Source organism: Podarcis muralis, chromosome 6 (genome assembly GCF_964188315.1).
Source record: "Podarcis muralis chromosome 6, rPodMur119.hap1.1, whole genome shotgun sequence".
Classification (NCBI taxonomy): Eukaryota; Metazoa; Chordata; class Lepidosauria; order Squamata; family Lacertidae; genus Podarcis; species Podarcis muralis.
The window spans coordinates 97548762-97692940 of record NC_135660.1 but is presented as its reverse complement, the minus strand read 5'-3'; the positions used below and the strand labels follow the sequence as shown (position 1 = coordinate 97692940).

The 144179-nt window shown below is 44.0% G+C and overlaps 1 protein-coding gene across 3 annotated transcripts; it reads left to right on the top strand.

The window, feature by feature from the left end:
• Nucleotides 1–40266: 40266 nt before the first annotated feature.
• On the top strand, nt 40267–123334 carry SHISAL1 (shisa like 1). Of its 3 annotated transcripts, XM_028728714.2 has the most exons (8): nt 40267–40498; nt 44413–44581; nt 71192–71283; nt 78217–78316; nt 81841–82054; nt 92881–93180; nt 100311–100340; nt 103618–104279. In XM_028728714.2, exons 4-8 carry the CDS (start codon nt 78250–78252, stop codon nt 103631–103633), a joined length of 627 nt encoding a protein of 208 aa, XP_028584547.2. In that variant the 5' UTR covers nt 40267–40498; nt 44413–44581; nt 71192–71283; nt 78217–78249; the 3' UTR covers nt 103634–104279. The 3 variants fall into 3 exon arrangements, with proteins under 3 accessions (XP_028584547.2, XP_077786897.1, XP_077786898.1); XM_077930771.1 differs by lacking the exon at nt 100311–100340 and having other exon boundaries at nt 40269–40498; nt 103618–104277; XM_077930772.1 differs by lacking the exons at nt 100311–100340; nt 103618–104279 and adding an exon at nt 118600–123334 and having other exon boundaries at nt 40278–40498.
• Nucleotides 123335–144179: the final 20845 nt, after the last annotated feature.

Here is a 144179-nt window from a genome sequence, read left to right as displayed (position 1 = left end):
GTAAAGGGCAAGAGACAGTGAGTCACCACCAGAAGTCTGGTGGAATCTCAGTCCAAAGAATTAAATAGTTTGAATGTGTTTTGAAAGTCCTTCTGGATCAATTGCAGCTCGGAGATGTTGTTGCAATTTCTTCTCCTTTTTACAGCTGTTAAAGCTAGCTCAAGCAAGATAATGGTTACCAGCTTGCTGCAGGCTTATATTCTTATAAGCAATGCCAGCCGGGTATTTCCTGAGATCCAAGCCTTCACTTAATGCTTCTTAAAATGTTTGCATAAGTTTTTATAGAGTAACTGCAGAGGTGTGGTATTCCGTGCTTACATACCTAGCCGACAAAGTCTAGGGCTCAGCAAGATTTGTGCTATTCTTGTTCCACATCTGAAGGTGTTTGTTCCCCCTCGCTGCTTCCGGCTAATGGTATAGGAAATGGGTAGCGTGGAAAGAAAATTCATTATTCCGCATACTGATAAGTTGATAATCAGTGGCAAACAAACCCAGTTTCGCTGCCATGTAGTAGATGAAGTGAAATGTAGATAAATCTGCAATGGCCCATTTTTCAAACTGTTCCTCTTCCTCTGCCTATACATCAGATATTTAACAGGTGAAACCTTTTCTGGCACAGCAGTAAAATGATGGAGAGAGTTTCATGAGATCCATATGCCTGACTGCTCTAGAAGGAAGGGGATCAAAGCCAGTTGAAAAAGTTGGCCACTGAAGAATGATCATTCTACACTTCCCCCCAAATAGACACGTCCACCCAGTATGCTAATTTATGTTGATATATGCCCATAACTGGGACGCGGGTGGCGCTGTGGGTTAAAGCCTCAGCGCCTAGGGCTTGCCGATCGAAAGGTCGGCGGTTCGAATCCCCTGGGTGCTCTCCTGTTGCTCGGTCCCAGCGCCTGCCAACCTAGCAGTTCAAAAGCACCCCTGGGTGCAAGTAGATAAATAGGGACCGTTTTCTAGCGGGAAGGTAAACGGCGTTTCCGTGTGCGGCTCTGGCTCGCCAGAGTAGCTTCGTCACACTGGCCACGTGACCCGGAAGTGTCTGCGGACAGCGCTGGCTCCCGGCCTCTTGAGTGAGATGGGCGCACAACCCTAGAGTCTGTCAAGACTGGCCCGTACGGGCAGGGGTACCTTTACCTTTACCTTTATGCCCATAACTACAGGTTGCCTGATCAGTCATAGTTTTACCAACAGGGTGGTGAACCTTTGATTTAGAAAAATAGTGTTGGTGGAGCAAGAAGGAAGGCAGTTCAGGGGAATCCGAGTCTTGTTGGGAGCCAAGACTGGAAGAGCCTATTACAGGTAGGTAGCCGTGTTGGTCTGCCGTAGTCGAAACAAAATAAAAAAATTCCTTCCAGTAGCACCTTAGAGACCAACGAAGTTTGTTATTGGTATGAGCTTTTGTGTGCATTGTGTGATTGACTCAATGGGTACCCGACAGGTTTACCATACCCATTGAGTCAATCACCCATCTCCTACTACCCTCCTGAGAAAAGCCCCACCCCACCCTCCCACTACATATAAGGGTCTGGTGACTTCTGTTTCAGTGTATCTGCATGCACATGAAAGCTTATATACCAAGAACAAACTCAGTTGGTCTCTAAGGTGCTACTGGACAATTTTTTTATTTTTTTTTATATTTCGACAGGTATCCTTAGAAATTTGTATTTGTCCAAATTTTGTGATGCGGTTTTCCAACCAAACAATGTGTACAAAAATTGGTATACTGGGGAAAACTGTGCTTAAAAATGCAGATGTCAATGAAAACAGGTTATGAAATTGCATTTTATTAGGGAAATTGCACTTTTTTGCATGTGTTTCAGTTTGGTTTGAAAAAATGAAAAACTGAAATAAACAAATGGGTTCTTCCCTTGTCAGAAGACATAGTTTACTGGAATATCAAGCTCTAATACCTACCACTTAACAGTTTTTAGTGGTCAGATCAGTCAAGCAATGGCTGGCAACCTATTTGCCATGAGTTTGCTGTACTTTCTTATGAGCCATGCAAAATTGCCTGTACTCTATTTGACCAGCTAGCATAGCCGTTTTACAGTCACTGGTATGTTTCCACAAATGCCTGAAATCCTTAGCAAGCTTTTTATAGTTGATACTCAATACTGCTTTGCTGTGACAACCTGTATTTGTTTTGGGTGGCGGGTGTGTGTGTGTGCAAACCACCAGTTGTGTAGAATGCAACAGATGAAGCAGGAATTATAGTACAATATATGTCAAAGGAGAAAAAACGGAAAAAGAATTCCATGGCATTTTATTCTATGGCGTTTTAGTAACAGACAAAGCAATTGCATGCTAATGAGCTTATATTCCAAACACAACAGGAACACCAGCTGCTTAAATGTCAGACTTTTTATCCACTGGGTGTTTTCTTATGGATTTAGCCAGTCAATGAAAAAAACCAACCAAACAAACCTTGGTTAATGAACTGTGTGTGGACCCCTCAAGGAGCTGTATTCCAGCAGAGCTCAAGCAGAAGGAGGCTTCAGAGGCAGTCTTTTCACAAGGTCAGGTTGCTTCTCTCTAAAGAGAGCATGTCACAGATTGAAGGTGTTCTTCTCCTAATATATATGCATTTTCCTTGATATCATGCACTTTTAAACATTATTTCCACTAATATACATATATTTGTGTCTACTGTTGCCTAATCATTAGGATCTAATATAGGTTTCTCAGTATGCATATCTTCTTTCTTCTTCTTCTTTGGCAATCACTCGTAGCCGAGTAAAGATTAACAATGAGTCCGTAAGTGACTGTGGAGGCCAATTCTGGACCCACACATCCTTCCGCAGTGGGGACATTGGTTCCTGGGCGGGAGTTGATCATGGTGTGGATTTGCCAAGCGTGCCTTCCTCTTAGCATGTTTCTCCCTTGCGTTCAGGGCAGATTTTTGTTTACAACAGTTCTGAGTTTGAGTGTCTTCAAAGTCCATGACACCTTTGGTAAAGGCTGTTCTCCAAGGGGAGCACTCGCAGGCCAGTGTTTCCCAGTTGTCGTGTTTATACTACATTTTTAAAGATTTGCCTTGAGACAGTCTTTAAACCTCTTTTGTTGACCACCAGCATTACGCTTTCCATTTTTAAGTTCGGAATAGAGTAATTGCTTTGCAAGACGATCATCAGGCATCCGCACAACATGACCAGTCCAACGAAGTTGATGTTAAAGAATCATTGCTTCAACACTGGTGATCTTTGCTTCTTCCAGTACACTGATATTAGTTTGCCTGTCTTCCCAAGTGATGTGTAAGATTTTTCGGAGACACCATTGATGGAATCTTTTGAGAAGTTGGAGATGGTGTTTATAAGTGGTCCATGTTTCACAAGCATACAGTAAGGTTGGTAGTACAATAGCTTTGTAAACAAGCATTTTGGTTTTCCTGCGAATGTCCTGGTCCTCAAACACTGCACTTCAATTGGGAGAAAGCCGCATTGCAGAGCTCAGGCAATGATGGATTTCGGCATCAGTGCTGATCCTTGTGGAAAGATAATTGCCTAGGTAGGAGAAGTGATCGAAATTTTCCAACGTTACACCATTGAGTTGGATTTGTGGCGCTGCAGAGGGGTTATTTTGTACTTGTTGGTGCAGCACTTTGGTTTTTTGGGTGTTGAGCATGTATTGATTGGAGAACAATATCACAAGATTCAGAGAAGTGCACATTTTGAATAATAGCCCTGCTTCAGTTCATGCATTGGTTCAGGAATCATGTTAATCAAAATTATATGTTAGAAATCTATATACTTTCTTATTTAGAAAAAAACAAATGATGTTCTGCCCTTGCGCCAATGAGAGTTCTGTCTGTTATGGCACATCCGCCTGTGCCCCATGATTTAGTGTTAAAGTGGTGGGAAGGCATCACATATAAAGCCATTGGTCTCTTATATCATGACTGGCAGAAGTTCTACAAAGCTTCAGGCAGAGATCTTTCTCCTACCTTCATTCTTACAAAACAGAAAGAAAAACCCTCAACTTAAGTTGCTAAGGATTAATCCTGAGACCTTCTGCATGCAAAGTATGCGCTTTACCAGTGATCTATGGCTCTTCCTCTGCAAACAGTTTCTGAAAACCTAAACCACCCCTTTTCCTTCTGTTTTAATCATCCACAGTGTGAAAGGGTGGATATGGGGCCATTAAAAGAGCAGTCACACATCCAGACGGTCTTATTTCCATCTTTACCACTTGGCTAGAGTGTAACCAATACCTATTTCTCACTGAGATGATAGACCTGTGGCTGGGCTATATACAACGTAAGAGAGTATTGGGGGAGGGCACATGACAGAATCTTCTTCTAAATTTAAAGTAGAAAAATCCTAGAGAAATTGTCTAGATGCTTCTACCTGATCTGTATTTTTTCCGATGTAGTTTTGAGGGGGCTTTTACTTATTTTTGCAATAGTTTTCTTAGGTGAGGTGTACCCCTATTTGTAGTTGAAGGGGCACAACTCAGACACGTTCACTACCTCAGGAAAACTAGGCCAAGGAAAGAGTATTAAATATGAGTCACATTGTAATTTCATGAGGCATTCAGAAATAGTCTGCAGCATCAAACTGGCACTGTGGCAATGAATTTTCATGGCACTCTTGTTGTTGGTATCTTTGTGAAGAGGAGGAGGGGGAGAAAAAGTCACTATTGAAGTAAATTTTCATCTTCTTTTTTTATATCCCACATTTGAAGGGAAACTAGTAAATGTCCAAGATGCAAAAGGGATAAAACTTCTATGCATTATAGACGAGATCAAACATTGATTTTCCAAGGGTTCTAATGCAAAACACAGAGGATAAAGTCATGTCTTTATTAGGCCAAATCAATAACAAGGCATATAAAGAGATAAGAAAGGAGTCATATTGTTATTTTACCATATTTGACTTTTTATAGCAGAAAAGGCAATTTGCAATATACTAAAAACCAAGCCAAGGCATAACATCATGAATGTTGATTCCCCCAGTTAATGGTGCACATTAGTAGAAAATTCTCTCTCTCTCTCTCTCTCTCTCTCTCTCTCTCTCTCTCTCTCTTACACACGCGCACACACACACACACACACACACACACTCTCTACAAAGAGTTCATTGAGGTGTGAGGCCCATTATTCTCTTATGTTTGAATTGTTTGGGGCCTATGGATACAACACTGCACTCCGAAATTAAATGTTCACATTCTAGAAACTAGGAGCCAAACTAGTTTGGCCACAGGGGAAACCCTTGAAGGAGGACAACTCTGCCCCACCACCCAGGCCCCTACTGGCTGCGCCCTAGAGCAGCATGGGAGCAATTGCAAGATGGCACAGCCCACATTACTCCAGGTGACATATGAACTGGCTTTATTTCTAGCTCTGTGGGGAAATTGTTGGGATGGCTGAATCTAATTCCAAACTGAGCCATGGGGAGTTCTGGCAAAGCGATGGAAATGGCAGGGCTTGGCAGATGCTTAGTTATGCCCTATAGTTAATCTGATTTAATGTGAAGATAGATGGAAGAATTTGAGAAGGGAGCCATAGGCCTCATGGACTAGAAGTTTTTATCTGATTCTTCTGAAAGGCAGGAAAGCTACTACACAAAGCACTTGAGTCTTCCCAGACCCCCTTGGAACACCACAGACAGGAAGATCAGGGGTTTCAGTTCATAAAACACTTTGCAGTCTTTTGAGCTGAAAAGTTCTAAAATGGGTGGAAGAACAGTATTAATAATGCAACATTTGATTTTTCTATTATTGATTTTGTCACAAAATTATGCTTTCAATATTTCATGACAATGTGAAGTACAAGACACCAACTTCTATGCAGAAGGAGGTTTGTTATAGATGCTCTTTAAAAAATAAATGGAAAGTGCAGTTATTCTGTTCATTTATATCTCACCTTTCCTCCCAGGTGGCGTGCATTGCCTCCCCCTCCCCGTTGTATCTTCACAACGTCCCTGTGGGTTAGGTTAGACAGTGACTAAGCAGAGGGCTGAGTTGGATTTGAACCAGCTGACATTTCTGAAAAGTCTTCAGAAGCCGCTCCACCGATGCTGCATGGAAGCTGTAATGGGATGAAAGTTTGGTCTGTGTGATCTCTCGGCGGTCGGCGGTTCGAATCCCCACGACGGGGTGAGCTCCCATTGCTCGGTCCCTGCTCCTGCCAACCTAGCAGTTTGAAAGCACGTCAGTGCAAGTAGATAAATAGGTACTGCTCCGGCAGAAAGGTAAACAGCGTTTCCGTGCGCTGCTCTGGTTCGCCAGAAGTGGCTTAGTCATGCTGGTCACCTGACCCGGAAGCTGCAAGCCGGCTCCCTCGGCCAATAAAGCGAGATGAGCTCCACAACCCCAGAGTCAGGCACAACTGGACCTAATGGTCAGGGGTCCCTTTACCTTTACCTATGAATGCTAGCCAACAGCCACCTGCAACAGCTTCTGCTCATGACGGCTCAGCCTTCTGAAAAGAGGTATTCTATTTCCCTAGTTCAGTTTAAAGTATGTGCAAAGCCGGCAAAAGCAGCTTAATGGAAGGGAACAGGTACAATAGATGCAGATATACATACAGTGCTCCTTCCACCTTTGCCATTCTGGCAGCATAGCATGGCATGTGGTTTCATCTGCAGTCATCCTTTCCCCCCAGATTCATGGGGCTTCGGGATGCCTCCCTGATCCTTTGTCTGCAGCAGCTGAGGATACAGGGCATTGCCCTGCAAATCTGCCAGCAAGCCACTTGTGGGGAGAAAAGGTGAAAGAACTGAAGTTTTCCTGGAGGTGAAACATTCATCAAAGGGTATTTCAGTGCAAATCAAGACAGCCTGCTCCTTGCAGGAAGGAGTTTGTAGGGTGAGAACTGTTAATAGGAATCTCTAACAATAGATGATTCCCAGTGGTTCAAGTGTTCTAATTGGGCAGGTTTGGATTTAATTTTCACACAGTGTGATCGGGCTCATATCACTGAACCTGCATCTTCTCCCTGAAAGCATAAACAAACATGACTGCCTCTCCGAAGACTTCAGGCACAATGACAAAGTTGCCTTTGAGTCACCTAGAATAGTAGGGAATGATATTTAATTACACACAGCCTAGTCTGATTAGCAGGGGTGAACAGAGCTCCTACTGAGGTTTGATTAAATTTCAGGAGATTGTAAGCCACTAAGCAACAGGGAAATATAAGTTAGGAATGGGCAGAATGGCGGAGCATGTAATTTAAAAAACCCACAAGTTCCTTTTGCTGTTTTGCCCTCCAAATTCAACTTTTTGAATTTGTTGTTGTCATTAGACGGTTTTCTACAGCAATTGGAGATGTGAAAAGTCCTCCTGTGGCACTTTCCTGATTTTGATGGGATCTCGTTTACAGTCTCAGGCTTCATGATAGGCAACATCCGCAAAACATTTCCATTCTGTTGTTCCTCTCCTCTTGTTGAATCTGTGGATCTTGGTGGTCACTCGCTCCGTTCACAGAGAAAGACACCACAGGGCAAGTGCCATTTGCCTTGTGCCTCAGGCTTATGCCTCAGGCAGACATGGAGCTTCTGTTACCTGAGGGAGGCAAGACATACACCTTCAGGAACAGCCTCAATTAACCCTTCTCCGCCCTCCCTCGTTCAGCTGTGTGCTGGCTGTGCCTAAGCAGGACTCTACAATTTTGCCTTACAGTTCACTTGATGTGGAATCAGGTTGTGCTATAGTCTGAGAACTTCCCTGGGTGAGGGTCTCTTCTGATATTACTTCCTCTTCAGAGAAGAGACACTGCAACATAGCAAGTGAGCCATAAGTAGTGTCTGCAGAAGTCTTCCATGTCAGTTTCACCTAACTATGCAGAAAATCTGGTGCCCTTTCATAGATCTACCCAATGAGGTTGGATGGATGCTTCAGCTAAGATTCCTCCATTGCAGGAAGTTGGACTAGATGACTGTTGGGGTCATTTTTAACTCTACAATTCTATTATTCTATAATGACACTGCTGTCAAGTTTTTACACCCAACACCACTTGGGTTGGGCCTTACTACACAGTTGTGTGTGTCAGGAGTGGTGCAGCAACTGGATAGCAGGCACTCATGTGATGAACCCATGAAAAAGCAAATTCGGTGCAGCTGCTGTAATGTCTAGAACACAGCCTCAACTTGAAGCTAAAGCCAGGAAAAATCTGACTCTTTCCCCCCAAACATAGAAACTCCAAAACTCCGATACCAAAAATACATTTATGGAGTGGCCTTGCATTCACTGTTTGTGAACAGGAACTGAAACAGATGCAAGCAAAGTCGTCAGATGTAGTGATCTACGAGCTGTTACTTTGAAGGAAATTCACAATATGTGAAGTAAGGATCTGATGGCGTATCGTGGCTAGCAGACAAAGGTGTGTATTAGCAAGTCCTCCACTGGAATCTCCCTTTCTCCATGACCTTGCCATAACTACAGTATGGGGAATAATAAACGTCGTCTGCATTAAAAGGCTGCTGAAAGGATCACATCATTCAGAGATACAGACATTCGCAAATGTCGTTATAAATGCTACATATTAAGCAGTCCTCATCATACCAAAGGAAATGAAATTGTTCCAAATGAAATTCTGTCTGGACCGCTCTTGTGACACAAAGCAGCGACTTAACGAAAAATGCATCAAGGCACACATAATAATCTGCAAGAAGGAAACCCTTCTATGCAGGAAATAAAACCCACAAAGATTTATCAGACCATTCCAGAATGTAAATACTGTTTGGAAACTGAAACTCTTTCCCTTCGCCCTTTTGTTCATCGGCACTAGAAAGTAGAAATATGTATTCTGAGTGCATAATATGGAGTGTGATGCTGTCTGAGAGATTCCCACATCGTCCACCCACTCATTTTCTCACCAAGGGGCAGCGAAAGATGGAAATAACTCTCACTCCCACATACACAATATACGTGTGCTCCTGGGCAATTTATTTATGATTAATAATATTTTATATGTAAAAAAAACTTGTGGGAAATGGAACAGGCAAACCCAATCCACGCCCAGGTAAACCGAAGCCCATGTGGTTTATAGACCAATAATTCTAGGTAAAGGTAAAGGTACCCCTGCCCGTACGGTCCAGTCTTGACAGACTCTGGGGTTGTGCGCTCATCTCACTCTAGAGGCCAGGGGCCAGCGCTGTCCAGAGACACTTCCGGGTCATGTGGCCAGTGTGACAAAGCTGCATCTGGCGAGCCAGCGCAGCACACGGAAACGCCGTTTACCTTCCCGCCAGTAAGCGGTCCCTTTTCATCTACTTGCACCCGGGAGTGCTTTCGAACTGCTAGGTTGGCAGGCGCTGGGACCGAGCAGCGGGAGCGCACCCCGCCGCAGGGATTCAAACCGCTGACCTTTCGATCAGCAACCCCTAGGCGCTGAGGCTTTTACCCACAGCGCCACCCGTGTCCCTCCAATAATTCTACTGGAGCCCAATAAAAGTGAATCAACATACACAAAAAGACACTTCAACTTAAGGGAGCTATGGAAAGATACAGGTACATTTGGGGAAGAAATATCAGATCAGAATTAGTTTCTGAGTTAGAGAGAGGTTCTGTGTCCAGGCAATCCAAATTCTGTCCCAGGAAAAGCAGGATTTTGTTACCTGTATAAAAGGATGAAAATTGAGCAAATTTGCATAGTTTCCCCCAGCAATTTCTGTTCTGCTGCTGCTCATAGGTGGGACACTAAGGAACACACAAAAATCTTACTTGGTCAGCTATTCGGCTTCAGCAACTGCTCCCCCAAGCCTAGCATCAGCATCCAGCTTGGTGGGATACAAAGGGCACCACCTACCACAGCTGATGACAGCTGCCCTTTAAAAAACAATGTTTACATATCTTTTTTTATAGACTGAGACTGTGAAAAGAATTGCTGAGCCATGCAGCTGTAGCTTTCACAGTTTCCATTACCTGTGGGCCCTACCCCAAATGTGTGCTTCATTGTGGATAATGAAGATGGTGGCAGCTGCCTCACCTGGTACTTCCTCAGTCCAGGCGGTAAAGAGAAGTGCCAGGTCGTTGGAGCTGCACTGGTTTCTGTGTTTGCTCCTTTCCCTCTATTGCCCATTGCTGCCCATCCCCTCTGCCCTCTGGGCTAACCAGGGCAGCACTAGGGGGTCCAATGACAGATTGCTGAGGGCCTACTCAAATCTGGTACTCAAATCTGGTAGGGTGGTCACTCACACATCACCCAAAAAGCGAAAATGCAGCACCAAAAAGAAGATAAAGGAGGTTGGCATAACATTTGCACATGCTGGTTTATATGTGCAAATGTTGGGTGGAATTAAGTAGGTATACACACAGAGAACTAGGTGCACAACTGGACTTTTCCCTCCTTTCTGCTCCCCTAAACCTGTTCTGGGGGTTACTCCAACCTTACAAAGCAAGTTCAGAGCATGCAGGGGGAGGAGAGGGAAGCCCTGTCACACAAGTGGACCCTGCTCCATGCTTGCAACAACTTAGTTGAATCCTGCCCCTAGAAATCATTAAAAAGGTAAAGGTAAAGGATCCCTGACAGTTCAGTTCAGTCCAGTCACATACAACTCTGGGGTTGTGGCGCTCATCTCGCTTTACAGGCTGAGGGAGCTGGCATTTGTCCGCAGACAGTTTTTCTGGATCATGTGGCCTGCATGATTAAGCCACTTCTGGCGCAACGGAACACCGAAACCAGAGCAGCACATGGAAACACTGTCTACCTTTCCGCTGGAGTGGTACCTATTTATCTACTTGCACTGGCGTGCTTTCGAACTGCTAGGTTGGCAGGAGCTGGGACCGAGCAACAGGAGCTCACCCCGTCATGGGGATTTGAACCACCGATCTTCTGATCAGCAAGTCCAAGAGACTCAGTGGTTTAGACCACAGCGCCACCCGCGTCCCATTAGAAATCATTACAATAATTTAAATAGAAATACAATACTGTGAACTTGGTGTCCTGTGCGCTCGGGTCTGATCCAGATGGTAACTGTTGGTGGACAGCTTCAGGTATGGTTTCCATATGTCTGGGGAAAACTGGACATGTTCTCTTTTGGGGGACCAACATGTCCATCCAGGAGGATTTTTACGTTTAAAAGGAAATGCCTGGGTTTGTCAAGCTTTGGCTTGGGCTGCTCTACACGCTGTGACTGCTGCCAGTCCGAGCTGGGGAAAGAGGCTCGTATGCCAGCTTCACCATTTCCTTCATTTGGTGCAGGTATTTTATATCCAGTATAAACAGGATACCATTCTTTGTACCTACGCAAATCTTTGTACAAAGATTACCATAATAAAGGACAAAAGTGGTAAGGACCTAACAGAAGCAGAAGACGTCAAGAAGAGGTGGCAAGAATACACAGAGGAATTATACCAGAAGGATATGGATGTCTCGTACACCCCAGGTAGTGTGGTTGCTGACCTTGAGCCAGACATCCTGGAGAGTGAAGTCAAGTGGGCCTTAGAAAGCACTGCTAATAACAAGGCCAGTGGAAGAGATGGTATTCCAGCTGAACTATTTAAAATTTTAAAAGATGATGCTGTTAAGATGCTACACTCAATATGCCAGCAAGTTTGGAAAACTCAGCAGTGGCCAGAAGATTGGAGAAGATCAGTCTACATCCCAGTCCCAAAGAAGGGCAGTGCCAAAGAATGCTCCAACTACCACACAATTGCACTCATTTCACATGCTAGCAAGGTTATGCTTAAAATTCTACAAGGCAGGCTCAAGCAGTATGTGGACTGAGAACTCCCAGAAATGCAAGCTGGATTTCGAAGGGGCAGGGGAACCAGAGACCAAATTGCAAACATGTGCTGGATTATGGAGAAAGCTAGAGTTCCAGAAAGACATCTACTTCTGCTTCATTGACTATGCAAAAGCCTTTGACTGTGTCGACCACAGCAAACTATGGCAAGTTCTTAAAGAAATGGGAGTGCCTGATCACCTCATCTGTCTCCTGAGAAATCTCTATGTGGGACAAGAAGCTACAGTTAGAACTGGATGTGGAACAACTAATTGGTTCAAAATTGGGAAAGGAGTACGGCAAGTCTGTATATTGTCTCCCTGCTTATTTAACTTATATGCAGAATTCATCATGTGAAAGGCTGGGCTGGATGAATCCCAAGCCGGAATTAAGATTGCCGGAAGAAATATCAACAACCTCAGATATGCAGATGACACAACTTTGATGGCAGAAAGTGAGGAGGAATTAAAGAACCTTTTAATGAGGGTGAAAGAGGAGAGCACAAAATATGGTCTGAAGCTTAACATCAAAAAAACGAAGATCATGGCCACTGGTCCCATCACCTCCTGGCAAATAGAAGGGGAAGAAATGGAGGCAGTGAGAGATTTTACTTTCTTGGGCTCCATGATCACTGCAGATGGTGACAGCAGTCACAAAATTAAGAGACGCCTGCTTCTTGGGAGAAAAGCAATGACAAACCTAGACAGCACCTTAAAAAGCAGAGACATCACTTTGCCAACAAAGGTCCGTATAGCTAAAGCTATGGATTTCCCAGTAGTGAAGTATGGAAGTGAGAGCTGGACCATAAAGAAGGCTGATCGCCAAAGAATGAATGCTTTTGAATTATGGTGCTGGAGGAGACTCTTGAGAGTCCCATGGACTGCAAGAAGATCAAATGTATCCATTCTGAAGGAAATCAGCCCTGAGTACTCACTGGAAGGACAGATCGTGAAGCTGAGGCTCCAATACTTTGGCCACCTCATGAGAAGAGAAGACTCCCTGGAAAAGACCCTGATGTTGGGAAAGATGGAGGGCACAAGGAGAAGGGGACGACAGAGGACGAGATGGTTGGACAGTGTTCTCGAAGCTACAAACATGAGTTTGACCAAACTGCGGGAGGCAGTGGAAGACAGGAGTGCCTGGCGTGCTCTGGTCCATGGGGTCACGAAGAGTCGGACACGACTAAACGACTAAACAACAACAACAACAACAACAACAACAACAACAACAACACACACACACACACACACACACACACACACACACACAGACAAAGGCTCCTGTTTCTGAAAAGGACAGGGGGCATCTGATCTCTCCACTACTTTTAATTGTTCTCCAAGACCTGAAGGAGAGGCAAAAGGGGAAATAGGACATTCCGGAACCAGAAAGTGGGATGGGATGGCATTAACACCCCTAACTTCTTCCATAGCCACAGCACCCTTGAACTTAACAAGACTCCAACCATTGATCTCAAACTTTGCTCTCTGAGTCTCTCTCCAGCCTGCTGTTTGATATCTCCACTGCATAATGCTCACCATACTTTTCTGTGTATAAGACTATGTTTTTTTCTTTAAAAATCATGCTAAGAAGTGGGGGTTGTCTTATACATGGGTAGTTCATAGGGTGGACATTTGATTGGTTGCTGCCGAGGCTGTCAGTGGCTATGCGCGTGTTATTGGTTGCTGTGTCAATGGGTGGTGTTGATTGGCTGACACTCTGGCAGTTGGGTGGGTGATTGGCTGGCTGGCGATGGGACAGACAGGAGGCAGATTTAGCGACGCGTGTGGCAGCGATTTTCGGCAATCCCCCCTACAAAAAAGCTCAACAACTCTGTGCCATCTCCCCCTGTTTTCTTAAATTTGAGTCCCCAAAAATAGGGGTCATCTTATACATGGGGGCGTCTTATAGATGGAAAAGTACGGTAACTTCAATCCTAAATTACCCTAAAATACTGGCATTGTCTTTTAGACTAACTGTCAGTAGATGGAGGGAGACCACTCATTTGCAAACGAAAATTTCGCTTGATCCATTATGTTGTCTTAATGGTTCATCCCCAGGCCATCACCTCAAAAGGAAATTAGCTTTTAACACTTCTTGATCACCTAGGATTAAAGGGTTGTCTGACACACAGCCTAATATACACGGATCTTGATTAGATTCTAACTCATGGGAATCTGACACACCGTTTTAACACATGAGCCTTAACACGAAGCCTGATCCAGAATTTAAGGTGTCTTGTACCCACCAACTCATAACAATACATTGAAGGTGCCTGCTTGATTTCATTGGGCGGGGAAATGTACTTTTTAATCTTTCTGGACAAAAGCTGAACATCTGAGAAAGGGACCTAGCATTTGCGGCTGAGTCAGAGCCTTGCTCCATCTTGCCCAATCTTGCGCACTCTGGTTAGCAGCGGCTCAAATACCTGAAATCCTTTCATGAGAAGAAGCGCAAAGGATCTGTGATGAAAGGCCCTTCTGTGACTGGGGCCTCACAAAACCTGGCTGACCTGCACCATATTTGTGGCCTTCATTCGGTGTTCAAAAATCAGAATGGGTTATGCTAAAAAGTTAATCTGAAATGTAAAGAATGAATCAAGGTTCTTTCTATGGCTTGTGAAAGCAAACAAGTGAGCGATTTAAGGGTTATTACCATTTTAATCTTGCAAGCCTTTGAAATAGTAAAGGACATTAGCATCTCTGCATCCACGTTCTCCCATTGTGCTATATTACGCAAAGATTTAGGGCTCTTGCTTTCTTGCTTGCTTTTATGGTTGCTGTGTGGCAAAATGCTGTGAATAAAATGAGCATAGAAGCATTTTCTCCCCCTTCTTGTTAAAAACAAACAACCCTGCAGTCTTAGCAAAAGGGAGAGGAACTTCATGAATAATTCAGCTGCTCATGTTTACGCAAAACTTTAAGAAATGCGAATCAGAACTCAGAATGTAGCCCAACGTTTCCAAGATTGCTTCCACCTACACATTCTGCGCAGAAAGAAGCCTGTAGGTCAAAAACTGCAGGCAGCCCATAGGGAGACGAGCAATGCAAACCTGCGTTTTTCTTTATGACTGCTAGCCTGGAAACTTAGAATGTTAACTTAGAATGAGACTGGAATCAAATGTGGAATTCTGATTCAAGGTTTTCAGCAGGGCTGGCATTTGACCTATCAAAGAAGGGGAGAGGGGGAATCCATAATGCAAAACCCATCCCTGGTCAGTTGTCCAGTGAATAATAGCTTGGTGTTTAAAGCTTAACCAGATTAAGATAGTAATGCCAAGAAAACAGAGAATTATGTGTAACTTGTGAACCTGTTTTGGCTTTAGAAAAAAGATCCAGAATGTACTTCCACCTTGCAAATTAATTTGGCTCCCTCTGAAGCTGCACCATAATTCAAACAAGATTTGGAACTGTCAGAGGCAGGCCATTTAAATGTGATCAAGTTTGACCCAAAGGATAGCATTATTCGTATCTCTGTAAATCCTACCAGGTGGTTGGCAGAATAAATTTGCTTTTCGGCAATGCATAATTATGGAGTTGGGTAGAGTTTGGATTGAAATGCTTGCCAATTGTCAGCTATTATCAACTGAACTTCTTTTCTTTGAACACCATCCAATATGGACAAATGGACCATGTATTCCAGAATTCCATGTATCTAGAGTGGCCTGCCTTGTTCCACAGACCTGCTAGAGTTACTGGTGTGTTCATCACCTGCTTCGCAACTCATGTTCTGCCCTTTCCAAGTGCTGTAACAACAGGCATTTCTCAACAGGAACAAGGATATCGGGTTCAGGAGGAAGCAGTGCAGGCACTAGCCGTTCTAGTGGCACAAGTCAATGGAGTCCCACCAAGCCCATTAAATGTGCAGCAGGGAGGAAGGGGCCTCTCAAGTGATGTGGCACAGGGCTGTGGAAAAGTTCTGGGAGGAACTCAAGCCTATTGCCAAAACAGAGGTGCCAACCCTTCGACCAGCTACCATAGCTATGCAATGGAATGTTTTGTTTTTTAAGTGTGTATTTACTTGCTTAGAGTAGATAATAAGATGATAGAAAACTACAACAAAACACAGTACCGTTCAACTGAATTATAGCACAATTTTAACCACCTTAAACCAAATGCATGATATCCAAAAATTAGGATGATTAAATAACATTGTTGACAAATAATTGACTGATTGACCAATTAATCAATAGTATAGGTCTTTTGAGTGTTCAAAGGGTTCGTACATACTGTACATAATACTTAATCCTTGCAACAACCTTGTAAAGTAGGTTATTATTATTACCCCATAGGTAGGGTCAGGTAAAGGTAAAGGGGACCCCTGACCATTAGGTCCAGTCGCGAACGACTCTGGGGTTGCGGTGCTCATCTCGCTTTATTGGCCGAGGGAGCCGGCGTACAGTTTCTGGGTCATGTGGCCAGCAGGACTAAGCCGCTTCTGGCGAACCAGAGCAGCGCACGGAAATGCCGTTTACCTTCCCGCTGGAGGGGTACCTATTTATCTACTTGCACTTTGAAGTGCTTTCGAACTGCTAGGTTGGCAGGAGAGGTAGGGTCAGACCAACCCTCAAACAAAGTGAGGCAACTGTGTCAAGTGGCAGGATCCACAGGGGCAGCAGATCTGGTCTCCAAATAATGCCTTGCCCACTGCTGCTGCTGCCATGTGTTGCTTGGAGGCCAGTTCTGCTGCCTACTTGTCTGTTCCTCGCCCCCTGGCATCTCTACAATGATCTCTTGGCAAATAGGAGGCACTGCTGGCATGGGCGTAGGCAGGGGGGCAGCTGCCCTCCCCCCAAATCAAGCAAATGAACAAAAATACCTAACTAAAAGTAGAAATTGTCGACAGATTTTGACAGATTTTGAGCACCTGGGGTCAAAAGTCAGTAATTAAAAACAATGGTTTTTGAGACATTTCATTCTGAATCTGCTAGCCAGAGCCAGATAGAGGATTATGACAGGTGGGTGTCCTACCCCCTCCCAACATAAATCCTGGCTCTGGCCATGACTGCTGGTCTCTTCCTACCTCATGAAATGAAATGTCGGGAGATGCCCTCTGGGGTCTCTGCATGAATCACATTGAGGGCCCCACCACATCTGATTCCCACTTCAGCTGTTGGGTAATATTGATTTGATTCCCCTCCTTGTTTCCAATGTAGATCTTCATGACTCCCTTCTTCTCTGGTGGGGCAGAGCAACTTTTTGTAGCTCACCTCCGTGCCAAAATGTCTGAGGCCAACCCTGCCCATAGGAGAAGGAGGGCTAAGCCTGTCAGAGAAATAGTTTGCCTTAAGGCCACCTCATAGGTTCATGGCAAAAGGGAGTTTCAATTTGGGATCGTCTGTTTATAAAGACTTAAACGGTTACATTTAAATAAAGATGGAGAGTACTAAAACCTCAGCTGCAGGTGCTTTCTTGAGAGAGTGAGAACTCTTAAGATATTTTACAACTTGATTAAAAGTCAACATTCATTGTTTGATGGAAAGGCTATATTTAATATAAAAAGGTAAAGGTACCCCTGACCGTTAGGTCCACTCTGGGGTTGCACGCTGATCTCGCTCTATAGGCAGAGGGAGCTGGCGTTTGTCCGTAGACAGCTTCCAGGTCATGTGGCCAGCAGGACTAAGCTGCTTCTGGCGAACCAGAGCAGTGGACATAAATTCTGTTTACCTTCCCACCAGAGCAGTACCTACTTATCTACTTGCACTTTTTGGCATGCTTTTGAACTGCTAGGTGGGCAGGAGCTGGGACAGAGCTCACCCCATTGCGGGGATTCAAACCACCAACCTTCTGATCAGCAAGTCCAAGAGGCTCAGTGGTTCAGACCACAGTGCTACCCGCGTCCCATATTTTAATCAGTATATATTTAATATAGCCAGAACCAAAATAGACTAAAAAGAAAAACAAAAAACAAAGACCAAAATAGTGCTAAGGCTACTAGACGCCCCTGTTTCCCAGGGACAGTCCCTGGATTTACAAATCAGTCCCCATACAAAATCCATTGAAGTTGAAAAGTGTCCCCGGATTCATTGAAAAAAATCTAGTAACCTTAAAATAGTCTTAATTTGGGTGTGGGTGTGTCAGTGGTTAAAGTTTGCGCTCACTGATTAAAATTGGTCCACACTGAAGAATTGCTTAAAGCTTTAATCTGGCGATTAAAGTTTGCAAATCCATTACTGTTTCTTTGTCTTGCTTGAGGGAGTAGGTTACATTCTATGAGGACTATGGAAGGGTTAATACTAAAAATCAGCTCCCAGATGTTGCTAAGCAACCGTGAACTGCCCTCTGGATCACTTACCAGCCAATGGCGATTTGTTCCGCTGATGTCATTTTGCTACCTTAATATCTATGCAGAAGAACTGTGTGGGTGGAGTTCTGTGAAAATCTACCTGAACTGCTTTTAATTAGTATCATCTAATAAAATTAATTCCTTTTCCTCCTCCAATTTAGCTCCAAAGCTTAATAACTTCGATGGAAGACTTAACAAAGCAAACTGTTGATAGTCATTCAAAATTATTTGTCCCTTCACAATATTTGGATCCTGATTGAACAGTTATTATATATATATATATATATGCACATAAGATTTATATCCAGACTGTCTTCTGGAACAAGAATCCTTTGGGAATAAATACCCATTTCAGCCTGGAAACATTATAGTTATAATAATGGCTGACAGCCTTATTCCCATGAAACTCTGACAGGGTTAAGGATCTTTACAAGTAAAGTTGATTCTGGTGAAACAGCATTAACTTGGAGCATAACGTCATTTATCTGAAAGCCTCGGGGAAAGGCGTGATGTTTTTGAAAAAGGTTCCTTTTCACACAGGGATACATGGAGCAGCTTGAATTACCGCGTGAAGGGCTGAATCTATTTTTTGTAGGGTTCAGGTTTTTCTGCAAACATTTGGGATGGGGAGAGGGGGAGGCTCATGGAGGGGGGAAATCCCCCATTTTTTTCATACCATTTTTGGTTCCTCTACACAGCAATTAGGGGACGCGGGTGGCGCTGTGGGTAAAAGCCTCAGCGCCTAGGGCTTGCTGGTCGGCAGTTCGAATCCCCGCGGCAGGGTGCGCTCCCGTTGTTCGGTCCCAGCGCCTGCCAGCCTAGCAGTTCGAAAGCACTCCCGGGTGCAAGTAGATAAATAAGGACCGCTTACTAGCGGGAAGGTAAACGGCGTTTCCGTGTGCGGCTCTGGCTCGCCAGAGCAGCGATGTCACGCTGGCCACGTGACCCGGAAGTGTCTCCGGACAGCGCTGGCCCCCGGCCTCTTGAGTGAGATGGGCGCACAACCCTAGAGTCTGTCAAGACTGGCCCGTACGGGCAGGGGTACCTTTACCTTTACCTTTTTACACAGCAATTGTTCCCATCTGTAAAGGTTCCTTTGCCACACACCCCGCACACCCGGGTTGTTGTTTAATTGAATGAACCTCTTCTCAGCCAGGCAGGGATCATGAAGTGAACATGAAGGTATCAATAAGCTATATAGTCAATCAAACCCACTTAGTTTATTTATTTATTTGGCTTTTATACGGATCTTACCAGAAGATTTCAGAGGAGTGCTCAACACTGGAATACAGAAAAACCACCTGGAACCAATAGTTGCTCTAGCCATGCAAAAATTAAATATCAAACACTCACACACGTACATATAAATGCCTATCATTTTAGAATGTAATATTTAATACATCAAAAGAATCAGAGGCTAGAAATGTTCTAAAGGTGCGCATTCTCACTTTAATATTCTCTTTTTTAGCTTTTCAGGTGTAAAAGGAAATGAAGAATGGCAACTTTTCACCTGTCCTTTGACCTGATGTGAATCACTGCTTAGATTTTCAGCAGACAATGGGACAATACGACAATCCTGAACGTGGCTTGATGATGCACATAAGAGACAGGTATTTGCCCTCTGCATAATATACCATTTCATTTGCGTATACTGCTTTTTTACATAGGTAGATAAATGCAATGTAATGTGGTACCGTATTTTTCGCACCATAGGACGCACTTTTTCCCTCCTAAAAAGCAAGGGAAAATGTGTGTGCGTCCTATGGAGCGAATGCAGGCTTTCGCTGAAGCCTGGAGAGTGAGAGGGGTCGGTGCGCACCGACCCCTCTCGCTCTCCAGGCTTCAGGAAGCTATCCGCTAGCCGTGGCTAGCGGAGTGCTGCATTAATCCCGAAGCTTGGGGCGCGCGGAGCTCAGCGCGCCCCAAGCTTCTGGGTGCCGGCAAGGTCTCGCTAGCCCTGGGAGAGCCCCGCGACGTTGCGTGGCTCTCCCAGGGCTAGCGAAGCGCCACGCTAATCCCGAAGCTTGGGGCGCGCGGAGCTCAGCGCGCCCCAAGCTTCTGGGTGCCGGCAAGGTTTCGCTAGCCCTGGGAGAGCCCCGCGACGTTGCGTGGCTCTCCCAGGGCTAGCGAAGCGCCGCGCTAATCCCGAAGCTTGGGGCACGCAGAGCTCAGCGCGCCCCAAGCTTCTGGGTGCCGGCAAGGTCTCGCTAGCCCTGGGAGAGCCCCGCGACGTTGCGTGGCTCTCCCAGGGCTAGCGAAGCGCCGCGCTAATCCCGAAGCTTGGGGCTTCGGGATTAGCGCTCCGCTTAGCCTGCTTCCCGGAGCGCCGGGCGCCCTGAAAGCAGAGCTCCAGGCGCTTCGGGAACACATCCGCAGCGTGGGGAGCCTTGCAGGAATTCCCCACAGGGCTCCCCACGCTGCGGATAGCAGCCTGCTGCCTGGCGGGTGGGGCGCCCTGAAGCAGAGCGCCCCTCGCGCCAGGCAGACATCCGCAGAGTGGGGAGGCTTGCAGGAGTTCCCGACAAGGCTCCCCACGCTGCGGATAGCAGCCTGCTGCCTGGCGGGTGGGGCGCCCTGAAGCAGAGCGCCCCTCGCGCCAGGCAGACATCCGCAGAGTGGGGAGGCTTGCAGGAGTTCCCGACAAGGCTCCCCACGCTGCGGATAGCAGCCTGCTGCCTGGCGGGTGGGGCGCCCTGAAGCAGAGCGCCCCTCGCGCCAGGCAGACATCCGCAGAGTGGGGAGGCTTGCAGGAGTTCCCGACAAGGCTCCCCACGCTGCGGATAGCAGCCTGCTGCCTGGCGGGTGGGGCGCCCTGAAGCAGAGCGCCCCTCGCGCCAGGCAGACATCCGCAGAGTGGGGAGGCTTGCAGGAGTTCCCGACAAGGCTCCCCACGCTGCGGATAGCAGCCTGCTGCCTGGCGGGTGGGGCGCCCTGAAGCAGAGCGCCCCTCGCGCCAGGCAGACATCCGCAGAGTGGGGAGGCTTGCAGGAGTTCCCGACAAGGCTCCCCACGCTGCGGATAGCAGCCTGCTGCCTGGCGGGTGGGGCGCCCTGAAGCAGAGCGCCCCTCGCGCCAGGCAGACATCCGCAGAGTGGGGAGGCTTGCAGGAGTTCCCGACAAGGCTCCCCACGCTGCGGATAGCAGCCTGCTGCCTGGCGGGTGGGGCGCCCTGAAGCAGAGTGCCCCTCGCGCCAGGCAGACATCCGTAGAGTGGGGAGGCTTGCAGGAGTTCCCGACAAGGCTCCCCACGCTGCGGATAGCAGCCTGCTGCCTGGCGGGTGGGGCGCCCTGAAGCAGAGCGCCCCTCGCGCCAGGCAGACATCCGCAGAGTGGGGAGCCTTGCAGGAGTTCCCCACAAGGCTCCCCACGCTGCGGATAGCAGCCTGCTGCCTGGCGGGTGGGGCGCCCTGAAGCAGAGCGCCCCTCGCGCCAGGCATACATCCGCAGAGTGGGGAACCTTGCAGGAGTTCCCCACAGGGCTCCCCACGCTGCGGATAGCAGCCTGCTGCCTGGCGGGTGGGGCGCCCTGAAGCAGAGCTCCCCGCCCGCTGGACAGACATCGGCCAGCCCCACAAGCTTGGGGGACAGCAGGGAGGCGCAGCGCCACTATCCCGCTGTTCCTCGACCTGGTTCGGTTTCCCTGACCTGCTTTTGGGGGGGAAATAAAGGGGAAATTTTTTTCCTTTATTTCCCCCCAAAAAAATTAGGTGCGTCCTATGGTCCGGTGCGTCCTGGGAGTTTGATGGGTGTTGGTGTGGGTGTGGCTGGAATGTGGTTTGTTTGGTTGTTGTTGTTGTTTTGCTTTTGTTGTTTTTAAGGGATGGCATCCAATTTCGTTGCACTTGTGCAATGTTGCACTTGTGTAATGACAAGAAAGAATCTATTCTATTCTATTCTATTCTATATAGTGTTTGGGAAACAACAAGTATCAGTGTTGTCCTTCTGCAAACCCCTGCCTAAGAAACCAAGGAATCACAGAATTGTAGAGTTGGAAGACACACCAAAAGTCATCTATTCCAACCCCCTGCAATGCAGGAATCTCAACTACAGCATCCGTGACAGATGGCCATTCAACCTCTGCTTTAAAATCTCCAAGGAAGGAGAGTCCACCACCTTCCGAGGGAGACTGTTCCAATGTCAAACAGCTCTTACCGCCAGAAAGTTCTTCCTGATGTTTAGTTGGAATCTCTTTTATTGTAGCTTGAATCCATTGGTTTGGGTCTTATGCTCAGGAGGAGGAGAAAACAAGCTTGCTGCATGTGATAGCCCTTGAGATATTTGAAAATGGCTATCATATATTCTCTTTTACAGGTTAAATATACCCAACTCCCTCAACCGTTCCTCATGAGGCCTTGTTTACAGACCCTTGATCATCTTTGCTGCCCTCCTTTTTTCATACGTTCCAGCTTATCAACATCCTTCTTAAACTGTGATGCTCAGAATTGGACACAGTATTCCAGGTGTGGTCTGACCAAGGCAGAATAGAGCGGGACTAGGATGTGCCTTCAACTGGACACTGTAAGCCCGCCCTCCCTCTCTCTCATAGAGAGGAGCAAAGGGCACTTGTATGACCAGTGCTTTTTTTCTTAAGAAATGTTTAGAGGTATTTTCCTACTCATATTGAAATACTGCCCCTCAATGAGGCCAAACTTAGATTCACAAAATGTTTAGGGGTGTGTGTACCCCTGTGTCGCTCCATAAAAAAGCACTGTGTATGACGCTGCTAAATGATGGTGGGGTAACAGATAATAATAATAATAATAATAATAATAATAATAATGCCCCGCCTATCTGCCTGGGTTTCCCAAGCCACTCTGGGCAGCTTCCAGTATATCTAAAAACATAATAAAATGTCAAACATTAAAAACTACCCGATACAGGGCTGCCTTCAGATGTCTTCTAAAAGCCTTACCTTGTGTCTCATGCAAAGACACACTGTTCTGCCATCCCTGTTTTGGAAAGCTTTAAAAGACTGAAGGTTCATTCTTATACGAGCAAAAATAATAATAATCTATGATTATTCTGTATTATGTAATTATTGTCTCAAGGGTATCATTAGATGACTAATGGAAGGTTTTGATCACTTGTTTTATACTGTATCAATAGAAATAGTGAAAATTGCTATTTCTCCTCAAAATATTGTAAAACTGGTTGTCAATCCAAGGGTGTGATAGTCCACAAACATTGTACTGTTTCCCCAGATGCTGGATTCCCCATTCTCTAAGATTTGACTACATGAATGGAACTTTGTTCTTTCCCAGTTTACACATCCTTGTTGTAGCTCAGACATGTCCAACAGGTAGATCACCATATACTGGTAGATCTCGGGGTGTTCCTGGGAGATTCTAGTAGATCTCTGGCCCCTCAGTGATCTTCTTTCATAGAAAGAAAAAGCCCAAAAACTTTAGCTTCCTAAAAAAAGCTCAAAAACTTTGGATATCCAAAAAAAGGCTATCCAAAACATGGGTAGATCACTGCCAGTCTTTTTATACTGTGAGTAGATCGCAGTCTATAGGGAGTTGGACATCCCTGTTGTAGCTTATCCAAATATCTAAACACAGTCTTGCTTTCTGGTCCAAGGAAAGCCCTCCATACAAACACAGGATTCTCCTCGGCTCCATTGAGCCAGAATCTGTGAATGTCTCCTGAGCCAGATGGTTAAGTATAGACTTGTTCATTTCCAGTTTTCTAAAAGGGCATTTGGAGCAACCCCTTGCTCTTTACAGGAGCTATTTTATGACCCTCTCTTTTAAAACCAATGACCTATTACTGGAGGAGATGGGGCTATTAACCATGAGAAGCTCACTATGACCTCCATATTCAGAGGAAGAATGTGCCTGAGTTCCAAATGCTGGAATTAAACCACAGATAACTTTCCCAGGACCATCCAATTGGATACTAGGGCTGGGCAATATATCGTCCAAAACTGGTTTGAAGCCCATATCATGGTCTTGGTTTCATAATTTTTGACCTGGCAATATAGCACAAATTATGATGTGTGTTAGGCCTGAGTGATGCCTGGCTTTTAACATTGCGATATATCACTAGCTAAACACCGTGATATACTGATATATCACAATGTCTGAAATAAGGATGTAACTATGCAGAGGTGAACAGGGCAATGTCCTGGTGTGACTTAGGGGGTCTAAAACGGATACACATTTTTACTTACCTTCACATATTGCTACAACCATTCAGAGCAGAAGGAATCCTGAGAGAAACAATGACTGGCTTCACGGTTTTTCCCACATCGCAAGTTTTCCCACAGAACACACACACACATCATGATTCACGATATATCGCAGAAAATATAGCATTTGGAGAAGTGGGGTGCGCTGAATCCTTCCCTCTGAGATGCTAGTTTTCCATCCACATGGTATATGTTTTGATTTCAGGAGAATAATTCAAATGTCCAAGACAGGAGAAGCTGTGCCACTTCATTCTTCTGCTTGTAGATGGTGTTTTTAGTTGTAAGCAAAGTATCTTATTTTTTTGACTGAAACTCCAGTGCCGTTCTTTTGTTTTAATGCTTTCAGAGCAACAGCTATTACAAGATCCCTTCTACACTCTGCTGAGTCATTGTTTTAATACATATTCTGATATGAAAGTTCAGACACCTATTGAATCACAAACTCCAGTTTTTGCAACAGTTATGTGTTTGCTTCCAATTTTCCATTCGGAAACAATTTCGGGTGACTTTTGTTCAGTTGTAAGCAAATTTCTGTGTTGCTTTTTTCCTCTTGCTTCATGCCTAGATTTTAAAGAATTTATTAAAAAGGAAAAGGAATAAAAAAGGATTAGACCAGTGGTAGCCAAACTTTTTTGCAAAATTGTCTCAAGTGACTCATTCCAGGGTGTGGAACGATGCCACTATATTGTATACTATATGGATATGGTGATGAAGAAGTTATTGTACGGTGAGGGCAGATTCAAATATTCTATTGTAAATATGAGGGGGTGGAATTGGTAAAGGATTAATTGTGTGAAGTTCATATTGACAAGCTAGAAGGTGTGCAGAGGAAGGCAACCAAGATGATCAAGGGTCTGGAAACCAAGCCTTATGAGGAATGGTTGAAGGAGCTGGGTATGTTTAGCCTGGAACAGAGGAGACAGAGAGGAGATAAGATAGCCACCTTCAAATATCTAAAGGGCTAGATAAATCATATTTCAGTAATCAACTGAAGGATGTTTCATGACTAGATATTCTGTTTGACAGGCAGATATCCGAGAATCCAGAGGAAGAGGCATCAGTATTCAAGTCAAAGTCTCTACTACAATTCCAAAGCAATTTAAGCGATTCCTACCTGTTAATGAAAATATCTATCATTGTTTTGAATGCCAAAAAGCACCTGTTCCAATCTGCAAGTGCAGTGGAAGAACAGTATACCCTGCTGTTGGAAGGCCATCTGTCACGGATGCTTTAGCTGAGAGTCCTGAATTGCAGGGGTTGGACTAAATGACCCTTGGGGTTACTTCCAACTCTACAATTCTATTTTTTTTAAAATGATATTTATTAAAGATTTAATAATTACAGAAAAAAGAAAAAAGGGACAATAAACCAACTCTACAATTCTATGATCCTATGATTCTGTGCTGAGAAGACAATACTTAGCAGCAGATTAAGGGCTGTTGGCATCTCCTTTGCTCTATGCTCTATCATGCCACATCGCTTAAATATTTCCAGGCCAAATTAATTAGAATTTGTTGCATAGCATACCTAACATGGTTTGAATCTGTCACAAGCAACAGATTCTTTCCCTTTATTTCATCAGTAGCCCTGACTTTTTCTCCTTGCTCATTGCTGTGAATTTTGTCCAAGATTTTCTAAGTGCAGTCCTTGTTTAGCACTCAGTGTTTTAAACCGCAGTAGTGTGCTCATTAATTAACGAAACATGTAAAAGTACCCCAGCCTTTCAGCTGTGCTCAGACATGAACTAAGCCAACAGCAAAATTAACAAATAATAGGGACGCACAAAGCCTGTCCCTTTATTTTTATACTGTTTTCTGCTTTTCTGACTCATTGTCTTGGATAGCATTGCTTTCAGAAACCACACAGCTGTAAATACAATGTACTTCAGCATGTGCATTTAATGTGCGTGCTGCCAATTGTTTTCATTATGAGACACATTTCCACATTACAGACTGTCTTCAAATTGTTATTTTTGCTTTTGGTTTTGGTGGGCATAAATTGGGTGCCTACCAGAATGCAGAGAAGGCAGGAAGTACCTGTGGATATAAATAACTTTACAGTAAGGCTGGATCTAGACGCATTAAAGAAGTGTTTTCAGTTTAAAGCGTTGTAAATTTAAACAAGGAAAACAGGTAGAGAAAAATGGGACTCCACATCTCTACAATGTTATATTGCACATACAACGCATATAAATCACTTTTTCTTTACCAGTCTAGCTGAGTCCCAGGTCTGCAACTTACACAGGGGTTACATTCATTCCAGGGATCGTGCCTATTGTCCAAACTGCATATATTCAAAACACATTGAGTGCAATGGTGGGTGGCATTGCCCAAGTCTTTCCCTCTGGATGCCCCCTCCCATAGACAGTATTAGGACTGAGGCACCAAGTTAGGGAAATGGATAACGGCACATGAAACCCTAGATAGCACAAAAATTGTTGGCGTACCATCTCAGACAAAAGTCACTGGCGTAATTCCACAAATGAGCATTTGAAGCTGAAAGTGCCAACCAGTGCTGTCCTAATTTGACATCCTGTTAGAGCAAAGACTACATGATTTTTTTAAACTCAAGTAAAGCTAAACACATATCTGCGTATGAAATGTTGGACAAGCTTTCCATTCTACTAATTCAGCCAAGACTGGAAAGACATTTCCTGTCTGTTATCCACACAGCAGATCTTGCCCATTGCTTGAACTTATGAGTCTTCAGAGCCTGCCGTAAATCACAATAGTTGCTGCCAAGAAAATCAATATGTGTTTTAGCAGCAGCTTTTTGAAATCTGTTTGTACTCTTGGCCATGGTGGAGCAACACAAGGAAGCAATACTTTGTGAGGAGGACCCCCTACTGCTCTGCAGAAGATGAAGTTAGCAAATAAACACTACTCCCCAGAGCATCACTTCTGAGTATCTCTTAAGGTTTTTTCTTTTCTTAACTTGGCTTGCCAAAAAGGCAGGGAAGCACACAGAAGGAAGAACTATGAGTTTCAGCTGCAGCACTTAAAACCAGCCAACCACATTTCCAAATGTAGGCCTGAAGATAAGTATCACACACGCTCTTACATAAATAGAATCTCGTGGAAAGGATGCTAGCAAGCACCACTCTTCTTAGAGAATAATACTGCCAAAACAACAACTAATTAAACAGTCTTTTCTTGCTTATAAATAGTAAATAAAATCAGAAAGCCCTTGTGGTGTAGTGGGACAGAGTGGACTTGGAGAAGCTTGGCTAGCACCTACACTCGGTGGAGTCAGGTAACTGATAAGGCCTGCAAAGAGAGTCCATTGTCTCTCTGTTCATGGTTGTGTTGTTTGGGTAGTGTCTCCTCCTAAACAAGGGCAGCTGCTACCATAATGAAAGGAAGCAGTGGGGAGAGGCAGAATTCTGTGTTTGTTTCATTTCGGGAAGGGTTCCACCAATATTCAAATCAGGCAGCACAAAACTTCAGTTGCAGTAAACTCTTATTTCAAATTGCATCCACTTACACTGAGGGATTAAGACTTCCTTACGCAATAGATTTTCACAAAAACAGCAAGCCCTTTTCTGTTCCACTGAATTTTTAGATGCACCCAAAAAGTATATTTGGGGGCCAAAACAAACAAGATAGGTAAGGGGGAAATACTAGACAGAAATGTCTAATATTTTTCTTGATTTTGGTGCTCCATGCCTAATTTATACAATTGGGCCAAATGGTCTAGATTTTATTAGCACTTAGAAAAGCCACATTACCTGCCATCCATATCAGTTGGAAATCTGTTCACTGCAAATTGCTTAGGTAAAGAGAAACTCATATTCCACACACAAAATCCAACCTTCAAAACGAATTCTCCTTGAACAAACAATCCCCACCCACTTATCTATGCTGCTTCTGAATATTTCACTGGGTTTGGGGTGTCGCCTGTGACACAACATGCCTCCAGACTGTCTTGTGGGGACTTTGATTGAGGGATTCATGCTCCAGCAGTATTTTAAGTTTGTGCAATTCAAGCATGACAAACACAATAAATACATGAATAAGAATTGTTGAGATTTGGAAAGTGAAGGGGGAATGCATTGAAAAGTGTGGGATAAACAAATGATTAATAGAAAGATGTGTAAACACCCTGCAAGCAAATCAAAAGGTATGTTCATTGTTGTATAGTAAAGGTAAAGGTACCCCTGCCCATACGGGCCAGTCTTGCCAGACTCTAGGGTTGTGCGCTCATCTCACTCTATAGGCCGGGAGCCAGCGCTGTCTGCAGACTTTTCCGGGTCACGTGGCCAGCGTGACAAGCTGCATCTGGCGAGCCAGAGTCGCACACGGAAACGCCGTTTACCTTCCCGCTGGTAAGCGGTCCCTATTTATCTACTTGCACCCGGGGGTGCTTTCGAACTGCTAGGTTGGCAGGCGCTGGGACTGAACGACGGGAGCGCACCGCGCCGCAGGGATTCGAACAGCCAACCATGCGATCGGCAAGTCCTAGGCGCTGAGGTTTTACCCACAGCGCCACCCGCGTCCCATTGTTGTATAAGTGCCCCACAAAAAAAAGGAACAAATGTTCAATAAATACTGGCCATAGGCTAACCACTGTTTCAGCTTTATGCAAGCAAATCAGGATGAATGCTCAATAAACAGGACATTTGGAGGAGCCCAGAGATAGTCTAAACTCTTGCTACTGTCATTAAAAAAATAAGTTTTATTGGAAGCCATGTCAAGCCTTGAAGAAACGGTGTATCCATTTTTTAAATGACTAACTGAAATAAATGTTCTGCACACATACAGGATTGGTTATGGAACCAAAACATCCAGATAAATCACCCTGTACTCTTTGGATACAAAAGTGATAGGTAAGGCAGTATAAATCAAAACAGAAAATACTTTTTAATTTAAAATAATTTTTAATAAAAACAAGGTTACTTGACTTCCTGAACACATGACACACAGTAAGTATCTTTTCCACAAATGTGGTATGTTTTTATTATTCAACTGAATATTTCCGTGACTTCATTGCCCACATAATCATGCTGAAAGGATGTAAATCTTTACAGTCCAACCCACAAATTACACTGGAATACTTGGGGTTCGATCCGGTTTGGTGGCTTCTGGACGAACATCTTCCACTCCATCTGCTGCATCCATAATGAGTAGGCAGAGGGAGAACAGAAGACCCTTCTCAAAGAAAGGATTGGAGGTGCTCTTCTCTTGCGGCTCTTTTTAGACCACCATTGAGCCACTGGCTCATCTTTACAGGCCAGTTGATCTTTAAAACGAGGAGGCAGCTGGACCAACTCTCTCGCCTTTGCTTTCTTAAGATATACATAGCCACTGTTTGGCTATTCTTTAACTTTAAAGTTCAGCTTGATACCAGTGAAACCTACATGCAACCACATGTGTTTGTGGGTAGCGCTGTTGCATCAAAGGCGATGAGAGCCCAGTGAACCAGCTCTGTAGGTACAGAAATTATGAGGCGAATCAGGGTGATTCTGAGAAGGTCCTCACCTTTCTGAGTTGGACCACACCATTAGAGAGGCATCTCAAGGCAGGACAGGGACTCCCTAAGCCACCAGCAGCCAGTGAGATGGCATTGGTGGAAGACCACTGCTCCACTCTGAAGCTCCCACTGCCATGCACTGCACATCCTCTCTCCCTCTTGGCCAGGGACCCACTGTCTTGGGAAGCCAGGAGAGCAATGGTGGTCAAAGCCACACCACCTCAGAGCTTTTATTGACAACGAACCCCCAAATTTGGGATCCCCTCTAAACTGATGCCAAAGTTTTTCACTCATTTTCTGCCATTTTGTACCTCAAACCCCACATTTTGGGTTTTTTTAAACGATTTCTTAAATGATTTTATTTTATTTTATTTTTGCATTTTCAATTTTACAATATAAAAACAGAATAAAAAATAAATAAATATAAAATCCCCTTTGACTTTCCTCCCCCACCCCCTTTGTGGATCTTCATCTAATGATTTTCCCCTCTGCATTTCTTCTGTAGCTTAATTTTTTAAATATATAAATCCTTTATCACTCCATAGTTCAAATTTTTGCTACAAGTTCTATGTCAATGCTACCAATGTGTGTGTTTACAGTAATTTTTAAAATAAATTATTAACTTTCTCCATTCGTTATTAAAGTCGGTCTCTTTCTGGTTTCTAATTCTTCCTGTAAGTTTTGACATCCCTGCATAGTTCATCAGTTTTATCTGCCACTCTTCCTTGGTCAGAGTTGTGCCATCTTTCCATCTCTCAGCTAACAGCATCCGTGCAGCCGTGGTTGTGTGTGTGAATAATTTTGTCTGGTCCTTCAGGATCTCTGGACCTAAAATACCTAAAAGAAAAGTTTCTGGTTTCAGCATTTTTCCCCAATTCATTATATTTCATTGTACCTCAAACCCCACGTTTTATACCACTCCCCAAACTGAGTAATTGATACATCAAACTGGTGTTTGTAGTTAACACCCAAATATCAAACATTGTCTTATTCACTCCAAACTGCTGCCAAACTTTTGCAATAGTTTTGCATGGTTTTGTACCACAAACCCTGTGTTTTGTACTGGCCCCCCTCAAACTGAGTAACTGATACTCAAACCTGTAAGAAAAATACTTCATTAAGGAAATTCTCCCCCCTACCCAGGATGCTTCCCCACTGGTGAATTAGGAAGCCACAGCATTGTATCCAAGTTTTAATTTCTCATTAATGCACAAGGGATTTTTATCAGTCACTGCCATAAGCAGTTAAAAGGATTTGGTTTACGTGAAGCCCTAACACAAGGATAAATCTGCCTGGCTGAAAAACATTGTGGGAAAGAGATCTGTTTACATCAGGGTTGTTGTTTTTTGTAATTTGTTTTTGGTCTACTTTGTGCTGATGGGATCCATGGAGACGGAATAAACATAAGCAACTGCAGAACTTGCTTCAAACTCTGGGTTCAAAAACCGCTTGACCCAGCTTTGCAAAGTTTATTGCTCTACAGTAGAGAAATCCCTTGGTGACACAAGATATTCTTACTCAGCATGTTTCTTCTACAAAAAGCACTATCCTCTTGTTATCATTTAGGAATCAACTGCAATGAATCCTTTCAATTAAATTTTAAAGGGGAAAGAAACACTAGTCTTTATTATCATGCAGTCACCTACAAAGGAAAACATCGTGGCATGGATTAGTATTTTGGCTTTGCTTAACCTCTCTCTCCCCACCCTGCCTCTTTCTACATACCCGCAACCCTCCTCCATAAAAGGGATTAATGTGAAGCCCCAACCGAGAGATTATTTGAATGAATTACACATCAGATTAAGGGAAATCTTGTTTATTTATAGCAGCATCAAAATAAAACCTTCACTGATTAAAGACGGAATGTCCATTCCTCTTCCCTGAAAATAAAGAATCAAATTCTTGGTTTCGCATGAGATAAGCTCCGTGCAGCTGCAACCGAAGGACTTGACGAGGCTTCATCATGCCATGTTTGCTCTCAACCCCCATCCTAAATCAGTGGACTGACATGTCTGTCAGTCTCCCTAGTAGAGAGACAAGAAGCATCACAGGCAGCAGGTGTGTGATTGTTCCCCTCCCCCGATAAGTGGTATGATCATTTTCTGTAGTACACACACATGCACACAAGCATTTTATGCTACTGTATTAAATTGCACCCTACATTTCGCAGATGAAATGTGGACCCTTGTTCTTATTTGCGACACTCCCACTCAGAGAAAACCCATAAAGACAGAGAGAATGTTTTCATGTGGTTTGTAGCACGGTCCCCATCTTAAAGGATTTCAGGTAACAGAGCTGAGAAATCAGAAGAGAGAATATTAGGCTACATGAATCAGTGGCCTTTCCCTCCATAAGACAGCCTCTTATGTTCAGAATAGCCATATTTTCACATCAGGAATTACTGCCCAAGCAGACGCCCTGACTAATACTGTCACATATTACCAAAAAGAAGAGCCAGGTGTGTAAATAAATACAGTCATACCTTGGTTCTCGAACGCCTTGGTATTCGTACATTTTGGCTCCCGGATGCCAAAACCCCAGAAGTACGTGTTCTGGTTTTTGAATGTTTTTCAGAAGCCGAATGTCCGACGAACTTCGGACAATCCATTGAGTGGAAGAAGCTCCTGCAGCCAATTGGAAGCCACACCTTGGTTTTTGAATGGTTTCGGGAGTCGAACGGACTTCCGAAATGGATTATGTTTGAGAACCAAGGTACGACTGTAGTGTAAATAAATTCAACTAAGCCAGTATGCTTGGCAAACCACCACAAGGTCTCCCACTAGCACAATGAGGTTTTCACCCTTCCTTGCACCCCCCAATTCCAACCTGGCAGGTCAGAGGAAGCCCCAGAAAAGTGAGGGGAGGGGGGCACCATGCCATCTATGAAGCAGAAATGTTTGTGCTGGTGGAACAATCAGGAGAGTGAGATGTTTAATTGCTCCCAATTTAATTTTTCTAAGAAATTTGGGATGTTTAATTTTTGCACGCCACCCCAATCTCTGAGCGATGTGAGATTCCATGGTTTCCAGGCACTTACTCAGGCTCCATGGTTTATCTACGCATATTTGCAACCTGAGCCTGAGGTGGAGCCTCTTTCCTTTCCCCCTCTTAATCACCCAGGCTATGACTTTACCAGGCTAGCCTGGCTATTCCAAAAATTAGATCCAGGGATTAGAGGGGGCACACAGTTTCCCACCCCAGACTCACAATATTATGCTTTATCTCACAGTTGACTTGGTTGTCTTTATTATAGAATTGCTTCATTATTTCTCTACCTATTCTAACAAAATTTTGGGTGAGCCAGGATTTCCAAAACATACACCATCTGCTTTGCACTACTTCTGACAGTGGTATAAAGCCATGGTATATATCAACCTGGGAAGGCTGCCAATCTAGGAGATGGAAAACTCTGATCCCAAACTTCTGTTGCCCTGCGTGATAACTTCAGGAGAAGAAAAGGCTAAGGAGTAAACATTTCACAAATCTGGGGTGGAATCCCGAAGGTGGCTGGACGGCGTTCTATATGCCTGCAGCCAAGCTGGTGCCAAACGTCTTGCTCTGTTTTCCTTTGGACTCCATCAGCAAGGCTGAGAAGGGGGGTCTTGTTGTCTGGGCAGCCCAGGACCTCCATACACCCTGCCCAAGCTTGCGCCCCAGGGAAGTCACTTTGGTGCTGCTGGAGGTGCACTCCATTGTCTCTTGAGACAGACAGATGCTAAGAACCAGTAGCTGGAAGTCAGCCAGTGTGTTATGGATTCATTCCCACCTGTGATCCTCAGAGCTACAGGGCCCTCGGCAGCATTCCTCCCCCTGTCAATAAATGGCCTGTAGTTGGAGAAGGGAGTAAAGATACGCCCAGATTTCATGGAAGCTCCAGGTCTGACTGTATCCTACCAGCTGTAAATTCACACTGTGGTTGGCAAATGATGACATCCTTACTTTTTACCATGTGTGTTGCCTGCAAAGAGGCAGTTATAGAAATGGAGCCCGATTACAGGTTGTTGTTTTGCGCATCCACAAAGCGCTACCTCTTTTCTCCGCTTATTTTTCACCATGCCAAAAACATAAATTACTTCAGTCATCACCTTCTCCAGCAAAGACCCACCACTAGTCTTGGGCAGTTAATCTCTTGCAGAAGTCGCAGCTGCCCTCAAAGGCTGCAGCCGTGAACTGAGCCAAACGTGCTGGGCTGTGGCCATCTTTTAGATATCCGCCTAGAGAGAACTGCTGTTTCTCCTTGAAACTGATATGTGTAGTCTGGCTTTCAGCTACAAGGCTTGGCCTCTGAGTCATTTCCTTGACTTTTTTATTATTGGAATGCCTCTGCTGGCATTCCTTCAAGGCCCTGTGGTGGGCGCCCTGTCCAAACCACCTGAGTTTGGGCTTCTCTTCATTCACAGTCAGCAGTTTGGCCCTTAATTCACTGCAGACAGTGGTGCTTCTGAACTGGTTGCATCTTTCGTACACCTTGTCTGTGTGCAGTTTACATGGTGGAAACCTCCTCTCTCAAAGAACGACTGGCACTGGTTAGCTGGGTTATTCACCTGTCACAAACATTCTGGAATTCAGGAGTTCCACTGACAGATCAGTTGTGACCCCTAGGGAAGCAGGAATGGAAGCAGGGGCTTCCAAAAAGGAACAGGCAAGAGTAGGCTTTGCAATTATAGAATATCTGCTATCACCTGGAACTATATTTTTAATATACATATAGTAATGTATGAGCCTGGGGTATGGATTAAAGTTCTTTTGAGTGACTCTTCAGATGGACTGTTTCTAAGGTTTGCTGTGCAAAGCTCTTATCCATGGATGGCAAGAGCAATACATTTCAAACTCAATGGTTTTGTCCCCATTTAGGGACAAAATAAACTGAACACTCCTATTAGAATTGCAAGGAGATGCCTCCTGTTTTCCATTCTCAGTGTCCTGCTAATTGATGATGATGTGGAGCTCTTATCTCCAGGTCCCTTCCAGCTCTACAATGCTATGATTCTGTATGAGGACGACACCTTCAGCACCTCAGAAGGAAAGAGGTTTTAATAGAATTTACTCTTTTTCTTTGACAATATGTAAAAGGTAAAGGGACCCCTGACCATTAGGTCCAGTCGTGGCCGACTCTGGGGTTGCGGTGCTCATCTCACTTTACTTGCCGAGGGAGCCAGCATACAGCTTCTGGGTCATGTGGCCAGCATGACTAAGCCACTCCTGGCGAACCAGAGCAGCGCACGGAAACGCCGTTTACCTTCCCGCCAGAGTGGTACCTATTTATCTACTTGCACTTGATATGCTTTTGAACTGCTAGGTTGGCAGGAGTTGGGAGCAATGGGAGCTCATCCCGCCGCAGGGATTTGAACTGCCGACCTTCCGAATGGCAAGCCCTAGGCTCTGTGGTTTACACCACAGCGCCACCCGCGTCCCTTGTGAAAGCTTAAGTGTTATTAATTTTAGGGACACTTACTGCTGAGTGAACATGCTTAGGATCACAGCTGCACATGTGGTTTTTTGAATGAGAGAAAGAAAGAGATAACAATGTGTAAACGGCCTGCTAATAGCTTGAAAACCAGCAGGAGGCTGGTAAAAGCTTCTTAGAGGGATTTCTGTTAATTGACATTTGCTGTGAATTAGTAGTACTGAATAACAGTTCATTTGGAATTTATGTTCCTTTATTGGTTCACAAGTGTTGAGCAGTAAAAGCCCATGGGTGGGTCATCTATCTGTAAGCAGTGGGAATTAGTAGTTACACAGAACACTTTTCTGGATTCTCTGCTCTGAAATAAGCAGACTTACTATTGCTCTGCTTTCAACAGCTGGCCATTGCAAAGCAGAGGGGGAACTAATGGTTTGCAGGGCTGGCTTTATGCTTTTGAATACTGCAGATTACATTATTAAACAGAGCCAGCCTCATTTAGATGTAGCACCATTCCCCACCAGGGTAATAGAATGAATCATCATATGTTCACCCAAAGTGCCTACAGAGATTCCCCATGTTTGGAGAGGAGAAACAGAACATGCATTTCTCTATAAATGCTTATTGGTCACTTTCTGACCCAGCAAACACGTAACCCCAAGCCAAGGCTTTGCACAAAAAGAGCAAACTTGTGGGTTCCTAGAGAGAAAATCCTGGCTGTTCTTCCTCCTTTCTGGCTGCTGCCATGCAGTGGTGTTGTGTGGGCTTCTGGCACCCAGGGTGGGGCAAGTGTTGCGTCCCCCCCCCCCCGTGAACTGAGCAGCTGGGGTGGAGGCACATGCTGGGGGGCATTTCCCCCTCGGGGTGCTTTCCCACTGTCCTCTTCCTCTCTCCTCAGTGGGCGGTGATGGCACCCTCCCCCCCCTCGGCCGGGCTGGGCTGCACATGGGTGGCAGTGGTGAGCCACCAGGGTGGCAGGCACCCGCACTGGGAGAGCTGGGGGCTGCCCTTGCACACTCCGCTGTTGCCTGCCAGCCATGGCCCCCTGCTGTTGGCAGAGCCAGTGCCAGGAGCGCCAGGTGGAGGCGCCACTGCTCCGCCCACAGCAATCCCAGCTCAGCTTCCTCCGCAGCCTCCTCCTCCCTGACCTGGGTCTCAGCCGCTGCTCCCATGCTGGGTAAGAGATTCCTGCACTGCACTCCTTGTGGTCCCGTCCAACTCTACAGTTCTGTGATTCTGAAAGCCAAAACAAATACTGAAAATAAGTAACTAAAAATGAAAAAAGGTGGGCAAGTGTTTTTAGCCATGTTTTGCAGATGATTACACCCTAAATGTAAAGGGTCATTTCTAGCCACCATGAAAAAGCAGTGGCACAGACACCTTTTCGCCTTTTTCTAAGGAAGGACCCCCTTTCACAAAGCAAGGCAGAGAGGAGGGGGAGACAAATAGTGTGTCCAAACGAAACTCTTGAAAGGAGAAGAGGAAGAGCAGTGGTTCTGGTCACCTCAGGTAGTATCCTGTCTTGTGCCAACTGTGATGTAAGGGTGAAAAATTAGACACAGATTCTCAGAGCTTCCTAGCACATAGTGAAAGCAGTTGTGAGGAAGAGAGCAGGATCCATTATGCATTTTTGTCTTCATTCATGTTTCAGGAAGGTATCAGGTAACAAGAATCTTGATTACACAAAAAATTCCTTTTCCATTTTTCTGTGTCCAAATTGTTTATTTCCAGGTCTTGCATGAAATAGGCATTTAAACTGAGATCTTTAAATATTCCTAAGGTTGCCAACTTTTTTTACTGGGCCCTGCACCTGTGTAGATATTGGCAGGTGAAAATGTTTATCACCAGCACTTTACCTCTTGATTTCCATAGTTCAAGCAGCTGTTAAGCGCAGAGCAGTTCAGGTTCCTTTTTTCTGATTAACTGGCAACTTAAATGCCCTTGTGGCATTTACCTCTCATATGATGCTCTCCTGGCTCTTTTATTAAACAGGACTGATATTTATTCCCATCTGCCCTAGTGTTTCTGTTTGCAGTAACAATGTTTGGGCTTAGGTGGATAAAACTACAAATTATCTGGTAACATTTATATCCCACCCTAGCCTATGGACTCAGCGTAGCTTGCTGCAATTTCGCTTCGTTTTATATTAACCTGCCCCTAAGCAAAGGCTGCTGGCTCCCAGCGTTGACACCAGAAACTGCTGCTTGCGTCATTCTGCTCCTAGGAGATGCTATTCAGAGGACGCGTCTTTGCCGTATCCTCAGAACAAATGCTTTTCACATTTGCTAGGTTCGCTTCAGGCACTAATTGAGGCCTGTTTGGTCATATGGTGCCACAGACAAAAATCCGGGCTCTCCTCCTCTACCATAGTAACGTAGCCTTGATTAGCAATTTGTTTTCTCTCAGCCAGGTTGATACAGGCAAGAATGTGACTCGTCCTGCAACAGGTATTACTTCCCTTAGAAACATGGCTTTTTATGTTCTAGGGGAAACCCTGAAGTTCCTCAGAAGCTTGCATAAGGGTTAAATGAGAAAACTGATAATGCTAGGAAACTTTTCAGAAAGACAGATTATTCAGCACGCTTACACTCCCTGTCCTGCCTTATGGAGATACAGGCAGGGACGCGGACTTATAAAAAATATTGGGGGGGCCCGGGAAAGCTCATGAATAATAAATAAGCTCATGAATATGCAAATAAAGTGGCGCCGCCTCCTCGTGAGCGAATAGGGGAGAGCGTGCTGCGCCTATTAATCAGCTCCAAAGGAAATTGGGTGGAGCTTTTGCTCGGGAGGGAGGGCAGGAGGCATGCAGCCCGCCCCTCCCTGTGCATTTTGGGCTGGGGGAGGGGCGGCGATGGCGCTCTGCTGGAGGGGCGCCGGAGATTATTGGGGGGGCGGAGCCCCCCCAAACGAATTTTTGAGGGGGCTCGGGCCCCCTCAAGCCCCATGGAGTCGGCGCCTATGGATACAGGGGTTTGGGGTTCCTTCCTGGGCACATTCTCAGTTTATACAGGACAATGGTGATACCCTGAGCCCCACATGATCTGAATTTGCTAGAGTCCCAGGGTAAGAACCTGGGGGTTCCACAGCAGATGACACGACTTTCTGAAGACTGCATGTCTGAAAAGCACCCCTAGAGTGTACCATCTTCTGCTCTGATCCCCCTTACACTTTTTTAAATTTTGCCTTAACATCTGGCCTGAAGCAATTTTCTAACGAACGAAAAAGCTTCCAGGCTACTTTGTGATATTTCATTGCTCCTAAAAAGAAAACAAAAGAAAAAGCTACCACTTTTTCTGCATTAACTTTTAATGGGGGATCAGAGTTTGTAAGGAGTTCTGTGCAAACTACAGTATTACTACAACTTATTTGATTACCATCCCACTTTTCAACAAGAATCATCCAAGCAGCTGACATTTTTTTAAAAAAAGAATCAAATAGATTCACCAAAACAAATGACACCAGCCACGTGGAAGCGGAAGATAGTCCTGTAACCTGGTAAGGGAAGGTGGTAAAGAGAGAACAATTAAGCTCAGAGTAGGGGCAGCCTCAGATGCCTTCTTTGTCTGCCCCCCTGAGTCTCCTGCTCCTTCTGACAGGGTGCTTGTGATTTGAGAAGAAGGTGGGCTTCTCCCTGCCCTTCTTTAACTTGAACACCTAGGCCATGACATACAAAGCCGTATAAGGATGCCAATATAATACCATCCAAACTTAGAGTGCAAGGACAGGGAGGTGCCAACTTCAGGTACCCACTCAGCCATGAAACTCAGTCACTCTTTGTCAGGCAAACCTTGTTCAGAAGACTGTTGCAAGAATATAATGGGAGTATGCCAGCGGTGGCCCTCCAGGTGTTGCTGAACTACAACTCCCATCAGCGCCAGCCAGCATGGCCAGTGGACAAAGAGGAAGAGGAAGAGAGTTGTAGTTCAGCCATCTTGAGGGTCACAGGTTCTCTCCCCCCGCTATATATGCTGCCTTGAGCTCCTTGGAGGAAATGGGGGGGGGGGAGTTTACAGCAGGGGAAACAAGTCTTGAAAACAAAAGTTCTATGCTGTAAATGTAAGGCTTCTAAAATGGGGTTTATCCTGGTGATTTAGTAAAAAAAAATTAAAAAACATTCTTTTAAAAGGAATGACTTCATCTGAAATATTTACCATTAATCTTTTTTAAAAAAAAAAAACAACCCCAGGGTAATATTAGGGGGAGGGGGAAGAGAATGACACCCCATGTCAGGGCTTGCTATGACACTGTAAAGTGTCTGGAACCATTGTTGTTGTAATTAAGTGAACGAAGAGCTTATCATTTTTTCAAAACCCACATGGAAACTCATGTCCTGTCTTCCTGTTTCAGTTGGCCTCCATATTGTTTCTTTGGCAAGTACATTTATAATTAACTTTGCAAACCAGGCCATAAAACAGGCAGTATAATTTATGTATATCTGTCTGTCTATCCATCCATCCATCTGAAGTGTGACATCATGTCTTATGAGAACTGTTTTCAAGGAAGTAATCAGATGTAGCCTAATTCTAAGGGACACAAGGAAAGCAAATGCTACCCAATGGCCATTGGAATGCACTGGTTCCTTCAGAATTTTACTAAGTTCTTTAACACAAACCATCTGCCCTGGCTCCATTGCTTTCAAATTTTCAAGTGAAGATGCCCAGAACTTCAGCCAATGCAATGGAATCCCTCTGTGCCGGGCAGAGGCTAGTAGCCCACGCTACGCCACTGAATCCCATGGTGCCTTTCTCTCTCTCTCTCCAGTGCTCTTTTGCCTAGGAGAGGATTCTATGAAACAGCAAATTTCGACGCACACCTGCTTGGGAACGAGTCTGTGACTGCAGGGCTTTTGCAACAGCCCAGAAAACCAGAGGCTACTGGAAAGCCCAACATGAGTTCGGTGGGACTTACTACCTAGCAGAAGCAATGCTTGCTAGTAGGCAGCACGTCCCATTGGAGGCAGTGGGGCTTGCTCGCGAGTAAACGGGCTGGGAGCGCAGCGAGAGTCGCAGCCCGATCCTGCCCGCGCTTCCTCAGCAACGGATCCCGCGGAGTTCCGCCGGGAGGATCCCCCCCCCCCCCGTGACGCCGCCCGCTGCTTGAGTTCAGCTCCTTCCGACCTCGCCCCGCCGACCCCTGCCGGGGAGGAGCTGCTCGTGCCTCGCCAGCCCTGCGCAGGGCGCGCGGCTGCGCCCCCTCCGCCGCTTCTTAAGCGCGCCGGCGGGGTCGACCTGCGAGCAGGCGCCAGCGAGCCCGCCCGCCTGCCTGCTCTTCGCCGCCGCCGCCCTCCTCCCTCCCTCCCTCCCTCCCCGGAGCCCAGCCCGGCGGAGGAGCGGGCAAGAAGCGCAGCCTTCGCCCGGCGAGGATGCGGGGCGCTCCCTGATCCGCGCCCCGGGAAGCGGCAAGCCAGGAAGGAGGGCGCCCGGCGCTGCCCCGGGCGATGGCGCTCTCGGCTCCAGCCCTTTCCCCGCGGGGACCCGGCAGGTGAGTGAGGCGCCCCTTCGCGACCCCGGCTCCCTCTTCCCTTCCTCCCCGTCCCCGAGGCACCGGGAAGCTGCTCTCCGGAGCTCGCTTCCGAGCGAAAGGAGCCGATCGAGTCGCTTCTCCAAAGGGGGCTCCGCTCTCCGGAGCCTCGGCGCTGCCCAGCCACGCGGCCAACTTCGGGCGCAGAGGGTACCGCGCGGTGACCGAGCTGCTCCGGGCGCCGGGAGCTCCGATACCCGCTCTTCCCAGGCAGCCCTCTTCCTCCGAAGCTAGCGATCGTGGACATGCCTTTTACTTCTCGGTGCACCTGGGCGGGTTTACTCGGATGTAAAGTCTGGCTTGAGACCCGAATGGACTCGCTCCGGGGCAAGCGCGCAGAGCGGTGCCGCCTCCTCCGAGGAAGCCTATTGACCTCGATGGGACTCGCTTCCAAAGGAAGGATCAGGCTAGGAACAAGTCCGTTATTCCTGTAACGCCGGCATCGCTGGGGGGGGGGGGGGTCTTCCAAGCGTCACCTGTTCAGGTGCGCGGTAATCCAATGCAAACGTTCCCCAAACGGGCGCCCACGGCGCGGTTCTGGTTTTGCGTGGCTCTACGGCCCTTGACCACGCTCCGGTTCCCGGTGAGTTTGCTGCTTTGGTTGGCAAACGGAAGCAACTGAATCCAACTTAACTCCGCGCAAGGAAGGCTTGCCTCTTTCTGGCCTCCGGTTCTGGATCGCTCGCGCGTCTATTTTTTAAAACAACAAGAACACACCAAGCGCGCGCGCCCCGGGCGCAGGGAGATCCTCGGCGCAGCTCCCGGGCGTTCCTATGCGTGCGCCACCCCTCGCTGGGGAGACGGGGCTTCGGGTTTCCGAGGGCGGGAAGCGAGCGCCCCAGGCCCCACCCGAAGCAGGTTGCACCCGAGAGGAGCGCGGGATCCCCCTCGAGAGCGGGCCGGCTCCGGTCCCCCCGTCCAGGATCGGGGAGGTTCCGTGGGCCGCTTAGCGCTTGCGCGGCTTCGCTTCGATGCTGTTCGACGCGAGGGCGAAGTTTCGCTGGCCAGAAGGCGGCCCACTCGGGGGGCACAAGGCGCGCAGCTGGACTAGCGGGCGAAAAGGGAGGCAGCCTCTTTGGAAACTGGGCTGGCCCCTAAGGCAGGGCCTGCCTGCCCATTAGGTAAGGTGGAACAACTGCTTCAGGAGGCAGGATCCACAGGGCCAGAGGATCACCATGTAGATCTTTATTTTATGCTTGTTCCTGATGTAGATCTTCAGTCACCCCTTCTTCCCTGGCAGGGAGGGTGGTGCGGTTTGGGGTTCCACCTCGGGTACCAAAATGTCTTGGGACAGCCCAGTCCTTAGTCAGAATTTTTGTTTGGGCAGGCAGTTTGTGGGGCAGGGTACAACAGCCTGAACCCAGACACAAGCAGCAGTCATCCTCCCCCTGTGGCCTCCCGGATGGCTTGTCCTACAACTCCCATCAGCCCCAGTCAGCTGGGGCCACAGGGGGAGGAAAGGTGGGCATTGGGTGTTGAAGTTATTTGAATTGTGCGAACAGTGGCGTAGCGTGGGTTGTCAGCACCCGGGGCAAGCCAAGTAATTTGCGCCCCCTAAACCTGTGGATTTGCGCCCCCTAACCCGTGGATTTGCGCCCCCTAACCTGTGGATTTGCCCTAACCCCAGATGTTGCGCCCGGTGCGGCCGGCCCCCCCTGCACCCCCCACGCTACGCCACTGTGTGCGAAACATCTGTGCATCTTGAATGCGCTTCAAAGTAAAGATTGGAAATAAATGTTCCCAGTGCAACTGAGGAAGGGAGGAGGATTTGGGGGTCACGGCTGCAAATGGTAAGGTTTGTCTTTGTGCCTTTGTGCTCATTGGTTCACCTATTAGCTGGGCAGTTGGATAACACCCTGCCTGCCTTTCCTTTGAAGTATAAAGGCTAGGAAGGATCCTGGGAGCTCGGGCGCTGTCACCTTCTGCCAGGGTAATATCAGGTAGATGGGGCTTTGCCAGCCTGGTATCCTGCAGGTGTTTCAGACCTCACAAATGTGGGAGCTGAGACTGGTAGAAGCTGTAGTCCAAATTATGCCAGGGTTGGTGAGGGCTGGAGGAAATGATGTTTTTACAGTGAGGTGGTGCTGTGATGTTTTGGAAGCCAGATCAACCTCTTGGTTTTCCTGATCCCTAGTTGACATCAATATAACTCTCCATTATATATATGCACTGGCTTCTCTCTGTTTATAAAATAATACAACACTTCTGAGAGAGATGGCTGGGGTGTTTTGTTTGTTGTTTAATCCCAGTCAAACAATTTCCCCGGTTTGTTGAGTAGAAAGATCCTGGAACATTTTATTTTAATCATTTCATGTATTTGTTTTCTCTAAGAGAGCACCTCTGGCTTCCGGGGGAAGTGGTGGTGGAGAGGTGGAAGAGAAACAATATATAAGAGATGGGAAAAGGAGCTCAAACAGTAGACGAGATGGGGGAGATCCAGATTCAGCACCCTGGCATCATAAATCCCTTAAATATTCCCTTCCATGGCTAATAGGGTTTTTTTGTGGGGGGGGACTTGGATGGGGGGCCGACTTGGATCAGGGCAGTGTTGTATAGGGGAGGGTGTACCCCTTTCCTATGCATTGCAGCTCTGACACAAATGGTCCTGACCTCACAGGACTCCCTCCCCCTCCCCAGCCAAGGAAAAAGATTCTTCTAAGGTGCCACATCACATCTAATGGGATTCACAGCTGTATAGGGAGGTGAGTCATATATGAGAACAGGAAGATGGGTAACCTTCACTCTCAGTGGAGAAGGTTAGGCTGAAATATCATGGCTACCCAGACTGCCTTCCAAAATACGATGATCATGAAGTAAGCCACATTGAACATAGTGAGACTTGAGTCAGATTAAACCTGCCTAGGATTGTACTTCTGTTCATGCTTCCGACTCAGCGGGTTTTTGAAGATTCCAAGTCCAGGATTCTCTCTACCTGATGGCTGCCGTGCTGTGGTCCTCTAGCCAGCTTTCTTAACTGGGATATTGCTACCAGATACCAGTCTCTCTCTCTCTCCTAGAGGACTCAGTGGAATATACCTCACTTAACCTTGCAGACTGCAGTGCATTCAAAACTGAGACAGCAAATTTGCTGGCTCATTGTTGGAGGTGAAATTTCTTGGTGGCTTCACCTGATGGCCAGTTTCAATAAGACTTGGATTTGAAAATGCTTTGATTTCAGTGTTTATGGAACCAGATCTGTCTTTGTTGTTGCCTCTGATTAGATTTGGTGGAGGTTTTTGTTTGTGAGTTGTGAGGGCTACACTATTTGATTAGAGTAGGGATACGGAGAGTTCAACCCTTGTTTCCATGCCTTGACCGCAATCTACCTTCAAGCTGCTGTTAACTCTGCTGCATAAAACAACGTGTTTTCTACTGTGAGGCTAATAGTAACTTCAGTGGGATGATTGAAAAGTGTGGCAGAAGAATTGAACATCTGATAAAAGATAGTTTTTCTCCACCTGTTTCTTCCTCCAGGGCATTGCTTCCAGATCTGCCTATTGAGCATTTATTCTGATGTGTTTGCAACAAGGTTATACGGTGTTGTATCAAACAATTGCTATACCACACTTTCCAGAGGATTTCCCTTTGCTTTCCTTACTGCAAAAAAATCCTGTCCCTTTTTAGAAGTAGGTTTGTTGTGCAAGAGTGAACAAATCTACTTTAATTACACAACCTCAATATGATTGCATCCCACTTGCAAACTGGCAACAATCTGGAAGTGGCCTAAGTTTAAAACAGGGAAGAAAATGTCAAGGAGAACAGAGTACAGTATGTATTTCGCCACATTTTGTCTGTTTTGGTCCTAAAACAGATTTTGGCAGCATTGCCACAATCAGAAATAGACAAGGAGTGTCTCTTTTCTCTTCTTCTGTTAGAAAGAACCACTGACTAGAAAACAAGGCACTAGAGAAGATTTGTTCTGTATTTCTGGACATCGGTTTTTCAGCTGTCCTAGGAAACTTCTGGTGTCAGCTTACCTGCCTCATTCTTGGGTGTGGGGAGAGCATGCAGCTGAAGAAACTAAAAAAGAGGGAAGTGAGCCAGGTATGTCGTTGTATTATTATTATTATTATTATTATTATTATTATTATTATTATTCTAGGGGAAAGGTTAGCATGCTTGTTTGCAATGTTTAAAACATTTTTTTTGACTGCTCCTTGTACATTTATGTTATGAGTCAATGTTTGCCGTTTTTAATCACTGGTTTCTGGGAGAGCTCATTAGTGGAAACTTGTTTCCATGACAATGTGACCCCTAAGATTGTTCTGGTTATCATTCTGGCTAGGCTCAGTATTCAGAGTTGCACAGAAGAATGGGGGACCATTATTATCCTGCTTAAAAGCAAATGTCCCTTCCTGTCCCTCTGACACACCTCCTGTGTAGCTTTTTTCCTTCCATCTGTGTAGAGAGAAGAAAGGTGAGGGTGAGCTTGCCAGCACTGTGCATACATTTCAATCTGTGTGGGTGAAATGAAGATGTGTTTCGCTGTTTAGTGATCTTGCACAAAGTTGAGAAGAGAGATTAAAAAACTTCTTGTCTGTTTGCCATTTGCTCTGGTGTGCACCTTGGAGTAGGGATGGTGAAAGTGAAGGGGTGGACTAGGACACCTATGAATTTGCACCTAGAATCATAGAATCATAGAGTTGGAATAGACCACAAGGGCCATCGAGTCCAACCCCCTGCCAAGCAGGAAACACCATCAGAGCACTCCTGACATATGGTTGTCAAGCCTCTGCTTAAAGACCTCCAAAGAAGGAGACTCCACCACACTCCTTGGCAGCAAATTCCACTGTCGAACAGCTCTTACTGTCAGGAAGTTCTTCCTAATGTTTAGGTGGAATCTTCTTTCTTGTAGTTTGGATCCATTGCTCCATGTCCACTTCTCTGGAGCAGCAGAAAACAACCTTTCTCCCTCCTCTATATGACATCCTTTTATATATTTGAACATGGCTATCATATCAGCCCTTAACCTCCTCTTCTCCAGGCTAAACATGCCCAGCTCCCTTAGCCGTTCCTCATAAGGCATCGTTTCCAGGCCTTTGACCATTTTGGTTGCCCTCCTCTGGACACCTGAGTCTACCTGGAGGGCACTGTGGGGCACTATTTGGGCTAGGCAGGGTGGGGAAGGGTCTTCTCCAGCACTAGCAGAAAGGAGAGGGGGACATCACATAATTGGGCAAAACCTCACTTATAGATGGTGGCAATGCAGGTTAACTGAATTGGGCGTGGGGAGACCCGAATGCTATTAAAGCACTTAAATGGACACCTTTGATTTTTGCCCGACTTTGCAGTGTGTATCTGAAGAATTGTGCATGCACACGAAAGCTCATACCAATAACAAACTTAGTTGGTCTCTAAGGTGCTACTGGAAGGATTTTTTTTTTTATTTCGCAGTTGAATGACAGAGTGAATTTGTGAGTTGAGCAACAGAGTGGATGTGTGGAACAGGGTAGATTTGCAGCCAAGGAAAAGAACACATTTGCTTGTATCTCTCAATTCCTGGTTGGGATTCAGACAAGCATCTTCTCTCAGTGTCCATTCTGACATGGAAGGCCTAGTTAGAATAGGCTCTAGATTCTCAGCAGAAAAACTTATTTATTTGTTTTGTTTCTATTTCCCTTTCCTCCAAAGCAGCCCAAGTGGCACACATGATTTCTCTCCCACCCTGCTTCCCCATTTCACCCTCGCACCAAGACTGTGAGGTAGGTTAGGCTGAGAGAAGGCGACTGACCCAAGATTACCCATTGAACTTTGTGGCTGAGTAGGTCCCATGGTCTTCCAGGTCCTAGTTTGACATCCTTACCACTACACCACACTGGCTTAAGAATAGCCTTGCTGGATCAGCCAAGATTAATCTTTCCAGTAGAGGTCAGCCACCTGCCTCTGGAAGGCCACCAGCAGCTCATGAAGAGGGATGGCCATTGCCTGCAGTTGGCTTTTAGGCTTAAAATGAAATGGGGTTCTGTTTAGTTATCATGACTGGCAGCTTATCTTCAGTGATCCTTCCTTCGGTGTTCTGTATAACACCTAGGATATCACTGACAGCTAAATGTATAATGAGGTAGAAATTAGGGTTGCCTTTTCCTTTCCTGATGTTGCTGGCTTTATCATAGAAGCTTGATGCACATGCATTCTGTGGATGTAAGTTTCCTCTACAAATCTCTCTGCCAGGAAAAGCTTTACACATTTGATTTTGATATCACACTGATGTTAAACACAGAGGAGGAGGAGGAGGAAAATGCAGTGGCGTAGCGTGGGTTGTCAGCACCCGGGGCAAGGCAAGTAATTTGCGCCCCCTAACCTGTGGATTTGCCCTAACCCCAGATGTTGCGCCCGGTGCGGCCGGCCCCCCTGCACCCCCCACGCTACGCCACTGGGAAAATGTAGTAACCCAATGTACTTAAGTGTAAAAACCATTCATGTCCAGTCCGGTTCTACAAGGGGGTGGGACTAAGTCTGCTCCATCCCATTTCCATGTGGATCCAGTGTTTACATGGAGGCAGCTGTGTTTTTGCTGTACAGTTTCCTCTGACAGTTGCAGAACATCGCCAAGTCCCATTGCTTCTGGGGTGACTTGCTCCTCTGCACTGTTCAAAACACATGGCTTCAAGAAACCACCTGGGTAGCTAGAAGACTTCCCTGGAGATTTTAAAAAGGAAATTTAGAAACAAAAGTGCAGCCCTGAGACTCCATCATAAGGAAATCCACTTGACTGTGGATTCAGAACTCCTATCCTATCCTGGTCATGATCTGCCCAGATAGGATCAGTTGGGTCTACATTAAAGTATGCGGTATTCCTTCCTCATCCCTATTAATAAATGAGACCAGTGTGCCTTGGGTTTGAAAATTACTCTTCCAGTAAACTCAAGTTCATGCAAACATGCAGTGAAGGCAATATTTCAGTTCTCGGGGTGAACTGTGAGGCTTGAATTCTGCAACATGGCTTACCAAACCACAGTGGAGAGTTCAGAATGGGACTGAGTGGATACATAGTGAACTGAGATTGGTGTACTTGGCAACTCATTTCTAGCACTTTCACGTGCAATTCTCTTTTGGACAACTTGAGTCTGTGACTATAGTTGCAATAATCGGAGGACTGATGCAAGTTAAACCAAACATCCATCTAAGTTCAAAAAAGTTCCTTGCTGCTGAACAGATTTCATAGCTTACCTGCCCACACACCTTTGTTGTTGATGGTGTATTGTGGCTCTGAAGACACCCCCCCCCCATCCCACCCATTTCTCTTCTGGTAAATGGCCTGATTCAGATGTAACATTATACCATGGTTTTCTTTCGTTTATTTAAAAAATCTTCATTCATAAATGATTTAGCAGTATATGCAGACCTGGCCCAGCATCTTTCTTGGAAAAATAAGCCATGGTTTTTTGTTGTCTTTCTGATCTTAGCCATGCTGTAGTTTCATGTGTGAACCTGGACTATGAAAGTTTCATTGCCTTATTGCGGGAAGGGATTATGGCATGACATAGGTGAGTCTCATGCAAACTCTACCTTGGCTTGTATTTAAAATCATTTTTAAAAAGTACTCCCTTCTGCTTTTGGTCATGCATGTTCATAGAACATTCATACATTTGCAAGTGATCTGTGAAAATGCTCTTAGACAACCACTTTGCATGAATATAAAATGTTTGTGGTTTGTCCGGCAGTCAACCTCTTTCCACTCCAAAACAGTCTAAGTTTATTGTTCTTGAGCGGCTTGAGAGTTGCAGGCTTTAGTGAAGCTTTAAGTAATGGCACTAAAGAAAATATATCTTTTGGATTTCTAAATGGAACAAATTTGCTAATGAAATCATTAGACAAGTGAGCATAAAGGCTTGTTGTTTGCACAGAATTACTTTTCAGAACATAATTGCATTCCGATATAAAAGCAATTAAAATGTTAATTTACATTACAAAAGACATTTGGCTTTCAGGTAGGAGCAAAAGAAAAATCTTCCTTCTTGCAAAGCCTGGAAGAAAAATGCTTTAAATCCTGCTACTATGGTGTGTCTGTGTGTGTTTAGCGGGGGAGGGGATTGTTGGTTGGCCATGCCACCTCATTCATTTGTACACCTTTCTGTTATGTGATGTCCCCACCTTAAGCCCCAGGTGTGCTTTGGTCAGCTGGCAGGAAAGTTTCACTAGCTAATGAAGTAGTGAGTGAAGCCCTGGGCATGGCCAGGGGCCAGAGGGATGGGTAATAAATTAACACCTGGAGCCTGTGAACATCTCAGCTGGCTTTTCCTGGGAAAATGTATGCTAATTAAGGAAAGATTTGATGGGGAATTTAGACATAGCATCTCTTTCTCTAGCTCTTTCTGTGTTTTCGCAGCAGCCTGCAAGAGAGAAGGCACGATGTACACAACTGACAAAGTCTTGTCCTCCAAAGTACTCTAGGAATCTGGAGTTCATTAGGACCCAAAGACTCTTCTCCACCAGGAGCACTACTCCTTTACAAATGTCCACTTGAATAATTTTAGGGATGAAAGAAACCCATATTATGTAACAAATGGTTTACAAATGACACAAACACAGAGCAAAGGCTGCAATCCTAACCCCACTTACGCAAGAGTAAGTGCCATTGAATTCTGCCTTCTAAGTAGACATGTTTAGGATTGCCCTGTACATTCTAGTTTAGGTTGCAATCGTATGCACATTTACCTGGGAGTAAACACTACTGCAAATAGAAGGACCAACTTCTGGATGTACTGTAAATGCTTTGAATGTTCTTGTTAATACTATTTTTTTCTTCGAAGTTTGTTCCATTCTATAGGTTTCTTGCTGTTTAGAATCACAGTGATTTGAGGTGTGGAGGTTGTTGTTGTTTTTTAAAGTTCTTTCACTGAAATTATTCAGATGCATATATAGAATTTCATTTTTCATAGTGCTCCATTCTTCCCTAAAAAGATGCTGGGCCAAATAAAACACACATTTCATGTGCACCTGGCTTAGAAGCTGCTTCTTTCAATATTTCCTTAATAGCACCCTTGGCATATAGACATTTTTAGGTGAATATTATAGGGACACCGGTGGCGCTGTGGTCTAAACCACTGAGCCTTGGGCTTGCCGATCAAAAGATCGGCAGTTCGAATCCCTGCGACCGGGTGAGCTCCCGTTGTTCAGTCCAAGCTCCTGCCAACCTAGCAGTTCGAAAGCAAGCAGTGCAAGTAGATAAATAGGTACTGCTCCAGCGGGAAGGTAAATGGCGTTTCCGTGCGCTGCTCTGGTTTCACCAGAAGCGGCTTAGTCCTGCTGGCCACATGACCCGGAAAAACTGTCTGTGGAGCAGACAAACGCCATCTCCCTTGGCCAGTAAAGCGAGATGAGCACCACAACCCCAGAGTCGTTTGCGACTGGACTTAACTGTCAGGGGTTCCTTTACCTTTCCCATTATGTGTCACATCAGGAGCTTTTGCTGGTTTTGTATAAGTCTTCTGCAAAGAATAGGAAGGGGCCAGTAAAATAGGTGCCACAATGCAAACACAGTCTCTAAGGCAGACTTTCCAAACTGTGTTCCATTCAGATTTTCTGCAGTGAGCCTCTCATTTATGGCAGGAGATGGCATATCTAAATATTTCTGTTTCCAGTGTGGTGTAATTTATTTATTTTTTTAAAAAAACCTTGTGTTATAAACTAGCTTTGGGAAATGACCATACTCTGTGCAGCAAGTATTCGGCACTGGCACCTGCAGCACTCTTGAGAAGCAGAGTAGTTCCCACCCCTTGCCTATCTCTCCCCACTAAATCTTTTTCATTTCCTTTCTTTTTTTGCTGGTGTTGCAAGAGGAAAGACCCATTTGTCCAACTGAACTAGAACTGTCAATACCACAAACATAATGTATTACTTCAAAAATGCCTTGGGGGCATTCTGTAATCTTCCCTCAAAGCTCATTCATCCTCTCAAATGAGATCCAAAATGCAATGAATCTGTACAGGATTATGCAAGTTTCTAATAAAGTGCTGATCTTTGCTAGCATCTTGCATTGACCCATTTCAAACTAACAGGAAACTATGGCTTACCTCCGTATATATGAACCTCAGGCTCAAACACTCCTGACTCTCCCCACATCAAAGGAGGAGATTGAAAGCTTCCCCTTTAAAAAACTCACCATGGTTCACCATGACATCTGAACTCTGAGCCCTATCGCCTGTTTCAACTAAAGTTAGTGAGAACAAGCCAGGATCAAACCATGGCTTCAGATCCTGGCTTGTTCTCAAACCATAGTTTAAACATGCCAGAAGTCAACAGGATCAGAATTTGGTTTGAAATCTAAAACAATTGCCTCCAGCCTTCTCTGGCCCAGGAAAGAGGAGGAACATGCAAGTGGTACAACATCTGCTTCTTATGCAGAAGGTCCCAAGTTCAGTCCCTGGCATCGCCAGAAAGGGCTGGTAGGACCCTTGCCAGAAATACTGGAGATCTGCTGCCAGTTAATGTAGTCATTGCCCAGCTAGATGGACTAATGGCTTGGCGCGGTATAGAGCTAGATCTAGGATCTAGGATATAGGTATAGGTATAGGTATAGATCTAGGATCCCTGACCTTTAGCTTGAAGGTTGGGTCTGTTGAGAGGGGGAGCCCAACAATCTCTGGAAGGTATCCAATTGGGTATCCCTGCCTTACTGCATTTGCTTTCCTTCCACCCCCTTTTGTAGGAAGAATAAATGCCCCCCCCCCAAAAAAAAATTGCAATAGGGGAGGGGAAGCCAAATGTTCAAGTGATGATTGGTGAGCTTTCTCTGCCCACAGAGATCATCCTTGGACACCCTCCTCCAGGTCTCTTCAGAAGGCACTCCAGGAAGGCTCACCACGCGAAGACCTATTCTCAGGCCTTCTAACTCTTAATTTTATCTCTGCTATGTTACATTGCTTTTAGCTGTTAGGTGTCTTTATGTTAAAAAATAGTTACGCTTGTTGTGCATTTTATTCTATAATTTATTGATTTATTTGTGAAGCACTCAGAAATATTTTATTATTGAAGGGTGGCATATAAATAAACAATGCTTTCCAAACTTTTGTTTATATATATCAAGGTGGGTGGGTGCATGAAATAAACCATAATTTAAAAGTGAGGGGGGAAATCCTGATTATTCATCAAATCCCCTGCCTTATCACAAGCAAAGCCCACTCGAACAATTCTTTTTCATCAGCATTCTCCAATTTAATGGTTGATAAAAGAACTATGCAAAGAGTAAACAAAATATGTTTATTTATAAGAGAGTACACTCATAATTGTCCTTATGAATTCACTGGAAAGGGCTCTCAAGTTGGTCTGCAAAGATGGCCAATGCTGCTGGAAGTTCTGGTTCTGCCACTTCCTGGGTGTCATAGCTGTGCCAGTGTGGGGTGTGGTTAGAGTTTCAGACTGGGATGCTCATATTGCTGCTCAGCTATTTTTAAAAATATTATTTATTAAATTTCTATACCACCCTTCATCCAAGAATCACAAAACAGTTTGCAATATAGAAAAGGAAAAATACACACCATAGTACAGTGGTACCTTGGGTTACAGACGCTTCAGGTTACAGACACTTCAGGTTACAGACACTTCAGGTTACAGACTCCGCTAACCCGGAAGTAGTACCTCAGGTTAAGAACTTTACCTCAGGATGAGAACAGAAATTGCGCAGCAGCGGGAGGCCCCATTAGCTAAAGTGGTGCTTTAGGTTAAGAACAGTTTCAGGTTAAGAACGGACCTCTGGAACGAATTAAGTTCTTAACCCGAGGTACCACTGTACAGCACAAAGACACCCCACCCCCCATTTTAATGGCCATAAATTGTTTAATTAGCCAAGGCCAGGAAGAAAAGGTGCCAGATGAGCCTCTCTGGGGGGAGCCTTCCACAAGTGGGGAGCCAGCACAGAAAAGGCCCGTTCTCATGCTGCCACACTCCAGACCTCTCATGGAGGGGGGCACATGAAGATCAGATGATGATCGCAGGGGCTGGTTAGGTTGATATGGCGTGAGAGCTATGAAGGTCCTTGAGTGACCTTGGGCCTGTCCGTCTCGCAGCCTAGGCTACCTCACAGGGTTGCTGTGAGGATGAAATAGGGAGGAAGAGAGCCATGTACCCCACCTTGAGCTCTTTGGAGAAAAGCTGGGATAGCAATTCAATAAATGAAGTACAAATCATCAGACCCTGAAGGAGTTGGGTTTCCTGGTATAGCTGAGGTTCTCCCAGGGCTCTTTCAGATGGCCTTGCTTTATCAACACAGCAAGAGTGTAGGTCATGCCCTAAACTATTAAAAGGTAAAGGTACCCCTGCCCGTTCGGGCCAGTCTTGACAGACTCTAGGGTTGTGCGCCCATCTCACTCAAGAGGCGGGGGGCCAGCGCTGTCCGGAGACACTTCCGGGTCACGTGGCCAGCGTGACAAAGCTGCATCTGGCGAGCCAGAGCCGCACACGGAAACGCCGTTTACCTTCCCGCTAGTAAGTGGTCCCTATTTATCTACTTGCACTGATGTGCTTTCGAACTGCTAGGTTGGCAGGCGCTGGGACCGAGCAACGGGAGCGCACTCCGCCACGGGGATTCGAACCGCCAACCTTTCGATCGGCAAGCCCTAGGCGCTGAGGCTTTTACCCACAGCGCCACCCGCGTCCCTTTTCCCAAACTATTATATATCATTAAAACATAGGTATAGGAGTCTTGAATTGTCATCTGCAGACTTTTTATAAAAAAAGAAGAAGCTCCAAATCTCTTTCTCTCTTCTGCACACCTTCATCGTTGTACAAACCTGTTATGAGACGGAGCAGTTGCTATTATTTAGTCTTTCTGTTTTTCTGATGAGTGATAAATAGGGTCGTCTTGACTGAACGTATCAGAGTCTGGCTCCACATTACTCTCATCTCATCCAAAATAGCCGTGTGCAAGCCAGACTCCACTGAGAATTCTGAAAGCTTTTCCAGAGGCAGTCAGAGTTGTTTATTCCCACTTATCTTCCCTCTCCTTTAACACCTAATTTTCCCTACTCCTCCCCCTACCAGCCCCTAGAGAAAATTAGCTGCTAAAGGGGATGGAAGATGAGCAGAAATAAACAGCTCCCCTTGTTCTAGGAGAAGAGAATTCTTTATTAGTCCAAACCTTGCTTGCCTGTGTGGCAAGGTTCTTAAATCACTTGCTTTTTCGCTTTGGGCTGCTTCATAAGTTAGCTCCTTAAAATGTCGTTGTATGCCTAAAATGTGAAAACACCTGTTTGGAAATGTGTATGATATAAGTGACATTATTGAGACTGCAGCCTTTCTCAATCTTGGGTCTCCAGATGTTGGACTACAACTCTCATCACCCCTGACCACTGGTCCTGCTTGTTAGGGATGATGGGAGTTTATGACATTGAATTTTTAGTAATGGCTCATCTAATCTTGCCAGCTGCTTTGTCGTGTCCCCCTCCATAATATCAGGAGACCCAAGGTTGAGAAAGGACAGTTTAGAGGTTAGATTGGCAACTGCCCCCTGGCTGCACTCCAGTGTAACATGGGAGATGGCTCTTTAAGGCAAATGTCACATCATTACTGCCATGTAGAAATGTTTTTCTAGTCATTTTTCAGCAATTAGTCTCTTCATTTCCAATGCTTTCCAAAATATTCAGGAAGGTATTAAATCTGAATTTCCTAATGCCTCTCATCTTTCCCTCCTAACTTCCACTTCTAAAAAAAAAAAAAAAAAACACCACACCCTTTTGTCTTTCAAATTCCTCCGGCAATTTGCTGAAGCCTTAGGCAAAATCAAGAACAAATTTTAGTGCTGAATTGCAAATTGCATGCAATTGCATGTAATTCCCCACAAACTTTTATTAAAATAAAGACCCGCTATGGGAGGCTACCACTTCACTCTGTAATGTTGTGTAACAAATTTTCTGTGATCTTTACGTAGAAGATTACACACTTCTGATTAAATTTTAAAGATGAAAGTATTTCCAAATTGCCTTGCTGTGACTCTGTCCAACAAGTTCTAGCTTGTGTTGGAAACACTGAGTCAGTGTTGGTTTTTAAATCTGTACGAAAGCCAGAGACAGGTTAGATGCTGCCTAAATTAAATTGCCTGGTTATTAGAAACAAAGCAAATGCAATCAAGAAAGCCATCTGTTGTATCTGATTTGCTATAATCCCTTTTTACAATGTAAATGTTATTGATGTTTTTAATCTAAATGTGATATCGCTATTGGCAACAACAACAGGGACACCATACAGCCACAGAATTCTGTGGCCCCTCGCTCTCTTCCGCACAGTGTGTTCAGCATTTGTGTTGGAAATACAAGGAACTACAGATGCTCACCCCCCCCCCCAAAAAAAACCCCTGTATTAGGATATCCAGTCCAATCCAGCTAAGGCCATACCTGTGCAAAAGCAGAATTCTGCATCCCTGTCCATACCTCAATCAGGCACTGGGTGTGCAAACAGGTGCTCTGTATGGTTTTTATCTGAGCTGGATCATCACCCTCAGTGCTTTTCGGCTCATTTTGACACTCAACTCTATTTTTTGCTATCATCTAAGCCAGATGAGACTCCACTGATGCTGAAATCAGTGTCTAGACTCAACAATGGACTGCCTAAGAGCTTATTAACTGAAGCTGAATTCTTGAAGGTGGAAGTAGTCGGTTTCTGGGTCTATGAAATTGAAGTTCCTCCTACTCTGTTCTCCCAAAAGAGCAGCTATACATTTTCAGAGTACTCCTATCATTACACAGTTTCCAACTTTCCATTAATGTGGGAAAAGACCATGGAGAGGATAACTTTGGTCAGAAAGCAGATTTGTCTGTGATTGTCCCTGCCTTCTTTGGAGTTCCAGCAATAGATGCCCGTGCTTCTCCAGCCTGAAGAGTTCACATTGGCTTTCTCAGACTCCCCCTCAGAATTCACAGCTAAACGCTGGTCTCTCCCACATGGGCAAAGTCAGCTGCACCTAAAACAGGCTGGGTCCCTTTCAGGGTAGAGGTTCCACTTGTTAGGTATGGGGCTAGTGGCTCAGAGGAATCGCACCTGGAGGCCTACATGCAGCTCAGTGCTTGTGGGTAATATTCTTCTGACTTCTCCGACTGGCAGGTCAATTGGAGCTACCCAGGGCACTGTTTTGCCCAACTTTGCTTGTCTGGGTCTTTTGACCCTTTGCTTTGCTTGGTTGACCTCAGTAGGATCTGATCTTGGCTTTGCCTGCCCTTACTCACTGGAGTCCAGCCTTGGCTTGTTTGACCTTACTCTGCTGAAACCTGATCTCAGCTTGATTGACTTTGCTACAAGATACTGAAGAAGGATTAGTGGTTTGTGACCCTTGGTCTTTCTGGATTCTGTGGTTGGCACATGTTGCCATTTTGGTTAGAACCCACCCCTTGCATTCTGCCTAGGACAGAACAATTCCTCGATCCATCAATGTCATTTGAGACCCAAATAGTCTTAGTGGCCTGGAGTGCCTTTAGCCAGGTGCGACTGTTCCTACATTGATGCATGCTCTGGTTAACATCTCTCAGTTAGATTACTGTAATGTGTTTTTTGTGGGGCTGCTCCAGTGGTTGGAAAGTTCAGCTGCTATAATTTTGATGGATATAGCTTGACTTGATATTATACCTCTTTTGAAAGATCTGTTTTGTCTGCCTGTTTGATTCTGAGCACAGCTTTAGGTGCCGGTGCTTGACAATTAAAGCTCTAGATGGCTTGGGGCCCAAATACCCGAGGGAAGTGTGTCTTCTCATACCAGCCTGTCTTGTGTCTTAAGAGCTTCTGCAGAAGCCCTGCTCCAAGCACCCTCTTAATAGCAGGCCTTTTCTGTGTTGCTGCCCTGACCTTTTGAAACTTGCTCCTCCATGGAGGCACGTCTGGAATTGACCAAGGCATTTTGGATTTTAGCTGCTTTTTGAAACTTTGTCCTGCCGAATCAGACCAAAGGCTCAGGTAGTCCAGTATCCTGTTTTCACAGTGCTCAGCCGGATGCCTACCTGAGTATAGCAGCACTCTTGCACTTCTAATTCCCAGCAAATGGTATTCTAAGGCGAACTGCCTCTCACTCTGCAGGTGGAACATAGTCCTTGTGGCTAGCAGCCATTGACAGTATCATCATCATCATCATCATTATCAGCCAACATGAATGTGCCTAAACCTCTTCCAAAGCCCTCCAAATTGGTGCCCATCAGTAGTTTGGGTGTAATCCTTGACGCCTCCCTTTCCATGGAGGTGCAAGTTACAGCAACAGCCAAGGCGACATTTTTCCACCTTCGCTGCATCAAGCAGTTGGTCCCTTACCTTTCCCGCCCCAACCTGGCCACAGTGATCCATGTGACGGTCATCTCCAGGCTTGACTACTGTAATTCGCTCTACGCGGGGCTGCCCTTGAAGCTGACCCAGAAACTCCAGTGGGTGCAGAATGCTGCAGCGAGGCTCCTCACGGGGTCCCTGCCATGGGAGCATATTCACCCAGTACTTTTCAAGCTGCACTGGCTCCCGGTGAAGTACAGGGTCAGATTTAAGGTGCTGCTTTTGACCTTTCAAGCCCTTCACGGCCTAGGACCCTCGTACCTACGGGACCGCCTCTCCTGGTATGCCCCACGGAGAGCCTCAAGGTCCATAAATAGCAACACCCTAGTGGTCCCAGGCCCTAAGGAAGTTAGATTGGCTTCAACCAGAGCCAGGGCCTTTTCAACACTGGCTCCGGCCTGGTGGAACGCTCTGCCTCATGAGACCAGGGCCCTGCAGGATCTGATTTCTTTCCGCAGGGCCTGTAAGACAGAGTTGTTCCACCTGGCCTTTGGCTTGGAGCCAATTTGATTCCCTCCCTCTCTTTCTTTTTTCTTTTCCTTCTCCTCCTGCAATGAGGCTACATTTTAATATTTTAATGTTTCAATATTTTAATGTTGTCTTTTAATTTTGTTTTTAAGTTGTTATCATTCAACTTGTTTTTATTATTGCTTGTAAGCCGCTCTGAGCCTGGCCTTGGCTGGGGAGGGCGGGGTATAAATAAAAATTATTATTATTATTATTATTATTATTATTATTATTATTATTACTTCCTGTAAGAGTAAATTTCATAGTTTAACATCTTGTCTTATCCCATGACCACTAAGTTTAAGATTTTTTAAAATACAGAGTTATTTTATCAAAAGTTTTTTGGAAATTGGAAGTTCATGTTGTCTGTCTATATGCTTGTTGACATTCTCAAAGAACTCTAAAAGCTTTGTGAGAAGCCATGCCTATTCTGTCCCCCCACCCCCTGCAGTTTGGGGCTTTTTATTTGTATCTTGTGTGTTGGTTTGTTGGTTTTAAGTTCAATTTATATGTTAAGCGGATTAGTTTGTTTTGTACACCACCCTGAAATCTTTTGATGAACACCTGGAATGCTTTTGGTGCAAGAGATCTTTTTTTTTAAAAAAAATGTTTCTCCTCATTTCCACAAGGGTAGTGGAGGTATTAGGATGGATTACCTCTGCAGGTTGATTGATCTACATGCTGGGCCTTCGAGGATTGTTTGGGGGGAGGGAGTTTGGGGAGGTGGAATAAAAGTAGCAGTTTCTGAGGCAGTTTTTAGATAGGGATTAGGATAGGGTTTAGTTTGGGAGATAGGGCTTGATTTGAGATGAGAGATAGGGATTAGGATAGGGTTTGTCTGAGGGAGAATTGGTTCTGATTTGAGTTGAACATCTGCTCTGAGGAGACTATAGAAAGATGAAAGAGCTTTGCAGCTTAGATAGGAAGACCAGACTGAGTGTCTAGGGAAGGTGGACAGACCAGAGTTACCTGGAGGGCTGAGTCTGAGCCAGGAGAGGGAGAACCTGTGGGAAGACAGACTCCCTGGGTCTGTTATACTAATTCGAATTGGAGTACTGTGTCCAGTTCTGGGCACCACAGTTCAAGAAGGACACTGACAAACTGGAACGTGTCCAGAGGAGGGCAACCAAAATGGTCAAAGGCCTGGAAACGATGCCTTATGAGGAACGGCTAAGGGAGCTGGGCATGTTTAGCCTGAAGAAGAGGAGGTTAAGGGGTGATATGATAGCCATGTTCAAATATATAAAAGGATGTCATATAGAGGAGGGAGAAAGGTTGTTTTCTGCTGCTCCAGAGAAGCGGACACGGAGCAATGGATCCAAACGACAAGAAAGAAGATTCCACCTAAACATTAGGAAGAACTTCCTGACAGTAAGAGCGGTTCGACAGTGGAATTTGCTGCCAAGGAGTGTGGTGGAGTCTCCTTCTTTGGAGGTCTTTAAGCAGAGGCTTGACAACCATATGTCAGGAGTGCTCTGATGGTGTTTCCTGCTTGGCAGGGGGTTGGACTCGATGGCCCTTGTGGTCTCTTCCAACTCTATGATTCTATGAATACCTCAGGAGTGGGGTTGTTAAGAGAGTGGGTAACTGAAGGAAAGTGCCCCTCGCTCATGAACCAAAGTATTAAGCCATGAAGGAAGCTGCGCTGTGTCCAAAGTATTTAACTGTCACACCTGACACAACCAAGTAAAGGAATGAGAGTGAAGTAACAGAAACCAAGTTAAGCATTTTACCACCTATTCCAGAAACCTGGACATCTACCTGAAGCATACTGGCTGATTTTTTAGCAAGTGAAGTTTAAGAAAAGTTTTGACATATTTATATTTAGTTTAAGTAATAAGTTAACTTCTCCCTGAAAGCACGCATCCCCTGACCCAACTTTGTTTCACCAACCTCTTTTTGTAAATAAAAGTTTTCTTCTTTGATCAATTCCTGCCTGACACCCCTGAATTGAAGTTTCCCTCACACAAGACCCCCGCAAGATAGCTTGGGGTAAATTGTAGAAATTCATTTTATTGGCGTACCATGCAGTGGGTCTGCTATATTCAGTTGGGGGCGATTAGTGGGCTGAGTCTCTACAGAAGACAATTTGGGTGTAGACACAGAAGCTGCTAGAGTACCTTTTGCGGCTGAGTGAAACTTCCTTCTCGGTATGTTAGGCTTGGCTGGTAAGGCAGGTCTGGGAACGAGGGCCAGAGGGCAAGTGGAAGAAGCCCTATAATGAATTTGACCAAACATGACGCAGAGTGTGATTGAAGGCCTATGTCTGTGGCGGCAGAGATTATTCCTCTGCATCATCATCATCTTAGCCGTGCAGGCTTTTCCTTCAGCAGAGCTCTCTGAGTGGTGAAATAACTGCTTTAGCCTTATCCCCATAGTTTTGGGTTTTTGACTCCCCTGCCCCCAAATTGGAAAAATACTGTGGCCATGTTAGGAAGTGCTTTGTAGGTAAAATTCCTTACAACCGTACTGATTTGGAGTGCTAAATTAGAATACCAAATCCTCACTGGTCCAGACCCTCTTCATCTTGCTACATCCGATGAACTTCAGCTATTGACACTAGAAGAAGCAGACAAATGTGCTTGGGATTGTTCATCCTCAATCTGCCCAATCGTTATTTATCATGACTGATGAAGGTTTGCCCGGGGAGTTTATTGAATGGACTCCTGCTAGTTATCTGTGAATTTGAGAAGGAGGGAGGGAGAGCAATACCAAGACTGCTATGAGACCACCTTTGAAAGAACCCCACGTTGATCCTTTGTATCAGAGCAAGGAAAGGCCATTGCACAAAACAAGTTGAAATAGGTCTAAACTGCTTGGTTCTTTCTATGCTCTGACCCAGTATATAAGGAAGGGTATATGTATTATGGGGACGCGGGTGGCGCTGTGGGTAAAAGCCTCAGCGCCTAGGACTTGCCGATCGAAAGGTCGGCAGTTCAAATCCCCGTGGCGGGGTGCGATCCCGTCGTTCGGTCCCAGCGCCTGCCAACCTAGCAGTTCAATAGCACTCCCGGGTGCAAGTAGATAAATAGGGACCGCTTACTAGCGGGAAGGTAAACGGCGTTTCCGTGTGCTGCGCTGGCTCGCCAGATGCAGCTTTGTCACGCTGGCCACGTGACCCGGAAGTGTCTGCGGACAGCGCTGGCCCCCGGCCTCTTGAGTGAGATGGGCGCACAACCCTAGAGTCTGTCAAGACTGGCCCGAACGGGCAGGGGTACCTTTACCTTTTATATGTATTATGGTATCATTTCTGTTCTTGCAACAAACTTCTGGTCATCTGAGAAATGATGACTTTCTTTCAGTCTGTCTTACATGTCATTACTAATGCGAGAGCGCTGAAGAATGACTGAAAGTAATCAGCTGTAACCATTCTCCTGCAGCCTAAATTTGAAAAAAAAAAATCTTTCTTTATACTAATGCAGTCATTCAGCTTGAATTAAGCCTCTATGTGTGTGTTTTGCATTAAGGCTTTTATTGCACTTGATTTCATTATTTGTTCCCTTTTCATGGCTGAAACATATTAATCAACAGCTTGGCTGTTTCTGTTCCTTTTCTTGTTAACTTTCTACCTCTGTGTTTCAATCAATTGATGTTATTTATGCTACAAACCACCATGAGAACTTCTGATCAAGGGTGGTATGCAAATTTAATGATTAATAAATAATAATGACATCCCCCCCTCATTTGTGGTTTGCCACAATATTTAACCTTCCTACAATTATAAAAATCACTTGATTAATGTAATATTAGGGCCAAATGGGCTACAGTTATGTCACATGTGTGTAAATGAGGAGTATTTGATGCTGACTCTAATGTAGTATAGAAATATGATAACTGTGTTAAGGCTGTTTGCAGCCTAAGTAGCACAGCAGGGTCTTGTGTCTCAAGGACCTGCAGTATAACAACCTCATCCAGGCTCAACGTATATTTTATTATATAAAAATAATAATACATGTGACTTAGGATCTTAGTACCTGAAGGACCACCACTTCTGACATGAACCAGCCCTGACCCTGCCGTCTTCATCAAAGGACCTTCTCTGTGTGCCAGGGGAGTGGTGGAGGTTGGCTGCATAAGAATGAGGTTTTCAGTGATATCTCCCTGTCTGTGAAACACACCTTGTGCCACCATTGTCAGGTTTTAGGTGCCAGGCTGAGCCATTTTTATTTACCCAGGCTTTTGATGTTGAAGCCAGTCTCCACTGTAGCGCTAACCTTTAAGAGGGTGGGGAATAACTTTTCCTCCTTGTTAAAATGGCTGGGTGAACATTTTTAGGAATCTTTACATGTTTACTTGGTGGTGACCATAACCAGGAAGGCTTCCATTGATGGTCCGAATGCAATTGCAGGGTCTTGTGCCACTTTGTGTGTGCACTGAGTCTAAGAAATTGAAATGAGAGCTGCTGCTATAGAGATCTAATTGTTGCCTTCTAACACTCTTGCACTGTGCTCCTTTGCTGTTCTTGGTGGAATGTAGTATCTCTTGCCCTCCGCCCCCCTTTTTAAAGTCAGGTTGTGCTGCTACCATGTGGTGTTAACCAAACAATTTGGTGTCCTAGACTGAGATTTTGCAATCTAGCATAGCAATTAACCTTAGAGTGGTACCTCGGGTTACAGACGCTTCAGGTTACAGACTCCGCTAACCCAGAAATAACGTATTTTTCGCTCTATAACATGCACCAGACCATAACACGCACGTAGTTTTTAGAGGAGGAAAACAAGAAAAAAAATATTCTAAACGAAATAGTGGATATATGATTTTTGTGGTTCATGCTGTGGCCACAGACATGTGATCTGACAGTGAGTTTGGAGTAGCCCAATGCAAAAATCCTGATGATCCATGTGGATCCATGCTTTGTAACCACAGAGGAGGGAAGGAAGGGGAACCATGGATCCTCTGCTCACGACTGCAGCAGATCCCCCCCGCCACCCGCAGGCATTCGCTCCATAACATGCACAGACATTTCCCCTTACTTTCTAGGAGGAAAAAAGTGAGTGTTATGGTGCAAAAAATACGGTAATACCTCAGGTTAAGAACTTTGCTTCAGGATGAGAATAGAAATCACGTGCCAGTGGTGCAGCGGCAGCGGGAGGCCCCATTAGCTAAAGTGGTACCTCAGGTTAAGAACAGTTTCAGGTTAAGAACGGACCTCCATAACAAATTAAGTTCTTAACCCAAGGTACCACTGTATTAGGAACTGCTAGTAGACACTCTCAGCTCTTCAGGAGTTCCCTGGAAGTTCCACCCTGTTGTTCCCTGAGGCAGGAATTTCCCTCACCACCACAACACCAATTTATTACTTATAACCCACCCATCTGACTGGGTTGCCCCAGCCACTCTGGGTGGCTCCCAACAGAATATAAAAAACACAGTGAAATGTCAAACACTAAAAGTAGTAAGCATATGCTGATTCATAGGAGACCAGTTGAGACTGAGTCCGAATTACATTTTCAGACGTCTAGCATATTGATCCACTTTTCAGAATATTCCCAAAGCAGAGGCACCAGGATTTGCTTGTCCCTCCTTTTAGACCGCCAAATCAGCAGTCTTGTGCTTGGTACATTTCTTGTCGTAGTGCTGCTGAGCTACGTGTGTGTGTGTGTGTGTGTGTGTGTGTGTTAAAAAAACACCAACCCAAGTTTTCATTAATGCTCTTATTCTCTTTTGTAAAGAAAGTCATTCTCTAGAGGTTAGAATTTATTGCGCTTTTCACATGTGTGCTGACATTTTTGCGATGGCTTTGCAGTATGTTTATATTGTGGTGTGGTTTATGAAAGAGAGAAAGCCAATATTGTGTTTGATATTGAAGAGCAGCATGGTAAATTCACCTCACAGATTACGGTATATGTAGGGTTTTTGTTCAGAAGCACCTCTATATGTAATGCTGCTGGCTGTAACAGTATCAAAATGTAAGCTATGCAGTACCAAGAAATACATTCCCCTTAATTTTGCACATTCTGTACCTGATGAGAAACTTATTTCATGTTGGGAGCAAAATGTTTAATTCAAATGGCCCAATAGGCACATGTCTCCACTTCAGACAATGCCCGAATCCAGAATCTAAGTGGGCTGCTTCAGAATGATTTGGAGTCTGTCCAATGCAAAGCAGGGCTTCCCTGAAACCAGGCTGCTCCAAAAGTTTCTGCTCTTCAGAAGACTTAGAACATTCAGAGAACTGGTTTCAGTCTGTCTGTTTAGAAATAGTTAACATTTCACCTCCAAGCTCGTCATTAAAAAAAAACAAACAAACAGTGGAAAAGGAAGACTATGGAGGTTGTCTTGTGACTGACAGCTCTAGCTTCCAGCCAGGAACTAACCAGGGCTGTATCTTTTTTTGCTTCCAAACAGTGCTTTTGGCAGACCCTTCTGAATACCTTGTTTGTATAACTGACTGTTGGGGAAAGTGGCCGAAGGTTGCAAGTTCTTCTTGATGTTCATTTAGTATTGACATATTAAGAGAAAACATCCTGTTCTGCATAATTCAGCATATGTAGCTGGGAAATGGGCTTAATGATGAATGTCTACAAATGTGTCACCAACATGGAAAGCTTGGAAAGTTCTGCCCTATAGTAAGAAACTTGCCTTAGAGTTCAAGAGTTCATGACTTTTAAAGCTGAGCAGGTCAAGGGCCAGGTGGTTGCTAGCTTGAGAGCTGCATGTAAGCTGCTATAATGACCTGGCTATAAGTGCAATACAAAAAATTGGCAAGATATAACATACTATTAAAACATTAAAAATGTTGCACTTTCTCCTGAATATCCTATGGTGTTGGTAGTTCCATAAATGTGCTTTGCTACAGGCACTGTCTTGATCACCTTGCATTAGAAATATTCACTGACTTTCAGCCATATACCCAGAATTTGGCAGTCAAGAAGAAAGGAAGGTTAAAATTATGTTTCACATATTGGTTGGCATGACCTTCCTGTCACTCGAGTTTCCACATTGATATTGACTATTTTTAGGAATAATACTATCCCATGTTGGCTAATTCACAGATGAATACATATTCAGAGCTTAGTCAGTCTGCTTGAGCTAGAGGCTCTGGCTGTTTTCATGAGCAATGAGCACTGCCTGGATTTCTGAATGACCCTGTTCCATTCATGCAGTGAGCAGCAAATATCCAGTAAGGGAAATCTTTTTTGTGCATCAGTAGTTCTTGCCTGTATGTTCTCAGCTGTTTTGTTCTTTGGGGAGCATGAATTGTTGTGTTCTATAATTGTCAAGAGGATGTGGCAAGGGGAAAAAAGAAAATTGCAGATGTTCCAGTTTGGATTACTTCTTGACTTCCTTGTAAAGGAGTTTATTAGCTCTCCAAAAGTCATTCAGCCTTGTGTCTTTGTCGGAGCACAGTTCATAAGAGTTTTCATTTGAAGTGGTCCCTTGTAATAAGGTTTTAAGACAGAGAAGTTGATGCAGACATTCTGCCACTTTTCATAAAGGCAACAGCAATAGTAATATGAAAACCGTTAGCAGATAACAGCTTCTTTGTGGCTGTCCTGGGAGTCTTGGAGCTGCACCTCACTCATAACTGAAGATCTCTCCTAACTTATGATAGCTCTGCCAATTTATTTTCCTTCAAAGTCAGAGCTTTAGTAGTTTACAAAAACCATTCCAAATCCTATTGTTTTTCCTCTTTCAAGCTGATACACCTTGTTCAAGTGAGACTCAACTTTATTTATTTGCATTTATTTTATTTAAAATATTTTGGCTCCTCCATCCAAAATGGCTTAGATTCAAAACGGAAGACAAAATAGCACAAAATTTAAAACGTTATAAAAACTTATCATTACATTTTTTTCTCTTTTTTAAAATACGATTTTGTTAAAGCTTTTTCATAATACAGTAAGATAAAAGAGAGTAATCTGAATAAAAACCAAAACAGAGAGAGGAAGAGAAAGGGAAAAGAGAACACAGTCTCTCTCAAAGGGTAGTTCTCAACCCTTGTCCCACACAGAAAGTGGTGAGGCCTTCCAGCTCTCACCTGGGAGCTTTCCTTTCTTCTACCAGCCTCTCACTCTAGATTCCAATTCTTTTCCAGAACCAGAGAGAACATGGGAGTTCCATAGCCATGGGTCTTCCCACCTTAACTGACCAAGAGGGTGGGCACATCAGAAGAACCTGTGGAGCACATCTTAAGGTGCAGGCAGGATGATATGTTTGACCCAAACTGTTTATAAACACTTCATTATTAGTGACATAATTCATTCATTGAATTATGATCTAATTCCAGTGAATTAATAATTCATTGGGAACTGGACAGGAACTGGGTAACATTGCTGCTTGGGCAGGCAAAAGAGTCTAAAGTCCAAAAAATGTGAGGGGGTTGTACGAGCTCATTCAACCTTCTGTCACCAGGGTTCTCTTTATTCCCTCCCTGCATTTTCCCCTTTTGCCTGTCAGCTTTGAGAGAGCCCATCCTCCTCACCAACTTTTCCCTTTGTATAGTTTTAGGTTCTGTTGGAAAGTTCTAATCTGTCATTACATGGAGCTTCTGCCTTGTCTTGCTTGACAAAAGGATGCAGGTTTTAATTCGTAGTGTCTGCTCCCCTGGTGGCATGCAGTAATTAGTTTTTTGTTCTGGAATCGGAGGTGGGAAATTGAAGTCAAGCTAGGAGCTTATTAATTGAAGTCAAAACTTTGCCTGCTATGCATGTAAGTCAGGGTTGCCACACACAAAGCCTAGCAAGGAGGGGCTGGCTATCTGGCCGATTGGGGTGTCCAACTGGAGTGCTCCTTGGCCTGCATGGATTCTTGAACCATCTTCAAGGCTAGGAACAGCAAACCCTTAGGCAGAGCTGATTCGCCAGTAGCTGCTACTTCTTGCAACAGCAAAGACTGTTCCTTTTCCATTTTGAGGAGTCTTTAGGAATATGGAGCAAAGTGGGTTGCATTAGAATGGAGTGCACAGTTTGCTAGCATTTTCCTGGAAAGGGTTGGAAATGCCCTCTAGCTATCTGGTGATATTGGAGAGCAGAACTGTCCCTACATGTAAGATATTTGGAAGGTGAGCAGTGCCATTAGATCATAATCTAAAGCTAAGTGCTGAAACTGGGTGGGGGGCAGAGATTGGTGGTTTAGGGGAGCAGTGGAGGGATTTGGGGAGGCAAGGTAGCACCTTGGAATTTGACCTTAAGAGTATGCTTGATTTTTGCTAACTTGGTCCAATCACGTCATCCGAATCCAACCTGGCACCTTGGACATTGGATGGCTTGGGTGACAGTTTGGCTTTCCAACGCATTTTATGTTAATGCCTAGATGTAAGCCATGCACAGGTTTCTAGATGTAGTTATCCTTTTCTAGAAGCATTTTATAATTTTGCTATTTAATAATATTCATTTCTATAATCATTAAGATATGTGAGACCTTTGGTGATTTTAATGTATTACCTCGCACAAAACTTTGACATCAGTTTGGAGGGGATACCAAATTTGGGGGTTAATATTTAAACACAGCCTTGTATATAATGTGAGCTGTGGCAGGACCCCACAAAACAGTAGTACCTCTGGTTACTAACTTAATTCGTTCAGGTTCTTAACCTGAAACTGTTCTTAACCTGAGGTACCACTTCAGCTAATTGGGCCTCCTGCTGCCACTGTACTGCCGCTGCACGATTTCTGTCCTCATCCTGAGGTAAAGTTCTTAACCCGAGGTACTACGTCTGGGTTAGCGGAGTCTGTAACCTGAGGTACCACTGTATTGGGAATGGACAGATGCCTTGCATAGCTCCTGGTACTGTGTCCACATGCCTGTTTCACTACTGCTGTGATCTGTTTACATGGGCCAGTATTAATATCATGCCATTAATTCTAATCTAGTGGTGACAGTATTGAAAAACGATGACATAACAAAAGGCCGAGGGCTATAACAAACTCAGCTGCAAATGATTTGGCAAATGTGGCAGAGAATACAGCTGTGTCTGTTTTCATAGATGAAACATTTAATGCAAGCTATGTCGTGATGAACATAACTCATACTTGATTTACAATCAAGGTTGTTGTTCATGTATGTCATATTGTCTATTGACTGGATGAGCTGTAATATTCTCCAAAGTAGATTTTATTGGCATGTGTAGCAGATCCCACTCCTCTGGCTACCAATTGTGGCAGATCCCACCTACGTATGCTCTAAATAGAGCCACCATGTGTTATTGTATTGTTTTTGTGTGAGGGTCAACTTATATCCTTGAAGACTCAGGCAGGAGTTGAACCAATAAAGAAAGTTTTATTTTACAGAACAAAGTGTCAGGAGATAATGTTCTTTCAGGAAACTGTTAACTTATTAATAATTATACTTAATCTAGTGGATGATACCGGCTTCTAAACAAGGTAATAAATGCACAGCTTCTTTTAAATGTCAGCTGCTTAATTCAGTTTTTACTCCTCAGTTAGATGTTACAGGTTCCTAGACAAAAGTTTATTTCCACTTCTTTCACTTCAGTTCCTTAACTTAGTTGTTGTGTAGGTGTTACAGCTTAATACTTTGGTTCTTTCTGTCTGTTTCCCAGCCTTTGACCAGTCATACTCCTGAGATGCCTCTGGCAGTCTAACAGACCCAGGGGATCCCCACGCACCCCTTTTTTCCTGGTTTGGGAGTCTTCTCTTTCTGGAAGATCTCTCCCCTCCTGACTGGAAGGAGACCCAAGGAGACCGTCTCCTCACAGCTTCTCCTTCTCCTGGCTCCATCTCAGCCCTCCGGTTAACTCCTGTCTGAATGCTCTCCCAAGACACTCAACACCGTCTTCCTATCTAAGCTCAGAGACTCCTTTCTCTAGCTGTAGATATTTGCGCCAGGGTAGATGCTACACACACTGACCAGGACCAACTCTCTTTCTCTCCCTCCTGCTCTCTCTTAAACCATCTCCCCATCAGACTCCTCTCTCTGAAACAACTCCTTTTATTCTCCTTCCCAAAGTGCTGGCTCCGCCCACCCCGTCTGGCTAAGTAGCCAATCAGAGAGAGGCTACATTCCAGCTGCGTAAAAGTCAGACTTTTCTACACCCGCATCTGTCTCTCCTCCACATAGTCAGTCCAGAGGCCTTATCACACTTGGAGGGTACATCCAGGCCCTGCAAGAACATGGATCAGGGCCAGGGAAGGGTGTGGCGTAGGGAGAATTCTCAGGGTTGGAGGGCCACATTTGGCTCCCCATCCCTGGTTTCAGGAAATGAGCCAACTTCAGGTTGTGAAATAGAAACACTAACCAGAGTTTCCAGTTCAGACAAAACAAGTCACCACAGTTAGCTGAAAAAGGAAGCGAAAAATATCCAGTCTACTCTTCACGCCTGTGGCAGCGGCAGACTGGGAGGGGGGGGGCAAGTTCAAAACTCACCCAGGCTCATTCCTTCAGCAATTTAGATTTATGCCTGAGCAAAGTCATTTATCTTCATTAAGGCTCAATTCTAACATTACAGGAATGGTGTGGTTTTCTCTTTTCCTTGTGGCTCCATTCTATGCTACTCCATGTAATTTAATACTATAGTATCTGGTTTTAGTTGTGCTGGTGGTTTTTTCCACTTGATCCCGCACCTCTCATGTTTTTGCTGTGTATTCTCCATCAGCTCATAAAGTGACTATGCCAGGGTGTGTGGAGAGGATTATTTTCAAACTAGACGGTACCTATTCTGAGGAATAGCCTCCTTCAGTTATTCTTCTGTAGAAGTACTGCCTAGTTTGAAAAGGACCCCTTCTACACTTTGACATATTTCGCTTCATGAGTCAATGGAGAATACACTGGGCCACCTGTCAGTCTGCATTCTGCCATCTGCTTAAGACCTTTTAGCTTACTAACTTTGAATGCAACTGCTTCTTCATCTTCTTTTAGAAACCAGTGTCTGCTTTTGTTCTTGTTGTTTTTATAATGTCACCCACCTGGCAGATTGTGTGCCACTTGGAGCAATTTTGTTTTAGAAAAGTGTGGCATGAACTGGCCTTAACACAGTCACCATTAGGAACCGAGGCTTCCAAGCAGACCCCTATCAGGCACGTTGAGCAGTTCAAACAGTTCAGAACACTTGATATACTGTACATGAATTTGCAAATAATATTCTGTTTGTTTGAGCATCACTTACATTCTATTTCCTACCTGAAAGTACATTAAAAAAAGAAAACTCCAGGTGATTACCTACCAGTACACCTGGTTTGTCTCTGGTGGCAATGCCTGAAACACTTATGTATACTGTACTAGTAAGCATTTCATTAAACTAACGAATGATATCACGGGCTGGCTATGAATATATAGACCTCATGATCATTCTGTGATCTGAAAGGAAAGATGAAGAGATATGATCTCAAGATCACACACTCCATCTTGTGTGCATTTTCAGACTGAATCTTTCAGTCACAGTAAGGAGTGAATATTTTCATGTTTAAGGTTACCATAAAAAAGCTGCCAGATAACTGACTAATTATAAAAGGTCACATATGAATATCAATTGGATGGGAAATTTAAGAAAAAAACTGCCCTAGTTTATTAATTTTGGAGGAAACAGTTTAATGAGAATCTTCAGCCATATTACTTGTTTTCTCTGCAGTAAACTTTGCTGCCAAAGCCAATAAGCTCTGATCATGGGGTGTCTCCCCATTAAACCCATACACTAATAGATTTGTTGTGCTTTAGAAATAAATGCCGTAGTAATAGTTGGCAAAAATAAAACTCTCCCGTCCTCCTCTCAGGTTGTGTTTGGTCGCCTTACTTTGGCCCCCATGCCAATGCTGAGCACACAGCTCCCAAAATGTTGAATCTCTCCCATCACTTTGATCACGTGGCACCCTTTTCTTAAACAACTACATTGGTTTTCTGTTTGCTCCCAGATCCCAACACACTCTACATGTTTAACCTCAAAGCCCACCATGGCCTTGCCCCCATATCTCCCCATTGCATTTGCTTGTCCAGCTCCCACTCTCAGCTGGCCAAATGTCTCCTATTCCCTACAGTGCCTTAGCTATTCCCCTTGCCACTCCTTTGTACAGTCATACCTCGGCTTACAGATGCTTCGGGTTGTGTGGTTTCGGGTTGCACTCCGCGTTGAAACTGGAAGTACCAGAATGGGTTACTTCCGGGTTTCAGCTCATGCAGAGAAGCACTAAATTGCGCTTTGCACATGCGCAGAATCACAACCCACACGTGCGCAGACGTGGCGGGTTGCGAACATGCTTCCCGCACGGATCACGTTCGCAACCCGAGCATCCACTGTACTTGAAACTTCCTAACAGAACAACTTTGTGATGTCAGAGCAATATTTAGCAGAACTGTGTTTTTTAGACCTGCAGATGTTTGTTTATTTATATAAAAAAATTCTATACAGTGGTACCTCAGGTTAATAACTTAATTCGTTATGGAGGTCCGTTCTTAACCTGAAACTGTTCTTAACCTGAGGTACCACTTCAGCTAATGGGGCCGCCACGCCGCCACGTGACTTCTGTTCTCATCCTGAAGCAAAGTTCTTAACCCAAAGTATTATTTCTGGGTTAGCAGAGTCTGTAACCTGAAGCGTCTGTAACCCGAGGTACCACTGTATACCACCATATCGTAAGAAATATCAAAGTGGTTATCTATCTATCTACAAAATAGCTACAAAAATTAAAATCAGGGACCAACAACTAACACAAAAATTGTCCAGTAGCACCTAAGAGACAAACTAAGTTTGTTCTTGGTATGAGCTTTTGTGTGCATGCACACTTCTTCAGATACACTGAAACAGAAGTCACCAGACCTTTATATATAGTGAGAGGGTGGGGAGAGCTATTACTCAGAAAGGTGGTGGGAGTGGGTGATTGTCTGATAGGTGTGGTAAAACTGTTGACGACTGTTGACGACTGCAATTGGTCTTACAGGAAAAAGCAAGGGATGAGATGGCCATTAACCATGTGCTGTTGAGTTATTCATTGTCTTCCTTTTATTTCATCTCAGGACATTTTTGACCCAAAAATCTGCGATGTAATTTTTACTGAAGATGCCAAGATGGACTTTGAATATATGAAGAATTCTGAGTCCTCAGTTTGGTATGTTAAAATTAAATCATCTATAAAAAGGCTGCATATCTGTAGGAATTAACTTCTTTTCCTGCTAGACACACATTTACTCAGCTTAGATTTCAAACTGTGCTCACAGAATAATATATCAGGAGGTTTTTAATGTTTGTTTTTTCGTTGTGCTTTTATTAGGTTGGAAGCCACCCAGAGTGGCTGGGGCAACCCAGTCAGATGGGTGGCGTTGAAATAATATTTTATTATTATTACTAGTGTTATTATTATTATTACTATTATTTCACCAGTAATTTTTTTAATAGGTCTGACTGGTAAAAAAATTTAAATAGGTCAACAAATGATTGTCTGTGGATACAGATTGTCTTCAGTTTGGCCTAATGTGCACTATATTCTGTAATTAATACAATTCACCGAGGGATAGATTTCTTTGTTCGTTTCAGAGTTTTCTAGAAGTCCAGTCAGAAGATTTTCAATTTAAATGGTTGCCGGCCAATTTAGACAAGTTTGTTATCTGAAGAGTAACTTGATATGAACATGGTATATGAACATATTTATATGAATACTTTTCGGTCATATTCCAAAATTGTGTTGTTTGTAGATAATCAGACATGCTTTCTTCAACAGTGCTGCACATGATTTTTATATATGCTGTTGATTTTACAAAAGACAAATTCCTGTATCCTGGAACATGATATTGTAAATGCATGACATGACTGATGTTTTCAAAGAAAACAAAAATGGTTTTGAAAAGTAACAGTAAATATGAGAAATGGTGTCATAAGACTTTTTAAAAATAACATTTACAAATGAGCCAATATAAATGATGACGAAATTCAATCATTTACCAACAGCACGCAGGCTTCAGATTTACTAATAAATATCAGAATCTTCTGGCAGTTCCTTGTGCCCTCCTAAAGATTTTAAGATGCTTGATAAACGTCAAATTTGGGTGACTTTCTGCCCTATCGTTTTCTGATGAATGACTTTTTTAAACGAATGTCTGAAATGTAGCAGATATCTGAAAAACTATCCACTACTTGGAATATACCAATGAATCTTGACAATCAGGTTTAGAAAAAAGGGGGGGAAAGTTTAATGCAGAGAAGCTTTCATACCCCAAAACCCATTTAGCCAGATGCACCAAGTGTACACCTCAGTGCATAAATTTGTGTATATGTGTGCACATGAGCGCGCACACTCCCTTTTATTTTTTATGCTCAGACTACCCTTATATGGACTTTTGTGATTCTTTCCTCAGGATGCGTCTAGGAAGGATATATTAATGCAATGGCGAAGCTGCATGCTCCAGCACTGGGGGTGGAGAGCAGGAGGGGGTGTGGCTGGCGCACATCCCAAGGGCGTGGCATGCCACCTGTGGGGGTGTGGCTTCCATCCTGGGGGTGTGGTGCGTGGTGGGGGTGCGCGACACGTGTCAGGGGGTGGCCGCGATGGTACCTCCCCTCCCCAATGGTGCCGGGGCGGTGTGCTCCCCCCTCCCCCATTCCTCTGCCAGTGCATTGATGGGGGTTTCTTTTAACCCCTTTCCTTCCTTCTGTTTTCCACCCAAAAAAATCAGTCCAGAGAAAATGGGCAAATCAGATTTTAGTGACAAGAAATTCCTGGCCATGCAGTTTCTAGTTTCTGAGTAAACACAGAGTTCAATACGTGCCAAAGCATGTTGGAATATCTGCAGAGGAACACACTAGGTATGCAGGCAGAGCTAACTGTGCAAAGCACATGCCCCCCTCCCCTTCAATACAGGTGTTTAGTCGGAAAAGTCGGAAAGCCAAGTATAGATTGTACATACCGTAGATCCTAATGCGCCTATAATGAATGATGGAAGGAAAAAGGAGGTGAGCATTGACCCACACGCTAGTCATTTTCTCACCATAACATGAGTAAATGGCATTCCATTTTGTTCTTTAGGAACTGGACTAAAAGTTTGCCTCTTGTTCATTCGGTTCCCTGGTGTATTCATGCTGTCTTTTAATCATGGCTGCTTCTTCATAGATGTAGCTAACAAGGAGGCCGAACTTATGTAACTGGAGTTGTACCTGTGCTTCCACAGACAGCTAACACAAACTAGCTAATAGGGATTTTTTATTCCAGTGTTCTTCAGCCTCAGCAGCGGAAACCGATGACTGATTGATGTTCCTATTTGTTCTAAAAGCCATCACATTCTGCGTGGCTTAAAGGCTACAAGCCAAGTTCTATAATACTGAAACAAAACAAAGTTGTGTAACACTGAAACTGCAAGTGGAAACCAACTGTGTGGTGCTATATACTTTCATACCCTTTCCCACAAAAAATAATACGGATTTATATCGATCAAATCTTGTACTTTGTTGTTCCAATAAAGAACAAACAGAATCCATTTTTCAGAAACGTATTATTTTGCTGCCTACCTCTTCTTACCCTAGTAATAGTTACCAATTTCATGAAAGAAGCCATATCCCAACTGCTGGTCAACTATAAATCAGTAGAAAGTGAAAGAACATTTTCTCAATGTTGGTATATTGCCATTTTAGCTTCAGCCTGTACATGAACTATCAGTTCAAAATCATCATTTAATACTGTACCCTTAAGATGGCAAATCTACGTTGCAACAGGATCTCTGGGGAGATCTTGACCCATAATATTTTATTTCTGTCAGTGCAGTTTCTCAAAATGTCTTAATCTTTAGACAAGCCCATATAATATGAAATGTATTTGTTCCAGGTGTCTTGCATCTCCAGCACTGACCACTAAGCCTTGGACAGATCTTGTTTAATCTGGCTGGTATCAAATACCACCTATCTAATATTGTAGAAATGTTTCTTTGAGATTCCCAAACCATGTGCATTTATCCAGTGATACATATCAAATTCCTATTTCACTTAATAGTTTCCAGATGGTCCTAAATTTGCTATTATTTTATAAATCAGGCGTTATGCGCTGTGCAGTTGGTTAGCAGTTGAAATTAATATTTCAAAACTTGTGTGATTCCTTAATGAAACGTGAAGCCTTAGTAATCTATTTGTAATATCCCCATTTGGAAGTATTGAAGAAAGAGCAGCTGCTCCTGACACAGGATCCCATTTCACCTGATAAAAGATCTTTACCAATCCTTCCTTTATTATTATCCTAATTTGAGCCTTCCATGTCTCTCCTTAAAGCTTCATGTCACCCAATAAGACTTTCTTATCACATTCAGCATTGTAGTAAATTGTAGTGAGTGGTGATAAACCCAGGCTTTTGCCAGTAGCAGGAAAACATCTGCTGATAGATCATTTTGCTCTGTATCTGGTAAAAAGAGTTTTTAACCCATATTTTAGGTGCCCAAGCATGGCTGTGTTGTAATATTGTTTGATATTCAGGAATGCCAACCACCTATTTTTAATTGCTGATGAAGTATGTTAGATATAATTCTGGATTCATCAATCAATCAATCAGTCTAAGGAGACTTTTAACAATAGAAACGAAATACATTGTACTATGCTTATTTTAATAACTGAGTTTCTTCCTTTCTGAGAAAGTGTTGAATTTTCCAGACTGGACAGATCCTCTTTTACCCTTTGTCTCCTTTCATCAGGTTAGAGTCATTAAACTCCTGAGTTATCCAAATCCCAATGCATCTAGCTGAGATTTTCTTCCATGGAATTAGATGTCTTTGGCAGTGTCATACTTAAGATTCTTCTGCATATGATACCCCAACCATTCTGATGTTTGGAAATGAATTTTGTACCCAGAGATCTGGCCAAATTCATCTGAGAGTTTCATGACCTTTGCAAATGATTCCTCTGGCAATATTATAAGTTACACAATCTGCATATTAACAGATTTTAAAGTGATTTACATCCTACCCTCAACCCAGTTATATATATATATATTAGTTCTTAATGGCTGTAATGAAATCTCCAGTAATAATGGCAATGACAGGCATTCCTGCTAGGAGCCTAGAGTCATAGCTTCAAAGATTCATATTTTACTCATAAAGATTGTCGGATTGGTGTAAATCATTTTAATAGGCAAGAGAATGACTTGGGGTTATTGAAAGCACCTGAGAGAGCTGGAGCAATTAGAAGTGTGCAGCCCCACTACTTTGAATGTGTTCAGAAATAAGCTGAGCTGTTTCCCTCCAAGATGTGGTTATTTCTAACTCTGTTCAAATTTGGCCTGCCCCCTAATCTGCAACGCCTACTTTTTTCTTCACACCCAAAAGTCCACAGAGGGAGCAGCATTTACCTCCTGTCCTGGCATGCCATAATGCAGAGCTCTTTGCCACAACAAACTTCCCATTATTCTCTGAAGGGTTTGGATGATGTTGCCACATGTATACCCCATCTTTTCCTCCAAGGAGCTTTAAGGTGTCAAACATGGCTTTCTCTTCCCTGCTTTATTCGTGCAGCCACCCTGAAAGGCTGAGAGTCAGTGGCTGGTCCAAGGTCGGCCCCTGAGTTTCGTGGCTGGCTGTAAGTGCCCACTCCTAATCTGCCTCTTGATCACCTAGTCCAAGAATGTCCAACTGGTCAATCGGGATCAACTGGTCGATCCCCGAGACGTTTTGGTAGATCGCGGCTCCTTTTCCTTTGCAAATGAGCATCTGCCCCTCCCCTTGCCCCGGCCTCCATTTGCGCATGAATGCTAGGACAGAAGACGGAGTTTTTGTTGTGATCGCTTCCTTAAGCGATCTTTCTGTGAGCGAGTTTTCCCCTGTAAAAAAGTTCAAACCTGAAACACCCCCCCCCCCCAAAAAAGGGGTAGATCGCTGCCAATTTTTCATTCTGTGAGTAGATCACAGTCTCTTGGGAGTTGGATGTCCCTGACCTAGTCCATTGGTATTCCTGGGGGTAATGTGGGGTTAGAACTGGGAGCAGTGCCAGAATTTGGGTGGTGTGAGTGGTTCCCCCCACACAGGGTGCTGGGTCAAGGGGGTGCATATTATTATTATTATTATTATTATTATTATTATTATTATTATTAATACAGGTACCTACTGAGAAGATTCCTAACAAAGCAACTGCACCAAAAGGAATTATTGTGAAAATAAGAAATATTTAGGAGGGGGTGTCAAATTTTGTCCTTACTCAGGGTGCCATATTACCAAAGTCTGCTCCTGCTGGGGGGGTCCAAGTTTCAAATCTGGCCTTGGCTGCAAACTGAGCCAGCTGCTATTTTCTCCATTATAACCCACCCCCACCCCACCCCCAATATGTACTAACCTACATACCTTGCAAAACATTTGTGGGAATTACTGAACTAACAGCCATCTACTTGAAATGCATTATTATAAATATTTAGTTTTATTATAATAATAAATTCAATATTGTTAATGCATAGGCTGCTGTACAGCAGGAGCAAAAAACAAAAGGTCCACTAAGGTTATAATCCAAAGTTTCGATATGTGCTGGGTTCAGGGAGATAGAAAGGACGTTTGGGGTTTATTTTTTGTTATTAAGGGAGGAACAAGAGAACAAAAGCAGCTTCCCCCACCCCCTTCATTTTCAGAGTACTAAATGTCCAATTTTATGTTTTGGTGTATACATTTAATTTCATTATATGTCATGGTGAGGGATGGGAACAGTTTGAATCCCAAAGAGCCAGTCCAATGTCTTTTGGAGCCTGTGAGGAGCAAAATGTTTGGACTTGCTCTGGTGTGAAGAAAGAGAAAGGGACAGAGAGGGAGGTGGAAGTTCTGTGAAAATTAAAAATCTGGAAAAGAAAAGGCAGGAAATTGAAGGCTGGGAAGTACTAAGATAAGAGAATGGAATGGAATGGAAAAGGAGGAAGCTCAAATGAAGCAGAGAAATGGGGGGAAGGTTGTAGCTCAGTTGTAAAGCAGCTCCTCTACAGGCAGAAATTCCCAGAAAGTTGAGTCCCCACAATCTGCAGGTACAGCTTGGGAAACTCCTGTCTGAAACCCGGAAGAGCTGTTGCCAGTCAGGGTAAACAACACTGAATTAGCAGGACCCAATGGTCTGACTGCATAAGGAAGCTTCCTATATAGTGTTAACATAGCCGGTTGCCCAAGTCTGGGCAGCCTTATTTCCATAGTATGCAAATCAAGATGATATCTTTGCTGCATTGCCCAGTTGATGTGTGCCTTCTTCCTGGCAGCTAGCACCATCAATTGGCCAGGAATCAAAGGAAACACATTTTTACCTGACCGCTTGTAGCCTGAAATGCCTAGGTTGGTTCCCAACACTATGCAATAACTGGGACCATGAAGTTGTCTGCACCAACAATTGGGAATTATCCGAACACACTACTGCAGACCACAGTGCAGATAGAATATATTAGGTCAGACCATAGCGTCCTCCAACTGGGATCATTGCCAACAGCATGATGATAATGATAATAATATTTATTATATTTATACCTTGCCACTCTGGTTGGGTTTCCCCAGCCACTCTGGGTGGCTCACAGCATATATCAAAACACACTAAAACATCAAACATTAAAAACTTCCCAATACAGGGCTGCCTTCAGATGTCTTCTAAAAGTCAGATAGTTGTTTATTTCCTTGACATCTGAAGGGAGGGCGTTCCACAGGGCAGGTGCCACTACCGAGAAGGCCCTCTGCCTGATTCCCTGTAACCTCAGTTCTTGCAGTGAGGGAACTGCCAGAAGACCCTCAGAGCTCGACCTCAGTGTCCAGGCTGAATGATGGGGATGGAGATGCTCTTTAGGTATACTGGGCCATGGATATACTTCTGTTCCACCTTGCTGTTCCTGAATGTGCTCTTTAAAGATTCCCTATCAAATTTATACATAGCAGCTGAGCATGTTCAGTAGCATTTAAGTGTGCAAACCTTACATGTGTGAAAGTTGTTGCAGAATTGTGCCTTGGGGTCTCATCATGCATTACAGTTTGAAGAAAGCATTAAAAACATTTTTTTTAAGTTAAATGAATGCACACATGCAAATCACTGATGCCACTTAACTCTGAAATATCATTTTGTTAAGCAGGTAATTCTCAAACGGATTGATGAAAACAAAACGATGACAAGTTGTGGTCTACAATCCTTAAATACGCTGATGGTTGTTTTCTCCTTGCTTTTGCCAGCAGGTAAGCCCTGTATTTTATTTGGCTTGGGTTTCTTTTTAAATGCTAGAAGAATGCTTCCATTTAGTTTTCTGCAGCAGAAACACCTTAATGAATCAGTCCAAGAGTTTTGCAGAGATAAGGATATCTGCTAAATATTGGGTAGTGTTCAGTGGTATTCAACTCAGAGTAGACCCACTGAAGTTAATGGATACGACTTACTTACATTCATTAATTTCAGTGGTTTATTAAGCAGGATTCAGAAGATCTAAAATTCATTAGGATTTTGTTAAATATAGCCTGCTATTTTTGTACACCAGTCAAGCTATACTATAGTCAGACTTATTTCACTTGGTCAAGAATGTGAATGGAAAAGTGTCATTAAGTTTAGTCTCATCCAGATATGCACCAGATGTGCTGGGGAATCTAATTTGTGTCCAGATGTGTATTGGCACAGAATATACCTGCAGACCTTCCTTCCTCAATCTAAAATGGAGTTTTGTTTTGTATGCAATTTATGTTTAGTATTTTGACATAGCCCAAAACTGAGCAGTCAAGTGGTCTGTGAAACTATGCAATTCTACCAATGAACTGTTTATAGCATTTCCAACATAGAAACCTAGGTAAGTCAGCCAGTTAATTTCATCACCTGCCTATCTTTTCTTCCTTAAGTTCTTCCCTTTGCCATTTGACATCATAGTTCTATATAACCTGATGGTATTTAAAGCAAATATGGTCTCTATCCTGTTGGCTGTGGTGTCATTTGCAGAGTAAGGTCCTTGAGTGGGCATGGGAAGAATAAAGATGTCAGGTAGAACTTCTTTTCCAACCCCATCACTCCATGAGAAGTTGTAGCAGTGGTTCTGAGGAAATCTGGAGCAGGTTGAGATTGACAGGGGTCAAACCCAGGTCTGCTAATATTCCTTTCTGGAAGAGTTTAAAAAATACATATTTATCATGAGGACTTCTGATGTTAAATCCAACTTCTTAGAATATCTGAGCTACAAATTAACCAAGTAACTAATTAATTTGGACCCAACTAACAACAGGCACCAACTGCACAAGCATGTAACCCTACCCTCTCCTGTATCAGTAGCACAACAAGCAAAGCCATCTCTGGCGCTCAGAAACTGCTGCCCACTTCTAATGCCCTGTCTTCCAGGGCTGCTGAGACTGTTCAGATCAGTTACAGCCGTTCTCAGTGAAATAGTAGGACAACATAGGGCTACAGCTCCTCAGCTCGGGTGGTGACTACTCCACCATCTACAGCAGCAGTGTTGACCATTGTGTAGGCGTGTTCTTTCCCATCCACTTAATATGAATCCAGATATCTGTAGAATCACAGCAGTAGAAAACGATTGTTCTTTTGATGGAGATATAAAAGACTGGAATTACTTTTCCAAAAATGTTCTACTCCTTTCTTTTCAAAAGAAGACTAACTGCCAAATGAAATCTGCCTGAGCTACGGGGGTAATGCCATTGGATGTTCATATTTTTTTTAATTTTACAAATCTTATCTGAGATCTGGAAAATAGTGATATTTTGCATCTGTCCTTTTTCTAATAGTTTGGAAACTGCTTTATAGGAATCTAATGATGCCATCTGTTATATGAGCAGAGCAAATATTTGGCCCCTGTTAGCCATTAGTCTTTACTTTTGCAATGAAATCTGCATTCTCCTCCCCTCATGTTCTCTTCGTGGCAAAGTAAAATTGTACGTTGTGTTGCCCAGGGTTTTTACTAATTTAGGATGCAGTCCTAACACCTGGCCAGCACCAGCAGGAGTTGATGGAGTGGCATAGCCAGTGCAGCATCTACAACCCCAGTCCTCACACCAACTAGGGCAGAAACTGGGGCAGTTGGGAGAGGAGAAATGCCCCTTCATTGCATCAGCTCCCAGGCTGGTACAGTGGGGAGACCCAGATCAGACCTGTTGCTGTTAGATGATGGCAGCAGGGTCTTCCCTATCTCTCTTCCTCCCTTCAGATGCCTTGTTTGAAAGTGAGAGTTTCCAAGGCATGCACTGGTTCATGGGGTCACGGAGAGTCGGACACGGCTAAGACGACTAAACAACAACAACTGCAAGGGGCGTGCAGTTTCACCCACAGTTTGGGCAGGCACAATGGGGCACTCCTCACTGTCAGAGCTCTCCTGTTGATGGCAGACCTTCCCTGCCGGTAGAAGCTGCTATAGCCAGGCATGGCTGGAAAGAAGGGCAGGTTCCCTCCATCCAAATCCCCTCCAGCATGTCAGGTTGGGGGCTGAATTGCTTTGTGTGTTTTTAAAGCACTGCTAGCAGTATCCTGTTCATATTTCATACATCTTTTTTCTTGTTGCATGCAGCAGTCATATTTCCTGTTTCTTTCTTTCTTTGTTTGTTTTATTTTTAATTGTTACCACATGCAAAGCTATTTAGAGCTTACTTTGAGCTATATTTCAAACTGGAGTACAAGAAGTGCTGGAGTTTAATAGCAAAATATGTATAGAATCAGCCTCTCTGAAAAGTTCATTCCTGTTTCCATGGCTGGGCTTTGCCATACCATGCAGAGAGGAGCAGAGCCTGGTCCTTTCCAAATTTTCATTTTCTGAATATGTTGCAGAGAAACCCTCCCATCCAAGTGTGAGCGTTCCACTCTCAACTGATTGCGTGGTGTGCATCTTTTGCCAGGATCACTTGACTTTTGTACCCAAGGTCAAAAACGACATTGTGAATCAGCAGTTAATTTCCATCTATAAATAGTTAGGTCTTGTGAGGTCAAAACATGTGCATTCTGTCTTTGATGTATACCTGAAATGAGGTGGCCAGGTGAAAAAAAGGACAGGTTCCCTGGACCTTCAACAGTGGAGTTTTATCTTACACAAGTAACCTGCTTCACCCTAAAAAAATTGGCCTTTTTGTTAAATGGAAAGTGGTGGAGAAATAGATTGGAAGGTGTGGGGTGACAATTGTTTGACACAACATCATACAACTTCACCACAATCATGGTGCAAAGAAACCAGGATAAATGTTCCATAAACAGGTCATCTGGAAGCAGCCTTGGTATGCTTTGATTTTAAAAAGCAATTTCTAACTGCAGGGACTAATCCTGGGGTTCCAAGTAAATTAAGGATTGTTTTGATTTTTGGAATATCACTGACGTACATTTTGCTTTTTACGTAAGACCATTAGCTGTAAACAATGCGGGCTATCCAACTAAATCATAAAGTAAACGTATGGAAATCAATGGACTGGAGTTATTTAAGGGTATGATTCCACCAGAGTTAACCACTTTGTCCCATGGATTTCAAAGGGAAAAGAAAGTATATGGCTATATCTCTCACAAGAAAAATCAATGGCATGTCAAAGAGTTTAACCTTTGTTTGGATTATATCCTAACTACGGAAGTTCAGCTTTCAATTTATTCGTTCCTTAACATTTAACTAACTTGTGACTTTGTAACAAGCATACATCAAGCATCTGCTGAATCGGTGAATAGTTTTTATATTGCAGAATCTATTGTTTTTCTTTTGCAATTTGAGTTAGAAAGATAATTGCTATTTGCCTTACAGCTCTGTCCACACATTTTCGAGTCTGTGAGCCATATACAGACTACAAAGGCCGCTCCCATTTTGGATTCCACTGTCCACGTCTTTCTGACAATAAATCGTACATCTTTTGCTGTCACCATAACAACACCGTGTTTAAATACTGCTGTAATGAGACGGAGTTTCAGACTGTTATGCAGATGAACCTAACAGGGAATGCAGATGGATATATGCACAAGTAAGTAAATAAGCTGGGGTACTTTTCCTCTTCCCCCTCTCCCCAAAATGTATCCTGGTGTAATCAAAATTGTACTGCATCTGCAGAAAACAGAAATGTGTTTCCATAACTCAAAAAAAAGTTGGCAAAGATGAGAAGAACACTGGAGAGGGAAATGGCCTTTCTGCGCAGCACAAATGTTTCACAGGACTAGTTGTTATTTTAAATTTGTGCATGATTTGCATATTAATTACTTGCAATCACTTGCACTTTAACAGCAAGGTGCATTTGATTGTGTGTCTGTGGAGTGTAATCTGCCCCCAGAATCCCTTTTTATATCTTAATTTTAACTCTGTGGCCTGTTTTATTGCCTCGATCCCATAACTCTCTTTATTTTTGAAAAAATGCCTTTCTAAGAATACTTTTTGAAGAAGTATCAAGATCAAAAGGAAATATTAGACAAATTTTGAAAGCAAGTTTGCATTTGAGCCAGAACTCCCCAGGACTTAGTTAGCCCCAAATCTTCTTTTTAGTGCCAAGGGCAAGATGAAGTAGTAATAGTGGCCTGGACTGGAAATCACACTTTGCATACGAGAGCTGGCTCGCTCTGTCTCCCCTCTGCTTCTCCAGCACATCGATGATGAGGAGCTTGGAAGTGTCTGCTTCTATTTTTAACTAACCACAGACTGTCATTTCATCCAAACTGTTTTGCCCCCTCCCCTTTCTTCCTCTGGCACAGCTGCAAGAAAAAAGATTGGGAGAATCCACTTCCATTTTCAACTTGGCTTTTTTGAACAAGCCATAGTTAAATGAAAGCAGAATTTGTCCCAGTTCAGGCAAAATGATGATCTGTGTGGTTGGTTTAAAGTGGAAGTGAAGGCTGTGCCAGAGGAGGAAAAGGGAAGGAGGCGCTGAGACCGAAGTCTTGTTCACATTACACATGTTGTATTCAATCTCAGGTCCTGGTGCCACTGAGCATGTACAAATTATTTTCGCCTACCACTAAATAACTGGAAGCAGCCCGAATGCTCGCCATTTCACCTCACTTGAAAAGCAGGGCCAGCATTAGAACTGGACCAGGAGCTGTCTGGAAAAGCCAGTTGAAAAGTCCTCTTAACTGGCAAGTGATAGATGTCTGAAGGCTGTATGAATCAGCTGAAGGCTTCAAACTGCTTGACCTCTTGTGTTCGTGTGATCATGGTATTTCAAGTGCAGTGAGACACGGTGCTTACTTTGATGACAAGAGGTTCTCTGCTCAAATCCCAGAAAAGCATGTGTCACTGGAGGAAACATGGTGTGCCTTTTTTTTAAAAAAAAGAGAAACGAGGCACAGCTCAGGTTTTCTTGGGTAGCAAGACTGGGAAAGGCCACTACTACTCAGACTTGTTGGTGTTGACGGTGCTTTTTCGTAGAAAAAGAGGTGGGGGTTCTCACCACGAAGCTTTTGTTGACAATCGCCCTTTCAGCCTCAGCTGCGTCTCCAGTTTACAATACCAGCAGTGGACTACACTGCAGGGTTGTCTTTAAGCCATTTGTATTTAGCTCCCTGGTAGGGACGCAGGTGGCGCTGTGGGTAAAACCTCAGTGCCTAGGACTTGCTGATCATAAGGTCGGAAGTTTGAATCCCCGCGGCGGGGTGAGCTTCCGTCGTTCGGTCCCAGCTCCTGCCCACCTAGCAGTTTGAAAGCACCCCTAAGTGCAAGTAGATAAATAGGTACCGCTTTATAGCGGGAAGGTAAACGGCGTTTCCGTGTGCTGCGCTGGCTCTCCAGATGCAGCTTGTCACGCTGGCCACGTGACCCGGAAGTGTCTTCAGACAGCACCGGCTCCCGGCCTCTTGAGCGAGATGAGCGCGCAATCCTAGAGTCGGACACGACTGGCCCGTACGGGCAGGGGTACCTTTACCTATTTAGCTCCCTAATTTGCAGCACGGATGTGATAACTGTACTATGTATTGCATTAGGATGACAATTTTTAATGCTTAAAAACTTGTTGCTCTAAAAAAAATAAAAAAAAAAATTCCATGAAACAAGACCTGAGTTAGAAACAACATGAACTCCTCCTTTTTCCGGGGAGGGGAGGTCAGTGTGGATACACTGTCTCCCAATCACAACTATGCTGAAATCCTGAATTCCTCTCCGTTGTTGGTTTCCTAATGGCAGCTGCCGCTTGGCCCCCCAGGAGAGGGGGGTGGGAAGGGGGAATGGCATCAAAAGCCCCGTCTCTAGATGATGGAATCATCACTCTGTTTTTAAGATATAATGTCTATATTGGTGAGAGCTTTCCTTGCCTGCCTGCCTAGTGAATGTGACTGTCACCAAGGGTGTGGTTATGCACCTTTCCCTCCCCATTTTTTTAAAAAACTTTGCTTATATGGAACTTGAGTGCACTGCAAAGGGCAGCGCTGGTGAGATCTCAGTCACCCCCATCTTAATTTGAGAGGGAAAGAGGGGACCCTTTGTTTAATGGCTGAGGTTATCTTTGGACAGGAACCAGGATCTAGACCTGGTGGGCAGGGCCACATCCTTATCTACACCACCCTCTAGGTACCAAATTTGACAGGTGGGGAAGGTGGCCCATCTGTCAATCACCTGACAACACAATGTTTCATGCATGCAGTTTGAAATCTAAACCTGTGGACAAAGACATGGTGCTTTTGTTAGCCCTGCTGACAAGCTTGTTGACCGTGCTTGCAAGTCTTTACCTGCTCCACATCTGGTTTTTTTTAAAATAAATTTTTTATTAGTTTTTCACATATAAAATAAAAACAAACAAATCACAATACAATGACATACAAACAAATAAACATGTATAATTTCATAATCTTATTTTCATACACCTTACTTCTTGGACTTCCCCATACCACCCCTTTTCTGCATCCTTATTTCAAATTTTTTCAGCAACCCTTCAATCATCCAATTATTCAGATCGTTTCTTTTAGTTTTCTTCCTTAACTTATTAATTACAACTGTAATTCTTTATTTCCCGTTTCCCTGACATCTTAACATTCATCAATTTTACAACAATTTTTAAGATATATCTTGAATTTCTTCCAGTCTTCTTCCGCTGTCTCCTTCCCCTGATCTCAGATTCTGCCAGTCATCTCCGCCAGTCCCATATAGTCTATCACCTTCGTCTGCCATTCTTCCAAAGTGGGTAGTTCTTGTGTCTTCCAATACTTTGCTAAAAGGATCCTTGCTGCTGTTGTAGCATACATAAAAAACGTCTTATCCTTCCTTGACACCGTTTGGCCCACCATGCCCAAAAGAAAAGCCTCTGGTTTCTTAGGAAAGGTTCTTTTCAGAACTTTCTTAATTTCATTATAGATCATTTCCCAGAAGGCTTTAATCTTCGGGCAGGTCCACCAAAGGTGGTAGAAAGTACCTTCAGTCTCATTACATTTCCAACATTTATTATTGGGCAAATGATAGATCTTTGCTAGCTTGGCTGGGGTCATGTACCATCTGTAAATCATTTTCATAATGTTTTCTCTTAAGGCATTACATGCCGTGAATTTAACACCGGTGGTCCATAACTGCTCCCAGTCAGCAAGCACGATATCATGACCAATATCTTGTGCCCATTTAATCATAGCTGATTTCACCGTTTCATCTTGAGTATTCCACTTCAACAGCAAGTTATACATTCTTGACAAATTCTTAGTATTGGGTTCTAACAATTCTGTTTCTAGTTTTGACCTCTCCACTTGGAAGCCTTTTTTCCTGTCCTGTTTAAATACTTCGTTTATCTGAAGATAATGAAGCCAGTCTCTCACCTTGGACTTTAATTTCTCATAGCTCTGCAATTTAATTTTTTCACCATCTTGTTCTAAAATTTCAGAGTATTTAGGCCATTTAGAGCCCATATTAAGTTTTTTCACCTCCTTGGCTTCCATTGGTGTACCTGCTCCACATCTGGAATCACATAGGACATCCGGTGTGGGGAAGGTGGGTGTGGCTTGGCCATAATTAAGTCCACAGGCCGGAGATTCCCCAACTCTTCTCACAAAGCCTTTATGGCGCCAATGCACAAGTTGCCCTTGCAGAACAATGGATGTGGGATGGCTTCTCTGGAAAGTATTGCTCTTTAAGCATTCAACCTCTGTCTTGTTGTCCGTGTGACCGAGAGAATGTGAAGTGCTGAAGCAGAGGTAGCCAACATGTCGTTCAAAACATCTGGAGGGAGCCAACTCCCATCTTCATGGGCAAATGGGAGTTGTAGCCCACAACATCTGCAGGGCATCGCATAGGCTGTCTCTGTGTGTTGTATATGCTAGGGCTGAGCTGAAATGAGGCTGTGTGTGTGTTAATTCTACATTGCATATTTGCATATTTTTGTTAGAAATAGTACTTTCATGCAGAGGGAGGGCAGGGACAATTTGGTTTCAAGGTATTGTCTTGTGGCTAAATCTGATTGGCTGCATGCTGCCATGACATCACCCAGCTGGCTTCATGACTCCTCATTGTTTGCATCACACAGTCAGTGGACCCATCTTTTAATTCATTTATAAATGCACTAAATCTGCAGGGAGGTGGGGTAGGAAAGCAGGAGCAAAATGGTGTGAAAATGCAAAGTTTTTGGAGAGAGTTTCGGAGAACATGTTATCCGCTGCACCAAAAAGTTTTGGCTCTGCAACTGTTGCTCAGTCTTAATCCAATAATACATTCTAACTTTTTTTTTAATTATCGCAGACATGATGTGCATTATCACTGCTAGCTTATTTTCCAACTGTAATTAACTTCATTCTAAACTGAACTGAAGGAAGAGGTCCTTTTGCTGTTAGATCAAACTGTCTGTGCTTCATTAAGCATAATTTATACCTCAGGTGTTCCAGCTAAACATCCACAGTAATTGCTATGCCCTAGGCAACTAGGCTTGTCCTTCTCGTCATGCGGGAGGAGAAGGCTTTAAAGCAGGCAGTGGAGTTAGTGGTAATTTTAGACCCTGGACGTAACAGTCCTGGAGTGGCTTTGGATGGGAAGACCCCATTTGTGTCTTCCACTGCAATTCCACGCACTGCAACTGCTTCAACATCCCTGATACGTTAGAGCTAAGAACAAAGAAAAAGCTGTTTGCCAACCTTGGCTTTGTTTTTTAAGGAGCAGCTGCTCTGAGCACGTGCAGTTTAAGAACTTACTTAAATCATAGCACCATCCTGACTACCGTTATAAAACAAGTTTTCTTCTGCCGTCCCGATGCTAAAGATATTTATTAGGGAATAAGCACCATTTTATTGTAGGAAAGGTTAAGGAAATGGTGATATCACCTGATTTCCTCATACATTGCTGGAAACACTGCTGGAAAAAGAAGGGAGGCATTTGCCTCTTAATCTCAGGGCTGTGGGCAAAAGATTCCTGAATTGCAGGTGGTTGGACTAGATGACCCTCAGGGTCCCTTCCAACTCTGCAATTCTATGGTTCTATTAGTGGCACTTTCCAGAGAAAGCTTAATTAAGACACACTTCAGTGCCATATACCCCAAAAGGATTTATTTTAGTGTGTGAAAGGATAAGCATTTATTTCCATTGGAGGAACCAAGACTGCCTTTCTGAGTTGCTGTTTTGAATTTGCCTCCTGAGTAGAAAGTAGCCAGCCCAAGTAAGTTGTGCTGGTAACAGGGATCAATTAACTGCTAGTATAAAGTCTCCTGCCATTTATTGGGTGCTGCAGGGCCTCCCTATCAGAGACACAAATGCTTAATTCTCTTTTAAGTGTGGCTTAAAGGCACTTTAACTTTGACATGGACACACCCTGGTGGTTTGGTCACATAAATCTAGCCAGAGAAGTTATTGCAGGCGAATTCCCTTAGCTAATGGCTGACATCCTGCTTTGATTGTATTGCTCTAGATCTTTCCTACCTTTTAAATATGAGAAGAAGCCTTTCCCTAGTTCATAAGTTTCATGCGGTGATAAATTCATTACTACATGCACATTCTTAGAATCTAATGTGAGTAGTGACCATCAAAGCACCTTAGCAGCAAATTGAATTCATTCCACTTCCTGCCAATTTTAAACATTTTATTTTGCTTTAAAGTTCCTTTATGAATTAATGCTATAAAACTTTGATGAATTATTCATCTGAATTCCTTGCGAGCTTTGCACTTCGGCATATTGTGACTTTTTCTCTCTCGTTCAGCTGTGCCATTTAAAATATTAAGCTGCCTGAGCCCTGTCTTACTCCCTCATTGGAAACAAGGCATCACTTTTTATTTTCTTGTTTTAATAAACAGCATCTTCAGTATTTTGGGACGCGGGTGGCGCTGTGGTTTAAACCACTGAGCCTAGGACTTGCCGATCGGAAGGTTGGCAGTTTGAATCCCCGCGATGGGGTGAGCTCCCGTTGCTCGGTCCCTGCTCCTGCCAACCTAGTAGTTTGAAAGCACGCCAAAGTGCAAGTAGATAAATAGTTACCACTCCGGCGGGAAGGTAAACGGCGTTTCCATGCGCTGCTCTGGTTCGCCAGAAGCGGCTTAGTCATGCTGGCCACATGACTCAGAAGCTGGACACCGGCTCCCTCGGCCAATAAAGTGAGATGAGCGCCGCAACCCCAGAGTCGGTCACGACTGGACCTAATGGTCAGGGGTCCCTTTACCCTTTACCTATCTTCAGTATTACTGGGACTGAGGTGTACCCCTACACATGGTTTGTAATGAATTTGCAACAGCACTGAGAGGGAGTACATTTCCCCTATCTGTGCATTTTGTGAAGCAGTTGAGGCAGAGGCCAAGTCCCTCCACAGCCACTGGGAACTTCAGGATAAGGTCAAGGATGGAAGCCTTTTTATTGCAGTCAGAAATCAGTGGAAGCTATGGAAGATGAAAACTACGTGGCTTTAGCGCAGGGGCCCCAATAAGTCCACAGAGACCCATTTCCTAACTCGCCAAACCCCTTTTCACCCTGGGCAGACTTTACAGGCCCCAGTGCTCAGAAGAATTTCACTTTAGTGCTGTGATAGTACAATAAAGTGGTGTCTGATGATCACTCCATTACTTGACCTGCCAGATTGTACTAAAAGACAGTGCTTAATGGAATAAGGAACAAGTATATCCACTTTGCCTTAGGATTTAAACAAAACATTTTGTGGGGGGGAGGGCACGGTTATGTCTGGCTTTTCATTTTTAACGTGTTGGAAGCAGATGTTATTTTAAAGGAACAGATGGAGATCCCACATACGGCCAATTTAATAAGCTGCCATTTTAAAACACTATTCATTTTTCACTAAATGATTTTTAATGAACAAAAATGAGTGCCTTAAAAAGTATGTGTATGGGTAAACAGATGATGCTGATCTAAAGAGGTGCTAATATTTGTGCCATTGAATTCTTGTTAGGCTGTCAAGTGCCATGACTTTTAGCAAGGTAAGGAAGGAATAAAACCTCTTGTCCGAGAGGGGGCCTGCCTGTCCTTCTTCCTAAACACTTGGGATCCACATTGGTTCCCTTTGCAGAAGTTTCGTGAGTGGCTTGCCCTTGATAGCACTGTGTTTTTTCTTGTTTTTTCTGAATAACAATGGCTCATGAGTCCAAAAAAGAGTGATTTCATCAGCATCGCTATCAGTTCAGTCATTTTTCTTCCATCACTAATAGCTTTTTTAAAATTTCTTTTGCTCTTTTTAGCAGTGTAAGCATGTAACTGTTCCCAATGAAAAGCAACACTATTTTGGTGGTTGCATTTAGCACAGTGTCTGTGAACTACTGGCCTAACTTTTTTAGAGGGGTAGCTATGTTTGTGCCGTAATAAGCCTGTTAGTCTTTGAAATCCCACCAGATATGTTTGCTCCACACGCACCCTTTTTTTGAGAGCCAGTGTGGTGTAGTGGTTAAGAGCTCCTCCACATGCAGCTGCTGGGTGACCATGGGCTAGTCACACTTCTCTGAAGTCTCTCAGCCCCACTCACCTCACAGAGTGTTTGTGGTGGGGGAGGAAGGGAAAGGAGAATGTTAGCGCTTTGAGACTCCTGAAGGGTAGTGATAAAGCGGGATATCAAATCCAAACTACTACTACTACTACTACTACTACTACTACTACTACTACTCTTCTTCTTCTTGCTTTTTTCTTGTTCAAAATTTTATAATTTATAACAAACTTATTCTATGGCTGACAAATCACATATTCCAATATTCACTAAATTTACAGTTTATATCAACATCCACTAAAATAGTAGCTTTAATGTAATGCAGTGCAAATATAAAATACAGTGCTAGAAACCTATATCATATATTTAGAAGTTCTATGGTGCAAATTGGACTTGCCGATCGAAAGGTTGGCGGTTCGAATCCCCGCAGCGGGGTGCGCTCCCGTCGTTCGGTCCCAGCGCCTGCCAACCTAGCAGTTCGAAAGCACCCCCGGGTGCAAGTAGATAAATAGGGACTGCTTACTGGTGGGAAGGTAAACGGCGTTTCCGTGTGCTGCGCTGGTGCCGGTTCACCAGAGCAGCTTTGTCACGCTGACCACGTGACCCGGAAGTGTCTGCGGACGGCGCCGGCTCCCAGCCTCTAGAGTGAGATGAGCGCACAACCCTAGAGTCTGTCAAGACTGGCCCGTACGGGCAGGGTACCTTTACCTTTACCTTTTTATGGTGCAAATTAATTAGTCAGTTAAGACACCAGTGAAAAAGCCTTAAATAGTTCTAATTAATGTTCTATTTTCATGTGCTTAATAAGAATGAACCATAAATTTCCAGGTTTTTTCATATATTTTTTGTCTACCTGCCCCACCATCAATTTTGTCATGGTGCCAAAAACCCAAATTTAATTAAACCATACCTATTCTTTTGGACTTACAGAAGCATACCATTTACGTTCTATCAATATTTTGGTAGCAGTTAACAAAACTCCAACTAAATTTGGATATTTTGGTTTCACATCTTCTTTAAGATATGAACTAGAGTTCATTCGAATGAAGTATCCAATTATTTCTTGTATATCTGCAAAATAACTATTGAAGACCTCATAATCTTTTCACACCTCCACCAAAACATAATTTGCGACTTTCTCCCCACGTTTTCAGCATGTTCCATTAACATCTAGCTGTATCTTTGCTGAATGTTGTGGGATTTGATGCCAGCTCTGTGACATCTTATGGAAGTTTTCTATTACAAGAAGTGATAAAGTTACCATGGTGATAAATATTTATTTCCACAACTTGTCAAAGACATTCCCCCCCCCCCCCAATCTTTGTCTTAACCTCTTCCTTGTTCTAATCCAGCTAGGTATTTCTTCAGCAGGCAGCTTAAAATGCTGTAACGCTCATGTCCCACACCAGAGCCCAGAGCATTAACTGGTACTTCTGTCTCCTGACTCATCAGCTGTGAAGCTGGACATGCCCTGTTTAACCATCAGTTTCTGGCCCAACAGACCCTGGGGGTTTCTCCAATTCCTTTCTCTTTTCTATATAATCAAAGAGTAGACTTTGACAAGCAAATACCAGCTGAAATGTATTCTTTGCAGTGTAAAGCATGCATAATAAACCACTTCAGGCTAAAACCTACTTTATGTTGACATGGCCTCATTCTGTTCTGAAACAGGACCAGTGCTGTGCAGCTTGCTAGGTGAGAATTGAACCATTGTATTTGAAAGAGATGAAATCATTTAAAGGTCTGGTTAAAGTAGAAAATTTGCTCAAAGAGGTTTTTTCTTGTCCTTTAATTTTCCTACTTACTGGAGTAATAAAATTTACATATAAAATGCTTTCCTCTCCCTGTCGTTTAATTCCAATGGTAATTTGTGGCACCCGAATGTAATTTGTGTGACATCCTGAACAGCAAAGCATCTTGGGCAGCATAGAAATGAACCAGGCTGGGAGCAGAATGGCATAATGCAATGAGTTGGGTGGAGGTATTTGACCAACACAGAACTATGGAATAAAAATACTTAGTTTCCAGAAAAGTATACTGGCTCCAGCCCCAACCAGACACACAACACACTTATCCTTTTTATTAACACCCACTGAAGGACACTTTCAACATTGGGTTTTGGAAGCTATCCCTTAAGTTAGTGCTTATGGAGGCCTCTGCAACCTGAAAGCAAGACCAGAAGGAGTAATTCAGCACTATCCGTGTTATTCTTAGAACTGAACCACACAACCAGCAGAATCATGTGTTGCAGTTCTTACAGAACTGAGCAGCTGCATGCTTGAATGTCTCAAAAATAATAAAAACAACCAAAATTTAAAAAAACAAACCAGTGCAAATTAGGTGTCAAGGAAAAAGTTTTCCCTGCCACCCTTGTTTTCTGTAGTCTTCAATGGAAATGGCTGTTTTTGGGGGGTGGGCAGCATTTCAACTCACAACTTCCCAACCTGCAGACTGAAGTTGGTTACAGTCCAGCAAAAACCTGTTGAGTTTATAATTTGGCTTTTAGAAGCAACCATGTCTTGGAGTGACTTTGAGCCACAATCTGGTACAGTGGTACCTTGGTTTGCATACGTTTTGGATTACAAACACATCAAACCCAGAAGTGCGTGTCCCGGTTTACAAACTTTTTTTGGATTACAACTCATTTTTTTTTAATTTTTAGATTACGAAGAAATTTTTTTTGGAGGCCCCATTGGCGAAAGCACGCCTTGGGTTACAGTCTGTTTTGGTTTACAAACAGACCTCCGGAACAGATTATGGTTGTAAACCAAAGTACCACTGTACTTAGACTATGTAAAGAAGATAGGTAGCACTGTGTGAACATTGGGAGTCCCCGTGTAAGCAGCTTCGAGCTTTTTAAAGGGAGAGAGAGGTATAACCATACATTCTGGCAAACAGAAAATACCTGTATGCATTTTAAAATATTAAGTGGCTGACTGGAGTGGCCAATAGCCATGGCTCATTATTAACCTTTGCTTTGTCTCTTTTTGCAGTAATTACAGTGCATTGTTAGGCGTCTGGATCTATGGGTTTTTTGTTGTGGTTTTGCTGGTACTGGACCTTTTGTATTACTCCTCAATGAACTACGATATTTGCAAACTGTACCTGGCAAGATGGGGAATCGAGGGGAAGTGGATGAAACCGGAAGCAAGCCGGTGGATTAAACCTGCTCAGGACCCAAGACAAGTACAGGCTCCGACTCAGCCTACGCCTCAAACACTGCAGGCAGCACATGCATTGAAAGCAGAAGCTTTAAATCCGCCACTGATGTCTTTTCCCAGTTCAACTGCCTGGTAAGTTTTGAAGGCTTTGGTGCCTATTTCTTTAACCCTCTTTTTGTACTGTAATGTTTTCAGTTGGCAGCTATCAAGTGTATCATTCATGACCAGGAGAGCAGGGTGATTTTGTTAATACTTTTTGTTAATACTTTCGATGCCTATAGAGAATATAGGCCTACCATCATCGCCTGAACTAAGCCAGATCTGTGGACACATCAGGAACAGGCAGTAGAGTCCTGGGATGGAGGTGACTGTACCATTTCAGATGAGAAATACTATTATTGAATGATTCCCCATTCTGTGCTGGCTTGTGAGCTGTAAGTGTCCACACAGATACATGAAGAATCTGTAAAAACTGGAGGGCAAAGCCGGGCACATAGCTTCCTATTCCGTTCCACGTTATCTGTTTGCTGTGGAAACAGCCACATGCAGTCATGGAATACCCATCATTTATTTTGCATGCATAGGTCCCTTTTCATACACATGGCAGGAGACTTGAACTCAAAGCTTGCACCTCACCTTATGGGCTGTGGATGCACCAGGGCTGTGACTTGAGCCATCCCATGGTGAAAGAACATGGAGGAACCTGACTGGGTCAATTGAGACCCATGCTGGCAGTATTCCTTATTGGTGATAAAAGGGAGATATGGCTGTCATCCTGAAACCGTGGTCTGGCCAGCAATGTTTGCACAACAAGGTAGAGCTCTGCTGCATGAGCTTATCAAACCCAGTAACTTTTAATATATGAAATGCCATCTTAACATATGAATTGCATTCCAACTATGGTAAAGATTCCCCAAATATTCTGTGTCTCTATCAAAGGGTCAGTGATATATTTCTAGAAAAGGAGATGCTGGAACTCACCATGAACACCTCCCTCGTTCTATCAGAATGGCAATGGTGCCCACCTGAGAGGGGCCGGAACTAAGTTCCTGTGAGTTCCCTCTGAAAAAAAGCCCTGCATAATGGCAACCTAGTTCTGCCACTTCTGGGCTCAGCCTGCAAGAAAAAATAGTTCTTTCAGTGCTTTGCAAAATCCAAGATAAGTGGGATATTCTGTCTAATTGACTTGGACGTGTTAAAGGCTCAGAGAAGTACTCTCGGGAAATCCTATCCATATATTCCAAAATAGTATAAAGTCTTTAGTAGCTGCAGCTTCTTCCTATAGTATGACTGTCATTTCATACCTTTTAAATGATTATCTAGCTTGAAATAATGTTGATAGTTTCCCCACTGTCATATGCTTAGTCTGAGACGTGTACGTGTTAATGTGATGTGATATGCATCACATGTGAAGCATTTTTTAATGAAACTTTGTGCACTTGGTCTGGAGTTCCCTCTTTTGCTGATTGTACCGGAATTAGTTAATAGAAGTGGTTTTTGTAGTGAGTAGCAAAGAAGAACCAGCTTTTGTATATTTTCAGTTGCTAAGCCCTGCATTTCTACTGTGTGAGTAGAGATTTCCAGCTTCAAAAGCACATCATACAAGTTGAAATGTGATGTTCCACACTAGGGAGAGGCCATGGGTCATTCCTATAAAAGAGGTCTGGTTAAATTTGTGACTTCCCCAATTAAAGGGTTTATGATTGCATTGTTTTAATGAGAAGTGCATGAGCGAGAGCTACTAAATACACCAGCCCATGACAATAAGTAATATTTTAAGTGGCCTTGTGGTTTTCAAGTGTTGGAAGGAATGAGGATTGTAATTATATGAGGCGCTGCTTTCCAGGATGGCTATGCAGAAATCTGCTTCCAGGCTTTTTCTTTTCTGTTTCCCCACCCCCACCATCTTGTAATAAAGACAACCCATTCTATCACAGTTTGGCAGAGTTCTCATTCCTTGCCGGCTAATGAGCCTAAGTTCATTATTCCTCATCCTACTCATTATCAAAGTGAAGAGGGAAACTTGCAAAGTTTGTTCTCTGCAGAAATTAGACAAGGGAATAAGGGGACCCCTAGTGGTGAAGTATAGCTCACTTTAAATTGGCAACAATGGTTCTAATAAAAATATACTATAGAGTATAAGTTACAGGGTACAAGAAAATGCAGATATGCATTATTTCTGCTCCCAGTGTGAAAGCTGTGTATCTGGTATGGATAGGTATGTCTAACACGCACCAATCCTTAGTACATATGCTGCATGTGTGAATAATTCTGCCTGACGTACGGTTATTTACAGAAAAGTATGTTGATCTGAACTGTGAAGTGCTATAGTGTTCGAAACAATGAAAGGAATAAGAGTCATGGAGACAACAGAGGGAGTCTGCTCCAAACGTAGGCTGCATAGACAAAGTTTCAGTTGGATTTACGAGTGGCTTCAGTCACCCATGAGAGATGCTGAAATGAACCACTTGATATCAAAAGAGTTCTCCAGAGTTTGAACTTGGAGCACAAGGAAAGAATTCACAGGAAATGGTGGTGTGGAAGATACTACTCAAATTAAGGTTATTCTCTGCAGCCTTCGCATGGACTATTGAGGGAAATGCATAGGCTTCTGGAGAAGGAGGTGCAAGAGAATAATGAAAGGCAGAGAAAGAGGGAGCTTTTCCAATATTTATCCAAAATAAAAATGGGAAACCTGTACATGAAGCTTACAGTAAGGGAGTGGATACTTGATAGTGTAGCTGGGAAACCTCAAGGAGTAGAGCATGGGAATCTTAATCTCTGGCTTGTGGCTTTGAGCCCCATGATAGGCAAAAGATTCCTGCATGGCAGAGGGTTGGACTAGATGACACTTGTGGTCCCTTCCAACTCTGCAATTTTGTGATTCTATGATTTACCACAGAAATAATGAAGAACCGAAGGGGCTTATTGACCACAATACACTGGTTCTGATGGACACATAACATTAAACCATGATTTGCATAAACCTTAATTAATAAACCACAGTTTAGTGTAACATGTGAACCCATCCTAGTATTGCAACTATGGTTTATTAAGTATAGTTTGTTGGAAAAAACAAGCCATGGTTTGTTGTTGGCTTACTGATCTTGACAATGGTTGAATCTTGTTACATGTGAATCCAGACAGTCCCTAACTATGGTTGAAGTGTACCATATTTTTTGCACCATAACACTCGCTTTTTTCCTCCTAGAAAGTAAGGGGGAATGTCTGTGCATGTTATGGAGGAAATGCCTATGGGTGGCATGCCTACGGATTTTCCTCCTCTAAAAACTACGTGCGTGTTATGGTCGGGTGCATGTTACAGAGCGAAAAATACAGTAATTTGTTTTCTTTGCCTCATCAAAGTCACCTCAGACAATGCCAGACAAATGATGAGCTGTAACCAGATTTGTTCCTGCTTTACTGCTTGTTGTGTGTTTGGGAGAGACAAACCACAACACGAAACTATAACTTCGCCCTGCGTAGCATGACAGCAGCATGGCCAAGCGCTGCAGCTGCAGTCTTCACTCCAGGAACCTGCCTGCTTGCTCCAAGCTGAATTCCCTGCTCCCCCTCCTGCTAGACTGGCATGGCCCAGTCAGTTGAGTTTATGGGGAGAATGGGATTGGATGGTTCTGGCCTGGGTAAGCAAAAGAGTGATGGGCCACGTTAGATGTTGGAACAGATCATAAAATACATTGCATTATTTCTGGTTTGGGGGGAGAGGAGCTTGGCATGTTTTCCAAGCTGTTCCAGTGCATGCCTGGGGGAAATCACCCCTTTCTAATTTCACGCAATTTCAATAAGCTTATTTTCATTTTCATTTTGATTAGAGGAGAATCTAAATAGGACCCTTTGTTCTGAGATGCTCTGTTGTGTTTGCTCTAAACCAGAGCCAATCTGAAATAGATCAATAGCTCTTGTTCTTACAGTGGCCTAAATGGAAACTCTGGGTCCAAATTGCCCTAACTTTGCAAATGTTCAGAATCTATATCTAGGGACATGTGAGTCTGGTCTAGGACCATAATAAATTCAATTCAATATATCTAGGGACTAGAGCTGCCTATCTGGAAAACAAAGAAGGCAATTTGAATCTTGCTGTTGAACTGAAAAATGTTAGATTAATGAAGTGTGACCCAACCTGTGTAAGAACTTTTCAGTCCACACATCTGAAATCTGCCTCTGTTTTCCTCATTATGTGTCATTACAGTTTCCACAAGATGTGGCTGTGTGCTTCACATGAAGTTCTGAAGTGTTGCACAATGTACTTGTTTATGGTTTAATTGACTTCTCTTTCTGTTTGAGGACTGAGCTTCTCACAATAACTTCTGCAGAAAGCGGGACATGTGCATATGGACACATGAAGTGGTCGTACACTGAGCCATGCCATTGGCTCTTCTAGTCCAGTACAGTCTGTTTTCATAGAATCATAGAATCATAGAGTTGGAATAGACCACAAGGGCCATTGAGTCCAACCCCCTGCCAAGCAGGAAACACCATCAGAGCACTCCTGACATATGGTTGTCAAGCCTCTGCTTAAAGACCTCCAAAGAAGGAGACTCCCCCACACTCCTTGGCAGCACATGAAGTGAAGTTTTGAAGTTTTGACTGCCAGTATCTCTCTGTGGCCTCAGGCAAAGTTCTTTCTAAGCTCTGCTTCTGGAAATCCCTTTAATGACAAATAATTACTCATGCGCTCTGCCACTGAGTAATGGGCCCTCAACTCTAGGAGCAGCTGCTGGGTCTTTGGGATATTTTGTTTGGTGAAATGGATAAGTTCCACTCCATCAGGCTACTTTTTAAACTTCTTCCTCTCTGTAACGTGTGAATTAGCCAACAATGTGTCATCAAGTCACCACATAGTGCCAAGAAACAGAACTTCAGCTGGGGATGTGCAGTGAGAGACCAGCTTGGTTTTTTTAGTCATATGGGGCAAAATAAGTGAGATGCAATCTGGAATAGAGGTGAGGGGATACATGAATGTGGTCTCCAAATACCTGAAGAAGGATGCAGCAAACTAGTTTCCTTTTGTTCCAAGCGACAGGACTATAACCTATGAGTCTCAGTTTTAAGGAAGCTGATTTTGCAAAAATATGAAGAAGCATTTCAATAATAAGAGCTATTAGGCATTGGTGCACTCCGACTGAGAATGCAGTCTCCTTTATGTTCTATCACTTTCTGCTGTTTGTTGTTGTTGTTTTAATTTGATTTTACAACACTTTTGGATGTCCTTGAAGGTCAAAAACTGGCATATGAATTTTAAAGCAAATGAATAAATCTATGCAATATTTTGTTTTGTACTAGACCTAAACTTATTTTATTACTTTGAGAACACAAAATGCATTGGCTTGCATTCGTCCCAGTTGAAATCAATGGGAGTTAATTAGACATAACTAACTCTTCACATCGATTTCACTGGGGCCTAAGTGTGACTAATAGTTTGATTCTCAGTGCCTGGAACCACCAGAGGCCAGCAGAGAAAATGTGATTTTCCTGAAAAATTGAAAAGCTGCCCGTTTGTCCTGGGGGCGGGAGCCCTGACTCTGCTCCCTCTAGCCCTCACTGGCAGACATTCTTATGGGATGCTCAGCAGCCTTTGTAATGTGGAAGCCCTCCCTACACTCACTCGCTTGCGATGGGGAAGAAACACCTGCTGTCTTGATTTGAACTGGAGCAAACCATAGTTTTAGTTTTCCCTTGCAACTTAGCTATTTTGTGTGAATGCAGGTAGGTTTAAAAATTAAGCGTGTGTTCTGAATGCTGCAGTCTGTCCACATCTTGAATACTGATGGTGACTCGCAGAGAGAGAGAGAGAACTTGCTTTTTCGTTGCAATTTCCCTCGAGGCAAATGTTTGTTTTTGCCAGTGCTTTTTTCGTTAAAAAATGTTTAGGGGTGCTCTCATTTTCCTACTCATATTGCAATCCTCGAGTGGACTCAATGAGGCCAGACTTAGATTCACAAAATGTTTAGGGGTATGCATACCCCTGCGTCACCCCATAAAAAAAAACCACTGGTTATTTCTTTTGAAATGGTTTCTATTCAGATACGGCCTGGGCAGGGCAGGGACCCCTTTTCAGTCCAAGGGCTGCATTTGCTTATGGGGAACCTTCCACTTGCCTTGTGCCCATGGTGGGCAAGCCAGAGACCAAAGTGGACGGGGCAATAAATATGACTCTCACCATTTGGATAGTAAGGCTGTATTGCAGCCACACGGAAGCCAGAGGTTTCCACACACACACATCTCGCCATCCAGACAAGCAAGGGGCATTATGTTCAAGGATACATTCCTGCCAGGCAGAAGCACCGAAGCTGGGTGTGCGCTTGGGCTCTCTGCCCAACACGTGGCAATAAATGTAGTAAATGTATTCAATGCCCTTCAATGGATGATGTCCAAAAGTATTGTGGTGGTGGGTGTTCCAGCGTGAAGACTTCAATAGCAACCAGCAAACAAACAGAACAGTATGTCTAGACTGAATCAACTGTTTCGGAGGTGAATCTTTGTCAGCTGATGATGACATTAAATATGTTACATACAATGAATGACAACAAAAATAATACTGAGCAAGCTGCATGTAAATAATGAATAAATAATAAATGAGGAATACATACCAAATAATTATTGTTGTCATTCATTGTATGTAACATATTTAATTTCATCATCAGCTGACAAAGATTCACCTTCGAAACAGTAGATTCAATCCGGACATCCTGCCTGCGACGTGGTGTTCCCTCCCAGCAATTCATTACGCTGACTAGCTGACTACTTTTTGGTTATAGACTGAGATATATTTTGAAGTTGATGACTTGTAAAGTTTGGATGACATTCTAACCAAGAACAATAATACATTTACTAAATTTATTAGCCGCGTGTTGCAGCTGTATTGGAGCAGATTATTCTGTATTGGAACACAGGGGTTTGTTTTTGTCCCCTTAATACAGGGCAGAGAGGCGACTTTTGCCCTTGACCAGCCCAGGTTTTGCTCTGGCCTTGCTCATCGCTGCCCCAGCCTCCAAAAGGTTGCCCACGAGGGACTGCAGTCCTTAGACACAAAAGCCCCCCCCCCTTGCTCCATACCAAGTCAAGGCAGTTGAGAGTGCAGGGTGGCAGCGGCAGGGAGGGAGGGGGTTATTTTCAAACCTTTGTCTCAAGCGTAATGTTTTCTTATTAGTCTTTAAGAGAACATTTGTATAAGTAGAAATGCATGCTGTTACATTGTTAACCATCATTCTTCTGTTTTTGTTCTTATTTGCCTTCTGAAGCATTAAACGGGGATCCTATGTTAGGATCAGGTGAGTGTATCCCATACAGTTGAAACAGTTGTAATCACAACTGTGGTGGGACAACACCCCACCCCCAAAACCTGGCTTGCCCCATGTTTCCTCTCCCAGCTCTTCCCTTTTCCCTCTAAAAATCTCTGGCAGTTCAAAGGATTGACATTACCTTCATGTGACCCTCTTGTTCTCCCCTCCTAGTAGCGCTGCAGTCCTAACCCCACTTACCAGGAACTAAGCCCCATTGAATTCATTATTAGGACTCCCTTCTGAGAAGACACTGTTTAAATTGTGCTGTTAGACATGGCAAGTTTCAGTAACCTTTATAAAATAAAATAAATCAGGCACAGAGTTTCTGTTCACCCCATTGATGCCATTGCTCAGGTTCTTGTTGACTTTAGTAGAGTAAAAATGTCTCACAGAAGCAAGAGTTTTCTTTTTTCCTTGAACATGTCGCAAGGCATGATCGAGCCATGGTTAACCACTTTTTACTTATAATTATTTCAGTGGCAGATATTTAAACACATGGTTCATTTTCCCATTGAAACCAACACGACTGCAAAGTGCTGGGCTGGATTTTGACCCTAGTTAAGGACAATAATGGCATTTCCTGCATTGCTCCTGAACCAAAGGACCAGGGAAGAGGAAAGCAGCCGTGAGCTCCTCTCCAGAGGCTCATAGGCTCATGCAGTCTTGCTAAGCTAAAGTCTGGTATAGTGTGTTGGGCGACAAATTATTTCAAGAGGAGATGCTACTTCTAAGTTGAAAAATCAGTACTTCTGTATTATACTTGTCAGCTTATACAGTGGTACCTCAAGTTACAAACGCCTCAGGTTACAAACTCCACTAACCTGGAAGCATTACCTTGAGTTGAGAACTTTGCCCCAGGATGAGAACGGAAATTGTGTGCCGGTGGCACAGCAGCAGCAAGAGGCCCCATTAGTGAAAGCACGCTTCTAGTTAAGAACAGTTTCAGGTTAAGAATGGAGCTCCCAAACAAATTAAGTTCATAACTAGAGGTGCCACTGTAGTCTGATTTGGGGAAGAACTGAATTCATACTTAACCAGTGGCAGGCACTGATTGCAAAATATTCAGGGGAATCTGGACCATGCCATGTCACAAACCCATGACCAACTTATTGTATAAACAAATCATTCTCCATGCTCAACCATTTCAAAGGTCAGTGCTTTTAGTTTTTTCAGTCTTACTACTTTACATAGTCTCTGATTATGGATCTGCTCTGGTTAGTCTCAACAGCAATAAAACCTTCTCTGTGCAAATATTAAAAACAGCTCATTCATCACTGACTACAGTTTTCAGGGCATGGCACCGCAGCAGTTCTTTCCATACTCGGATTAAAAGAACATACAGATTTCCTCGAAATCATTGCTGGAATTGTAAAAGCATGCTAAATCTCCATGAGTACCGTAATGGGGGTTTTACAGTAATGGGATTTTATTTTCCTTTGAGCTGCCGGCTTCCTTGCCATGGCACAAAAGGGTTTTGAGAACCCCCTTAAGAGACTGTTCTTATAAGATGCCTGCAGTGCTGGGGTGACACAGAAAGCCCCAGACGATGTGAGAGGTTTGCCTCTTCCCCACAGCAGATTCAGTCCATGAGAAAATGGGTGTTGGCAGACCAGGCTGTGTGTACCACATGACCTACTCTTCACCTCCCAAGACGCCAACTGCCCTCAGATGCAACGAAGGGCGGTGTCTGGTGCTGAAGTAAGAGTCAGCTGCTGGTCCAGTCAGCTTTTGTGCATGGAATAGGAAGGCGTGCCAAATGTCCTTTGCCCCAGGCAGCAACATCTCTTGGGCCAGTCCAGGTTATTCCAAAAGTATGGCAAGCAGCAGCTCCCATGCTGTCAGCAGAATGTGAGAGCTTAAATTTCCATTTCAAGAGCAGGTGGCCATGCTATTTCCCACCACCTCCAGGCTGGCCCATCCACAGAAAATGAGTCAAGGGGGACCTTTTCCTTCCCTTTCTCAGAGTATGTGCCACCTATGGAACTTCAGCAATGGGCAGAGCAATCCAAACCTCCAGTCCACTGGAGTGGGTGGCGTTGGATGGAGCAGAGGAGGTCCTCCACCCAGCACTGCCAGTCTCCACCAGACTCTGCCATCTTGGTAGCTCCACCATCAGGGAATGGTGATGAGGAGCACACCATGTACCCACCAAAAGGGCAGGTCAGTGGAAGCTACCATTGGTGTCGTCCCCACCAGCAGTAGTCAGAGGATGCCCTCCAAAGAGGGCAGGTGACAGCACTGGGCCTGATCTGGGCCTCTGCTGCACCAGTTGGGGGGCTGGTGGTGGTGTAGGATCATTTCCTTCCTGCCTCCTCCTTCCACGCTGGCCAGCATGGGTGTGGTGTTGGCTGTGCCACTCCATCAATTCCCATCACTGCTGGTCAGGGTTAGGATTGCATCAGTCACTCATACACATACACACCCCATAATGTGGGACTTACCAGATTGATCAGGCCAACAGCACATTAATCAGGCCCTCCATCTCATTGGTAGCTCATGTCAGGTGAATAGAGCAATTTGTTACATGATGACTCTGCTTAGCTGATGCCCCTGATGAATGTAACCAGTTGCCCAAATGTCAGATTAGGTCAGAAACTGTTGGAATCATTCTAGTAAAATAATTTCCTACACGCATGCTGTTGTGACTTAATTTGCACAGCCTCATTTCTTTCTTGTGTCAGGCCATATCCTTGAAACTCTAACAGCATTTTCACACATGAAAGCACCCCTGAGCCTCTCTTGTCCTATTTATTTTAATATCTGATTGCTGTAAATGTGGAAGGCAGGCATTTGTAACGTGAATGATTCTCTGGTGATGTGGATTCTATTCACATTACAACTCAATTGAAGCAAGAGGCACTTTAAGTCTCAGTTATGGAAACACCTGGTTAGTCTTCCATTCCATCCTCTGTAAATATGAAATAGTTGCTTTAAAGGCATCGACAAGCTTCTCTTACTTTTCCTCTCCTAAAGCAATATATGGAAAAGCAAAGGTGTTTGAAATTGTTGAAGCTTTTTGGTTGTGGCAGCCCACTTTAGTTATTTGTTTGCAAAAAAGATGTCTATGTATAGTCAAAATATTATTACAGCCAGAGGAGTCTGGGATCTGTCATACATTCTTGGCTGTTCTCTAGCAGACAGAGTTTTATGGAAGAAGAGGGAAGGCTAATTAAGTTCAGCAACCATAACTTTGACTTTGATGCAGCACCATGATTCTAGCAGTAAGTAAATTCACTCACTAATTACAGAATTTCTTTCTCTTTAGTCTGGAAACCATCTGAGTGTTGTGTGATCTGAATCGAGATTCTGTTAGATATGCATCCACAATATTCACAAAACGCCCGTCACATTTGGCACCAGTGTGGGATCCATGACTGAATAAGAGGCAGCTCTTTTGCTCTGCTCCATGGTGGTTTCCCGGGTCATCGGCAAGATCATGAGCTCAACAAATCTTACCAGCTGTTGAAATCTAAGGGGAGATTATTTATTGAAGAGAATTAAGCCAGAAATGTACCCATTTGGGAGACTCTAATTGGCTAGCATTTTAACTGAAAAGTCTACAGGCACCTCCAACAGGTGTTTCATTGTGGATGTTTACTGCCACATTTTCTTAACACAATAATAGAGCGTTGGTGGTAGATTTATTTTGGTATACTTTTCTGTGATGAATCCCCAACGCTACTATGTTATTGCAGTCCTGAGGAGCTATGGTAGAACAAAAGAGGACAAAAATTAAACCAGAACATTTGTGGTATAAAAGTTGTGCGGTTTCAGCAGGAAGTTATGAGACTGAAAATGAAGCAGTGTGACCCTTAGAGAGGTGCAATAAATCGCCATACCATTGAATATTAGTATTGAAATAACACCATGAACAAAAGGAGGTGGAGACTTAACAGCTTCCCTGGGGGTAGCTCAGAATACTTTACAGCAGTGTTCCCCAACCTTGGGCCTCCAGCTGTTTTTGGACTACAATTCCCATCATCCTTGACCACTGGTCTTGCTAGCGAGGGATGATGGGAGTTGTAGTCCAAAAACAGCTGGAGGCCCAAGGTTGGGGAACACTGCTTTACAGGTACTTTGCAGATAATTTGCAGGCACTGGTGTCTCCAGCTTTGCTTGCTCTCTCCCTTCTCCCTCCTAACCAATAAGAAATGATGATAAGCCCTCACACAAACCAGCAAACTCTTTCAGCTTCATCATCATCTAATTATGCAGATCCTAACAATCCAGGAGGGACCCCCCATGGCTAGACAATCAAGATCCAGCGCAAAGTGAAGAAGTAAAGAACTGGAAAGCTCTTCTTTCTTTCCTCACCCCGCTGGTGAAAAAAAGAGTTTTTGTTTTTATTTTCTGGTGGTGTTTACAGTGGTGCCCCACAAGACGAATGCCTCGCAAGACGGAAAACCCGCTAGACGAAAGGGTTTTCCGTTTTTGAGTTGCTTCGCAAGACGATTTTCCCTATGGGCTTGCTTCGCAAGACGAAAACGTCTTGCAAGTCTTGCGATTTTTTTTCGCTCCCCCCCCCTTTTTTCTAAGCCGCTAAGCTGCTAATAGCCGCTAAGCCGCTAAGCCTTTAATAGCCGCTAAACTGCTAATAGCGCTAATCCGCTAAGCCACTAATAGGGCTGCTTCGCAAGACGAAAAAACCGCTAGACGAAGAGACTCGCGGAACGGATTAATTTCGTCTTGCGAGGCACCACTGTATGTTGTTGGTTCCCCCTAAATAGCTTTCCTCCATTTCAGAAAGGTTTATTAAAAAACTATTTAAAGGAGACTACCTTTTTGCTTGTTTGCCTCTCTCCTTCCCTTTGATAAAAAGGGAGAGTTTGGTGGGATGAGGGCTTGGGGGGGGGACTTCTGTGGGGGGGGGGAGATGGAGGAGAGAAGACTTAGCTGGCTGCCTTATGGCTGAAATGGGAGGTTGGGTACTATGTGAGAATGATGGGGAGGATGTTCTTCGGTAAGCAGTGCAAGCAAATGCGTATCTACTCACAAGCAAGCCCTACTGAATTCAATGAGGCTTACTCCCAGGAAAGTAGAAGTAAGTTTAGTTGAACGCAGTGGGGCTTATGCATGCACAGATTCCATTTAGACCTCTTGAGTGGGGAAGCAGATGCAGCTTGACTAGTAAATCACTTAAACTACTCTTAAATTAGTTGAAAATATATTAAATGTATTATATGGAAGTTTATTTAATATTTTTATTAAATCTACTACTTCCTTACATTTTAAGACCCTCCCGTGCCACGGGGAGGCCCAGCAAGGCCCTCTGCCGCCATAGATATTGTGATACTTAGCTGTCGATATATTGTGATGCTGAAAATCAGATATCGGCCAGCCCTAGTGACTACCCCTTTAACTTTTGCAATTGCAAAAATATTGAAACCAGGATCATGTGAGACTGCCCTGGAGAGCATAATGAGCACAGAATCATTATGAATGTGCCATAAAAAGGATGCCTGGAGGGGTCCTGAGTACAACTTTCTATTTACAGGGCCTTGTTTGCTGCTCTGCTTTCCCCAGGAGCTTTCAGGATAAAGCAAATGCTGACAGAGCAAATTAGGGATTGCAAATGGGGGCGAGAGGCTGCTAAATGCCCAGCATACGTGTGTAATGGCAGATTCCTCTTTCGGTAGGATGGAGAAGGAGGAGGAAGCTGGCCAGTTCACAAAGTCTGCTATTTCAAGAAATCTTTCGCACATTTTACTTTTTGTTAGGGAGGAGCAAACAATCTGGCCCCACACCGATAAAAATAGAGAGAATTCTGTAATACCCATATGCTCATTTTACCCATTTACATTGCACATAAATAAATTTGAAAGGTTCTTTTTGTTTTGTTACTTTGTGTTCGTTTGCTCCGTGGAGAAGAACAGCAGCAGTTCCTTCTGCTAAAATGGCTCATTAATCTTAAAAAAGTGTTGAGTTAGATAAGATAAACATTAAAAGATTATCAAATGACACCTTACTCCTTTCAACCTGTTGTTCCCAGAATACCCATAAATTGGGCTACAGTCTATGTCTCTCTTCATGTGCATATGGGGGGGGGGGGATTCATGCTATGAATATCATCAGTTCTTTTGATCATTTGTGCCCCTGTGAATTGTTTCCTCTTCTTTTTCTTTAAAAATGCTATCAATGTTCATTTGGTTTTGGTTTAAGCCAGGCATGGCCAAACCTGGCCCTCCAGCTGCTTTGGGACTACAATTCCCATCATCCCTGACCACTGGACCAGTTAGCTGGGGGTGATGGGAGTTGTAGTCCCAAAACAGCACGATGGCCGAGTTTGCCTATGCCTGGTTTAAGTTCTTTGTCATCAATATTCACAAGAGCCACCATGCATGTGATCAGAGTATGACCCATGCAGTAAGAACTTCATTGCGGCCATAAGAGGCACCAAACGCAACTTCTTGCATGCCAGAATGAGCCCACCTAACACCTCAGGCAGAAATACAATCTCTTTGAATATCAGCTGAGACAAAATGTTGTTCAGTGGAGTCTGTGGATGTGCAAAGGCTCAGGTGAATCCAAATTAAGGATGGGCAGGCAGAAGGCTGCTCACTCAAAAAGGGAACGGGACACCTCATTGAGTAGCCCAATCAAACACTGAAACCTCTCAAGGCAGAAGGCAGAAGTTCCAGAGAATACTTGGAGTGCCCAGTCCTTCCTCCCCCAGGGGAAAAAGCTTTCCTTGGGTGTCTGGCAGGGCAGCAGCACACAGTTCCTCTTCTTAAGCTACCATTTCACTTACAACCTGGGACCGTGGAGTTTCAACAACACCCCCAGCGGGAGAATGCCAATGTCATTTTCCACCAGGGATTTATGGAAGTTTACAACTCTTGATCCCAGTTGGGAGAAGACACTGCAGTATTGATGCTTTAGCAGCATTTTATTCAGTTTGGGGTGAAGAAATGGGGGGGGGGAGAGTCCAACTGGGACCCACCAGCAGCTCACCCTTCCTGGCCTCTAAGAAACTTTTACTGCTTGGAGAGAAGGACAGACTGAGGAGAGGGACTTAAGGAGAATCTGGCAGGCAGATTTCCTGAGTTGGCCATGTCACCTGCCTCAGTTCCTCTCACAGAAGGCAGCCTAATCCGAGTCTTGCCTGGCAGGGTCCATTGCTGAAGTGGGAGAGAAGATGTTTTGCATGCAAAAGATCTCGGGTCCAATCCCTGGCATTTTCAGTTTAACAGGATCTCGGGTAACAGGTCTGGAAACAGCATATATTTCAAGCTGGAGGCTTCAGTGAGCTGCCGGCCAGCAAACTTGAAAGTACAGAGCTTAGACGTCCTGAAGATTTGACTTAAAAGGAGACAGCATTGTAGGTTTTGCAAGGTGATACATAGGAAGAAAGCAATACTGTCTCCATTAAATACATAAGCAATATATAGCCAGTCAAAATATCCTGAAAGGGGGTGTAAATGGTGCTCTGGAGCTCCATGCCAGTAGCCCCTTTGCCTGGATACATGATTATTATTACTTTTTTTTTTATCGCTGTCATCAGTCCTGATCTCAGCTTGTGTCAATCATACATAATTCTGGCAACTTGGATTTGGGTGTTCACAACAGAGACTGAAGAGCACATCAGAGGTTTATAGTTTTGCAGAAATCCTATTATTAACCTGAGGCTAATCACTTCTCTGATTATGATTACAAATTGGTTCCCATCTTCTGAGGTGACAGTTTAATTTATTTTTACTCTCAGTCTGCTGTGTTCATTTGCATTGGTGACATTACCCCAAAGCACTCTGGATGGCTTAATTAAAAATGATTTTTGTGAAAGAAAGAAAGGCATATGGATCAGATTTCCAGGTTATATTGAAGGAGATGGGAATAGAAACCTGTTTTGCAATCACTGTCTAATAGCAAGTGTCAGAAAAATCGGTGCAAAAATACGTCACTGCTTGCTTATTCTGCTTTCGTTCTCATTCAAAAGCACTATGGGCATATACAGAAGCAACCATGAAATGGAAAGGCCTACAGATGATTCTACATTAATCTTGTGAGGCTACTGAATGGAATGTTGATCTTGAACCTATGAAAGATCTGTTTTCAAATCTCAACTCAATCCAGAGTTGTTTGGTGATAACTTTGGACAAACCATTGTTTTGGCTCCCAGGTCCCCATCTGTGAAATGGGAATAATAATTCACATGCTTGATAATATAATTGTGCGGCCCTTTAGGCTACCAAAAGCACTAGAAAGTGGGCAATAATCCAATGCACTTTCAACATAAAGAGTTCTCCTGGTTTCCACAGACCATATTGCAGCCACAGGCACATCACCTTCCTATACTTTAGGGTTCCTTTCTTGCAGTGATACCACCAGCAAAATAAATTGCCTCTCCCCAAATGCATCCCAACCTCCCCCTTGCATTCGGTCCAACTGATAGGGACTATCAATCCTATATCACTTTCCCCGAAGTAAGCCTCACTGGACTCAGCTGACTTACTTGAGTAGTGACATGGATAGGATTGCACTCTTAGCTAAGTGATAGCAATTGGGGGGGGGGATCATTCTTCTCAGGAGAGGCCTACCTGGCTCCATTGCTGAAGGATGGGGCAAAAGAGGAGATTTTATGGACTCATATTAAAGGACTCATTTATGAAGGCAGCTTGTTAAGAACATTGCTTTCAATATGAGTCTGTGCTGCTACCGTCATTTTATTTATTCTTACAGGCAATTCCCCATTTATTCAGGGGGTACGTTCTGAGGCACTGCGCATTTAAGTGAAATTGTGTATATTGGGAACACCATTGAAAAAGCTGGCAAACACTCTGTAAGCCTCTGGAAACCCTTGGAAAGCCCTTTAAAAAAAACCCCAAAATTCACCCAACTCCACCAGAATCGCTCCCTCCAAACTCTCCACAGGCCTCAAAGGCTCAGTAGGCTCCTGGGATTGTTTTTGCACCATTAATGCTGTTTTCATGCTTTTTAGGGCCATTTTTGCTCCTTTTCATGCCACTTCTGGGTTTGTGGCAATGCGCACATGCTTTGAACATGCATAAATGGGGAGTTGCCTGTATTTTGTTTTTACTTCTTTGACCATGATTTGTGTTCTAATTGATGTTTTATATAGTATTGTGTATTGTTTTGTTTTTAACTGTAAACCATCTTGCATACCTGGTAGAAAACTGGGCTAGAAATTTGGGGCATGAATTAAAAAAGTGATGCTTGTGATCAGCTGTGTGGCATTTCTTGCACAAGGAACTGGATCTAATGGTGTATTTAGCGGGACTCTCATTCCCCCCCCCCACCTCCACCCCAACCAACAGCCCCTTGCATGGGAGCATTGTGGGTTCAAGCCCCACATTGGGCAGAAAGATTCCTTTCCATCCTTACAAAAACATCTGATCAGAAAGATCCACTCTGAGCATAACCATCTGAAAACACAGACTGGGGCTTATATAAATTATGGCCTCTATTTAGGGTTCTGTGGAAGCAGAAGTTCTTTGTCAAGAGAACCTGAATACTGTAGCTTGTAATATATTTCACAAATGAAACACAGTTGTATGAATCTTCTTTTGAATAATTGACGCTGGAAATGTTACTATTTTAAGTATTTCTTTCTGAATTTGCTAAGTCTTTGGGAAGTGCTAAGTCTTTGGAAAGCCCTCCTTGCCAACCACCATCCCTTTCCAAGTCTCTAGCTGTCGAGCATACGTTTTCAGTCATATCTTTACCACAAGGCCTTGAAACTTGCATTTTTTTCTCATCGAAAACCGACGCGTTCTGAAAACTAAATTCTGTATTTTCTCTGTCCTCTTCTGGAATGATGACACCCAACCACACAGCCCTGTCAGTAGACAAGAATGATCTGCCTGTTATTTTCCCCATGCAAGTGTAATTATCCAGTCAATTGCAACCCTAAATTCAATTGCTCAAACGATGGCAGTTGCATGCTAGCCAATTACAGGTTCTCTTTTCCCATTTATAAGAGCTCATGTACTCAGACTATGCAAGGCTAATATTCAGATCCTGAACTTTATTTGGAAGGAAGTCGCCCTCTCAGGTAAGCAGCAGACACACCGGCCTTGGGAGGGCAGTTGCCACCCAACCACCCACACCCCCTCACTGTGTGGGCAGGGCCCAGAAGAGTGCCTTTGCCACTGCAGCTAGAAATTATGGTTTAAATAAAATGTTTCAGGTTATAACTTAAAACTTTTCAACTATTTTTAAAGACTTTCTAGCTGCTGTGGCAAAACAACAACAGCACAGACCCCCAGGGCGCCTCACCCAGAATGCTTTACTGTTAGGAAGCCGCCCCCTCCCCTTCCTCAGAGCAAGGCGTGGGAATGGAGTGAGCATTTTGGAGAGACCCACAAGAGCTGCTGGGTTTGATGGGCCAGCAAGGCAAGCAAGCTACACCAGCAGCAGCTGAAGCAGTCATCCCAATTTGCCCAATGTGGTGGTTTTCGAACTTTTTTCCTCTGGGCCACATTTTCAGAATAGAAATTTGCTCATGCCAAACCAAATATTTTATTGCGAAAAAATACATTGGAAAACACAACTAGGATTGTCTTCGGTATCATTTGATGTTCTTGCTCTCATTTTGAAAAGATAGCTATCCATATTTTGTAAATAAATAAAATTATTTTGATAGTATACTACACTGAATAGCCAGCAGCACTATTAGAAGTGTGAGCCGGGTATCCAGCAAGCTTGGAGGGAAGAAAGACTGAGAGAGTGGGAAAGAATTGCAGGAGGAGGAAAAGGGATTGGGGAGCAAAGGGAGGGAGGGAGGAATGCAGGTGGGTGGGTGGGTGGATGGATGGATGGATGGATGGACCAACGGAGGAGTGGAGAGGCGGTGCATGCAGACCCAACCCTGATGGCCATGGGGGAACTCACTAGTGGCATGTGAAAGGTGACGATAAGCAAACCTTTTCACATAGTCTCTCCCAGCTTCAGAGGCACTGATACAGTTCCTTGCCAAGGGCGCAAAAGCACCTAGGTACACCTCTGTTCTCCTTTACTTCATTTAAGCTAAAAGCAGCTGCACAGGGAAGGAATAGTGAAGTTCTTTTCATCTGTACCATTTTCATACTGAAAACACCCAATGCAGCTGTTTCCCCCCCCCCCTAAAGCTGCTATTAGTGGGGCAGGGGGAACTGGAGGGAGGCAATTTTCAGCGTAAAAACAGCACAGGGGAAAGGGTTAAACCCTCCTATCTGCCCCAGTCAAAATCCACAAGGTGTGGGTGGAAGCTTCTGTTTATGAGAGCGAGCAAGACAGAGACAGAAGCACAGAGAGGCAGGGAGCAATGGAAAGAAAGGGAATCCAATTCATGGAATTCAAAGACACATTTTATCCCCAGGTGTAATTTGACCTGTGTCTCTCCACCTCCCTCACATTTTCTGATGCACCTGAACATCTGATGTTCTGCTACAATAAATCTGGCAACCGTTTAAAAGCAGTTGCCTTGTGTTTTGTTTGGTTGTTTTAATTTGATAGCAAATCTGGAAATCAGCCCAGCAATCTTCTAAAGCAGGCTGCAACAACAGAATTTCAAAAGGGGAACATTAGTCATTCTGTACTTTGCTCTCAAAAGGCTCTTCAAAGATGACTAGATTGGCTAATTTCAGTTTCACGTTGCATTTGAAAAGGTGAAGCAGAAGCTGATGGTCGCTCAATTTAAATTTGTAAATGCAAGTGAAACAGACAGGCGGCCTCCTCATCTTGTGAAGACACTGCTTCTGAAGAGTGTGGTTGTGCTGCTCCCCTCAGCCAGCCTGCCCCATCATCCCTAACCTTTGGCTATGCTGGCAGGTGTGTGTAAAGGTATAGGTACCCCTGCCCATACGGGCCAGTCGTGTCCGACTCTAGGGTTGTGCGCTCATCTCACTCTAAAGGCCGAGAGCCAGCGCTGTCCGAAGACACTTCCGGGTCACGTGGCCAGCGTGACAAGCTGCATCTGGTGAACCAGCGCAGCACACGGAACGCCGTTTACCTTCCCGCTGGTAAGCGGTCCCTATTTATCTACTTGCACCCGAGGGTGCTTTCGAACTGCTAGGTTGGCAGGCGCTGGGACCGAACGACGGGAGCGCACCCCGCCACGGGGATTCGAACCGCCGACCTTTTGATCGGCAAGTCCTAGATGCTGAGGCTTTAACCCACAGCGCCACCCGCGTCCCTGATGGCATTTGAAAATATTGTCTTCATTTCTTCCCTTTCATTTGTGCTGAAAGTTGGATTCTAAAGGCAGAAACCTGTCTGCCCCCCCCCCCCCGATTATTTTACAAAGCATCGTGTACATTGATGATGCTGTAAATATCATTGATGATTGCTCCTCTCCAGCTTCAGCTTTTTCCTACCTTCAGCCTTATTCACATGGGTGGTTATCAGTCACAGCCAACAAAAGTTGGTTAAATCACTGTAAATAATATACAGTGAAGGCCTCAGTTCTACTTGCATACTGTCATGCTTGTGTTGGTTGGAACAGTACCTTGGAATAGAAGTAGAGATGTTTTGGCCATGATTCTGATGGAATAAGTTTGGCTACGGGTTTTGATTACTATTTTATTATTTTTATTATAATTTCTCTAGCTCTTTTTTCAGGATTATTTACAGCTAGCCCACAATAGTCATGAAGGTGCTGCATCCATTATATAAACAAAGTCCCTCAGTTTGGGCCAGTTCTCCAATCTGAGAACTGTTCAACTAGGCAGTTTGTTCCAAAATTCGGAGTTAGAAAATCTAACATTTGTAAATAACATTATGATAAAAAAAAAGTTGTAGTGGTAGAACATCTGGGGACCCAAGGTTGAAGAACACTGAAGATGGACAAGTGGGATTTGCTCCTTTGCAGCTTCCCAACCCCTCCATTTCATCCCTCCCCCCCTGCCCCCACAACAGTCCTTCAGTTTTCCATGCCCACTGAGCATGCAGTTTAGAGGCTGTTTTTTTTTGGGGGGGGGGGAATTATACTTCTTCAAACTGGCAGGCCACCAAGACGCCTCCTACTGTCTTGTGTGTGGTTGGTACTGGTTTGGCTACATAAGGGTAGGCACTCAGAAAATGAGTTTGCCGTCGATGTGTACAATTTCACACAGTGCATTTGAAGGAATTGTAGATTTGATATAGAAGCAGTGTCAAGTGAAACCGCTGGGGTAGCTGGCGGTAGTTTTCCTTGACTAACATTTAAGCCTGGTTTTGATACCTGCCTGCCTTAATGAGCATACCAGGTAAGAGTCCAAAAGAAGGCTTTTTTGCCCACCCATGCTTGACAGCATGCTCTCTTAAAGCCTCTAGTATTTTGTGAGCACACTCTGTTCTGGTTTAATTGGTTTCTCAGTGCGAACTCAAAATCTGGCATAAAAGCACTCCAAAAATGCTAAAAGAACACCTGTTTTAACAGGTTCTTTTTGATGAACACATTTTGAAAATCTGTAATAATCTTCATTGCTAAGCAGGACTAGTGGATAATTATTTGTTCTTAATTTGTTTTAGTTTAATAACATCCTGAGGTCTCCTATGACAGAAAACTCTATTTACTAAACACGATGCCAACACATTATTTGCATCAAGAGCTGACATCCTGTCACATCAAAGACTTATGCCTCACTTTGATTAGAAATCTTTCTGGGCTGCACCACCTTCCACTGCATGTTCACATCAATGAATGCCCCTCCGTACTAATAATAATAAATTCTCCTTATAAAAGCTAGACATTGGGGTCAAGGGTTCTAGTCTAGACCTCTCTTTGACATGTTCATTTTCAACGTGTAAGGTTTGTGGGGGTTAATACAGTCAAGTGAGCACATAGCTGTAATTTGATGTGATACAATCCAGGCACAAGTCAAACCATAGGGCCATCCAGCTGAGGGTTGGCCACACTCGCTGGCAGCAGCCTTCCAGAGATTCAAGCAGGACACATTCCCAGCCCGATCTGAAGATGCCGGGTATTGAATCTCATTCCTTCTGCACACAAAACTGATGCTCTACGTTGAGCTGCATCCTTTTCCCACTTCCAATTGTGGTTGTGTGATCCCTTGGTCTTCTGGATTTTCACATAGGCCACCAGAGAAAGCAACATGGGCCCATAATAATTTGGTAAAGGTAAAGGGACCCCTGACTGTTAGGTCCAGTCGCGGACGACTCTGGGGTTGCTCGCTCATCTCGCTTTACTGGCTGAGCCCAAAACAAGCTCTGCTTTCTCGCGGGCTGAACCAAGGGTCAAAAATGAATGCAAATGATAGGTTGATTACATTGATCAGCTTTTAAGCATGTTGCAATTTGTGAAATGCTCAGAAACATCCTGGAGGCACTTCCCCCAGCAGTTGTGATAACAGGAGGAGTCACTGCAGTCATCTTGCTGACTCAACATTATTTCTATCATTAGAACAGTTCAAGCCATTATTTGCGCCAAAATTCATTGCTGTAAAAAGATTATGAACAACAAGCTTGCAAAATTTCCCACTAGCAGAATTTGCCATTGAGGACAGAACTAAATATTGAGTGTCCCTTTGCTCTCTCATCCTCATGCTGTGCACACCAAGTGAAGCAGTGTGTGATGTCACCATGCTTTGCATCTCTCTGTCCCTGGCAGCCAGTGATATGGGGAAAACACGGCACATTAAACTACATCACACATGCTGTGGGATTCATTATGAGTGAAATATGGAAAAGCAACACAGAACATCCAGTTCCTTTCATCAAGCTAACATGGTAGCCACTGTGTTCCCAGTGTGCATATCTGTCTTATTGAAGAGTCAAGCCTAATCAGTGTTCAAGAAAGCTCTTAGAATAAGTATATGGGCTCCAGTTCAGCTGAAGTTAGTCATGACAATTGTTGCATTCCTAAGCATAGTTAGTAGGCACTAGTAAGCTCTACAGAATACAATGGTTCTTGCTCTTGAGGAAGCATGTTGGGGATTGCACCATGTATCTCATTAAAGCCAACGAGAGCCCTGTTAAAAGGTAAAGGTAAAGATAAAGGTACCCCTGCCCGTACGGGCCAGTCTTGCCAGACTCTGGGGTTGTGCGCCCATCTCACTCAAGAGGCCGGGAGCCAGCGCTGTCCACAGACACTTCCAGGTCACGTGGCCAGCGTGACATTGCTGCTCTGGTGAGCCAGAGCCGCACACGGAAACGCCGTTTACGTTCCCGCTAGTAAGCGGTCCCTATTTATCTACTTGCACCCGGGGGTGCTTTCGAACTGCTAGGTTGGCAGGCGCTGGGACCGATCAACGGGAGCGCACCCCGCCGCGGGGATTCGAACCGCCGACCTTTCGATCGGCAAGCCCTAGGCGCTGAGGCTTTTACCCACAGCGCCACCCGCGTCCCTTTGGTGCCTAACATTAGCTAGGTTTCGACCATTGTCAGGATGATACATCAGGAATATATGGCGAATATTCAAGATCAGAACCCCATTCTTCATGGTCAGCAAGGCCAGGGAAACGTGCTTTGAAGGCCAGTATAGAAAACCGCCACAGAGCTGCACTTGTAGTGAGTCAGAGGGGTAAGAGGAGCTATGCTAGATGAGTATAAAACTATGCATGTGTGGAGAAAGTGGATAGAGATAACGCTAGAACTCAGGGACATCCAGTGAAGCTGAATGTTAGGACATCCAGAAGAAAGTACTTCTGCACACATCACATAGTTAAAACTGTGGAATCTGCTCCAACAAGAGGCAGAGATGCCCACCACCTTGGAAGGCCTTAAAAGAGGAGAGTGCAGCTGCGCTTGGGTCCTGCTTTGAGGCTTGCCATAGGCACCTGCGAGAATAGGATGCTGGTCATTACTCTGATCCGTCTGGCTCTTCTTAGATTGGCCAGGGTTTCAAATTCCCTGTGGGTAACAATTGCAGTAGCAGAAGAGAACACACACACACACACACCCTCAAATTAGGCTGCTGAGTTGAAGACATCTTGGATTAGCCAGTGAGTGTATGAGAGCATTGTGGGCTCAGCTTCATTCTGGTACTAAGAAAAGAAACTGTGAAGTTCAGATTATGGTCAGAGTCACCCTGCTTTTTAATTGCCTTTTGCACCTGGCTCTGGTTGGTAGGTCTTTTGGTTCCAGGAAAAAACCAAAGTAGATCCGACAAGCAAGGCGTCTGCTGCGCACCCCCATCGTAAACTCTGCCTGCTGCTTCAGGGTGCTGAGCCCCTGCCTGATCCTCACTCCCAAAAGCCAATCATTTTGATGGGACCTGAATAATTTATCCCACATTGAGGGGATGTGACTGATAGTTCCTATAAAATCATTTATATTTCTACAGCAAAACACTTTCCCTGTCAACAGAATGCTAAACTCATTGCCAGCCTATACTGTCTAAGAAATTTGAGGGGGGGGACCAGCTCTTATTTCCAAACTGTAATGACTTCAGACAAATGATAAGCTTCCTGGATTTACTAGTTCTCCTAGTATTCATTTCCCATTTCATTTCCCTTCAATCTTGCTACACTTTCATATTTTCAATCTGGAGCAGACGTTTGTCCGTTTTGTATTTCAGGTGAAGAAAACAATTATTTTGCTCCCTATCTCACCTTCTAAAATGTCATTATGTTAGAACAGGAGCTGGCAACCTTTATGCCCATGAGCTGTTTGGAAGGGGTGCAGTTTACAAGACAGGACACATAGTTATTCCCTTGATTTTATCCTTGCTACAAGGCAGATTAGGTTGAGAGATAGTGACTGGCCCAGGCTCACCCAGTGACATTCATGGTCAAGTGGCAATTGGAACCCTACTGGCACAGCACAATGGCTCTCCTCCCCCTTAACAGTCTTTAGTCAGAGGTCATCTTTAGCTGGACAGGCCTGAAGAGCCATGGAGCTGTCCACGATATGGTGCTGAAAGCTGGCCACTGGGACTCGGGATTTCACAGCAACATCAATTACTGTACAGTACAATGGCGCTGTGGGTTAAGAGTCGGTCACGACTAGACCTAATGGTCAGGGGTCCCTTTACCTTTACCTTTACAATGCATACTGTATGAGAACACAAACTGGGTAGTTGTTTCAGTTCTGTCTCATACTAAATCTGAATTATGGGAGAACGCCTGTTATGTTTTATTTTCAATTTGTTTTATTGTGTTTGCTTTTTGCAATAAATATTTACTTAGTTTTGCAATATGAATTAAGCTGAATGTGTTATTGTCGTTTTGCTACATCCATAGCACCTTTTGTCTGGCTGAGTTTATTGCTACAGTGGTACCTCGCAAGACGAATGCCTCGCAAGACAAAAAACTCGCTAGACGAAAGGGTTTTTTGTTTTTTTTGAGCTGCTTCGCAAGACGATTTTCCCTATGGGCTTGCTTCGCAAGACGGAAACGTCTTGCAAGTTTGTTTTCTTTTTCTTAACACCGTTAATACAGTTGCGACTTGACTTCAAGGAGCAACTCATAGAACGCGGTGTGGTAGCCTTTTTTGAGGTTTTTAAAGACTTTGGTGATTTTTGAAGCTTTTCCAAAATTTTCCGAAACTGTGCTTCGCAAGGCGAAAAAAATCGCAAGACGACAAAACTCACGGAACGAATTAATTTCGTCTTGCGAGGCACCACTGTACTTAAACATTTTACTTGGGTGGGGTGTTGTGAGAACAAGTAGAACAGGGGAGGTAAATGCCCCATGCAAAGGCTCTGTCTTCTGCAGCCCAATCCTCTGTGTAATACCTGCTGAGCTTAATGTGCTTTGTTTCCATGTAAATATGGATAGAACTGCACCTTCGGAGGATGTAGCACCATTTATTTGTCCTCAGATTTTCAGCACTGGGAAGTGCTGAAATAATTCCACAAATGTTTCCTCACCAAGAGGATAATATAAACAGCTGTTAATGTTACCAAAATGTCATAAAGTGTCACTTTCAGGTGACAACAGTTGTGACTTGCAGATCTTGTTATGCACCAAGCTGAACAAAGTCCAAGATCCGTGTGCTGCCTACCATTTTTGCATTCCCAGCAGGCAGCAAGCCTAAGTTTATTAAGATCATGGTGATCTGTGCCTGTACAGCTGTACAAACAGTAGAGTTCTGGTGTAATTAACTTTATTGCTGAGTGCATGTCGGTATATCAACTACAATTTGCACAGGAAGGAGCACAATAGGTGTACTGACATTCATTCAGTAATGGGAACTGTAGTTCCAGAATTCAATTTTGTTAGTGTGTCTAGGCATGTGGAAAACATACATTTTGAAATATGCTTTGAAAAAAATCTGAGTTTTGGGTTTTGTTCTGTTTTTTCTCTTAAGCATTTTGGATGTAAATTATTCTGGCAATGATGTGTTTGCTATATATGTATATATTTTCCAGAAAAATATTTTGATGTGCCTCAAGATGGGAGAGGTAAGATTACAGTCCAAGAAGAGCAGCAACTTCAGTCCCAGAAGGGGGAAGAAATCTGAGTGAATGATGAAGGAAAATGGCCCAACCAAGAGATGGCGTGTAGTCTACTTGCCTGGAGAGAACCATCACTGTGTCAAGTGGGTGATAAGGAGAAATGGCTGTGAGAAAATGGCGTGCAAGCAATACCAGTGAAGAACTTTGCTTATTGGGGAGAGACAAAGCTATTGCGGGGGATGCTTATTGAAGTGAAAAACAAGTTGCTGTAGTGGAAATCCAAGCTGAGAATAAGCATAGACTACAGTATGAACCTTTGGTATGCTTTATTTGCCTCCCCCATCCATTAAATTGGTATTTGAGCCGACTCTTAAGCGTCAAAATAATGAATGCGGCTTTTTTCCAAAGTTCTCTAGTGAGTGTTGTCACAATATGGTAGATATAGTTCAGTTTGAATTATTTTCTCTTATTCCCCCCCCCCCCATATGAGCCCTTTTTCGGAGCCAGAAGAAAGGACAGCAGTCGTTTTAGATTATGTAAACTTACCATTTTTCTCCATGACAAGATGTCAAGCATCAATGTCATGTTCCTGAGCACACCAAGTGGCCTCTATCGCCTGTTCAGATGAGGAATTAAGGGGAAGGCACAACCTCTTCCTTCTTGACCCCAAGTGGGGGGAAGAGAATCTAAGACAAATAGCACCACTTGTAATAATTTAAAGCAATAAAATAGTTGTTGCCCTCTGATAAATGAGGTTCATAGTCCAATTCCTTTGTTTTTAAGGTACTATTTGCCCTTTAACTGGCCTTAGGAATTACCTCCCCCTCGGAAACTTGATGACAGCCTTCCAAACCAGGACAGCCGAGATGCTCTTGCTAAGGAGTGTGGCAATGGTCAGATATTGTGCATTCTGAAGCATCTTGCGTGTTTAATGGAAGGGGATATAATGTGAAGCTATGGCAATGTTTTATAGGTCGTTCTTACAAAACTCCATTAGGCACCATGACTTAACGTACAACAAAGCACACACTGTTGCTAGTTGACAATTCAGTATCAGGAAAACACTCTCTGTTTGCTCAATTATTATTATTAGGCCTTCTCTGGAGATGCCTTTTCAAAAGGAAAGCATTTCACTTTGTGCTTTTATATTTGGGAGAGAAATATTGGTTGTTTCCCTGCAGAAATATAGCGGACAGAAGGAGGAGGTTGCATAACCAGCGATCGCGCACACAACTGGAAAAGTCCATAAATATTATCTTTGTAATATTGGTTAGTCCAGGATACAATATTTAGAAAACTGCCTTATGCTTCATCAGAATAGTGGTCTATCCAGTACGGCATATCAAGCTCCATGCGAGAGTATATCCAGCTTAGCTACCCAACAGCCTTTAACTGGAGACCAGAGGCTAGCAGCCCAAGATTTGACTGATTAGGTATTTCCAGTCAATTTCTGATTCCTCACCTCTGCTGCTCCTAGCCACGTTGACTGTTCCTCTCTGCCTCTTTCCGCTCGTAAGCACCTCCTTCTGGCATTCCCCTAGACCACTCCCTCTCCAAGCCCCATCCTGAATTCCCACTTCCCCATAGCTATGGCCCATATTACATCTGTTCCACATTTCCAATGCCTTTCTGCCAACCCAGTATTCAGGCAGCTCAGCCAATCACTGCAGTACAGGGATTGAACCCAGAACCTTATACATGCAGTGTATGCTGTCAATTGCTCAACTAGTCCAACCCGAGCACCATGGGGGCCTCTTCCAAATACAGCAAGGACATCAAAAAGTGAGCTGGTTCCTGTTTTTCTCTTGACAGGACGTCTCCTAGGGAAGCATATGATACAGGAAGAGAGCACAGTTCCTCCAGCTTTCCTCGGGGCACCACGTCTGCTGTTGCCCTAGACATGTAGCAGCTCAGACATGAGCCATGTTCCCTTCACAGTCAGCCAACTCTTAAGGGGGCCTGAGTTTGCAGGTCCTTGGTACAGGCTTTCAGACTGGATGTTTTATTTCCACAGCCATCGATGTAGCGTTCCGATGGATAGAGTTGACAAAGGTCTTCAAATCACCACTGCCTCTGAGCTTTCTGTTTTGTAGAAAGGGTTTCCCCCCAATACATCTGAAGGTGTGGGATAAGAATGGAAAATACTCTCTCAAAAAGGCATTAATATTTTAAGCATTCGGATATGCAGCATTGTGTAGTCAAGAGCAAAATCTACTGGGGGGAATTCTGTGCCCAGGTTTGCCTTGATATTCTGTTTATCTTCTTTGCCGTGAAGATGATATACCTCTGGTTTTGGAGCAAACCTACTCCTTCCACTTCTCATCCCATCAGAAATCCTGCCTACCCACTATAATCCTGTGCAGAGGAGAATAAACATGTATACCTTTAACTGATGGGTAGAAGAGGGGATTTTGTCATGCAGAAGTGACAGGTGATGGGAGTTGTGGTCCAAAACACCTATAGGGCAGAAGGCTGGCAAAGGTTGTGTTAGAAGGTCAGGTACCCTGCTGTTCTTTGCCCTCGGATTCTGAGGGAAGGAGCAGTTCTGCAGTCTTCATAACCACAACAGCCGCTTAGCCTTTCAATGGATCTGTCACAACGTGCATAGTATTAACACAGCATAGCATCTCATTGCTATACAGAAGGGCAGCCCTCAGCTACACGCAATCTACCATGACAAATTCAGCCATGTATTATCGATAATTCCCTCTTGAACCCACATTTGTAGACCCAGACACCAAAACATAGGGTCTATCAAGCCTCTGGTGGGACACAATACAGTGGTACTTCGGGATGTGAACGGGCTCTGTTCCGGAGCCCCATTCGCATCCCGAACAGAACGCAAGACGCGCGTGCATGGGTCGCATTTCGCTGCTTCTGCGCATGACATCATTTTGCCCATCTGCGCACGCATGAGCGGCAAAACCCAGAAGTAACGCGCTCCGTTACTTCCAGGTCACCGTGGAGCGCAACCCGAAAGCATTCAACCTGAAGCGTATTTATCCCGAGGTATGACTGTACAGTGTTGTCGGGATGCAAATTCTGATGGCATTGATGGGCACAAAGTTACCATTTGTCAGTTAATGCTTCTTCAGAATTCAGGTTTAATTTAAGTTAGAACATACTCTCTTTTTGAATTGATTTAGGTGTTGCCCACTCCAAAGCAGTCTTCTTGTATTCATTCTCCTGGAACACGTCAAACTGAGCAAAGCAGTTGGCTGTACTCTAGCAGGCTGTGTAGCTGCAGTTGCCGGCAACTAGTCCCACATGAGCACAGTAGCCTTAGATGCAGATGTGCATCCTCTTTCACATCCAAGGACATGTTCAGCCAGTTCTTAATAAGGCTGCAGTGAGCTACCACAGTGAAGGTGCACTGCTGACTTAAACTCCGTCTCTGAACTATCCTTGTTAAGCAACATATTTTCTCCAACGAACTCCCAAGTCACCACTTTTCATTTGGATCAGCATTAGAATGGAACCACTAAGAGAGTAAAACACAGAAAATGCCACTCCAAGCTTCTATACACTGGGTTGAAACCATTCTCCACTGGGATTGTCCCCCTGTGCCAAATTTCACAAGCCGCCTACCTCCCCAGCCACGTTGTGCTGTGTGGATCAGGCACTTTACGTAGTGCATTTCCTTGCCCCCACTGCACATTGTTGGCAACTGTGGTCGGGGCCGAGGACGCTTATGGCTGAGAAGAGATGCTTGAAAACACACGGGTTATAACTGCTGAAATCTCAAAAGCCGGAGGATTGGCTGAATAAGACTGTTTGAGGTGGTGGGCTTCAGGACTCTGCCAAGGTAATAACCACATCCCAGGTCTAGGAAAACCATAACCCAGTATGTGAAATGGAATAAATGATATAAAGTATTCAGGAGATTGTATAATTTGTGCAGGTCACAGAATTGGAATTGCCTGGGTGCATATTTTAAATGTTTTTTTTTAAAATGTATGAGTTCACACAGATATAAGAATGAAGTCTAATCAGACTATAAAGAGAGAAAAAGATTAAGATTTCATTCACCAGGCAATATTACATTTCAATTTAAGCAGTGTTTTCAGCAAATATAATTTATCTGACAGATTTACATTGAACCAAGTTTCTTTCTGTACATATTCATTCATCTGGATTTCTTCCAAACTAATCCTAAACTGTACATGGAGTTTTGTTTTGTTTTGTTTTTTATAAAAAATATCTACTTTCATTGTGATGTTGAAATTGTCACAGAGATCTTTGTAAAAAGCTTGTGTTTCTGAAGGAATTTGTATTAGATAATGGTTTGTGTGACTCACTGTATTTTGTAAAGGGTTTATTTCCCTTTGGGAATTGTGTGTTTCTAATGAGCAGTTTTATGCTTCTAGTTTGTGAACGTTGTAAATGAAATGTGTTTTCTGACCCTCCATAAGGAATAGATTGATATTTGATAGATACTAACTGGTTGAGATTTTCATATTGCCTAAAATATTTGCATATGTTGATAAAAACCATATTGTAATAGAACAGTTTGCCAATGTTCAGTGATAATAAAACAAAAAAGCTCTTTATTTTAGCTGAATGTTGGATCTGACTGAGACTAACAGTTAACCTGGCCTTAAATTCAGTGTTGTATTTCCATAAGTGGATCCTCATCCCACATCATTTGCTGTTTGTAATGTTTCAGAGTAACCATCAATAAAAAAATATATCAAAAGCTCCAATGTAACATGGGACTCGAAATCCAAATTTCAGAGGACAGCTACAATAGATCCACTCCCTGGCACATGTTTGTGGTTCACATTTCAGTAGATCTACTCCATGGAGATACCTAGTTAGTTAGAATCCTCTTGTTATTCCATGTTTAAAAATTCAAAGCTGTAATTGTTGATTTATTCACTGACTCTAACTCACCGATTCCAAGGGAAGTGGTTTGAAAACTGAACAGCTGAAGTGTAGATTGTAAACTAATTGCCTCCCTCCCTCTAATATGTAAAAAAAAGAAAAGCCAGAAATATCTGATCAAGTTTAATGATAAGCAAGAGAATAAAAAACCTCTTGCATAATCAACATCAGTGCTATGCACCATTAAGGACTGGTGCTTTGAATAAAGGGGACTTAGGTGCACTCCTAAGTGCTAATGGTCACATGCTGGGGATATATATTCCATTGGAATCCACGAGATGTCATACAAACAAATGAGGAAGTAAAACTGGGCTCCAGTGCTTATGTTGAAGGATTGTTTTTCCATATCTAGTATTTAAACTCCTGCACAGAGAAAACTGTGCAGAGAAGAGATTTCACCTTGTCTTCTGCTTAATAGGCTAGTTTCCTGGGTTCAGAGAGGTTTGCTTCTTTCCCACAGGGAAGCAATTCCACCATGTGAGCCCCTCACAGGTGCTCTGAAATAAACCATTCAGTTTAAAAATAATGTAACTAAAGGGGGGGGGGAGAGAACTCTAAATCAAAAGTTATTCTTAATCAGATTAAAAAAAATAGTAATTAAATGCATCATCGCCTTCTTAAATAACTGCAGGTTTGAACCAATGAGTAAACAGCTAAAAGCTAAGATCTAGCAAACATCTCATGGTGTTACTGAAAAGCAGCAGCAAGCAGTCTCTGAGGAGTTCTTGGGTGGAGGAAAAATCATCCTGGTTTTCATCCCTAGAGCAAAACATAGCAACTAGAGACAGCAACCTCTGTCTTCAGAAATAAAAGATTTTTAAATCTCCGAAGAGACCAAACGCCAGGGGGATTCTTGCAGACATCAAATGGTTACTTGATTTGAATAGAGATAGCCTTGTTTAAAAGGTCTAAGATTTTGCTGTTTGGTTGGATCAGAAGAAACCTCAGAAAGGTCACAGCTCGGTGGTACAACATCTGCTTTGCATGAAGAGAGTCCCAGGTTCAATCCTGCCATCTCCAGCTTTGGTTGGAAAGACACCTGCCCGCCTTTTATGCTGCCTTTTATGTTCCTACCCAAACAAGTCCCGCACTCTGTTCCAAACAGCAACCAGCCAGATGCTTCTGGGTGCTCACAAGCAGCGATTGATGGAGATGACTGTCCTCCGATGTTTGTCCCAAACCTCTGGTACTCATTCACAGATCATTCAGTGTCTTTGTCCATAGCCATGGGAGTAAAAGCATAGCAAACCTATCCTCCATGAACTTCTCAAAGCCATACAAGTGTCAGGGACTGTACTGAAGAGGAATGGTGTGGATCGCCTCCCCCCTTCCTGAACCTTCCCAAGAAGAGGAGAACAGTATAGATTTAGAACAGTGGTTTGCAGAAGGTCATAGTTCAGAGGCTGCAGAGGGGAGAAGCTGGAAAATATTGGGAGAGCAGCAGGAAGAAGAAGCACCAGGAGAGAGACAGCTGACACTCAGTGTCTTTGGAAAGCATTCCTCACCATCCCCCTTCTCCCAGGACCCGGTGTGCATTAAGAGTAATAGAACAGAAAGCTCAGAGGCAGAAAGCACAGATCAGCAGGAGTGATGTAGAATGGAGATGGAGGGGTGGGGCTTTACTTGGAGCAATACCATTATCTGAGAGTCAGTATCATGTTTGCTTGCTTGCTTGCCACCGATCTGACTCTGGTTGCCTCAGCCACTCTGCGAGGCTTCCAACTAATTAAACACAGTAACACATCAAACATTAAAAACTTACCTATACAGGGCTGCCTTCAGATGTCTTGTAAAAGTCGGATAGTTCTTTATCTCCTTGACATCTGACAGGAGGTTCTTCTACAGGGAGGGTGCCACTACTGAGAAGACCCTCTGTCTGGTTCCCTGTAACCTCACTTCTCGCAGTGGGGGAACCGCCAGAAGGCCCTCAGAGGAGGACCTCAGTGTCTGGACTGAGCAAGGGGGGTGGAGACACTCCTTCAAATATACTGGGCGGAAGCCATTTAGGGCTTTAAAGGTCAGCACCAACACATTGAATTATGTGCAGAAACATACTGGGAGCCAATGTAGATGTTTCAGGACCGGTGTTATACATACATGCCAATTTTAGTTTGGACATCATGCATCAGATGAGGTGACCATGGCCATAATAACTATGTTAGTTTTTGGTAAAGATTTGTTGTTAAAGAATTTAGCATAACGAACTTATGGGTTTCAAACATTAGAAATACAGGGGAAATAAAAATAATTTTTTACCTAGCATCATATATTAAGATTGATATTTAATCAGCAACAATTAACCCTCACTGGAGAAATGGCTCTTGTGACAAAGCATCTATAGCTGAACAGAAGTAGGTGAAACTCCTGCAAGAGAGCGTCAGGAACTCAAATCAAGCAAAAAAACAAATCACATGGCTGAAGAATGCCCTTACTTCCTGCAGTGTTTAACATCAATCACAGCCCAACTTAATATTCCCTGCATATGGTGGAGCACAGAGCTAAGACAGTGACACCAGAGAAGGGCTTAACTTTGACCAGTTTCTGGCCTTTTGTCCACTTGACAATCTTTCCTAAGAACTAAGCACAACACAGGAGAGTGTTCCAAGGGCTCAGAATCAAAGATCTTGAAGAATGTGGATGTGTCTCTACCTTTTGAAATGATCAAAGGTAACTAGAGAGCTGTGAAACAGATTGATCCATGGGGAAGATTGTCATACATGCCATCATTTTCAACACAATACAGTCTTTCTAGTCTTCAAAATCTCTCAAAAAATGAGTTTCACTAATCCATGGCAATTATAATTTTAATAACAAAAAGGGAAATAAGGCCAGAAAAAGTTCCTGGCCCAGTTCAGTTTATCACAGATATGTGTGTGAGCCATTTGTAATTCCCCAGAACATAAGAGTCTGGATGGAGCACCAAATAAATGATCCCATCTAAACCAGTGCCCTGCTCTCACAATGGCCAGCCTGCAAGCAGGAATTGAACACAACAGCACTCAAACTGTTTAATGAAAATGATTTTCAACTTGTAGACATTTCCTTGCCTATTCAAAGATATGATTCTTGCTGACCCTTGGTGTGGCTATAATCATGCCTGGAGTCATAGATCCAGAACCAGTGGGAAGACATGACTGTTTCAGATTAAGGAGCCAGTGAGCCACTAAACAAGCAGTACATCATGTCGTAAATGGACTGTACCACTTCACACTGCGGGTATGGTATGGTATGGTATGTGTTAATGTTCCACGTATGACCCCTCCCTCCAAAAAAATCCATATAAATAGAAAACTAGCATTTCAGGGAGAAGACTAGACCAGAATTATTTCTCTATCTCCTAACTTTCTATGTAGAGGAAATTATGCTGAAGCGTCCAGCTGTCTGATCCCTCACCTGCAATACAGTCCAGGAACAATTTCACCCTATGTTCCAAGTTCATATAAACCCAACCTCACGCAGCCATATTCCACAGAGAGAACACAGTTGGTACTCTGAGCAACAACATATAGAGTGCAATAACCCAACCCCTGGAGCTGTGCGGGTGGAATTTGTAGTTGTAAACTGATGCCAAAGCTGGACTGATGCCAAAGTCCAGGAGTAGAAAAGAAGGTGGCTTTGCTTCCTGCTTTGATTTCAGTCCTTTAATTACAAGGGCACCTGTTGATGTGCAGTGGGAGAAGAAAGAGCTGTGGGAGGCAGGATGAAAGGTGAGGTGGAGGTGGCCTTGTGCTCTTCTGCAGATTTCAAATGCTGGGGAAGCAGGCTGGGAACTGCCAGAAACAAAGACTCTGAAGAGGAAAATATTTTCAAACTTCGGATAGGAGAAAGAGGAGGAGAGAGAAAACCTTTTTAGAAATTGGGGGGGGGGGGGAGCCACATGGAAGATGCAGTGGATGTGATTTCTTTTTCTGACAAGCTGAGTGAGACACAGCTGAACAAAGACAAACCTATTTCTCTGGAATAAAAAATACCAGCAGGGGGTTGCTGAACAGAACCATTTTACCTTGGGTGGATTGTATAGAGAGATGCTACATGTATTGTGATCTAGACACAAACTGCTCCCTAGAGCTTGAGGGATTTATTTTACCATCACAAAATAGCGAATTATGCTAACAAAGAACAATGTGAAGGGGAAGAGGAAATTTGGCTTCTTGTGTTATCTTGCTATAGTTTTGAGAAAAGTGACTATTGCTGCATCATTTTGCTTAATCTAAGAGAGCTGATGTGCAGAAACATTGCACACTCTCCTTTTCCCCAAGCAGGGAGAAGTTCCAGGGATGGCGCTGATTCAGGGATCATGTATTTCAGAAGGAGAGATCTCTGGAGACTTACAACGTTTTCAGATATTTTCTTCACCATTATATAACCATCAGAAGAGGCAAACAGCTTAAGCCTTTCCAGTCAGGAATCCCCTTATTATCAGATCCCCTGAGAGAGACAGCCAGCAGCCAAATAGGTTCATGAAGGTTTCGCTCTCTCCTTCTCAAAACACCAGCTTTGTTTTCATTCCTTCTCAGGCACACATGGCAACTTTACATTCTTCCTTGGGGAGGAAGAGCTCACTTTTTCCAAAATGGGTCACAGGAGAGTGCCCAACTTTTTCCTAACCCGTCACAGCATTTGGAGGGAAAGGGCAGGGTGGTTGAAATGGTGGAGGATGGAAAACGAGAGAGAGAGAGAGAGAGAGAGAGAGAGAGAGAGAGAGAGAGAGAGAGAGAAGCAGGGAGCAAGTTATACCCTTGCTTCTTTTCAGTCAGTCTGAGAACCAGGTAAAAAAATGCAATGGTTCTCCTAAATAGAGACAGAATGAGAAGTCTTTTGTGAGCTGCAAGAGGTGGTGGAATCCACATTCTACCCAAAGTATCTCTATCTCAGTCTGCGCTACTTCTCTGAATCTCCAACCTACAGATATTACATTAAATTAATTATGAAAGTAATATCCATAAGTGTAAAGAATTTCTTCACTGCTACGTTGTAAATGAATTAATTTCTAAGTACAGTGAGAAACCCAAAGTTCATAATATTAATGGAACAGATACTTTGGCATATATGAAAGCAATAATCAGAAGAAATTTCCTTAACTTGTAGTTTTTACAACCTGTAGTGTACTTTCAGCCCATCAATAGTATGTTCCTCAACCCCTGTGGCAGTTACTGCAGAAGGGATACGTATTTCACTTGTGCGTCTGATTATTTGACACAGCCTTCACAATGTCTCAGCTGGAAATACTATGAGCTACAAGTAAAACACACACACACAAGAGGTTTCCAAATGCAGAAAGCTGCAGATGAATTCAGAAGAATGAACACATAGTTTCTTTTCTTTAGCAAATCTGGAAATGCTGAATCAGTCACTAGTTTATTTTTTTTAAAAGATATTTATTGAAGTTTCAACATTTTACAAAAATAAGAAAGGGAAAAAAAGAAAAATACAAAGAAGAAACAGTTAAAAGCAGATCAGTTTTTCCAAATCTTATCTTTCATTTGCTTGTTTCCCTGACCTCCTCACACCTCCCTTTTTTGTATTCCAGTTCAATTAGTTAATTCAGCAAATCCTTTCCCTCTTTGATTTTATCTTAATCTTTTATCTTAATATATTATAGCTTTATATTATCACCTGTTAACAAACCATTTTACATATTCCTTTATAACATTGCTACTAAAAGCCGCTTAACTTCAATCCAACATCATTCTAACATTCATTAATTTTGCAGTATTTCTGTAAATAGTCTTTAAATTTCTTCCAATCTTCTTCCACCGACTCTTCTCCCTGGTCTCGGATTCTGCCGGTCATTTCTGCCAGTTCCATATAGTCCATCACCTTCATCTGCCATTCTTCCAGAGTGGGTAAATCTTGTGTCTTCCAGTACTTTGCAATGAGTATTCTTGCTGCTGTTGTGGCGCAGTCACTAGTTTAAACTTGCCCAACTTGTGACACACCGAAGCTCACCAACTACATATTTTGCCTGTGTTTTTGAGGTTCCCAGCAGGATGCAAAAATAGAAAATCTATCAGTCCCCTGCTGGGCTGGTATAAATGGCTGGTGCACTGCATTCAGTTTGGGAGGGGGCAATCCGCAATCTGGGCAGGCCTGAAAGTGGGGAAGAAAAACCAATTGGTGATGTATTTCCACTTATAACTGCCTAGAGCCAATATGGAGCCCACTTGCGTGTCATTCTGTTGCTCCTAATTTGACAAAAGTCAGCAATGAACTCATTTCACCCCCAGAGGCTAAAATTCTTAGATAAGGATGCAAACTAACAAAAAACAAAAATCCATGGGAAAGCTAGGAAATTACAGGGGCCCCTAATGATAGTTACAGGAAAACTAGTGGAAAGCATAATTAAAGACAGTTAATTAGGCATTAACCACTTTCCCTCCAGATATTTGTGGGACTACAACTCCCATCATCTTCCCATGTGGTAATTGGAGTTGGAGTCTAACAATATCTTGAAGGCACTATATGGCCCACCAGGATCTGAATGAAAAAGCCATTCTGGGAGCAGCCAGAGTACCCATACTTTGAGGAAGAATCAGCATGGCTTCTGCAAAGCCATGCCAACTTTGGGGAGTTTTTGAGAGAGTCAGCTAACACGTAGCTAGAAGTGATCCAGTAGACATTGTATACGCAGACTCCCTAAAAGCTTTTGCAAAGTCTCTCAAGAGGGGCTCCTAAGTCTCTTATGTCATGGCATATGAGGGCAGGTAGCTGGTTAAAGAGCAGCAAGCGGGAATAAATGCACAGTTCTTCTCTCAGTGAAAGCAGCAGGGTGCACCAAAGATCTGTAGTGGAGCTGATACTTTTTAACTTACTCATAAATCGTGTAGAGTCAAGGATAAGCAAGGAGATGACAGAGTTTGGAAGTGACAAAATTATTTAGGGTTTGTTGTTTTTTTACTATTTCATCACTTGTTGTGTGCTGTCCTGGGTTCCCTTGGAAGGGCAAGATATGAATTAAACAAAGATATAATAAAATTATGCATAAAATTACTGATGAAATTATGTTGAGAAAGTGTCAAGAATATACAATGTATGTGATGCCTGTGACTATGGGCTTATCCACACCTTCCTCTTGTCCCTCTGCTCTCCCCGCCCCCCAAGGAAAACCACACTTTAGCTCTCAATTGGAGCAAACTGCAATTCAAGTTTTCTCCAGATTGACATTCGCTCCAATTTAGCACTAAAGAGTGGGTTTTCCATGGGAAACAAACGGGGCAAGGGGGAAATGGCTCTGACACCTGCCTAGAAAGTGCAGGTCAAGAGGGAAAGCGCTTGGATCCATGCTTTCTAGCCTCAGGACAAGTGGAAATGTGGATTAGCCCTATATCTATGTACAAACACCCAGTTTGTGTGACCTGGCCTCTCCTTTCCTAGTATGGAAGAACCAGAGCCGTCTTTCCCATCGGGCTTACTGGCCTGTTGCGCCAGGGCGCTGGCCTCTCAGGGGCTCCCCAGCGAGTGGGGGAGATGCGCAGCTTTGCCGGCGGCCTCCCCTTTCCCTGCACACCCGCCAGCTGTGCCCCGTCAACCATATGGCTGGCGGATGTGCAGCTTCCTTCACAAGCCTCCGTGGGAGGAGAGCGATCCCCGCAGAGACTTGGGGAAAGGTTGACAACTATGGGAAACGGGGGGTGGGTGCCGGAGGGATCTTTGTACCACGGCACCAGATATGCTTAAGATGGCCCTGGGAAGAACCATATGAACCTGGCATAAATATGTACAGTTATGTGTAGATCTATTTGTATACACAGCATTAGCACCACATGTTACCTCAGATACAGAGCATGGGTGCGTGTGCATATACCCAAATCACTATGCTTGAACCAGCCTCCATGACATCTTTTCATGAAAAGCAAAGGCTAGCAGAACTATTTCCCTTATCCCAGTAGACATGTGTGTCCCAGATTTAAGTCTTTTTATCTCTCTCTTAATGTTGCTCTTAGCTTTCAGAGACCCACATTTCCCCCCTAGAAATCATCACCACCACACCGGCTCACATTCCTTTGCCTTTCAAGAAGGGGCAAAGATCACCCAAAATGTTGAGCTCATTGTTCCAACATGCCATGAGTGGGACTTCTTGTCCACTTCACTAATCTTTTTTATGGGACAAACCTGGATTGCTCGCAAGGCACAGTGTTGTTTAGCAAAGGAAAGAGAGATGTGGATTTAACTGTCCAGGGGTTATTTACCTTACACAAACTCAGCACAATCAAGCCAAAAGGGAAACATTTTAGATCCATGTGATTAAAAGAGCTGAAACAAATTCAAAATTTGGCAAATGTTCCACTACTGCAATTTAGCTTGTGAAAATTGACAACAGAATACACAGTCTCTCCCAGATTTTTCAGTTGAAGAAAAGCAGGACTATGCCCAAAGTCTATAGCCCAGGGAACCTGTGGTCCTCCAAATGCTGAGAATTATAGGTCCCATCATCCCTGACCGTTGGTCCTGGAGGCTTGGACTGATGAAAATTGGGGCCCAACAACATTTAGGGAGCCACGGGTTCCCCATGCCTGCTATACTCATGTGCAAAGTTTTGTTAAACATTTTCCAAATGCCACTGAAAATGAGCTGCAAGCGTATCTGCTTACAATATACTTCCCCCAAGTATAATAATTATTACGCCAAACAGCCTACTTTGTTGACTACTCACTTGTTTGGTTTTATGATCCTGCTGGCATTGTAAACAGGACCATAAGTGGGGAAAGTGGTGTGAAGTTTATCAGTTCTTTTCTGCCCACTGCTTGAAAGGTTTTTCTTCACAGACCCAGACTGATAATACTTGGCAAAAGTTCACCCAGATCAGCTGAAAAGCAGGCAAGTGGTTGGTTTTCTCCAGGAATATAAATTCACATCAGAAAAAGCCCTTTGATTCCAACACCACGCTATATTCAGAAAATCCAATTTATTTTACCAGATGGTGGGTGTTTTCCCCAATATCTTTCTGGACCTGAGTGGGTGAGCTCTCTCTTTATTACCCTGCAGAGACCTGGCATTCTGCATATCAGTAATCAGTAAAAGAAGCAAAAATGGCTTTTAAAAAAAATTTGGGGGGAAAGGCAACAGATCAAAGAAAATCTACAGAGAGAGCCACCTCAGGAAGGCAGAAGGGCAAGGCTAAATACTCCTGCACATTAATTAGCACTATCACAACATTTGATAATTAATTGTACTTTCTCCATGATAAATGCTACTGTGACTGAAAACTCAGTTCAAAGAGGATTACTGGTATCTCATAAGATGCCACATCTCAGTAGCGTGTGACCAACTTATTTACTAAAAAAATAAGTTTTCAATGGGACTTGCTCCCTGTTAGGTGTGCATAAAAGTGGAGCCTCAGGGATAATTAGCAAATGCAAATTGTAATATTTTAAGGGAATGCTTGCATATTTATTGAGGCCACAGAGCATCTCCTGTGCTCCTGTCCTAAGAGTATGAACAACAAAGCAGCAAACGAGTCTTTCCTAACATCTTTCAGAATTTATTTAAACTAGAGTTTATCAATTAATCTGACTCTATTCTTACCTGAATCCAGACCATGAATTTCTTTCCCACTACTGGTACTGCAAAAGTGAGGAGAGTTGAATCAGATCACCCATTATAAATGCTGAGCAGAGTCATACCTGGTATGCATTTGAGCCTTGCCTAGAAATATCCCAAGCCCACTTCTGCCCTCGCTTTCCAGGCCTTTTGTTCGTTTTTGCCCATATTGCTTACAATATGCCTACTTTTGTTAAATTTGCAATTATGTAAATCTTTTCATGTTGTAGCCTCATTGAGCAGAGGTTTGGCTGTGGAAAGGCAGCATACAAATTAATTGATGATATGTACCTGACAACCCAGGACACGTCTTCATGCATCTCGATGAAGAATCATCTAGACCTCAAAAGTGTGTGCCACAATAAATCTGCTAGCGTTTGTGTTGCCTCAAGACTCTCTTTGTTGTTTCATCTAACGGTGAGGAAAACTAAGCTGTTGTTTATTAAGTGACCTTACATGTCCTTCAGTAACTCATAAAGGCAGTGAAACTACTACAACTAACACAATGCAGAAGTTAGACTGGTGACTGGGAACAGCTGCCGGGATCATATAACCCCAGTCCTAAAGGATATACACTGGCTCCCAGTACATTTCTGAACACTGTTCAAAGTGTTGGTACTGACCTTTAAAGCCCTAAATGTCCTTGACCCAGTATACCTGAAGGAGCGTCTTCACCCCCATCATCCAGTCTGGACACTGAGGTCCAGCACCAAGCATCTTCTGGCAGTTCCCTCACTGCAAGAAGTGAGGTTGCAGGGAACCAGGAAGAGGGCCTTCTTGGTCGTGGTGTCCTCCCTGTGGGACGCCCTCCCATCAAATGTCAAGGAGGTAAAGAATTACACAAATTTTAGAAGACATCTGAAGGCAGCCCTCTATTGGGAAGTTTTTAATGTTTATGTTTTACTATGCAAGCTGCCCAGAGTGGCTGGGGAAACCCAGCCGGATGGATGGGGTATAAATAATAAAATTGTTGTTGTTGATGATGATGTTGTCATCATCAGGCTGAGGGTGGGAGGAGGTGCTAGGGTGCTCTAATGTGCCCATGGGCACACTAACAATTTCAAGGGGGGGGGGGGGTTGTATGCAAGGCAGATGCTCTACCTAAGCTCCATTTAGGTTCTGGGAGTAGCACATTTATTTCAGTTTAAAGAATGAGAATGATGGAAGATGGTAATTCAACTGTAAATTATTTGTCCTGGCTTTTCGTATTGTTTTTTATGTCTTCAGGCTGTTCCAAACACACATATATATATATATATATATATATGTCAGGGGTTCAGGAGCAGAGGGACAGGAAAGGGAGGGATTGGAGACCGAGGGAGAGGAATCCGAGGGAGAGGTCAGCGATGACAGCCATCCGAGGTCTCTAAGTCTCTCCAGCGAATCAGAGGATTCACAGAAAGGGGCTCCCGTGGTCAGAGCTAGGGGGTTGCCAGAGGGAACACCCCAGGAAGGAGGGGCCAGAGGGGACTCAGAGAGCAGCAGCTGGAAATCGGGACCAGCTTCCCCACCGGAGAGCAGTAAGGGGGAGGAGTCCCAAGCATCGGCAGCAGGCAGCTTTCCGTCAGCGGAAGGACATGAGTCAGGGTTAGCCACGCCTGCATCAGAGAGCGAGGAAACGGTCAAAAGGAAGGTCAGGGGCAGCGCGCGCGCGCCAAGTTCAAATGTACAAGAGGGGGGCGCAATGAGCAGCCCGGAGAGGGAGCCGGGTCCTAAAGCCCGGCGAAGAGAGGGGGAGGAGTCCGAAGGGTCCGCTTCCGAGGCGTCCAGGAAGGAAGGCACCCAGGGGGGTAGTAGGACCCAGAGGAGGAAGGAGAAACGTAGAAGGTGGAGTAAGGCTAGAGTCTTAAACTGGTGTACAGGGGGCGGAGACTCAGACGAGGCTTCGCTGGTCTAGGGTCTAGACGTAGAGACGCACGCTAGGGTTTGAAAATGGGAACTAAACTTCAATAAAGACTTTGTACAGTTCTGCTGGCTAGCGTTGGTCTTCTGTGAGCTGAGACCTGGGGGCCGTCTCTGACAATATATATATATATATATATATATATATATGGTTTGATACATAAATAGAAAATATATGCACAATGCATCTGCTGTGTGTGATGAAGTGTGAGTCCCACACAAGCAGCAGACTTACAGTATCTAAGTCAATGTACACTCATTGGCTCACTCATAGAAGTGTCTTGGCAGGACTGGAGCCCAGAAAAGCATCCAGCAAATGGAGAAGGAAGTGTAGGAGACAGAGAAGGATGGAGACCAGAGGCTCATCCAAGGCGGCCTCTGAATTTAGGTGTCACTAACTTGGGCCAGTATTTCTATTTTATGTTTCAATAATGCTTTGATGCCATCATGACACTGGAGACGGCCATGAAAGAAACATCCTGTTCTTAAAGGTTAAATCCTGAGAGGGGAAAAGATAAGCATTAGTGAGACTCAACAGTGTTCCCACAAGGAATCACGAGCCCAGCTTAACAGATATGTGATGCAGATGGCATCCGATTCATGCCAGGCAAATGCCAGATTCACCATCCAAGAGAATCACTAAATTCTGATCCCCAGACAAATTTCCAAGGCATCCAACTTAATTAAGTTCACTAACTCAAGCAATCTTTGCTTTATGGTGCCATAAAGGGCCTCAGATCTGTTCATTCCACTCACATAGCACAACACGGGAGGGATAACAAAGAAAGATCAAACAGGAATATAAGCAAGAACAGGAAAAAATGCAGTATGAAGCATCGGCGGCAAACATTTGCAGCCATTCATGATCAAAGGAATAAAGAATAAAGACAGTTCCCTTCATCTGAAAGAGAGCATTTTCAACATACAACTATGTCCTATATCCTGTTGTGTTTAGGCAGGACACAAAAGACTGCATGGAAGATGGCACAGTGGAGCTTGGGAGTCACCTATTTCATTTTATCTGAATGCCATAGGCAAACGCTTCTTCCAGGCTCAGTGTACCCGACCACCCACTTGGGATGCAATGTAAGGAGAGAGAGAAACAACTCCAGGAGCTAGTCTTCTCCAGGGAAGATCAGCAAGCAAAGATTTACAAGTGCAAGAATCCCAAAGCTTTAGGAATTCTGCTTTAGCCTGTGTCCAAGCATTTTGTGTGCGCGTGTGTCTTTGCCCTGGCACTTTCCCCATGAAAAGCCACTCTTTGGTGCCCAATCAGAGCAAACATCCATTTGAGTTTTCTGTGGATTGCCATTTGCTCCAATTCAACTTAAAAGAACAGGTTTTCATGGGGAAAGCTCCAGAGCAAAAACAGGGGTGCTCCAACACAGAGCTTTAAAGCACAGACCATGCCTGGAAGAAGTGGAGGAGGGGGGAGTGTGGATGAGCCCTGGATGAGCCGATTGTTACATCACATGTTTCTTTTGCTACATGTTGCAGAAGAGAAAGGAACCACAGTAGTGGCAGCTGTTCCTCTGGTCCTCTCTTACAGTGCATGGAGAAAGTGCTCTCTAAGGTAAAAGGCTAACCCCAGACACCACCTTTTGCTGTAAAGCAGGTGGACATGACTTGAAGTTGGCTACTTTACCTGTCCCCCTCTGGCTGCTTTCCCCCTCCCCTAACCCAACCAAGGAACCCAGAACTATTTGCTCCATTGAGTAAGGAAAAGGAGAGGAGTGCAAGGGAAAGTGGCAGGTGGGAAGAGGGTTAAGCACAACTATCCCATTGGCTGATGGTCAGTCAAGACCTATAAAGCCCCATATACATAAAGCCCCTTCTACACCAAGGAAGGATTAAACTGAGAGCACATGCACTGTTATTGCTATCTAAACCTGAAACACATTGACGGGCCACGGGGATTAAAGGAAGGTAAAAAAAGAAAGACAGAAATTAGACCTCACAAGCAGAACATCAGCCTGCCGGACAACATGGATCTGTGCCCTAATGAAAGCCACGATTTGACCACATAAGTCAGCAAAACCTGCTTCATATTTTTATTCTCAGGGTTGATTATTTTCATATTACAGCCTCCTTTTTTCTTAAAATGTTTTTCTTTTAAGTGGACCACCCTTGGGTTAAAGAAATGGATGCAAGATGAGAAAGGGAGAATGATTCCTCTGAGAATAACCTGTCCTTCTCCTCACCTGCAACCTCTCCAATAAAAGCCCACAAAACAGTCAATAAATAAATGTCAGCGTCACCTTTTCAAACAAAGGCTTGCCAAGACAAAAAGCCAACACCATTCTGCTTTTGAATGAGCACAGATCATCAATCCCACCTGCAATGAAGCCTCTTTCCCAATGTGTCACTGGATAAATATCATTAAATACCACCATCCTTTTTCCTCAAGGCAAGCCCCAGAGACATAAGAGACGTCCATTCAGAATTAATCGGCTGTGTGAAGTAAGAAGCAGCAGGAGCTTTGAGAAAGGAGATTCAATAGCAACGCCAGGGATGGGGGACACAAGGAGATGAAAAGGGTACCCAAGGCCCTTCAAATCCAGCATCTTGCTTGCAAAACTGGGCAAGCAAATGACTTCAAGGAGTCCAAGGCAAGGCATGAAGGCAACACACACACAGTCCTCTCCTGCTGCTTGTCTGCCCTGTGCAGTGTTCAGAGGGGATCAAGCCTCTGACTAGGAAGCTTCCATTTAGCTGTCAGAGGGTCTTGGCTGCAGGCAGACCAGGTGTTCGTCTCATCTCTCTTTAAAAAGGTATCTAAGCCAGCAGCCATGCTGGGGAAGTGAATTCCAGGAATTCATTATCCTTGGTATGAGTGAGCCTTTCCTTTTGCCCAGTCTGAGCATATCATTCATCCATTTCATTTGATGAGCCCAAGCACTAGTATTAAAGAGCATGTAATATACACCCATAAGGACAGTAATTAAAATATTGTTTTATTCTGCAGTGCTGTTCAACCCCCCTTTCTCCCTCTGAAATAATTAAGCATGTTTTCAAAAGGATACATTAAAATGTCAGCAATCTGCTTGCTCAGAGGCTTACAAAGCAACCCTAACCATGTCTGCCCCGAATTCCTGTTGAATTCAGTGGGACTTACTCTCAGGCAAGTAGGGTTAGGATGGCAGCTTTGGTGGGGCAGTAGATTAGGCACAATAACCCCATTACAATTACAATTCCTCATTGCACATATATGCCAACAACCTACGAATGGATGGATCTGTCCATTTCAGCTTCTTTTAGCAAGCAGCTCAAACCTCTTTACACACCAAGCTTCTCAGGTAGACTGAGGGAGAGCAAAGGCTTGGTTTCCTGGTCTTTCCTAAGGTGAGCTAAACCTGGCATATTAATATGCATATTAAGTATACTTAAGCATGTTGCTTCGATGAGGTTGGCTACCCCACATTTTCATGATTAAAATGAGCCACAGAGGCTGGATTAGAAGGAACAAACTTTGCTTACCAGTGTGCTGCTCCCAGCTACAGTATATACAAAACTGAAACTAGTTAATTCTTCTTAGCTTCCATTCCCCCTCCCCAGTACAAGCATTTCTCAATGACTTTGGTTCCTGCTCACATTGCTATCCTTGTACTGGCTGCATTGAACTGGTGGGCTTCATTTGTTACTCTAGCTCAGGGGTGGGGGTGGGGAGCCTGGGTCTTTCCAGACATAGCTGGACTCCAACTTCTATCATCGCCACCCAGATGCCCAGTGTTCAGGGCAATGGATTCCTCCCCCTTGCTTTAGTTGTGCAAAAGCTGCCCCAGAGATGATCCTTCCTGTGCTTTGTGCCTTCCCAAGTTTCTAGAGGCCTGAGGCCTAGGTTTCTAGACCCTTGAATGGGACACATGGTAGCCAGATGTAAAAAAGGGCAGAGCTCCTGCAGCAATTTTAATAGTTATATACGGTAATTGGTGGGATTCCAGCATGAACTTGGAAGATGTCAAGAGTTATAGGCTGTAGGAGGAGATCTGGGAGACCAAATGGGAAGGTGGGACAGAACACCTGCATGGGTTATGTAGAAGTGGGAAGTTCAGCAAAAGATACTAAATTTCTCACTCTCCAAGTTGACCTCCATGCATTATGTAAGGCGACAAGATGAAAACGGGAGAGAACTATTTGGGTAGAAGTTGAAATGTTGACAGTTTGCTGTGTGGGGGTGAGAACCGCTTCACCTGATGAAATTCCCTTTTTTGCCCAACTAATAAGGAAGGAGACTTGCCCCCCATCGTTACATGCCAAGCTGCCACAATAACGTCTTTTACACAGCTGTTAAAAGGTATGGGAATCCCAAGGTCCTTTTTATCAGCTCACGCCTAACAAATCTCCTATGCATCAAGTCAGCCTTTCCTCCTTTTACCATGAACATCAAGGTCCACCACCTCTCACTTTGGACATGCAAGTCCCTTAAAATAATATGAAATAAAATTGTTATTAGATAACAGAATGAAGTACCTTGGCATCACAACTGCAGCCTGTCCCCAGATTCAGAAAGCAGAGGTTTGTTTCCAGGGCAGGGAGCTTTCCCCACCCCATCAATTCTCGCTGTTTGCAATAAAATGAACTTTTATTGTTTAACCCTTCACAGTTTATTGCTTCTGGTGGAACCACCTGGTGCCAATAGTGGCATAGCAGCTAACGACAAATGGCAAACTAATTTTGCTCGGTGGTTAAGAGACTACAGATAGGTGTGAACTCAAAGATATCTTTCATTTAATGCACCAAGACCATCCACAGGCAGTAGTGATGGGCTGATACTTTTCAGGATTGCAACAGGGAAAATTAACCCTTTCCTCTACCATTGAGGAACACCCCTCCTCTGTCACTGCTCTTTGAGATGGAAGAAATTTTCTCAGTGGCACCAGACCAGACCCACTTGCCTTTGCTCCCTCCGTAGCTTCCCGAAGACTTCCCCCATCACTTTATTTGCATAGCAGTAAAAAGTGCCATCTGTCATTGTGTATCAAGTTCCCATTTAAAGTTATGCTAGACCCCCCCCCAAAAAAAAATATCCTCCCTCCCATTTTCACAAGAACATTCATCTCTATCAAAAAGGGGGTGAGGAATTCATTGGGGGTGAGGAGTTTGCCATTAAGACAAGGCAGCAAAGTGTTTGGAGTTTTTTTTTCTCCCCTCCCCCCCCCCAGCCTTGCTACCTGGCAGTGTACAAAGCAGCTTGCAGGTGTCCTTCAGTCCTATAAAATGCAATGCTATGTTCATGGTGGATGTCGTATTGTTCCCAATGAGGCTTTTTATATGACTGAAGAATGCTGCTGATTTGAATGGGGAGACAAGGAACTTTACAGCTAAGGTGGCCTGGTATAAGAGAGGACAGAAGCTCTCTTCCTTTAATGGCTGTGTAGAAGTACAGATTTCAGCAGGTCTGCCCTGCCATACAAAATGCACCTGAAGAAATTCCTTCTCCTCCTCACCTGTTTAAGGTGCAGGAACATAGTCCTCTTTTTCTCTGCCTTGTCTTGATGGCAAATCCCTTATTGGAAATGATGCTGATTTTGTAATCGGCCCGAAAGCGCTGCCCTCGTTTTGCCCTTTCCAACTTGGAGCAGGGAGATCTGAGTTTGTGTCCCAGTGGCCTTGGGCCAGTGGTTCCGTCTCAGCCTAACAAACCTCACCTCACAGGACGGTTGTGAGGCTAAAGCAGAGGGAGAGCAAGAATCAGGTGTGTGGCCTCAAGTTCCTTGGAGGAAAGCTGTGAGAGAAACACAACAAACACAGCTGACAACTTGCATATTCAATGCCCATTTCCCTCATTTGCATTCATGCCTCTCATCATCCTATTTGGGAGGTGAAAATTCACTTTGAGAGGTGTTGGATTGTTTTACTGAATATTCACAGCAATTTATTTGCAGAAGAGTAAGTTCCCTCTGGCTTTTACCTTATTCAGGGTTGATCAACGGCAATTGCAGTTCCTCCAAGGTCATGCCATTCAGAAGTTTGCTATTCCACTGTTGTCTGCACAACATGCACTCCAATAGGCAAGGAAAAGGGGCTGTGCCATTCACCTCCTAGGAGCTGAGGCTACTGGTTTCAATCTATAGCCATCGAGGCAGTTGCCAGTCTTGTATTTTGTTTTGAGAGAAACTTGGAGGGGAGGAGAGACAAGGCAATAATTGCTTCAAGTCATGGACCTGCTGGTCAGACAACTAAGCACAGGTGAGGCCTGGCTCCTGCTGTAGGTGGCAAAGTTGCCCATCAACCAGATAAAAATACTGGGGCTGCTCCTGTCCCTTCAGAACCACCCTCATATTCAGGAATTCGTCAGTGATTTTTTTGATATTATAAAAATAATCTGATGGCCTGCAGATCAGGTTGCTGAAATGGAGCATGAGCCGGTAAAAAGGTGGCAGTCTTCTTAGGCAAATCCCAAGGAATTCGAAGGCTGCAACCCAAGCATCTCAGCTTTGCATTTACCAAGGCACATCCACCAGGATAGGTTGCCATCTTACGCCTGCACCCTCCCAAGTCCCATCCATTGGTAGGCAGAGGGGGGCAGGCTGTGTGGGAATGTTCAGGGGTGCAGGAGAGGATATATTGTGAGATTATATCCTTATCCAACTTGTGCTAACAAGTTCCCAAAATATCAGCAGAGTTAAAGACATTCCCCTTTTAAGTTCGCAACGGGAACGTGTGCTCAGGTTCGCTAGAACCTCTATAATAATTACTCTGGTAATTTCCCCTTTGTTCCCTCTTAAAATACAAGACACGACACAGTCTTTATAAAAGTATAAAAGAGTTTACTCACATTCTGTTCACAATATGATCCCAGAAGGCAGACAGGCTTAAAAAGGTAAAATGCATTTAGAATCTATCTTATAGGAAGATAGTCCCTTTCTGCTCTCTTGGCTGGGAGCCAAGAGGACATCCTTAGATGTTGCTTCCTCAAAGGAAGATGGCAGAGACGCAAGAGAGCAAGAGAGAGATGGCTGTGCTGCCCTGTGCTTTTATCATTACCTGCACAGGTGAGGCCACACCCACCTCTGGTCACATGCGGAGGAAGTCTGTCCCAGGAAGTTTACCTGCTGGCTGGACAGACATCCCTCCCCATGTTTAAACATGTACACTCTAGGAATGTTGTAATTGACTGCTCCTGTGTTTTACATCCCACAGGCTGAAATCCAGCTTGATTCAGCATCTGGGGAAGAGAAATGGGTCAAAAATATTGGTAACTGCATATCATTTATTTATTTATTTATTGCCGGCCCTTCACCCCAAGGTCCTAATAAAACATAATACTAAAAACAATTTAAAACCACAAAGCTATTGTGGCTTCTGCAATTAACACCATCAAATGCCCACCAAAATAAAACAAGGAAATAAAAAAGAAAATTGAGGGGTGGGGAACACATGGAATTTCATCATGTGTGCTCCTCAAACCCCTACTCCTGCCGCTTTTGAGCCCATCCCTCAAACAAACCTTGAAATGATAATAACCATTATTCCATTTTGCTTCCAGGCGAATCTGCACATACTTGCCAAGCTTATTTCTGCAAGCTGTTTACAGCTGAAGGACGATGGCTACAGGAGCCAGCTGCAACGGAGGGGAGGTCTCTTGACAGCCTCTTTAACAGTTATAATAGAGGTTTGCTTTCAGCAGCAAGCAACAGGTGTTGAAATCCCCTCTCCTACACCACCATTAAAAGTGCCAAAGCCCTGTGTGTCCTCTATTGCAGCTGGCCACCTTAACTGGCAACACTGGCCTGTCATTAAGAGCAGGAAGAACTCACAGGTGCTTGAAGACTGCACAATAAGATAGGGCTACTGAGACAAGAGTCATGGGGTTCCCTTTTGCTTTGGAATACAATATTTCTCCTTGTTCAGCTGATGGCAAACTTGGGAGTTTGGGCTTTCTAATCCAAAGAAAACAAAGGTCCTATCAGGGCGGGGCAGCCCATTTTGCCACCTGAGGTGAAACAGAAAGATGCTGCCCCGTGGTTGCCATGCCAACACCAACGCCTTCCTTGTCTGGGTCGCCTGGCAGCACCGGTGAAGCAGTCACAGCGATGGCAGGTTCCGGCAAGATCTTGTGAGATCTCCATGGGCTCTTTCCAGATCTTGTCAGCAGCTGCCACTGCTGCCACTTCTCCACCAGCTGCAGGGGCAGCAACATGTGCAGGGCACCTCCTTGGGCACTGCCTCTTGGGGTTTTGCCAACCCCATAGCCTGCCTCAGGGACGTATTGGCCCTGGGTCCTATTCATGCATTTATGTGCTACTCTCATGTGCAGGCATGAGCAGGGCCATATTTCTGTCCCCAATGTTATGCCACCTCCACCCCCAATCTTTGATTGCTGGGGTATCTGAGAAAAGAATAATTCACCGAAAGGGTCTCAATGGGGATGCATCACTGGGAGGAATTGCAAAAAGTGTGGGACTGCTCCCACTTCTACATGATCCAGCTTGTGGATCCAGAATTGGCCTCTACGGTCATTGTTAAGACCATGTTCATGGAAGACAATCTTACTTGGCTACAAGTGATCACCAAAGAAGTAAGAAGAAGAAGAAGAGTTTGGATTTGATATCCCGCTTTATCACTACCCTGAGGAGTCTCAAAGTGGCTAACATTCTCCTTTCCCTTCCTCCCCCACAACAAACACTCTGTGGGGTGAGTGGGGCTGAGAGACTTCAAAGAAGTGTGACTGGCCCAAGGTCACCCAGCAGCTGCATGTGGAGGAGCGGAGATGCGAACCCGGTTCACCAGATTACAAGTCTACCGCTCCTAACCACTACACCACACTGGCTCTCGTAAGAGTAAGAAGATGATACCTTGCTCAGAGCTGAATGGAATATATTTCCCATGTGTGGAGTTTTGTTTTTGTTTTGTTGGGTTGTGGCTACACCAGTTATGATTGACATGTGCAAAGGAGCCCAATGTGGTATTAAAGGGGGAAAGCTTTGCATATGGCCAAGAAAATCTGATTGGCTTTGAAAGCAACCCTTCAAGGCAGAGTCATTTTACAGTAGCAAATGAATGATGAGCATGACATGCCAGTGAACTGGACACAGAGATAGCAGATCACCCAGGTGAGAGGACTTTGTACCCCAGGATCAAAAAATAGAAGGCAGGGGAGAAAGGGAAAGGACTATTCCAGATGCTGCCAAGCCAAGGAATGTGGCTTTAGAGGGAAAACTGCCTGATTTACAAAATTACCATCTTAATATAAAGTGCAACATATCCCCAGAAGAGGCTAAGAG

Excerpts from the sequence above, each read along its gene's own strand:
- SHISAL1 (XM_028728714.2), top strand. The coding sequence starts at position 78,250 with ATGACAAGTTGTGGTCTACAATCCTTAAATACGCTGATGGTTGTTTTC. Across the intron at positions 82,055-92,880 it reads GCAGATGGATATATGCACAA|TAATTACAGTGCATTGTTAG; the intron begins GTAAGTAAATAA and ends CTCTTTTTGCAG. Across the intron at positions 93,181-100,310 it reads TTTCCCAGTTCAACTGCCTG|CATTAAACGGGGATCCTATG; the intron begins GTAAGTTTTGAA and ends TGCCTTCTGAAG.